At 28.4% G+C, this 144179-nt stretch overlaps 2 protein-coding genes across 2 annotated transcripts; both read right to left on the bottom strand.

The window, feature by feature from the left end:
• Positions 1 to 19199: 19199 nt before the first annotated feature.
• LOC129971802 (gastrula zinc finger protein XlCGF49.1-like) lies at positions 19200 to 20000 on the bottom strand. Its single transcript, XM_056085778.1, has one exon. It carries the CDS (start codon positions 19998 to 20000, stop codon positions 19200 to 19202), a length of 801 nt encoding a protein of 266 aa, XP_055941753.1.
• Positions 20001 to 76165: 56165 nt separating this feature from the next.
• LOC129971801 (neuropeptide SIFamide receptor-like) lies at positions 76166 to 143577 on the bottom strand. Its single transcript, XM_056085777.1, has 3 exons — positions 143271 to 143577; positions 80337 to 80436; positions 76166 to 76892 (listed from the first exon to the last, which is right to left on the bottom strand). The coding sequence occupies exons 1-3, from the start codon at positions 143575 to 143577 to the stop codon at positions 76166 to 76168; spliced, it is 1134 nt and encodes a 377-aa protein (XP_055941752.1).
• Between the last annotated feature and the right edge of the window lie 602 nt (positions 143578 to 144179).

Below are 144179 nucleotides of genomic sequence, written 5' to 3'. Positions count from 1 at the left end.
GATATTCATGAATCAAATTATGACTTTGAACTCTATGTTAAATCGATATTTTTAGTATATAAATTTATTAATTAAATAAATATAATAATTTTGAATATTAAATAAATAAAATCAGTGTCTTTTTTCCACGCAAAAAAAAAACTTTGCAATCTGTATTTTGTAAATAGTTTAATTTTAATAACTAAAATGTATGCATACAAATTATTTTGTATTCACATTCAAATTTCTTGATTGGAATATATGTAATTTCTTAAGGTAAAATTTCCTTTCTCTAGTTCAACATTTTAGCCACATTTTAGTGATATTCTTCTTTCAAATTTATCTAATAATAGAGGTTCTTGTTCCATTTTTTACGATTTTTTTCTTAATGTTACTAAATATTTCTGATTAAATTACCAAACGAGTATGCAAAACTCTAAATATGTCCCAGTTACCTGAAAAAAATACAAGCAGCTCATTGATGTTAATTGTGTTCTTTTACAAAAATCTTTTTTTTTTTTTTTTTTAGCTTCTCTATTTTTTTCTAGGTTTAGAAATAAACCTCTGTAAGTCATCGATCCTTTAAGATTTTAAGGCTTAAAGAATCGTTTTGTTATAAAACATTCTTTTTCTTTTAAATGTTTGTTGGAAGAAATTTCATGTTTAATTCGCAGTGGTATTTTTAAAGTTTAAAGCAATATCAAAGGCGGAAGAGAGAGACTCTGTTGAAGGGCTGTCAACCATGTTCATGGGTTCTTTTATTTATTTTTGAAGGCTTCATCCTTATGAGAACGAAGTCGAAATAATTCCGAAAGGATTTTCTTGTCCTTTGTTTGTCGTTTCCTCCCGATTAAAAAAGAGGAACCATGATCGTTTATTTTGAAAAGTCTGTCTTCATTTTCATTCCTTTTTTGCTCAAAAACAACATAAGTCTTTTTTTCTTACTTTTGTTTAACTTTTCTTCTTTCATGTTTGTAAACATAGAATTTTGCAATTTTTTACAGTTTTTCATTCGTTTCCTTATTGCTGGAATTCTTTATATAGTTGTACAGCAATTCCAATGGAATGTTTTTGCAGTTAAATGCTTAATTTTAATTAAATATTGATTCCACATAAAAGATGCCATCTGGCAATGAATTTGTAGAAAAAAATGGCTACGGAATTCCATACTATTTATGATAAGAGTTATGAATTAAATTATAGACTAAATAATAGATAATAATGAAAATAAAAATAAATTAAAACATGCTTTTATTAACATGTTAGAATGCAGAAATTTTTTTTAGAATAAAAAAAAAATTACAGTCAAAGCAAAATACTAAGATGATAATGGCAATTTTGTGAAAAAAATTAATTCACGAAATATTTTAAAAGAAAGAAAATTCCTTAACATACTTTAAAAACTAAATATATGTTACATTTGTTGTTAAATTTATAATTTAACTAGACTATTTCAATAAATCTATCTCAAACAATTTTATGAGTTTTTATCTTCGATATTTTTCTTGAAAAATCTTTTGAACTTCTTTTCTTTATGTTTGTTTATTTATTTTTTAAATGTTAAGTTCAAACATTCTTTTTTTTTTAATTTTTTGTTATGTATGTAGAATATTTATATTGTAAAACACAAGATCTCAGTGAGTCAACAAATCGATAAAAAATGTCTGGTTTGCTTTTCTACTATATTGAATCTACTGCCACGTTTTCTACTATGTTTCTAATATGCTGCCTTTGATAAAATTTCCTTCTAAATTTTAGATGCTGTAATGAATATTTTGAATAATTGAATGATATTTTTCAGGATATTTTGCTATATGTGCAAATATGAAAATGCCATTACTTTTATTTATATTACAGAGCAAATAAGGTTCACTTGAAGCGGCGAATCATTAAAAATTTACTAGGATTCAAAACATGAGCTTTCATGTAATTTAAATATATTTTTTGAGAAAAAAATGAGTTTTTGAGATGCTATTTCCTACCGAATTTCCTTCAAATATATTTAGTTTCTTAAATGATATTAAAATGCATAGTCACTGACAGCAAAAAAAGTTAACAGATAATGAAATTTTACTGACAATTATCAATTAATGCATAATTCCTCAATTGCTTAACATGACAATGGAAACAAAAATTTTATTTGCAATAGTTGATTATTATCAACTAAATAGAATGCAAACTTCATAAATTGAAAAAAAATGAAGTTCCTGCTTAACTTTCTATATGTATAAAAATATTTTTATATTTAACTAAAAACAGTTAACCAAAAAACTCGAAAAAAATTTTTTTTTAAATGTTACAAAAAATGAAAAAAAAAACCGATTTAAAGTATTCTATTACAGAAAAAATTTCCAAGGTATGTTATCTTAAAAAAGGCAACTTTACAAGGCATTGACCTAGTGGACGTTAACTCAAAATACTGAAATGAGTATAAGAAATACCAAGTATGAAAAAATATATATATTGCGATTCTCTCTGCGTTCTTGAGATAAGCAGTTGGAAAGTAAAATTTCTGAAATTTATCCTGTGTTTTTTTAGGCTTAGAAACGGCTTTTAGAAAAGTATAAATACATTAAGATGTTATATTCTGAAGAGTTTTGCTGCAGCAATATTTTCACTTTTTATCCAAAGATAAGTTAAAATAAATAGAAAAAGTTTTTAGTTAAACTACTAGTGAAAACTTTGAAGTTTCGTTTTGCATTAAAAGAAGAATTTATTATGAATTTAATATTTATTTATTATTAGAATTTATTATTTATTTATTATGAGAATTTATTATTTATTTATTATTAGAATTTATTATTTATTTATTATTAGAATTTTTTATTTATTTATTATTAGAATTTATTATTTATTTATTATTAGAATTTATTATTTATTATGAATGTATGAGAACTAATTCCGAATATTTCCTAAAATTTTTTCTTGCCTTTCTTTATTTTCTTGTTGATCCCAATATGAAATGAGGGAATGTACTACAAAATGCCATTCTTTTTCCTTTAGAGGCTGAGGTGACCTATAGCTTAAGTCTCAACTGTGGTATCGAAATATTTCTGGTTTGAAATCCAGTTCCAGAAATGATTCGTTGTGTTTTTGGATCTAGCAAAGATTTAGTCTGACGTAGAGTATCCAATATCCATCTCTAATGTGCCATGGATGTTTAAAAGAAAATACCCGCTTAAATGACGTCCTCATCATCTGACCACTCCTTCGAAATTGCAAGATTCGTCTCTATATAGCCGTTGGATTATTTACAAATAAAATATTAATGTAACAACACTAAGCACAACTTTTTTCATTTGTATGCACATTAAAAATATTATACAGCTTTGATTTGTTGTAAAATTATAATAACTCAAATAGAAATTTAAAAGTCTCGTCAATATTTTATGCATAGAATGAATGTGAATTGTGAATCAGAACCATACATTATAAATATGTATATGGAAACAGAAAACATATTTAATGCAAAATAAAAAAAATACTAAAAGTCGTATTTCTAATAAACAAAAATTTAAATGAAATATGCAATATTATACCATTTGTAACAACATGAGCAATAAAATCACAAATTGATAATAAATGAAATTTATTCAGTACAATATTTTCGATAATATGCAAAAATTTTACTGTTTAATCTCAAAAATTTTTATTGCCATTAATGAAATTTATATTTTATTCAGTTATACACTGTTGTATATCATCTGATTATGTTTTCCATGGTAATTGCAACCTATTGATTTAAAAAAAATTATTTTACAGTTTTTCCAAAATAAAAAAAAATTATTATGTATTTAAGACTTAATATCTGTAAACATTTTCATCTTCGCCAACATATAAATATAAATCATTTACCTTCCGTAGAAAAATTTACGCAATCATGCCAAAATAAAAATTATTCATTTAAAAATTTCAATCAAATAAGAAAAGAAAATAAATGGTCCGTTTTATTTTCAAAACTTTCTAACAAGTCACGCTCTCCTAAAAGTCTTTCTAAAAGTCACAAGTCTTTTTTTTTTTTTTTTTTTTTTTGCTTTCTACCAACAAAGAGCTTGATTCTTACTAGAAACCCTGAAATTAGCATGCAAAATTCCAAATTTTAAACAGTCACCGAATACAAAAGAAGTTTACCGATTCTTTCTGTGTTCTCTTAGAAAGGGGAGAAAAATGTTTTTCTCTAAAAAGGAGAACTTTACAAACTATTGATTTTTTCTTCAGATGTTAAGTCTTCTGTAGGGCTTTTATGCAAGAATATTTTTTACTTTGTATTCAGCAGTCCGCTTCAAAAAAGAATTTGAATTAAAATTTTAACCAATTAATTAAGCTTTGATAGAGCTTCAACGCATCAAAAAGCAAAAACACAGTTCTTTATTTTTTTTAAATTATTCTTTGCTTATAATTAAAAAAATATATAATTCCAAACGATTTTCTTTTCCTTTTTTTTATATGGAAAAAAAATCGTTTGCTTCTGGTTTTTCTTCTGCAAATCAAAATCAACATTTTTTTTTTCACATGTGTAGAAGATTTTTATTGTGGCACTTAAAAGACTTTAAAATGGGATCAATTTAGTAACTAGCGATTAATTGTTTATCATAAGTTAATGTGAATTTTAACAGCTGCAATCAACTGATGACAACTGATTGAATAAATCCTTAAAAATGATATTGTCGTAAATCTTCCAGTGTAACTTATTAAACGACATTTGTTTTGAATTCTCATATACAAAATATGCTCAGAAAATATAAAAGGAAAAAAGAATGCTGCTCTATATCAAACAAACAAATACATAAATAATGTTTATACAGGGTGTCCCAAAAAAATGTATACACACTTTAAATAATTGTAAATTTGGGGTTTATTACAATTCGAATAATTTTCAACATGTAAAAGATTCTACAAATATCATTCTATTGTCTTGTTATCGCATGTTCTCAAACTGATGTCCGTTCTGCTCCAGACACTGCTGACAACGCGAAGCGATGGAAAAGAACACATGATGGAACAATTCCCTTGTGATATTCGTACATTCATGTTCAATGGTTGCCCTCAATTGAACAACTGTTGCAGGTTTATGGACGTCCTGAACAGTTCCATCAGCTTCAAACTTATCTCTAATTCGTGTAGTAACTCGTGTATAATTCGTATGGTAACTCGTGTAGGTGGTTCTTTGTTAAACTCCCTTTTAAATTGTCTTTGCACTTCTACTGCATTTTCATACTTCCAGTAGCATTTTAGAATAAATTTCCTTTCTTCAAATTCAAGTTTGTCTGCCATCACTCGGTTCAATGGGTTCAGTCAGTAAAGAAAGAAGAAATAACTTTGTTATCAGCTGCTAAAATGTGAATACATTTTTTTGGGACACCCTGTATGTCTATAAATATTATACCTCCATACCTACATGACCTCAAATTTGGTATATTTTTGTGTTTTTTGTAATATATATATATATATATATATATATATATATATATATATATATATATATATATATATATATATATATATATATATATATATATATATATATATATATATATATATATATATATATATATATATAAATTGGTTTTTATATTAAAATTATAGATTTTTATCAAATTTTGACGAAATCTATAAAACATTTATCTGTCTCCGTGCGCAGGTGAAAACGGTAATTCAAAAATACAAATTACATTGTCTGCCAACGGATTCCAAAACCCTGCGCTTACGTTTACGTTTACGTTTCTGCGCTTACGTTAGGGTGGGTTTTATTTGACAAAATAGGGACAAACTCAGATTACTCGTGGACTGAATTAAAATAAAATAATACGGTAAGAAACAACACGAACTCACAAACACGTGAAAAGAAATTGAATGAAAAAAGTATCTAATAGGCCTAAAATCAAGGTCAAAGAATGATTAATTCCAGAAATGCGTTCCTACCCTTTTATGAGGTAGAATCTTTAAAAAGTGGTCGCCTCAGGATACTGAAACGAACAGTATTTTGATTAAGTGCAACATGTAATTTTGTCATCAAAATTATAGAGGAATATCAAATTCTGGATAAAAATTCATGAATTAGTTGTTCATATGTCCCCTCATATATTCTCTTGAATGTAAATCCGTTTATTTAAATATGAAAAGACACAGATATATGAAATTTGGTATGCTGTTTTACGACCAAATAATAAACATCTGTCACATTTTGTAACCAATCTGACGAAAGAAAAACATTCAAATGTCGATTCGGTTTCTTTCGTTATACTAAGAGGTACAAAACGCTCATATTATACGAGAAGATTCAGCCTACCACGTAATTCCTTTGGGAGCATTGTAATGGCTCTTCTGTTACATAGCACGAATTTCATATTCCTATAAAGGGAAACGAATAGAACAAGACATATTGTATTGGTGTATAAGAAGTTTGAGGGAAAAAGATCCACCTGTTTTTTTTGTTTGTTTGTTTTACTTTCAGTTATTAATAGATTATCTAAAATATAGAGCTCCTACCATACTATTTTTTACAGTCAAACGAGATTTTCAATTACTGATATCAAATTCCTGAGATCTCGTGAAAGCAACTTAAAAATATATAATTTGTCAAATGCAAATAAAAAGGAAAACTAAACTTTGTCATTATTAATAAGTCCCTCGGTTCGGTGAATATAAAATTTAAAAAATCATATAATTCTATAAGAAAAATTCCATTGATTTCTAAATTTTTGGAATTTTTCCTTAGTTTTAGAAGCATTGAATTTAAAACAAACTGTTCTTTAATTTGTATATCACCTTGTAACGTTAAAAACAAAAACAAAAAACGGCATTTTTCTTTAATCAAATGCAATTAATCAATATTAGTGATTTTATTAATAATTTTATCCAAATGAAATGAAAAAAAATAATATTTCCTGAAATTGTTTTTCTTTTCTTAATTTATCAGTCAGATTTATAAAGTTTTCGAAACTTTTAACAAACTGAAACTTGCTTAACCATTCTTGCTGAACATCAACTGAAAATCAAGATCCAACCAGAAATACTGAAAATTGTGAACAAAAAAAAAAACACTGAATGTGGGGAAAAAAAAGAGAGAAAATGAAACAAATTTCTCGATTCTGTGTGTTCTGTCACAGAAAAAAAGTTTCTAAAGTTTCTAGCCTTAGAAAGGCATTTTTGCAAGGCATCGATCCATTAGGATCTTAAGTTTTCAGAAGGGTTTTGTTGTAATAATGCTCTTACTTTTTATTCAAACGTCCGTTCAAAGAAATTTCCCGAGTTAAATCTCTAATGGAATTTTTAAGGTTTGGTGCAGTATCAAAAACGAAAAAGAAAGGTAGTGGAAAAACTGTCAACCTTGTTCGAGGGTTTAGTTTTTTACTTTTGGTATTTGTCCATGGTTTATGAGAACAAAAACGAAATTATTCCAAAAGGGTTTTCTTGTTCTGCTTTGTTTGTTGGTTTGCCGGGATTAAAAATGGACCAAGGTTGTTATTTTTCTTTTCTTTTATAGTTCAAAACCAACATAAAACTTTTTTCTTTATTTCTAAAAAAATATACTATAATGAGCAAAGTTTTAAACAGGAGTTTGCTTTTTGAACCATTATTATAAAAAAGTGCTGATCTTGAAATGGTCGTGAATTTTAATTATATATATTTGAGAGAACCTTTTTTTTTTTTCATTTCGTATTCTTATTTAACTATACAATAAATTCCGAAACTAAAATAAAAATATTTTTTAAACAATCCCATTCAACTATACCGTCTGAGCTATTGCTTATCACGGCCGACTTAAATCAAAATAATTTTTCAAAAAAAAATTAGAGTGATTTTAAAACAGTTGTTCAATATCCTTTGCCTCCCCCCACTTCTTTTTAAGGTTTCTATCTTTTTACAGCTTAGAAACCAAATAATCAAGTTTCGTTACACTGACGTACCATTTTAAAGCAACACTAGGGCAATTTTGGGATGGACCTCGTAATTTTGAACCTTTGGTCAGAAAACGAGTACGGCATCTGAACTGGCACGCCCTCTCCGAATTTCCACAATTCACCAGCGGGAGGTCATTCGGCCCCGACGGATCTAACAAACACCAGACCCGTGGAAACGGGTCTCGAACCTGGAAAAGACCTTACTATCAGACCGTCTTTTAAAACATAGTCTCTACATTAACATCCCATTTTAAAGCAACATTAGGACTATTTGGGGACGGGTCTCGTAATTTCGAACCGCTGACGATGTCAGATGACGAGGACGACACCTGAGCTGGCATTCCCCTCCCCAAACTTCTACAATACACCGGCGGGAGGACGTTCGGCCTCGACGGATCTAACGTGCACCACTCTCGCTTACACGACGGTTCGATGAATCGAGTTTCGAATCTCTAACCCTCCAATTCTGAAGTCGTGACCTTGCCACTAGGCCCCCGCAGCCTTCATTAGATGATCGTGGCCTTACCAAAGAATCAAAAATTATCTTTATAATCAATAAAAATTTCATTTATGATTTAATTCAAGCATAAATTTGAAGCCTTGAATGTTTGTTTCAAGCAATGGATATAACAGAAATATTTCAAGTCCCTTCTTTTTATCCCTTTATTCGAAAGGCAAATAGAAAATTGTTAGTTTATGTATGAGTGTCTGTATCAGCCAGACATATTAAATTTAAGAAAAAAATAAAAGTCTTACTTATATTATTAAATAATTCATCGTTATAAATATTCATTGAGACATGTCAATACCAATTTCTCTTCTACAGTTATTGGACCGCAGTAGCCTGGTGGTAAGGTCTCTGCTTCGGAACCGGAGGGTTTCAGGTTCTTGACCCGATTCCACCGAAGAACCGTAGTGTAAGGGGGCCTGTTGCACGTTAAATCCTGACCAAACGTCTTCCCGCTTGTGTGGTACGGTATGGAGAGGGGGGTGCCAGTTGAGGTATCGTCCTCGTCATCTGCCCACGGCTCAAAATTACAAGGTCTGTACCAAAATAGCCCTACTGTTGCATTAAAATGGGACGTTAATAAAACTAAACTAAACTTCGGTAGTTATGTCAGCTTGAATGTAATGTGTAAGCAACTTGTGATCAATACGTAGTGTACCAAAATAGCTTTACTGTTGCTTTAAAATGGGACGTTAATATAACTAAACTAAACTTCTGTAGTTATGTCAGCTTGAATGCAATGCGTAAGCAACTTGTGATCAATACATCTTCTAATTAAGATCTCATAAAGGACGACTAAATTTATCAACGAATTTGGCGATAGCGTTAGAATTGATGACCTAAGTAAAACTAATTATAACTTTTGAGATCACGGCGCCAAGTTAAACAACACGTATTAGCTCCTACTTTCCAGAAAGTTAGCTTTGAAGTCGAATCGATCTATGATCCACACTGCTAACTTTGATCTATGACTCAGGCATTAAGCTGCTTAGTTAAGTATATCATCGTGATGAAAATAAAAATTTTGTGAACTATACCGAAAATATTGGTTTATTTAATTTCAATAAATTTCTCTTATTCAGTAGAAGCTACTTAGTGTGATCGCAGTTAATGTTATCATTCACTTTATATTATTAAGGAGACTCGGTACCCCCCCCCCAAATTTTTTCCCCCAATTTCCAACAAATTTTTCAAATTTTGTGATAGATAAATCTAAACTGTACAGAAACGTAAATTTCTAAAATATTTTTCAGTCTCAAAAGTTAAAATTTTAATTTTTTTAAATATTAACTCTTTTATAACATTGCTTTTTCTCGCACAATTTTCAATATTTTTCCCCAAATTTTTTAAAGGGACCTCAAACCGTATTTAACAGATTTAGGGATCCGATTCTTAATATTTGTATTAGTTTCTGAGAAAAAAAAAGTTGATCAAAATTTTATGAAATTTTCTAGAAAATATGAGATTTTTTCAGTTTGAATATTTTTTTTTAAAAAAATCTAATTGAAATGTTTACAAATCCATCCCAAATTCTATTAAGAATGCATTTGAGAATGTGCAGAAAAATTTTCATGCAATTACAATCAAATGTAATTGATTTTTACAATTTTTTAGCAAACAGAATTTTGGGAAAAAGCAAATCGAGATAAACAGCTTTAAAATTTTCAAAAAAAAAATGTAATAAAAACAGCTTATATCAATCTGGTGTTTTCTTAGAGCAATAATGTCGCATTTGTAAACCCTAAGATATCAATTTGATTAATATATATCATCGTATTTATAATATTATTATCGTATTTTATCCCCATTATCATAGAAATTATTAGAAAAAATTAGAAAATATTATCGTATTTTATCCCCATTATCATAGGAATTATTAGAAAAAATTAGAAAATATTATCGTATTTTATCCCCATTATCATAGGAATTATTAGAAAAAATTAGAAAATATTATCGTATTTTATCCCCATTATCATAGGAATTATTAGAAAAAATTAGAAAATTTTCTCTTTTTTTTCTGATAAAATTTTATTTTGTCAAAATAATTCTGCAATTCTGCTTATCACAGATCTATTGATACAAAACCAAAATTCTAGATCATTTCATTGATATTCAATTGAAATAAGTAATTTTGAAGATGATTATAATATCTAGTGAGAAATTCAATCGGAAAAAAAAAAAGCGAAAGCAGTAAAACTATAAACAAACAAAGATTTAATTGTTACAGTATCAAATAATTGGTCTGCTTTTTATTTCATAGAAAAATTAAGCGGCTTGGCTACTTGCACATGAAATATATTTGATGTAAACACTGGAAGTGGGCGTGGCACTTCATAACGCGTTAGACAAAATAATTCCATATTTCACTAAATACTTGTCCAAATATTTCCTGATTAATAAATAAATATTTCCTGTTGATATTTCCTGATTAATAAGTCAAAGGTTCAAGGATTATTTTTCCTTGAACCTTTCAAAATTGGGAAATCGATATATTCAATGATTTTCTGAAATTCTCAGGGTACGAGTCCCCTTAAAATTCTTTGCACTAACCAAAGTATTCAGATGTACACAGTAATGTTTGTTTAGTGTAATCACTATAACATTTAATGACATGAAATAGAAAATTGAATAGATTATTAGACATGAAATAGAAAATTAACTGATTCTTCATTAAGAACTGACATTATAAAATCATTCATAAAGAAAAAAACTGAAAGATTCCCCCCCCCCACACTTGAGGTGGAATTCACATATTTGTCTGAACTTGAGCAATCTGGAATGGTTTAAACGGACAGCTGCACTGCCGTGTCTGGTTTCAAATCTATTGAATTTAAGAAAGTAAAATGGATAAGAAAGAAAGCGATAATTTGAATTTACAACACAAGATTAAAATTCTTAACAGATACAAAAGTTTATCCAAAACGAGTAAACACAACATTACGGCGCAGTTAAAAATTTCACCTTCTCTTCTTTACAAAATTTTCAAAAATCTTAAGTTTTCCATAATCAAGACTAAGAAGTAAATGTTGATGATTCCGAAAGGACGAATGTATTAAAGAAATTCATCCGACATAACAAAATACGATAAAAAAAACTTAAAAATTTGAAACCCGGGGTGCAGAAACTTTCTTTTTCCTTGATATAATTTCATTTTCATTTTTTTTCCCTTAATTGAATAAAAGTTTACAAAGATTTTATCCAATTCGTTAATTATTATCAACCAGTTTATATTATCAAACTTCTTAATTCCCGAAAATAATACATTAAATGGCACCTACTGTACATAAATTTATCTCTTCTCTCCAGAATTTTTTTTTACTAACCAAATTCAGATACGTGTTAACCGTGTTCTTTAACACCTTTAATAGATTTAAATAATTCTTTTTATTGTGTACATGAACTTTCCTAATGTAGTTAAATTCGTGACATCAAAGTTCCATTAAAATTGCAACTGCACGAATAATTTATGTTCGAATTGTACATTATCTTCCGCGGTATTCAAATATAGAAGAAGTTATCATAGATCTGATGAAAAAATGAAATTGCAACAATGAAGGATATTGTTGTAAATATTTCACAAAAGCATATTGTCATTTCATAAAAATGCATTTAAAAATAATTCAGGAAAAAGTTACATGAATTAAATTAGAATAATTAAAGAAACAATTTTTTTTATTTGAATTTAAACACGGTACAAAAATTATTCCAAGTGATGTTTTTGGAAGTCATTTTGGAACAACGACAAAACCTAATATTATTTTTATTAATTTAAATTCTAATAATAATTTCAAAAAAAATCCACCGCTGCCTTTACTTCTATTTTTTTTAAATGTGTTTTGTGCCAGATTTGATAGCATGGGTAAAACTGTCTGATTTGTAGGGTACCAAAAGACAGACACATAGGCATTCTCTTTCATTATTGGCGTTCCTATAATGCTGTCTGACAGATTTTTTTAAACAGCTTTTTAATAAATTAAATTTATTAATTCTGGTACCACAAGTGTTATAAAATCTTGTAGATCATCAGGGACATCGCGCAATATTGATAAATCTAGAAAAACATTATATAAAGAAAATCTTGGTAGACGTCGAATATCAAATTTTTGAATCGTTTTTTTTTTTTTTAAATTCACTTAAAAATGATTTGCATTTAATTATTTTTTCGTAATTTTTTCCTTATACAAGATTGTGGCGGATTGTAATGAGCGAGGATAAAACCTGGGACCTTGTGATTCGCAGCCCAGCAACATGACCACAATACAAAAGCAATTGCTCGGCTAGCGTAACTATTAACTGGCTTATAAGCTTTCACCACAGACTCTCCCTCCAGTGAGTCGAACGATACGGCTGTTGAGTGGTGATGTTTTAGCTGTTGATTCTAATGTTCCTGTACCCACTTGAGCATTTTAGTAGCGCCAAGCGTTATGGCGAGCGTGTGTGGCTGCTGTTGCTGCGTCAAGTGAGTCTGACGACTTTGGTTTGCTGCATCAAGTGAATCTGACAACTTTGGTTTGCTGTGGGTAGATGGCGCCACAACAGCTGCACGAAGGCTAAAGATTCATCGATGTCACCAATGTGATGAGCGAGGATAGAACCTGGAACCTTCTGGTTCGCAGCTCAGTAACATGGCCACAATACAAAAGCTACTGCTCGTGTAGTTAGCTGTTAGCTGGCTTATAAGCTTTCACTACAAGATTTTTTTTATTTTAGCATGGATTTTTTATCTTATACTTTATATGACCTGACGTTTTATTTAGAGAGTCCAAAACAAGTTATTAAGATAAATAGTATAGAAATCATAAAACATCATATGCAAATAAAAATACCTTTATTACTAATTTTAGGTTATTACAATTTTAACCCTGGAGTAGAAATCAGGCCTTCCCGTAGGTTCATAATTTTATGCCAGGAGAGGGTGAATATCACCTTTATTGAAGAGAAAGCGAAAAAAGTTGGAAGACTATTTCCGCTATTTATTATTTATTAAAGCCTCATCACTTGCTTCAAATACTAATTATAATTCCCCATAAAGTATTTTATATTTTCTCCCTTGAATGGAAACAATTTTTAATAATTTTTATAAATCTGGAGAACGGAAATCTAAAAAAAAAAAAAAAAAAAACATATTTATAATTAATTATATTAAATTGACTTCTGAATTTTTCACTTCCTGATAATAGAAAAGAAAAGGCTGTTCTTAGCCAATTGGGAGTATTGCTCCTGCTTGAAAGTGCTATATAATCTCAACTTTTGTGTACTATTTACCACTCTCAGTGGTGTAAACAGTGCATATGCCCTAGACACTATTACCAAAAGGTGCCGAGTTTAGTTCAAATATTTAAGAATTAAGTTTTTCCTCCTACTTCCTCATAAATGTAATAAAGAAATTCTACGGTTTAGACTTTTTTTATTCCTTTGGTATTTTCCTTTTTAGAATTATATATGTTTAATGCAATAATTTTAAAAAAGCAGCTGAAAATATACTGCATCTTTGCAAAAATTTGATAATTTTTTTTATGAATATTCATTAATTTATCTAACAGAAACCATGTGTGATTTTGAAACCACAATATAAAATCTACTTTCTTAAGTATTAGCCTAATGCAATATCATTCAATATATTGTAATATAATATTGCACTCATTTTACAAGAAAAAAACTGTAATGAAAGTTTAATAAATCAGTGTTTTCATAGACAATTAGTACTTTAATATAGAAAATTAGATTTCAAAAAACCAACAAACTTATCAAGCAATTATAAAAGATGTGTAAAAATATTTAATCAATATTAATGAAAGGCAAGGCAAAGATTTGTAATTCACAATTCTTTTAATTCATACAGAACCAAAAACTTATAATTTTTTTGGTAAATTTTATCAAAATTCTTTACTATAACTGTGTTAAAATCAAATATTGAAAAATATATTACACAGCTATTTCACAAATTCTGAATCATTTTTGTTGTTTGATAATTATTTAATTTCATTTCAATGCCAGTCAATTAATTCTTCAAGCCATTTCAATAAAGTCAATTAGTTCAAATGTGTGCTTTCAATGTTAGTCAATTAGTTCAAACATTGTTATTACATGTACTCAAATATATATGGTTTAAATAAACTGCAAAATACAAATAAATAATATGCTCATTATATTCCATAATAGCTCATAATGTAGTCTTTATATTAATTGATACTCATTCAAGCATAAATATTAATATTCATCAACCATTGATGATGCAAAATACTAATTCTAAAACTTTTACTAAATGCTGAAAATTAATATAGATGACATTGTTTGGAATACTTATTTTGGAATATCTATTAAAATAGTGTTTAATGACACATTAGAAAGTTGCAATTTCAAATTAAAATTAAATTAATTATTAGAAATTACAATTAAATTTATTTGCAATTAAAATTAATTGCAAATTAAAATAATTGAAATAAATTTGAAATGCAAAAACTGAATCAATAATTCTATTTTGTAGATAACAATTGAACAAAAATTAAACAAATAAAAAGAAAATTTGAATAAAGTGAAATTTAAAATAAAAAATTTGAAAATTTCCAGAGCCCCTGTATATTAACCATGGCACGTCACTGTATAAATAAACTTCCAGAAAATTGTATATATATATATAAAAGTTGCTAAATATATTTTGATATAATAATCAAAATGCAAAACTTCAAGTACTAATTCCAAAAATTAACAATTATGAAATATTTATGAAAGAATTAGAATTTATAATATTTTATAAAGAATGTTTTTACAATTTACAAAAATTTGGTGCAGCTGGTCTTAAATTTGAAAATCAATATAATTTTAATTTCTTAAAATATTTATTGACAACCTATATAAGAAAATGACTACATAATTGCATTATCAATAAAAAAGGAATAAGCAATCTTTAAAAAAAATATTAATCTACTATAGTGCAAGAAAAAAATAAATAAATCCTCACTGTATGCTGTAGTTCACTTAATAAATGAAGAAGTTTGTAGTTCGAAATCTTTGATTGATATCCAATAATGAATATGGCACTATATTTAGAGGTTTGTTAGTTTGTTTTAAATATCATGTGAATGATGGCATATACACATGAAATTTCACATATCATTCCTAGTGTGTGTTTCCTAATTCACTTGTTTTATGTTATGATTCGCCTACAATGTCAGCAGAGAGTTTTAAAAATATTGACTAGATGTCAACAAAAAAATAAATGCAATTGAAAGGTGTATAATTAAAAATTAAATAACATCATTTCCATACTCTTATAAAATTTAATTCAAGCTGCTATATTCAAATAAAAGTCATATTTTAATCTTTTCTCTCCCCCCCCTTTTCATTTAAAAGATATTTATGAAATTAAAATGCAACTTTATTTCTGCAAAAGTAATTTTTAACATTCAAAAACCAATTTAAGCCTTTTAAAGCAATAGTAAAACAATTGATGCTTTTGAAAGTGTTTGTTACATTTAAAATTTATTCAAATGAAAAGGTGGTGCATTGCAAAGAAGCCATCATATTAATCAAATACTAAGAAATGTAACTGCTATCTTAAGAGTCATATGAAAGACATGGCTTTTAAGAAGTCAAAAGCACTTATTACTACAAAAGTATCATGTATAATGTACATTAGCAAGAGTAATCCAATAAATGTTTTAATTTTTAATACAGTTATGTTTCTCACTTTTCTTCTTTTGCAACTATTACTTATATTATCTTTACATTAAATTGTTCAATTGTATTCATTAAAACATCTCCTTGAATGTTCAGTCTTGTGTTATTCACGATAATTATTCATGATAATTATAGAATTTTCACAATTGGAAGTAAAATTTTTGAAAAAAAGTTTTTCACAATATTTTGTACTACTGTTCTTATAATTTTTCGCCATTTGTGTCATTTCTTTTATTATGATAAAAACTAACAGAATTGTTAAAGGCACATGTCACATCATTATCCCAATCATTACATTCAGTAACTAAGTCACAATTGCTACAATATATTCTTCATTAGGAACAGTTTCATTTCTCCATTAATACAATCATCAGATGAAACTTCAGCAAGCATACAACTTTAACTGTATTACTTCATCTTCAAACAAATGAGATAAATTACACACACATACAAATCATTTCAACCAATACTTACAAAGAACCAAAGACAAACACAAATGGTCGTGCAGGATGTTTGGTGTCCTAACATTTAAAAATGGCAAATGAAAGATATCAAATGCATAAAATACAGCAGACTACAAATGATTTACGTTTACACAGATGTATGAATGAATTAATGCTGTATGAAATATATAGATGCTTATCAAAATTTTAAGCATTATTTAAGCTTGCTTCATAAGGAAAATTTCACTATGCTTCTATAGAACAGATTTTTAGAAAAATAAGAAGAGTGGAGAATCAAGATATAATAATTTTTAAAGTTTTTGAAAATTTCAAAGTTTTTATCAGTCATAATACATGACTACTAATAATTCTGAATTCACTAACATAATTTAGAATTGAGGAGAAAATATAAATATTTTATAAATAATGCATATTTTTACTATCACGCTGAAGGCAAAACAAGTTAATTCTATGGGGAAAAAATTGTTTTTGTGTTCATTATGCAACTAAAATAAAAAAGCAAATAGCCAAAAAAGAATGCAAAGATGCCATTAATGACATTTGAAAACTAAATATAATGTTTGCAGAATATTCATATCACAGGCTATTATGTTACTTGTTACAGGCACAAGTAGATAGAGATATCTTTTAATTACAGCCCAAGGCAACTCTTTACAATACAGAGAAAAAAATGCAATACATTATTTTGCTTAGTTAAATAATTCTGAATATAACCTTCATATATTTCAAAAGAAAGCAATATATTTGAAAGGAATTCAGTTTGAACTCAATTGATAATAATGAATGATCTTTATATTTGCAAAGAAAATTATTTCGTTACTTGCAGTTCTTCCTGTAACACGAAGAAATTCACTGTAAAACAGCAATTCCCTCTTTTTTTTTTTTTCTTTTCCTGAAGCAATCAGTTGGAGTTATTATTGATAATAGTTCTAGAATATCTTTAAAACTGTTTCCTTACTGACAGATTTCATTTTCATACATATAAATATATTTTTAAAACTGTAAGATACAAATTTAATCAAAAAGCATTTTTAAAAGTAAACTTCTATTAGTATAAATAAGAGGGGTTTTTCTTCCCCTTCCTACTTATTTCCAACTTTTTAATCTTGGGATTATTATTTTTTTTTCAAACTATAAGTCCCATTGGTACTGAATCAAAGTTTAGTTAGTTAATACATTGATACTCAATTAATATGAAAATATTTTTAAAGTATTACTATTGAGGACATAAATATACGAAATTTCTCATCGATTCAAGCAGAACAGGAAATGAATGAAATATTTAGTATAAAATTCCCTTCTTACAAATATAAAACAAATAAAAGCATTTAATGAATAACTGAAGTATAATATATAAGTTTTAATTAATTACAACTTTTACTGAATACTTTTTCTGAAATATTGATGTAATGAATAGCAAAAATAATTTTGAAAAATTACTATCAATTCTATTAACCTTTTTTATGGAAAAAATTTTGGAAAAATAATTTAAGAGATAATGATTTTATAGACACACATGATTAACACATTACTGCAAACTAGTCAAAATGTTAGACATAGATTACATTATTTTGTTTCCTTCTGCTTGAAAATGCGTCAAGCATTTACTTTGAAGATAAGATCTTAGAGATTCTTTACATGAATTAAATATCGCATGAATTAATATCTATAATAGTGAATAAGTTGGTAAATAAAATGCACCATAATAGTGATAAAGTGCTAATGCACCATAATAATGATGGGATATAAATCAAATTAAGGAATCTGCAATGGCACTGCATGAATACTAACATTTCAGCAATAAAAATATGAATTTCTATTGAATTAACAGTCTGGAAGACATTTTAAAAAATATTGAAGGCAGCAATTAACAGCTTCATTTTGTCCCTTTTTTTGTAGAGATATTAAAAGAGATTTTTAAAAAAATCATTCAACTGCATTAGAGATGATTTAACGAGCAAAGATAACCTAGTAATGATAATTTTATTTTAAATAGTTTTTTATAATGCTTAATGATGCTCGATTGCTTGTTTAGATACTGACAAAAATCAAATGCTGTCAAACAGGTAGCAGAAAGATAATCACTTTTAAATAATAACAAAGTGAATCCCATCTAGATTTTTATTGAGAAATTAATGTATATAACAATGATTATATTTCATAGATAACACTAATAATATTTCCCAATTTTATTCTGACATATTATTTCAGAAATATAAGGATATCAAGCAAAAATTTTAAATTTCCTTAAACAAAATTTAATTTACAACAATTCCAGAATTTTTTTTAAAAAAAATCAGACATTTGTTAGTATGTTTCCTATATACTTATTATAATTTTATGCATAGCAATAATCACAAACAATCATCAAAGTTTTGGATATTATAATTTATGCAATTACTTTTAAGTAGTGCTATCACATATTCTCGTTTCTTATTTATAAAAAATATTTAACTCTATGCATACAATATAATTCAAACAAACATATTTTCAAGATTGTACTACAAAAATTGATTTAGAAAAATATATTATATTCCATGCACATAACACAATTCAAAATTAATGGTCTTTCAAGATTCTGCTACAAAAATGAATAGGCATTTGCTATATCATTTGCCACAAATAATTTGATAAGAAGTTAATGAAATACTCAGGAAAAAGCTTTCACGAAATATCATCTGAATCAGCTTTCAAATGAGTATTATAATGCTTTTCTAGATAACTTTCTCGAGAAAAACCTTTCCCACATAATTTGCACTCATATGTTTTCTCTTTTGAATGAGTTTGATAATGAACATTAAGATTCCCTAACTGAGCAAATCCTTTGTTACAAATAGTGCACACATGTGGCTTTTCTCCAGTGTGAATGCGGTGGTGCCTTTCCAAGAAACATTTATTAGTGAAACCCTTGCTGCACACTGAACACACATAAGGCATGACTTGTGAATGTATAAGAAGATGAACTTTAAGTGCACCCATTTGGGCAAAGTGTTTACCACAGACATAACAGCCAAACTCTTTTAAATCTGTATGGGTTTGATAATGCACATTCAGATTTCCTTTCTGTGCAAATCCTTTGCCACAATATTCACACACATGCGGCTTTTCTTTTGTATGGATTAGATAATGACGGACTAAGAAGCACCTACTGCTGAAGGTCTTGTTGCACACATCACAAACACAAGCAGTCTTTCTGGAACGGGATTCAGGCTTCCCATTTTTAATAATTGGATCTGAATTGTCATAAACAGGCTCCTCAGTTTTGATTTCCTGTTCAGATTTCAATTCAACACTCGCTGTTGACACTTTATTCTTTGTAACCCTCCCCTTTCTATGGGACTTAATATGAGACTGTAGCCTATGTAGGCGACTGAAGGATCGCTGGCATATTTCACAAATGTATGTCTTTTCTTTTGAAGATGAATCGCTTCCCGAATCAATTCTCTCAACTATTACTTTTTCCATCCGTAAATAATTCAAAATATAACTGGAGTAAACCTTTCAATTTTTTTAAACTTCAGTTAACAATTATCTCAGAATGCGAATATTTTGAATAATTGCATTTAATAAAGTAATAATTCAACATTTATAACAGAAACATGCGTTCCAATGTTCAGTTATACCAAGAATTTATATAAACATTATTAGAAAAGAGAATTTACAGTAAGCTAGAAATCCATAGTTCATATTCTGTTTCATCTAGGAAAAAAATATATACATGCTTAAATTATTTTTTTAAAAAAAAGCGACGAAATAATTTGCTAATATTAATTTGTGCATGTATTACCCGATTAGTTGAAATGTAAACACAACACTGATTGAGAACAATTTAGAACGAATCGGAATTGACGAATCACTAGTCTTCGCAAATTTGATAAAAAATAAACGTCAGGGCGGAAATTGCGATCAAAACTTTAAAATATTAATTACTAAAATCAAAAGTAATTGAATTCAAATTAAAAAGAAATCACATTTTTTCACTTATAAAATCAAAAAACATATATGTATATATATATCTACAAATTCCATTTATTTTAATGAAACCAAAAATTTCATTTCATCATTTTCAAATATTTTGCTCTATAAACTACAATTTTTATAAAAGTTTATATGATATTATAATAAATATATGTTTATAGATCATTTAAAAGAAAAAAAACTATTATTAGATAGACTACTATAGTTACATTAGACGAGATATTACTGCGGACCACAGCCCTAAAGACAATTTCCGAAAGTGCACTAGATTAAAAGTAGAAAATTTGTCTAAATAAATGTTTCAGAATTTCTTTGAGTATTTTTAATGAATAATATTTTGAATTAAATTAACACGAAAAGCGGATTTACGAATGGAAAACTAATTTTCTGATTTCGTTAAAAATCTAATACAGACGATAAGCCAAAGCAAATATCGCGATGCACTCCAAATGGATTTTATTCACAGTTTGTGTTCGAGAGTATAAAAAAATTAGCTCTTGAAGTGGAACGCCTAGTGCATAGAGTATAAATTATATTATTTTCTTGAAAAGAAAAAAAGATTTTTCAATCATTTTTCCCCCTTATTTTGATTATCTTCTATAAAAGTAAATGTTCTGAAAAAATTAAAAAAAGATCAACGGAAATGGATTCTTTTTATGCGCATCAATCATGGCATTTTGTTGTCTACTGAAATATTGTTCGCAATTTTTTTTTCAATACTTTTAACGGAATATTTCTTCAAAAAATTCATAGTTCTGTGTCATTATTCGACTGCTTAAGATGGAATCTTTATCTCAGTAGAAATACTAGAATAGTTTTCATGTAATAACGGATATGAGTTATAATTCGATGCATGCCTTGTATTGTTAAAAAAATGATACTTAAGCGAATCATTTCTTTTATTTTTACATTTCAGCTCTAAAAAGAAAAAAAGATTTTTTTTCTCTATCAAAAAATAAAACATTATTTTTAAAATATTAATGTGCTGTTGGTTGCAGCATCCCGAAACGACCATTTTTTTTTTTTTTTTTTTTTTTATGATTCTATCTCACTAATGTTGAAACGAAAAGGATGGACACATTTCTGAAATTCTTCGTCATTATTTGACCTATATTTCTGCGCCATTAGATCTTTTTCCGATCAGGTTTTTTTTTTCATCTGTACCTGAGTGCCATGTTGTTTCTGACCCACTACTTTATTTTAACTCAAAATTGTGTATTGACTGTCTATATAATTTCTTGAAGTGGCAAAAAAGCTCTTAGAAGCAGGACGAAAACTGTTTTACATAATATCATTAAATGTAACCAAGATTATCTGCCTTGTTAATATCTCAAAATGTTATCAAAGGATTCAATAACAAATAAAAAAAAGAGTTTTAACATAAACAAAAAATTAAAAATTATCATTATTATTTAAAAAAGTGAATCAGTAAATTTTAAGAACATAAATCTTCCAGGTATTCATCCTAATTTAATATATAAGTATCTTACAGTATATAAAATAACTACAAAGTATTTTATTATGAACTAGCCGCCTTTGGTGACCAGCCGGTTCGCCAATCTTAATGTTCGTTTAAATTTTAATAATTAAATAGGTTGAACCGGAGTTTAACCCCCTTCTTCGCGAAGTTGCGATAACGCGCCAAAGCTGGCAATCTTTATTATGCACTATAATTGAATATCTGCTCCTTTGCTTTTGAACATTTCGCAAGACCGTTGTTGGCGATTTTTAAAAATTCCGCCAAGCAGGGGGTTAAACTCCGGTCGTACCATTAAATATTTTACGCAATTCCAACTTTAATAGATTCTTCAGCAAAATATTTTAAAACTTCAAATTTTGATAGTCATATAATTTACTCATAATATTATAAAGGCCTTCAGTCATAGCGTGATATGTATCTCTCTAATTTTCTGTTACCCCTCGTAGAAATTATGCTTTAAATTAAAGTGTAAATGATTAATCTGCAATTAATATAATAATATTTTTTACTTAAACAAAGCATTTTTTAATAATATGATTACTGATAATAGAGTCACTGAGCGTTTAAACTTTATGGGCACTAAAGAATATCTTTCTTAATTTATGTAATATCTCAAGAATTAATCAACAAAAATTCCTCAGATTCATCATGAACAGATCAATTCATTAACAATGTTTCATTTTAAATGCATCAAACGCTAAGAAAATAAAATGAATCGTTTAAAATAATCGGTCGAAAACAGGTTTAAAAAAACTACTTAAAAAACGATGTACTTAAAACTATAAGCCTATACAAAAAAATATATAACTAACATAAATACAATTTAATTACAAAAGCATGCAATTAACATTAAAATAATTTAAATCATTGAAAACAGGTTAAAAAAAAACTACTTAAAAAACGATTTACTTAAAACTATAAGCATATACAAAAAATATATAACTAACATAAATATAATTTACTTACAAAAGCATGCAACTAACCTAAAAATAATTTAAATCATCCGTTGGTTGCCATGTCAGCAATCAGAACACAATGCGCATGCGTGAATTTTCTTCGCCAGTTACGTTAACGCAAATACGTGAATTTTTCTACGCCAGTTGGGGTAACGCTATGCAGATTAGACATTTTTAATTTCCTTTATTCTGTGTTATTTTAATTCAAAAGTACTTCAGAATGAATCTGAAATATGGATTAATTAACAATGTTTAATTTTAAATGCATAAAACATTAAGAAAATAAACAGAATCGTTTGAAATAATCCGCCGAAAAATGTCAACTCTAGCCTCATTACAGTTGGGAGAAAAAAAAACTGAAGCTTTACTCATTTGGTGGTGGGGAAAGTGGAAGATTTTTTTGGCGGAAAAGTTGGCGGTGGGGAAAATGGAAGATTTTTTTGGCGGGAAAGTTAGTTTTTAATTAATAATTAAAATTTCAAAAAAAGGGACCCCAGGTGCACATTCCCGACCTCTAAGGTATACATGTACCAAATTTGATAGCTGTATGTCAAATGACCTGGCCTGTAGAGCGCCAACACACACACACATTGAGCTTTATTATAAGTATATAGATTTTACTATCTTTTCCAACAATATTACGAGTCCTTCGCTGTTTCTAAACTTCCAAAGTTGTGTATAATTCGAGTTCACATTATTGTTAAATGTATACATTTCCTCTTTCTATCTTTCCTCTCACTATTTTTTTGATTTAATAAACGGAACTTAACGCATGCGCAAAAGCGTGGAGAGTGTACGAATGCGAGAACGAACAGTATTCTGATAACATTCAATGATCCGTTTAATGTTTTTCTTCTGGAAGTGAAATTGTTTAGGAATTAAAAGGCTTCTTTTTTTATACTAAATAAAATGGATATATTTTTTAATAAATTATTATCATGTGAGAACATGATGTTGTTTTCGTTAAGGGATTTTGAATAATTGAAGGCAATGAATAATTGAAGCTCGAAATCGCGTAGGCAGTGAATAAAGCATAAATGGCAATTTCATGTTCATCTGCTTCACCTGCTTTTACCAGTATTGCATTATTATTATATGCTTCTTTGAAAGCAGATGCGTTTTTAAAAGGTTGACCTGCTGTTAGAGACATGGGGATTTCACCATAATAATCCTACGGGGCTATAGAAGATCCCCAATGGAGTCATCTACAGCGCATGCGCAAATAGTTTTCGTTATATCTTGTAAACTACATATGTTAGAGACATGGGGTTTTCATTTAGAAGCATCTCCGGGGATCATATAAGCCCCCCCCCCCAAATTTTGGATCCATTACACATTTCGCAGTACGAATTTTGCATAATATTGGTCAAATCAATGTCGGATCGTATACCATACAGTTCCTATGGGTCTCGGGATGTCGATGACTTAGTTGTTATATCTCAGCTTCTATGCAACGTGGAGACGAGTGCGACCCATCTAAACACTCGTCTCGATGAAAAGAGTTGAATGAAATTTTTACCGAAATTCGTGTCTCGATAGGGTCCGAGATCGGGTCTCGAAATTTACAAATTCGAGTTACATTACATTTGTTCGCATTGTTGGATAGTACACGCAGAAATGCACATAACGCTGAGAGTTTCACGTTGCTACTCCGAGTGATTCGCGAGATATAAGCTCTCAAAATTGTAAAAATTTGAATTTTCGAGCGAATTTTTCGATTCCGTTTTGAAAAACTCTCTTTCCGACTGGCATCGATACACTCTACTTAATGTCCTCTATCGAACGATACCACATTTACGTCGCTTACGTTATTAGGAGCCGAGAAACAGAAACGAGAACGGAAAAAGAACATAATGTTGTTTTGGTTGGGGGGGGGGGTGAAGCTCGAAATCGCGTAGGCAATTAATAAATCATAAATGGGGCGTCCTAAGCTTTCTCCCAATGAAGTCTTGCAAAGAAAAAAAGAAAGGGAAAGAAAGAGCAAACACAGGCCGGAACAAAACCTTCAATCAAACCTTCAGAGACAAAACCTTCCATCAACAAAAACGAATGATAAAAATTTAAAATTAGAAGCAGATCGAATTAAACATGAACTTAAAATAGCTTTACAACGGGAACGAAGAAAGCGTAAACGTATGCAGTGTGTTGCAGATTCTCAATCGCAACACTCAACTTCAAACACAGAAAGTGTCCATTTGAATTCTGAATCACAACCGTCAACGTTCAACGCAAAACGTCTCCGTTTCGATTCTGAGTTTTAAATATTGCTTTCTAGCTCTAAGCGATTCGTCGAAAAAAATGTTCTCATGATAACTTGAAATTTGAGATACTAGATTTCATTTTTTTTTAATTATCTAGTTTTTATTTCATTTGGGAATTTTTTTTTTATCATTATAAATTTCAATCTTAAGAGGAGTCCTTAAAATCAGTTTTTTTGCTGTTGCTATTTACGTTTCGCGGGATTAATAAATAAATTATTGTTTATAAATCTTTTTATTTCACTGTAAATGTATCATGATTTTTCTTCTTATTATTTTTTGCATTCATTGAGTGTGTGTTTTAAACAGTTGCGTGATTACTATTTGTTATTGTTACAAACTAAAATGGAAATACTAACTATAATGCATACTAAGCATTATCATTTGTTGTCATTTCTTGCAATATATGAAATTTGCCTTGCATTAATAATTTGTGTATAGGGTATTTGATATTCTGTAATCTACTTATTTTAATTGTTCACAAATAATAATTTTTTGGCATCAAATGAATAAAAATAATTTAAACTAAAACAATTTCTGTCTTTATAAATTTCTGCTGGCAGCCCTTTTGACAGAATTGCGTCATTTATTAGAAATACGCAATTATATATATAATCCTCACCCATTCATCTATCTATATATAAAACACTTACGTGGACGCAAAATCAGGCCGAATTTGTTAATCGCCGTTTGGCAACACTTCGACCTCGCCCGGAAACATCAACACGCGGTTTGATAAGATTTCAAGCGAATGTTATTCTTGCATCGGTTTACAAATTTTTTAAATAAAAAATTAACGGTCAAAAAAGGGACAAATTTTTTACGATGAGTTTAAATCTAGCCGTATCTATTTTAAAACGAAATCGTCGAAAAAGAGAAGACAGGTCGAATGAAAATGTTCAAGAATCGTTCATAAGAAGATCCAGCTCTAATGAAAGAGATAGGGTAAAAGGTTTATGAATACAGAGCGAAGTTTCCGAACTATAGAAGCATAGTTGTGGGACTATGTTAGAACTCTGTTCTTTTTGCCAGGCACGTTACTGGAAAAAAAGAAGTAAATTCAAGTGGCAAATACACGAAATGTTGTCATGATAGAAAAAATGGTTTTGGAACATCTGTTGAATCCACCGGAAATACTGAAAGACTTGCCAATCAGTGATTCAATCGAAGGAAGAAACTATCGGAAGCATATTAAAAGAATATAATCCTGCTTTAGCTTTTGCTTCCTTGGGAACTCAAATTAAACCTCCTCCTGGATCAGTGTCATATGGCTATAGGATTTATGGCCAAATATACCACGTGGTTTCTCCTTTATACAATGGTCATAAAAAACCAGATTATGGTCAGTTATGGTATAATCCTCAAATTTGAAAAATTGAGAGAAAAGCACATTTTTTTAAAAAATTTGTTTCTTTGGTGGATGTATATAGTAATTTAAATGAAAGGTTATTTGTGTTTACAAAGAACTTTGATGCAGGTGATTTTTGCGAGTGTACTTTTTGCTTTGCATTTTATTTCTTTCATTATTTTATCCTATTTTGGAATAAATTGAATCTGAATATATCTATTGCCAGACTAAAATGGTTTAGTAGATGGCGAGAGAGTGAAGCGATCCGAGAGGAACTGCATTAGCAATTCCTGGGGGTTGGCAAGCATAAGCGAGCAGGTGCGCCCCCTAGTTTTAAGATATTCCTTGACTTTTTTGACTGAAATCTAATGCTTAAGAAAACTAGTTGAATTCAAATCCTTTATTGTTAATATTACGAATGAAAAAGTTAAAGTAAGGTTTTCCTGTTTGATTTTGACTGTGGTTCATGATAATTTATTCCTAAAGCTTAAGGAATATTTAATTTAAAGCTTAATAAACTAATCGAATTTCAGATCCTTAAATTTGTAAAAATACTAATACAGCAATTAATGGCAGCTTTGTTTTACTGTATCACGTAAAAGTTTATCTCTTGTTAAATTTTGATGCAAATGCCACTACTGTTTTAAACGAAAATGGCACATAAGCAGATTTTGATAACACTTAAAATCTTGCATGCTGTATTAGTCTTTTTCACGTGTAGAAATTTAATTTATAATATAAATGGAAGTCATATTCAATAACTCAATGAAGAATTATAATCCAATTTCAAATAATCTGTCTACATTTTCCCTGAAATATTAATTAAATGAAAAGGCTTTGAGTTGTGAAAATAATTAGACTGATAATAAAAATGAGAAGCTGTCAAAGCATCTAAATGTTATGCATAATATTTATAAATTGATTTAGTTCAATTTTGAAACATAAAGTTCAATTCATAATATTAAAGTTACGGATAAAAGGAAAATTAAATAATCTTACCGAAAAATTGGAATTTAGGTTTGTCATTCAGGACTTAATTTCGGTCACCAGAAGAATGTTAAAGATAATAAAAGATCAGAATTGCTTTAAAAGTATTAAGTAAACACCAAAACTGTTGCTAAATATGTCTGCAAATTTTGCTTGCTTTTAATTAAAGAGGAAAAAGGAGAAAATCCCTATATGAACTGTTTATACAACTTTTACGAGTATTTATATTCTGAAAATAAATAAATGGCGAAATAACAGCTTTATGAAATTTATGATATTTAGTCATAAAATTTATTTAGAAATTTATAGATTTAGTTAACTAAATAAAAATAAAAGAAAGGTAGCATTCTAAAGAAATATAGTATGTTATGAAAAGAAAATATAGCAAATCTATTGAAAGATTCTGTAGAAGTAAAATTCTGCTTACTCCTAAGGCGTTTTTGAAAATTACAGTTTTCAACTTTAAATGTTTAAAATTGAGAATGATGCTTGCTATAATAAAATAAATTATTTTTCTTGTTTATTATTGCAATGGAACTTTTGTGAAATTAAAGTATGAATATCTTAAGAATGAAGTTATTTTATAAATATCTTAAAAATTACTTATGCATTAACCATTCTAATGTTACATTTAAATTAAAAACGGTTTTTCACTTTTTAAAATTCATACAGTTGGAAAATTTACAATAGACAAACTTCTTAATTTTATAATTTATTGCATATTTTTACTATTTATTTTGTTAAAATTATTGCACGAACGAATTCATCAAAGAAAACTTTCGTACAACATTAAAAAAAAATTCGATAAATGAAAGAATAAAGCGCCTATTGTATGCCTGAATTGTTTAAAAAATAGTTGAATTCATTGACGGAATAGAATTCTTAGTGCAACTGTAAAAGAAAAGTTTCTAACCTAATGACATTTCATTGCTGTTTTTCAGGAAATTCTACAGGGACACAAGTGAAAACTCTCCTGATTCTTTTTAAAGTTTTATAAATTCATTTAGAAGTTTTCTTCACTTACATAAAGTTCCATCCTCCGTTTCTTTGTTGGCGAATACTTAAAACGTTGGAAATTAAACGATTTTATTTCTAAAAAAATACTCTTTTTTTCCTTTTTTTCAAGTAATGGAGACTGAAAAAATTATTTTCTTCCAAAAAATGCTACTTGAATTTTTTTTCTCCAAGATTACTTTTTCTTCTTTTTTCAAAAAGCACTATTATTCAAAAAAAGAAAGAAAAATTGATGTAAATGTGTAAAAGTATATTTTTTAATGGAATCGTTTGGTAAATGAATTTTAAATATCTCAGAGGTAATTTTCGATGTTTCGTAACATTAAGTAATATTTTATGACTCGAATTTCTTTTTATCTTATACTTCTGTTTCTGAAAAACAAAACAAAAAAAAAATGTGTCAACATCATTTTATTTAGTATACTATTTATTAATAAATTTATTTGTTATTTTAATTATTATGATTTAAATGTTTGAATTAAAAAAAAATCTTACAATCATTTATTTTTGTAATAAATTTTAAAATGTGCATATATTCAAAATTTTTATACATTTTAGCTTTGTTTTATATAAATACTAGCCGCCTTTGGTGACCAGCCGGTTCGCCAATCTTAATGCTCGTTAAAATTTTAATAATTAAATATTTTATGTAATTCCTACTTTAATAGCTTCTTCATCAAATATTTTAAAGCTTCAAATTTTGATAGTCATGTAATTCACTCATAATAATATAAAGTCCTTCAGCCATAACATAATATGTATCTCTCTAATTTTCTGTTAGTTCCGGTAGAATTTATGCTTAAAATTAAAATGGAAATGACTAAACTGCAATTAATATAATAATATTTTTTACTGAAACAAAGCATTTTTTTTTAATAATATGATTACTGATAATAGAGTCACTGAGCGTTTAAACTTTATGGGCACTAAAGAATATCTTTCTAAGGCTATGTAATATCTCAAGAATTTGTCAACAAAATTTTCTCAGATTCATCATGAACAGACCGATTCATTAACAATGTTTTATTTTAAATGCATCAAACTTTAAGAAAATAAAGTGAATCGTTTAAAATAATCGGTCGAAAACAGGTTTAAAAAACTACTTAAAAAACGATGTACTTAAAACTATAAGCATATACAAAAAATATATAACTAACATAAATGGAATTTACTTACAAAAGCATGCAACTAACCTAAAAATAATTTAATATCATCCGTTGATAACGGTTGTCATGGCAACAATCAGAATGCGCATGCGTGAATTTTCTTCGCCAGCTCCAGTAACGCAAATGCGTGAATTTTTCTACGCCAGTTGGGGTAACGCTATGCAGATTATACATTTTTAATTCCCTTTATTCTGTGTTATTTTAATTCAAAAGTACTTCAGAATGAATCTGAAACATGGATTCATTAACAATGTTTAATTTTAAATGCATAAAACATTAAGAAAATAAAGAATCGTTTAAATAATCCGCCGAAAAATCTTAACCCTAGCCTCATTACTGTTGGGAGAAAAAAAAAATTGAAGCCTTACTCATTTGGCGGTGGGGAAAATGGAAGATTTTTTTGGCGGAAAAGTTGGCGGTGGGGAAAATGGAAGATTATTTTGGCGGGAAAGTTAGTTTTTAATTAATAATTAAAATTCTAATTAAAATTTCAAAAAAAGGAACCCCAGGTGCACATTCCCGACCTCTAAGGTACACATGTACCAAATTTGATAGCTGTATGTCAAATGACCTGGCCTGTAGAGCGCCAACACACACACACACACACATTGAGCTTTATTATAAGTATAGATATATGTGTGTGCGTGTGTGTAATTTTGATTTCTTCTGTATTTTTCCTTGACAAAAATATAGAAAACTATGACGAAATTTCTTGGGATCTACACTTTTAAATATTTATTATTTCAACTTTCCGAATTACCAATATTTGTAAGTTTCGAATTAATCACCTTATTTTTGTTTTATAAACATTATGCAACTTTCACATATTAAACTGAAATCATTTTTTTAAATGATAACTTTTTTACGAAATTCTTTAAGCCTATTTAGATTGAAATTTATTATAGTTTTATTATGAGAATTTCTTATTCGGAAATTCCTCAATTAAAAAAAGGAAGAATTAAATAAAATATCCAGACATATTAGCAAGATTAATGAGGGCATATTACTCATTTAAGCCGTAGGAAAGTATGTTAATTCTGACAAAGACTTACTCCAATCGTCCTTATTAATCATATCGTAAATATGAATATCCTTATGATAGCACATAGTGGCACTGAGAGCCATGCAAAACAGACAGAATTCGTATCTTATACATCTCATAGATATACCTCTTTTTAGGAGGTATATAGTATCATTGTCTATGTGGTTGTTCACAATCATTAATAAGCTATCAAAAATTATTGATATAGAAATGTCTCATCCTCTTGTTCAAGGTTAGTTTCCGACATAGAAGCATATGGCTTAGCAGAAATTTTTCAATTAACATAAGCTTTATGCACCTTTGAAATTCTTTATAAGGTTAATTGTTGCATATAAATATTTGACGTGCACTAATTTAGCAACGGTTTGTTTAATTAATCAAAATTTATTTAACGAATAAGTTTTCAAATAATTATTTATAAAATAATTAGTAAATAATAATAATAAAATTATTTTAATAGAATACAAATACCTAGCAGTCGCAATCTTCAACAAAGCTAATTATTTTTTAGATTTTAACATTTGAGAGTTAGCGCAGGAAAATAAAAAGTAGAACAAATATCGAGCTAGCAAATTTACGATCACAGCGACAAAATTTTGGAAAATTAGAATGACATTTTTAAGTATTGTTAAAGCGCACTGAAAAACTATAAGTAATTGTGTGAAAGTGGTTTTTTAGCACAAAATACAGGTAAAATTTGTCTGAAAACAAAGAGTGAAAACTCGGAAGCATGTCTTTTGGGTAATCCGTAGAATTACAATAGTAATTATAATGTTAAAAACATGGAAACCTATTACAAAACAAGAAGTGGCGTCACTGTTATTTGTTCTTTTCAATTAGGGAACTGAAATGTGTTTTGTTGAGTTGTTGAGTTGAGTTGAGTTGAATTGAATAATGTTGTCCTAACGATAAAGTGATTGCATAATTGCAACAGTGAAATATTCTATCGTTCTAAGATATCGTTTAATAGGAATAATTTTTCTTAAAAAATAATATAGAGTTTTTAAAAAATTCATATTAATTTTAGTGACTCAAATTCAAAATTTTATAGAGTATACACTTTTATTGAGAATAAATTTTCATTGTCTCTTTGATTTGCTAGAATTTTGAATTTTGCACGAATATATTATTGATAAAAATAAAGAATTCTGATATTTTCTGAAGTTAATTATCATATATTTGAATACTATCATGAAATTTTGATTCTGTATCAGTGGCCCTATTAAGTTATTCATTTGAAAAATAATTTATTGTAAGATTTCGTTATTGTATGTACATAAAATAATGTTATAACATAATAAGCTATAATAAAAAATACCTTAATATAGAAAATAATGAAAATAAAAAATGTATTTACAAAAGATCTTTTTTTTTGAATTTATATCTTAATATAGTCATTGTAGCAGTATTAAATTTTTATTTCTAAATAACATTTTTATGAAATTTATATATTGACCAAGTCGCCATACTCAAGCCAATCTATGTTGTATTTTTTAGCAGATTCTCTTAGTCAAAATTTCATCACTTTATTTAATCAAGCATTGTCAATAGCAAAGTCAATTAAATTTTATTCAATACAAGCAATATCAATAACATCATTCAAAATATACAGCAACTCAGTTCATGTTTCCATTTATTCGCTCATTATTTTAAAATTGGAATTAAAAGAAAATCAAGTTTTATTAATAAGCAGTTTGATTTTTACTGAAGGAAGCAGGGATTGAATAGATTTATTTGATTCGTGAAAATTTAAGATTATCCTACGCAGCACTTAGAAAGAATTTGAAGATAATCACGAATAGGGAAACCATATGGAATGAAAGAAAAAAGGAAGTGGAGGGGAGTTTCGAACCAATTTTTATGGAATGAAAAAGATAATTTCTTTAAAAAAAGTTAATTGGTGAAGATTTTACTAAAAATACTCCTTCTTAAAACCTTTATAAGAATTTTGTTTCTGAAATTAAATCAAAACGACAATTTTCTTTCAGTTTTTTTATAGGAGAATACCAAAAATCTTCATTTTCCCAAGACAGTTTATATCACTAAAAATCAGAAATTTAATTTAACCGCTTTAAAAAAAGTGATGCCAGAATTCGTATTAAAGACCTTCCCTCTAATTTATGGTCCAACAATACGATTTTATCAATTCCCGCAGAAAAAGGCTTTACCAAATCCTCTTAGCAGTAAATGAAAGAACAGTTTCATTTTCGAAACGCTAGGGTCCCTCAGTAAAACGATACTAAAACCACTAGAAACTAAAGTTAATTTCTTCAAAGAGAATTTCCTTTTTCTTTTCGTCGCCAACTGTGCACATTGGCGACTGTTTTCTATTTCCTCCCTTTAGCCGTTAAATATATAGTCTCCTGAATCTCGAAGTAGAGTCTATGTTAAATGAAAGAGTTTAGTTGAATGTGGATTTGCTGATAAAAGCAATAGAAATCCTATCTGCTTTGAATGATGAAAAAGTTAGTCACAAACAGATAAATTGCGGTTTTGTATAGAAAGCTTTTAAAAAAGCTGTTAGTTGTGTTGTTGTGCGTTTCTTAGTTGTAGTCAATCTAATATAGGATTATTTTATTTGTTCAGCCGTGACATATGTTTTTGTATAGTTCTTTTAAATAAATAAAACCATCCTTTTTTAAGGAGTAAAGGAAAGACTTATTCACAGGAGCATTGATTTGTTAAAGAAATTGAAGAAAAAAGTCTTTCATTTATAATGGGATTTACATCAAGAAACCAGATTTAAATTAATGCTGTAAAGGTTCGATGCTATATATTGATGAAGTAACTTTCTGACGATGTTTACGCTATGCTTTGAATGAATGATTTAATTTTTTTGAGAAAGATTTCGGTCCAGTATTAATTCTAAAGTATTAATATAACATATCAAAATGTTAAGTTAAATTTGTTGTGTGATGATGAAAAATAGGTTCAAGTCCTATTTTTTCTTATAAGTGTAAATTCTATTATTAAGTCCTTTCAAATTATACTATGGAATACTATAGCGTTAAAAATGTTCGATACATTGTTTTATCATGAAACAAAAACATAATTCTACATTTTAAAAGTCAATACTTGACATGTAAGTGGGAATAATTGGCGCATGCACACAATTCGGATCCAGTCAATATTGTTACAAACCTGTAATTTTGCTTCCTAGTACGACTAGTGTCATCGTAATAAAGACAGGATGTACGATCTGTCCTGTGCGTGCTAAGCCTCCATGAACTCAGAGCTTGGCGATCATTTGGCGACTTAACGATGAATTTGGCGACTTTGGCGACAAAATGGATCATACTGGAAAGTTCGAGATGTTTCACGATCCATCCAGTAGGAACCGAGATACACCCAGAGACTGATTGGTCTGGAAGATTCTAAACCCACCCCCCACAACTATAAAAGACAGGCACTCTCAAGCTGCAGGGAGTAATGTAAGTGAAGTCGTGTGAGAAGTAGCGAGTCGGCAGCTAAAGCGAGAAGTTCAGCCGTTGGAGAGACGGTAGAGCGAAGCTCCCAGGAACCCCTCTCTTGCTGGATTCTGTCTATAGGCTTCGTGTGCTGCTGTCTACTGAAGTGTGCTACTGTCGTCTACTGCGTTCGTCTCTGCTGTACATAGTTGTCGTCTGTGTACTCGTCGTCTTTGTGCTGTCCTGTCTTCGTGTAAATAAACGTCATGGTTTTTTTTTCTATTGACGCCTGCTGATTGAGCGTTCTCCATACCATATCACTTCCACTATCCAAACGAACCCGGTAATTTCGTTACACTATATGTACGTGGATCCGATTTTCGGAAAATGTATTTTTGAATCCACATTGCAAGATTAAACTTTGTTGTTAAACCTCAAGTGTTAAAAAAAATTATATCCTCATTAAAAATCGTTTGATTATCAACTTAAGTGTTATATGTAATGATATCTCTTAATCTAATTTAAATCTTAGTTAGTATCCAAATTTTTATCTTAACTTAGCCCATATTAACTTCATTTTAAAGTGTTCTCTTATTTCCTGATCCAATTCCCCCTTTTTTTTATTTAATTAATGCTACACGTGCTCTTTAAAACTGCTCACTTCAGCCTATTCCGAGTCAAGGGATAAAACACCTTAATGTTTACAGCATTCTTTTAAGGATACTTGAGATTCAAAATTTCATAGTAAAACCACCGAAGAGAAAAATTTCGGCCTCTTTTGCTCTTCTGATCTTGTGTCCCGTTATAGATTGAAGTATTTCTTACCATTTAGTCTTTATACATAAATTATGCCTCCCGTGCTAAAATAAATCAGTTTTAAAATGTTTTTCTTTTTAGTAGCGTAAATGCTATATTATGTTTGCGCGCGTACACACACACACATACAGACACAAAGTAAAAATGTTGTGTGCCAAAACTAAGATTAAAAATGTTGGTTATTCGAAATTTTTAGAATAATAATTAATTTTATTTAAACATTTTAAAACTTCTTACAGTTTGTTTTAAATATAGGAACTGTTCGACGTAAAAGTATTTCAGTTTCAGTTTCTCTTATTCACATATAAAATATATATACGCAGGCGAAGCCACGAGATACAATGACTAGTTTATCATATATAACTGTGTGTACACTGCTGAAAATATTAAAACTCATGAACTCGTCTCATAACTCTCAAAGTAATTAAGAGCACTTTTTTAAAAAGACCCCTTCATTTCATGAGAAAATCTTATTTGATATTTTTACGTATGTTTAAAACGGAACATTATCGATTATTCCTTGAAAACGGAACATGTCGAATTTCTCTTGCAAAAAGAATAAGTATATCAAGGATAGTCACAGTAACGATGCATAAATACAGGATTAAAATGTGATCATTAATAAGAAAATGTATTCAATCGTTATTTACTATTAAAGAAATCAAACGAAAAGCGGTAAGTCACAAAGGTTTCACAATTCTGTTACACATAGTTATTGTCTCCCTCGTTATTTGCTGCCTCTACTTATTTTTGTTCTTAAATAAGAACAAAATTCGTTCAAAGTATTAGGAAGTAAAATTTTGGGTCATGTTCCTTTTTTTACTGTAAAATATCCCGAAATAGAAAATGATGTATTTACGTTTTTTGAAAACGCGTCAAGATACTTAATCTTTTGTTATCTCTGGAAAAGTGAAATTGCTTGATTTTTCTGTTAACTGCAAATAGGAAGAAAAATTTCATCAGCAATTTTATTTTCGCTGACAGTTTTTCTTTGCCGTTCACTAACCTTTCTATCATCGACACAGGTGCTAGAAAACAGGAAGGCTAACATCAAATCTATACACATTTGAGAATGCAGCTTTTCTAAGTAAGGATATTCAGAAGTATGATATCGCATCTCAATTTTAGACGACAAATTTGTCTTTTTTAATAAGGGTATTGAGAAGTGTGATATCACATTAGAATTTTGGAGAACATATTTTTATTTTTCGATAAGGATATTGAGAAGTATGGTATCGCATCTGAATTTTAGAGAATGTATTCAATTCAATTTTTTTTAGTAGTTGGCTTATCGATAAGATTTCTTAATTTCTTCAGTGATTTTGAGAGTTAGTTGGCTTTTGAAAATAATTTTACAAAATAAAATTCTCGTACTTGAAACTTGGAAGTTAAAGTGATTATTATTATTAACATTATTTATTGTCTTGGTTGTAGGTCCTAATAGGTAATATGGTTTCCCTCAGCATTTCTTAAGGATGAGCGAAAAATAATAAAATATATCACATAACAGGGATAAAATGCAAAATAATAGCTTTAAATTTTGAAACAATGATATATATAATCAGCAAAATCGTTTAAACATATTTCTCAACCTCTTTTTGAAATAAAAATAAAAAGAATCATGATGTTCTACATGGAGAAAGAAAGAGAAAATCATTTTGATATATCAATGCTCCTTTCCTTTATTTCTATTAAGAGATTAGGGCACAATAGTTTTCATTGATTTAACAACTATATTTTAATTAATAGACTTTTATGGCATGACAAAGTTCAAGTCAATTTATAATATTTCACAAACATGTAATTTTAGTTAAATATTACAGAAATGGAACTGACGAATAAAATTATTAGGGGGGGGGATTACATTATATTCGTGAGCTGAAAGTGTTGCTTAAGTTAGTAAGTATTATGTTTTCAAAAATCTGTCATGTTTTAATTATACATTCTCATTAAATTAACAAAAAAAAACTTGTATCTACTTTTTCTTTATTTGCTAATATCTCACAAATATGCTCTTTATTTGATGTTACAGTTTATTGAAAGTTCATTCTTAATAAAAAACTATATTTTATTCTTCTTAAAAACAAAAGCAACTAGCATGCTTATAAAAAATTTCTCCAAATTTATCTTGAGCAATCATATTGTAACATATCTATGAAGGAATTCATTACAAGAACAATAGCGATAGTAAAGGATTCTAATTCGTCAAAGTTTATAGACTCAATTAAAAAAAAGAAGCAAATCAAAAAGATTACTTAATTAAGTTAAGTAACACTTTATTTTTATTTACCTCATCTGCCACTTTTTATACTTTTGCAATCTATACACTTCTTTATTTCTTCTTTAACTGCTAATGAAGTAAAAACTTGGAGAAATAATTTAATTTATAATTTATTCTTCCTTTTGTTGCAGATGTCCTGATATTTCACTGATCAGGATTAAAGGTGTCAAAGTACACTGAAATTTAAAAAAATATCTAAATAGGATAAAGAATTTTATTTTCTTTCCCAGTTGTATTAGACTGAAAAGAATTAGTACATAAACACTCCAATTCAGATGATTTTTCGTGATTTCTTCGTTCATTCTGTTCATACCAAGGTTGATCAATTTCTTAATATTGTTTCAGAAAAAAAAAAGTCTTATAATTTTCTTGCTTTATGCAGATATTAACTTCTTAATTCTAATTATTATATTTATTATTACCATTTTGGTAGCTGTATTAAATTTGGTTTTTATGTGGATTAGATACTAGTATTGTCCATATTTCATGTATTTTTTTGTAATGAATGGATAAGTTTAGAAATAAAGAATAAAATTAATTCAAGTAAAAAAATGCAAATTATTCATCGTGAAACTACTGCTGTTAGATAATGAACGCTGATTTTGATGTAATACCTAACAGTTTGATTTTTAAATTTTTTTAAATTCTTTCTCTTTGTTTGATGTAATAAATACAGGGTTAGCAAGAAATAAGTTACCCACTTCAGAGGGCTCTAAAATGCGTTCTATTAGACCAAATATGATAAAATTTCTACAGATTATTCAGATGATGCGCTTTTCATTTATTCATTAAAAATAATTTAATACAAAAATTTACCTATAGATGGCGCTGTAACACAAATGGTATTTATTGGCATATATTGAAAATGTGAAACATAATTTGCGTTACAGCTCATGTTTATTATACTTTTTCTTTGGATAACAAAAAGACGGATTCTGCACGAACACAAGTTTCTTCTCTGTTCGTCATGCCTACATTGCAAGGAAAAGCGCTACTGGTGAAATTGTTCTACCAGAACCAACAAAACTCCGTTGAAGCTCTAAAGGAATTTCGTCGTATGAAGCAGATACGAAGTGGTCCAATGTCTTCAGGTGCCCTACGCAAGATGATGTAGAAATTTGAAAAAACTGGCAACTTGGCATTCTTCCAAGCAGAGGACAAAAAAAAAAAAAAAAAAAAAAAAAAAAAAATCCGATCATCTAGCGTCGAAAATTAGTAATCGCTAACGGTGAAGCCAGCAGTCAGTTGCCGCATAATAGTATTAGTTTGCCAGTTTTTCCAGTGTTCTGGATCTGTACGAAAAATCGTATAGAAGATTTTGCATTTATCCTCACGTTATACAGGAACAACCCTTGCATCCTGAAAAAGTGACAGTGTGGTTTGATTTTACAGCTACCTTTATTATTGGACCGTATTTCTTTAAAGAGATAATTTCAAATGGAATCCAAACCTGTTCTGTCATAAGACAACGATACCATGATATGTTGAGGGATTTTGTAATGCCAACTCTTCTACAGCGTGGATGCCTTCAAGACATCATTTTCAAGGAGGATGGTGCACCGCCTCATATTGATTGTCGTGTAAAGCGATTGTTAATACAGCATTTCCCAGAGGCACGAGTTATCAGCCAGCATTTCTCAATAGTATGGCCTCTTCGCTCTCCGGACAACACCCCTTGCGACTTTTTGTTGTGGGGTTATTTGAAGGACAATATCTACCGTCAAATGTCCTTGCCATCATCTCTACCAGATCTGAAGGACGACATTCGGCGCCATATTTTTAACATTCCGGCAGACTCACTCCGGTCATGTATAGAAAATATGGTTCTCCGATTAGAGCATATTGTTGAAAATGAAGGAAGACATATAGAGAAATTTTAATTTTGCTTTATTTAATAATTATAAACCATATTAAATGGCTTTATGTGTATTACAATGCCACCTAACGGTGAATTTGTGTACTATTTTTATTTTTTTATTTAATAAATGTAAAGCGCATCCTCTCAATAATCTGTAGTTCAAATTTTATCACATATGGATCAATAGAACGCATTTTAGAGTCCTCTGAAGTGGGTAACTTATTTCTTGCTAACCCTGAATATTTAAAATTAATCTACACAAAATCTTTTTCTTCATTTTTTTTCTTGGTATAACTATAGATGTGCAAACTATATTTATTCAAACTGATTATCGATGAAATAGAAGAAATTTGTTATTTAAAATTACTTTGCCTATTGTTTTTAAACATAATTGTACCTAGAAATTGAAGAATTTAATGGAAGGCTACCTTTTTCCGAACTTTTAATCAGTACTTGTTTTGCTTGGCAGTTCAAGAAAGTAGACGTTCACCAGGAGTGTGAGCGATGAGTAGCTCTCGAGGAAAAGCAGAACGAATTTATTTTAACGATCACGTGAAAACCCAGTGAATTTCTCTTGAAATTAGTAAGTTATGAAGAAATTAACTTTATTTTCTTTAAGAAATATCCTTAACCATGATATGAAATTGCTAGTCTGAAATTGTATAAAAATAAGCAGTGGACTTGATGTGAGTAAATGGATGACTAGTCAAGAAAACTGTTTCCTGATTTTTCTTGCATAGAATCTTCTATTTTTAGAAATCAGGAGCGCAGGCTATGTGCTAACGAACAGTGCTGAAATACTTAGTTAGAGAAATGTCCCCTATATTCGATATAATTATCTGACTGCGTAATTTTTTTAAAATCCCTATTTAGATACGATGTTTGCAAATAAATTCAAATATTTTTCAAACAAAGTGAACTGATACTATATGTAATACAATAAAAGTATATAATCAAAAAAATAAACACTCTTACGTGGGATGCAATATAAAATGGACTGATTGCCAACCTTTGCACATCGTGGGATAAGCAGCTAGAGGGTTACCTCGATTGATTGACCTTCATACGGAAGCACTGTCATTTAAGCACTGTACAAACGGAGATTTGTACAGTGTTTAAAAGATACTTCAATATATGGAAGATTAAAGTTTTTATTTTAGCCTTAAATGTTTAAAAAAATAACTAAATTTGTTGGAAAGAGTGAATTCTCCGTGTTAACCCCAAATAAAAGTTTCAGACATAATGACATTTCTACGTTGTTTTTTGGAAAATTCTTTAGGGACTTCAATGAAAACTCTCTGGCCTTCTTTTTCAAGATTCTTAAATTCATTTATAAATTTTATCCGTTTTCCTTGCAATTCTTTTTTTTTTTTTTTTTTTTTTTTTTGTCAGTTGGTGTATAGCTATTGGGCACAAAACATTTCAAGTAACAGGGGATTTTTAAACATGTATTTTCTTAAAAAATTGAGCTTAGAAAATCATTGTTCTTTTAAATGGTTGCTTTGTGCATTCGGTTTTACAGCTGCATTCTGTTTTATTCATTTTTTATTCTCAACTGCATTCTATTTTATTCTCTGACAGAAGAATTCTGTAAATATTTGCTGAAGTAACTTTTGCTGCATTATTTAGAATCATTTGGTTAAAAAAAAAGTTCAACCATTTCATGCTATATTTTATGATGATTTATTGAGCTTCATTGTTATAAATTTTATCACTAATACTTTTATTTCTAGTAAAATTATAATGATGAATTTTGTACCATCATTTCATTTAATACTTGTTATTATTTAATACCATATCCTGATTTAAATCCTCTGTAAAAATTCGAATAAAAATGTTTGTATCCCATCTATTTTCATTACTTTAACTTTGAGAATAGAATAAACAATTTATTCAGAATATTGCATTTTTTCTCCTTATTACGTAATTACATTTTAAATTGTATGGATTTGAAGTGAAAAATTCAGAAATTTCAGATAAGAATTGCTGTTAAACTTAAGAAAATATCGGAATCCGAAGTGCAACGACGTTTCTATACAAACGCTATTCATTTTCTTTGTTGACACTTCTAAAATTTGCAAATTTTTATATAATTTTAAGTATGACGATAGAACCCAAAATGTTTTCCATAAACGCTTATTGCAATTTTTTAAAACTTAAGATTACATCACGTCATTCTTTTTTTTTTTTGAGCGTTTCAACTAGAAATAATTATTATTTTCCTAAATCCCATTCCTTCCTTAATGTATTAAGCACTAATAATTGATTGTACTAATATTCTTAAGTGTTAGGTAAATAATTTCAATTAAAGAAAAACTCGTCAGTATTCTAATTAGTTTCTAGAAACAAACTTTATAGAAAATATGTATTACAACAGTATTGTTTCGGAAATTCAATTCCACCCTTAAGTCCGTAAATTACCTGGGTTCGCTTGTAATGGGTGTATGGTGCGAAAATAATCAGCAGGCCTCAATCACGAACGACGACTTTTATTAAACACGAAGACATAGACGACGAATACAAAGACAACAAATATACTACCGAGACGAACACAGGAAACACACAGCAGCACACTACAACAAACAGTAGCCCACAAGTAGTATTCAGTAGTAATAACAACCACAACACACAAAGCGGCCACAGAGAATTCAGCAGGAGGAGAGAATCTACGTAGCTTCAACCTTCGGTCTCTCCTTACTCCTGCAATTCTTCACTGTCTCCTCGCTTTTGCTGTATCCAACTACCAACTCACTACAGCCTCACTAGCTGGCTACACCACACACGATTCGATGCTACTTTCACAATAAACACTAGGACTAGGCACGCAGCTCAGTTCAGCAATCGCTCGCGTTCCCCACAACGTTTGTTCTTCGACTGTTCTTGTGACTGTCGGCTGTTTATAGTTCCCAGAGGCGGGCCGAGAAGATTCTGGACCATTCAGTCGTATCTCGATTCCTATTGGATGAATCGCTAAATTTCTCGAAGTTTCCAGTAATATCTATTTTGTTATCAAAGTCGCCAAATTTGTCGCCAAGCTCTGAGATCACTGACTCGTCACCCGATCAACACCCAACCGAGCTGAACGTAAAATGGTCTTTCCATAGATTGAAGTAACCGTGCTAGGAAGCAACATTTCATTTTTGTAACAGCATTTACAAAATCTATTCATTTAAATTCCTCATTGAATTATTTATTTTACATAAAGAAGTAAGGTACAGCACTTTAAAAAAAGTATATTACATAAAGAAACATAGATTTTATCATTAATATTTATATTTTATGCTTGAATTTAAATTACTCATTAACATCATGTTGAATATTATCATAACTTTCAAACTACTCTTTCAAGTTACAGAATAAAAAGCCGTTTTAAATCAGCAATTTGTGAAGTAATTCTGAAGATTTGTTGTTTGTACTAATCTAATCCAAATTTAATCAATTGAGTGTCTGGTTTAGGCTATTTGGGCTTTCAAATGTTAAGACTTTTTGATACCTTATTGGTTCAAACGTAGCATTATAAATTCCCTTTAAGATCTATTTGTTATTTTATTCTGAAAATGCAAAATAAATCTTGAACTTAATAAAAGTTATAAAATAAAACTTTAAAAGAATAAAAAAAATGCATAAGGGAATAAAAATTATTTGAAATGAATTATGACAAAATATTTTAAGAAGTCGTAAAATTTGAGAAATATAATGAATGTTTAAATGAAAACGATAATTACATTTTAAATAAATAGTCATGGAATGACATTCTTTGATTACACTGCCAGGTTCAAGTATAATTATTTGAACGCTATTTATTTTATTATTATTTCCCTATTTCAGACGATATTTTAACTCTTATATTTCTTTAGTGTTATGGTAAATGATTGGTAAATTATTTGTAAACGAAACTTGAATTGCATTTAATATTTCTTAAATAGACCCAAAAGCAAATATTTGGGTTTGTTACATGTACTTTCTATTTTAACACTTTTCAAAAAAAGTTAAATAATAAGAAACAATATTTATCAGTATACATTTTGACTTAAAATAAAAAAAAAGGAAAACATCCAGAAGTCTTAATTTTAACGAATTAAAAACGAAAGCTAATCATAATTATTCACGTGAAAAAAAAAGGATGATAAAATAATTTTTCTAAATCAAAGATACAGAAGGCATATTTTTGAAGGGGGGGGAAAGAAATCCCTTTTTCTTACTGCTAAAATTTTGCTAATAATTTGTTCTTTATCTTTTAAAATTTTAATAAAATAATTTATTTCCTAGAATAAAGAAGTTATATTTTTAATCATAATTTTGTAACTTAAAAATGCTTCAGAGATTTTCATTTTTCTTAAAGCAGTTTTTGTCTCTAAAAAGTGAGAAATATTTCCACCCTCGGAAAAAAATTCCAAATTTTGTATCTGCTATAGAGATTATGGACTTTTCCCCTCAAACTTATGGTGCGACAATAAGATTTTATCAGTTCCACCGAAAAAGAGCTTTTCCAAATCCTCTTAGCATTAAAAGTAAAAGCGGTTCTATTTTAGAAACGCCAAAGTTCCTGAGTATAACGAAACTAAAGCCACTAGAAAACTGAAGTTAATTTCTTTAAAGGAGATTTTCATTTTATTTTTTGTAGCCAACTGTATTCTTTGGCGATTGTTTTTTATTTTATTTCCCACTTTAGATTTTAAATATATATTCTCTCGAAATTCCTAGCAGACACTATGTTAAGTGACAAAATTTAGCTGAGCTTCGACGGGGAAGAAGATGGGTAACAGATAACTCAATCCCAGGAGAATTTTAAAGAAATATGTGATAATTGAATAAATTGCAGTTCTAGATAGAAAGACAGTAGTGTTGTTATACATTTCTAAGGATTATTCAATCTTTTATAAATATTGCTATATTTCTTTTGCAGTCATATGTGTTTTTATAATAGCGTCTCTTTCAATAAACCAGCGGGTGTGATCTCCCGAAAACTTACTCTCTTATAAACTTGTCATGTCAAAGAACATCTTACAAGACATTGGTGTACAATAATCACGAAATTTTAACTTTTGAAGTGAATTTCGTATTTTTATTGAATCTATCGTGCCATTCTTGGAGAATTATTTGGCGATGAATCCCTGGCATGTAATTAATAACATCCGAAAATCGAATTTGTGTTTCAGACGAGTTTTTGATTATGATTTGACAAATTGTTAATTGTGATTACAATCATAATTAACACTTATTAAATATTACACATAAAACCAAGGGGAATGTTTTTCCCTAAATTTCTCGCGCATTAATAAAATAAAATTGTCATGCCAGAGGAGCCTTACATGGCAATGACGTAAATAGTTACGAAATATTTTTAGCGTGAATTTAGTATTTTTATTAAATCTATCTATCATTCTTGGTGAGTTATTTGGCTATTAATCCCTGGCATGCGTTTAATAGTATCCAAAACTTGGAATTGTGTTTTAGAAACGTTTCTCTGAACCGATTGAAACTAAAATTTGACACAAAACTGCACTTGTGGTCACAAAATTCCATACCAAATTTCATATATTTAAGTCATTGCGTTTTTTGAATTATCGCATTTATATGTTTCTAAAAGTTTAGACCGACAGACGGTCAACTATTTGTTGGATGTGGCTCAAAAGTTGATAGATGTCTGCTCATAGATATTAAATCTATATTCCAAATTTTATCTATCTAGCTCTCTTCGTTTTGTAGTTATCGGGTTTATTTATATTCGGACAGACGAACAGACAGACTTCTTCTGGATGGAGTTTGCTGAAAATTTGACAGAACTTTACAAATTTGGTGTAAAGATTATACGTCCAATTTCATGTTCCTAGCTCAAAGCATTTTTTATTTATCTTTGTCACAGACGGACGGACATTTTTTGAGCTCGGGGAGATCTAAAAACGTGGAGATTGGTCCAAATTTCGAGTTCGAAATTTTTGATGATTACAATACTTTCTCTATACTTCGTATACGATAAAGTAATAAAAATGTTTTTCGTAAAACAGAGAGTCATATGAGTATTACTCATAGCAATAACGAATTGTTAAAAAACTAGCATGAAGCAACTGGAGTATTTATCAGATGCATTTGTAGAACAATAGTTGATAAATAGCCTTTATGCCTGCGATTTTTGACTGTTTATTTTTCTAATAATTAGTCGCTGGGATGCGGTTGATGATGATGTCGTGTGGGTGTTACCACGGAAAGAGGGTGCAGTAGCTTCTGAGGGTAAAGACCCCTGAGTACCCGAGGGCAGAAGTCTGACTTCTAGCTCATATGAAGATGAAACTCACATATTCGCTTGCACAACCCCTTTTTACAGGGGGCACATTCACACACCTCACATCTAGAACACCGATTAATAACAATCATGCCCGAACCCGGGACGCCCAGATCACGGGGAAGATGCGCTACCTCTATGCAAGGACGCCGGCTGGGATGCAGTCAATAGTCAAATATTATAAAACCGAATATGTATTTTTTTTTTCTAGCGACTGAAACCAAAATTTGGTACGAAGTTTAATCATAGTTTAAAATCACATACCAAATTTCATTTAATTATACAACACTGCGTTTTCGAGTAATAGTATTTGCATGCTTGCGAAAATACAGATAGAATACAAAAACCTTTCACAAATGTTGTTTAAAATTTGATCTGAGTTCACAGTTTTAGGGCTTTGTGATGCTAAAACTGTGAACCAAATTCATGAACCTAAATTGTTACGATTTGAATGATCGGGTTTATAAAATTATGTAAAAACACATGCGAAAATACATGAAATTAACTAAATTTCTTCTAATAATAAATGAGAGCAGGTGTCTATGTAACTTTGGTCAGACTGTTTAAAGACCTAAAGCTATTAAATCAGGTGTAAAAATATTTTTGAAGTGTAGGAGTATTGATATCGGTCCAATTCATATGAAATTTCAAAAATAATTTTGATTAATTAAAAAATTTAAAAAAATAATTTGACCCTTTTTTTCGAGATAACTTCCAAAAAATATTTCAACACAAAAGAGATTTTTATACCGTTTCTAAAATTCAAATAATTGTCTTTTTAAGGATAATAATTTAGTTATCCTGAAGGTTTTTTTTCTTCTGAATTTTAACAATTTATATAAATATTCTTTTGCATAATTTCAACAGCAGTTTCACCCGTTTGCTGTAGTGAAACTGAAATCGTCCTGATGTTTCCTCCAGATGTAAAATTGGGGTATTTTCTTTCATTCTTGAAAGTTAAAGAAAAAAGGTTACTTTTCGGTTAGACCAGCGTGAGCGAAAAGTCACTAAATAATTTATACCTGCGCCCAAGAAGAACGTCGCCCTTCAGAAATGAAAAATTGTATCATTAGGTTTGCATGCAAGTTGGCGCAGGTCTGAATCATTTGGCGATCTTTCTCTTGTACCCTGCTAACTGAAAAAAGATTATATTTACCAAAAAAAAAAATCGAAATAATAAGTTTATTTAATCAATCATTTCCTGCCGAATATTATCTTCAATGATGTTTGCATTCAAACTCGCTCACGTTTTTACATTCTTATTATTAAACTTCGTAATATATATTTTTAAATCGATGTTTCAATAAATTTGATTAATCGGAAGAATAATTAAAATTCAACCCCCCCCCCAAAAAAAAAAAACTTATTTTCAGCTTCTAGGTAAAAATGTTCTGTATTCCACCAGATTGATGCAATATAACTCTCCGATTTGAATGAAAGAAAAAAAAAGCCGTTTTATCATCAATCTTTACAGACCGAAGAAGCGAAAAGACAAATAACCAAACCTAAAAGCTTATTTAATCAAGTTACACTTTACCGAATTTAGTCTTCCGCGATGCTTGTTTTCCAACTCATTCGTCTTCTTATGGTCATAAGAAATACGAAATCCAGAAAAGAAGCGGTGACGTCTTCTTTCTTCTTGTAAAATGTCTTGAAGTGGAAATAAGGTATTTTCTTCCCTCCAACGGAACATAACACTTTATCTTCTGGAAAAGTACTGCAAGCATCGTGATTTCTACCTTTAACGGCAAGCAGGGGAGGAAATTGGAGAAGTAATTCCATTTCTTACCATTCAGTAGAAGCTCAATCACGCTTTAGTGTGCCAACCAGAAAAAGAATACTACCAGGGAAAAAGTTTTGCCCGGATTAAAGAATTTAGCTCTCTTTCGCAATGCTATCGTGGGAAAAGAGACAATATCAGGATATCCTAACACGTGCTTTCTTCTCTAGTCATTTTAAAATTGTTTTAGTAAAAAATATTTAAATTTTTGAAAAAATACTACTATACTACTGGTAGAAGTAATTTCTCCCCTTGCCACTCAGTAGAGGTTTAGTCACGCTTTTTGTGCCGATTGGAAAAAGAATACTACCAGAAGAAAAGTTTTGCCCATATTAGAGAATTTGGCTCTTCTTTGCAATACTATCGTGGGATTAGTGACAATATCAGGATACCCTAACACATGTTCTTTTTTCTCTGGTCATTTTAAAATTGTTTTATTAAAAAAACTATTTAAATTTTTGAAAAATACTACTATAATATAATACTGGGAGAAGTAATTCCACTTCTTGCCATTCAGTAGAGGTTCAGTCGCGCTTTAGTGTGCCAATCGGAAAAAGAATTCTAGAAGGAAAAAAGTTTTGCCCAGATTAGAGAATTTGCCATTTGAAATGCTATCGTGGGAATAGAGACAATATTAGGATATCCTAACACATGTGCTTTTTTCTCTAGTTATTTTATGGGGGGTTATTAATTTATTTTTTTCGCTCCATCAAACATTCTCCTGGGTTTTTTTTTCTGTCTTTCTCATTGAGTTTGATTATGAGTTTGAGTTATGAGTTCATTGAGTATGATTAATGTTTATGAGTTTAATTTCGAATCTTGTCACCTTGACAGAAACACATCGGTTTTATTAAATGTTCCTTTTCTTTTTCTTGAGGTTAAATTTAAAAAAAAGTAAATAAATTATTTTCTGTAGCGTTATTCAAATGCAAAACTTAACGAGATATAAATTATGAATTAACATTATCATATGTAAAAAAAGTTAAATTGTTAAATGATTACAATCATAATTAACAATTATTAAATATTACAAATAAAACCAGGGAAAAGGGTTTCCCCTAAATTTCTCCATATTAATTAAATAAAATTGTTATGCCAGAAGAGGCCTTACATGACAATGACGTAGAATAGTTACAAAATATTAACTTTTGGCGTGGATTTAGTATTTTTATTAAATTTATCTGTCCTCTTTGGCGAGTTATTTGGCGATTAATCCCTGGCATGCATTTAATGGTATCCAAAACTCGAAATTCGGTTTTAGAAGCGTTTTTCTCGACTGACACAGAACTGCCCTTCTTATCACAAATCTCATACAAAATTTGATATATCTGTCATTGTTTTTTTTGAATGATTGCGTTTACATGTTCCTGAAAGTACAGGCAGATAGACAGTCAACCCGTAGATGGATTTGGTCGAAACTTTTATAGGCGTCTACATTATAGATGTTAAATATGAGTGCGAAATTTTATCTATTTCGTTCTTTTCTTTTTGTAGTTCTCAGAAATTATATCCAAATAACCGAACAGACGGACTTCCTCAGAAACGATTTTACTCAAAATTTGATAAAAATCTGCAACGTTGGTGTAAAAACTACATACCAAATATCAAGCGTCTAGCCGAAAGCGTTTTAAAGTTATCTTTATCACAGACAGACGGACATTTTCTAAAAGGGATTTTTTTTCAAACTCAAGGAGGTCTGAGTGATGCTGACCCGGTGAATCATAGAAGTAGTTGCCGATTTTTGCTGTTACACCTAGATCTAGTCGCTAATTCTCCTCTGTAGTCACTGCAACTTTTTTCGATTATTTCGAAATCTTCCCTGTGATACATTTAAAAATAACATTAAGCACACCCCAAGAACAATTAACGAATGCTGTACGCACTGTGCAGTTATAATTAGGAACAGAGGCAACAATTGAGGTCCGTTACATACTGATGAAACAATGAACAACATGCAGAAAGCTGCTCTTTTCATGTCATAACTTGTATTTTGTACACGACGCGTTGGAACATCGTAGCAGACGCCCGAGTCCAAGGCCTTGTCAATGTTGCCAATGCAAGTTGTGCCTTGTTCATTTAATTACGATAAAATAAAACTAGGCCGGATAGTTCGGAAGTCGGATAATCGCGAGCCGGATAATTGGGTTTGTGCTGTAATTAATAATTTTAAATGGTTCTTTGTTTAAAGCTAGTAAATTTTAGAAAAGAATTCTGTATTCGATTTATAAGATTTGTACAATATGTATTTTTTAAAAAGTCTCTGACTTATAACATGAATTTACTAAAAATGTGTTTAAAATTAATGAGTAAAATATTTTATTCATGCAATGCAATACAATAAAACGTTTACAATGATGTACTGTCACATTTCCTTTTAAATAATAACTAATTAATTAATTTTGTTTCCTAATAAATAGTTAGTGTTAATTAATTAAGGGTCGATATAGTTACATAGAAATTTGTTTAAATATTTAACTCAGCTGAAAATTTTTATTTCTTCCCAGAAGTAGACAATTCTCAAATTTCTCTAGATAAAATAAAAAAAATAAGACTAACACATTGATAACCAAGAAGTGAAAACAAGTAAATCTAGTCCATCAAACTTAATACTATAAAAGCTTATTCAATCATTTTACACAGTGTCGACAGCAGTCTTCGGTGTTGTTTGTTTTCCAAACTCATTCAAGGTTTTAAGAAAGAACAAAATTCTCAAAAAGAAGTTTCTGACATGCTCCCTTTCCTTGTAAAGTGTCCTGAGATGTTTACAACAGAACATAACACTTTATCTTCTTTTATCTTTTAGAAAAGAACTCTTTCCGTGGCTCAAGCTATGTGTTTTCACCGTTAACTATAAATGGAAACAGAAATCGGAGAAGTAATTGTACTTTGTGGCGTTTTTTTAATTTTTTTTCTGTGGTTTCATTAAATCTTTAATCACAGTTTAGAGTACCGACTCGTTCAGAAAATCGAAGATCTGTTGAGTTTAGAGAATTCAGTTTCCATTTACAAAGTTATTGGTAGCACTGAATCAATATCAGGATGCTCTGGTATTGATTTTCTTATTTCTATGACCACCATATTAGTGTGACATCGACATTCTTCTAACACTTATTTATATTCATAGATTTTTCTAAATAGGTATACAAAATTATTTTTCATGAATATTTTTATATGTAAAATATTTTAATTCTCCCCTATACGAAGTAAAGAAAAAGATACTATTATTTTCATCGAAGAATTCGAGCATCAGATTTTGATTAATTTTCGAGTTTCTGATCTCCCTGAGGCCAAAACCTATCCATGCCTAACAGTTATTTAGCATATTAATGTAATATCGACATTCTTCGAAAAGTTATTTGTATTCATAGATTGCATTCTTGGTATTTATTTGTATTCATAGATTGTATTCTTAGTATTTATTTGTATTCTTAGAATTTATTTGTATTCATAGATTGTTATTCATAGATTGTATTCTTAGTATTTATTTGTATTCATAGATTTGTATTATTAGCATTTATTTGTATTCATAGATTTGTATTATTAGCATTTATTTGCATTCATAGATTGTAATCTTAGTATTTATTTGTATTCGTAGATTTTTATTCTTCATATTTATTTGTATTATTAGTATTTATTTGTATTCATAGATTTGTATTCATAGATTTGTATTCTTAGTATTTAGTTGTATTCATAGATTGTATTATTAGCATTTATCTGTATTCATAGATTTGTATTCTTAGTATTTATTTGTATTCATAGATTGTATTCTTAGTATTTATTTGTATTCATAGATTTGTATTATTAGCATTTATCTGTATTCATAGATTGCATTCTTGGTATTTATTTGTATTCATAGATTGTATTCTTAGTATTTATTTGTATTATTAGCATTTATTTGTATTCATAGATTTGTATTATTAGCATTTATTTGTATTCATAGATTTGTATTATTAGCATTTATTTGTATTCATAGATTTTTATTCTTCATATTTATTTGTATTATTAGTATTTATTTGTATTCATAGATTGTATTATTAGTATTTATTTGTATTCATAGATTGTATTATTAGTATTTATTTGTATTCATAGATTTTTTTAAACAGATATAAAAAAATTGCTTTCCATGAATATTTTTATGTGTAAAATAAATTAACTTTCTCGTATACGAAGCAAACAAAGAGAAAGTATTGTATTCATCGAAAAATTCGAGCATCAGATTTTGATGAATCTCCATCTGATCTCCACGAGGCCAAAAAATATATTTTTAACATCATGCCTGTCAGTTAATTTAGAAAATACTATGATCTAGACGGATTAAATTTAGTGTATGGATCTTACAGAAAATTTGCCGATTTAATTTTTAAAAGATGAACGAAATCCATTTTGAGCAAGCCTGTCTATCCATCTGTCGAAATGCAAATAAACACGGTTGCTATAAAACGAAAAGAATTAGATTAATAAAACTTAGTACACAGACTTAGAATCTAAAGTGCCTATCTGTATCAAATTTTTAAACAAATTTGTGAAGGAATTTGTCGTCTGTCATCTGTATTTATAGATGACTTGTTCATATGCATTGAAATAGGTGAATAAATGAAATTTGGTATGTGATCTTGTAATATAATTGTAGCTTTGTACCAAATTTTGGCAATTGGCCAGAAAAAAAGTTGTTCATTATATTTTTTTTTCATTAAACACATTCAGAGATTGTACGCCAATAGGTCTTTCGTAAGTATTGTCCGCCAAATTTCATGTGGTTGATAATACGCAAGTGCCAGCTTTTTTTCTACTATGAAGCATACAACTGTCATGTGTGGGACATAAAAAAATGAAAATTTGGACATTCATTATGTTGAAGGTTTGCAATTTCATACAAGAATGAGGAGGAAGATAACACTTTCATTAGAGAGTATGCGAAAGTTTGAAGGCGATCACTCCTACTGGTTTATTCTTATTTTCTGTTAATGTGAACAGGTGATAATAAGAACAGCCTATGAAGATACTTTGATAATTTGAAAAATAGTCATGCAAAGTTGCAGTTAAACAACACAACCCATATGTCATGTGCCTATACACAAATAATTACACTAATTTGAAACACGAGTTTATTATATTTTATTGGCTAACAACACAAAGCTGCTCCACCACCACCCTTCGAATTAAAGCATTCTGAGTAATTGGAACCCCGTGACAGCAACGCTGGCGGGAACTATGACTGAGTCCTAAGGTACATCGGTCTCATACAACCCTTCCCGTAATAAGCAAGTCCCGTCATCGATAGGGGGTAGCCAACTTCCCACCACCACCATCATTTCTGTACCCACCAGGGTAGCGAGAACCAACTACCATACCGGAAGATTCTCATCCTCATTTCTGAGATGCCCTCCGGTGGAAGATAATTTATCAAATAAATGATTATTTACTTAAGTATGGTTATGGTTCAAATATAAATACAATTCTCAGAGTTCTTTCTATAGCAACTACCCAGACACACAATCACCGGTATCGTCCATTCGTTTTCCCAGTAATTGTTTCTCTCCTCTCACTTCACTTGTTTGACCATGGACCGGTACAATTGCGAGGAGATATGGGGCACGGTACCACAATTAATTCAAAAATCTACAGAGCAAATCCAAGGTGTGAGCCTGAAGCAGTTCTTGTAACATTAACTATAACTGATAGCCAAGTAAAAAAACTGAAGTCAAGCCAGTGTTCTCTGGAGATTTAATAAGAACATACAGAACTTTTTTTATGGCTTATGGCTTTTATGGCTTAAAACACACAGAACTTTTTTTATGGCTGTGATTATATTAATTTATTTCATTTTTCATTTGGTGAAATTGGCTTTATTTCTAATATATATGTGTCTTTTCTGATTTCGACTGTAAAATACGTGTTGAAAGAAAGAGGGAAAAGAAACTGTTCAATGTGCAATAAACTTGTTTAAGAATAATGCCCGTTTTTCTTCCAAACAGGCAAAAACTGGAACAATCATCCCAAAACATGCAGATGTCCACGATTTTGGATGGGCACAAAAATTGCAATAAAAATTTAAGATTGCGATAAAAGTTGCCAAGATTACTACATTTAATGGTAACTATAAGCCGTGCCGTAATCTGTCCAATATTAGGAGATATTTATAAATGAAATATGATAGGACATGACAGTATATTATTTAAAATCTTGATCTATGAATTATAGTGAAAAAATATAAAGAGAGAACCGTTAATTTATTTAAAAAAGAGCATTGGGTTATTAGCAAGCCCATTTAAGGCACATTAGAATCTTATAACTTCAACCAAAAAAGAATCTTATAACTTTAAACGAGTACACACACACACACACACACACACACACACACACACACACACACACACACACACACACACACACACACACACACATATATATATATATATATATATATATATATATATATATATATATATATATATATACACACACATTTTTTATAACTTAACTATTAGAACCTTTTTCTATCTATTCTCATATTTACAATATCATATTGCGCCATCTCGTACTTGCTCGTTTGCATGCAAGTACGCATACTCGCGTTTGTGGTACTTGCATTTTTGACATCAGATTATAACCTACTGGTACTTCAGAATTTTGTGAAATAGCGCTATATGGCATTATCCGAATCCAAATACATTCGGCTCACATCCAGTAGCAATAATGCAATTATTGTGTTAAACAATTCGAATAACATGTTAAACAAAGTGCATTCATTAATTTTTTATTATTTAAATGACCAGTTCATATGTAGGTAAATAGATTGGAAAATATTCATATGTAATCAGTTTGTGATTGATATCTGAATATTTTCTCCGAAAAAACACAATTTTACACACACACACACAAAAAAAAAAAAAAAATGCCGAGCGAAACACTGTATTAGTGGTACTGACCAATTAACTAAATTAAGGAAATGAAATACAAATTGAAAATAAAATAAAAACCTAATTTCTGAACTAAATTATTTTTCAGCACCTACAATTGCTAAAAATAAAATAACTTAAGTTTAAAATTTAAAAAATCTTTTATAAAAACATTTAGCGGCTTTTAAACAGAATATGTTTCTTACAATTTCTTAACATCCAGAAAGCAAGAAGCTTTGATTTTTCCAAAGCTGTTTCATATGCTAGAAAATATTTCAACCTCTTTGGCAGAAAAATATATAATAAAAAATTGTTGCTCAATCGGGACTTTACTTCTAACTTACGGTCCAACAGTAAGATTTTATCAGTTCCTCCGGAAAAGAGCTTTACCAAATCCTCTTACCATTAAAAGGAAGAATAGTTCACTTTTAGAAATGTAAGGCCTTCCTTCATGTAACGAAACTAAAGTCACTAGAAAACTAAAGTTAATTTCTTCAAAGAAGATTTTCTTTTCGTCGCCAACTGTGTACTTTGGTGACTGATATTTCCTCCCTTAGACGTTAAATATAAACTTTGCCAAAATTCCTGGCGGAGTTTATATTAAGTGAAAGAATGCAGTAGAGTCGGATTTGGAAGACGAATAAACAGAAAATACTACCCCAGTAGAATGATACAGAAGTGACAAACTGATAAATTACAATTTCAGATTGGAGATATATGATATATAACATTTATATATAGTCTCTTGTGCATTTCTGAGTGTTAGTCGGTCTATATATAAAATTATTTTTATTCAGTGATGATACTTCCACCGGGGGGGGGCATGAGTATGAGAAGCTTCCGGCAGGATGGTTAGTTCCCCTCACCCTGGTGTGTATATAAACAATGGGGGTCAGCTGATGACGAGGACGGAACGTGCTTCCCATGGGAAAGCTTGTATCTTAGCCTTATCATTTTTCTCCTCGGGTGGTATCTCAGATATAAGGAGACGAATCTACCGGAATATTATTAGTTCACTTCTACACTTTAATGTAGATTGGCTTCCTTTTTCTTACTAATGACTGGACGTGCCTCCTACGGGAGGAGTTGAACCTTGGTCGGTGATGGCCCTAAGAACTCAAAATTTTTTTCCACCAAAACTGTCGTGAGGTCTGTTCAGTTATATTTAATCCGTATGCCATAATGGCGTGTCGGAGTATCAAAATTTGCGGTTGATAGACATAGAATTTTGTGAGGTTTACTTTTTTAAATAAATATTTTGTTAGTCAAAAATCGATCGAAAAATTTATCTGTAGAAATTACTGTGGAAGTTAAAAAAAATTTATTTTGCAAAAGAATCTTCGTCAGTCAGTATCCAGATTTTAATTAATATCCATAATTCTTTTCAAGATCTTTTAATATTATGAATAACAGAAACTACTTACATGATTTATATGATTCATTGAATGAAAGAATTGGTCCGTTTGATGAAAGTTCTTGACAAAAGATACAAATATTATATTATTATAAAATTATCAAATTCTTAAATTGAATGTGTTATGAAAATTTCTGCGTAATCATCACGAAAAAGACATTATATTATCAGTGGCCTTGCAACAGGGAAATGAAAAAGGGGAGAATAGGTGTCTCTGGAAACAATCTTAGAGGGGCTATGAAGACCAAACAACTGCATGTTAATCACATATTTTCCTCATATTTTAACCTCATATATATTTCTTTGACACGAGACGAAAAAATAATACTATGCCGAGAGCGCCATTTACACTTGCTAAGCCGTTGATGACGTCGAAAACAAAAACATATAATAATAATTTCTCTGATGCAACATACCATCCCTACTCCACTGCATATTACTCTGCAATGTTAAGAAAATTAAAGTGTGTTTTAATTGCAAAGCAATTCACTGATTAACCAAGAAATTTAAAACAGACAGATTAGTATAATTTTTCTTTTCATTTTTACATAAACAATAATTGTATAAACACATAAACAATGGTAAGAATCTTATCGGCATAACATTTACATTGGCCATGATGAAACACTCATGACAAGCATCACAAATGCTCAGTGTGTGCTTCTTTTTAGACGTAGCATACATCAAATCTCTAAAAATTTTCAGAGACACGTTGGCAATAGCAATCATAATACAGACTTTCAAATGAGTTATGATCTTTGCATACGTAGATACATACATGGGATTTTCTACAAGCATTGCAAAGAGCGATCATACGGATTCGATTTGGCTGTCAAAATGTGTATTTTCAATGTGTATCAGCGACTAATACTATCGACTAATTTATTGATTTGATTACCTGTTATTCAAGTTATAAAGGCCTGTATGACCAAAGGCGACACATTTCCAATATCACATTTGCTAATTTGCCAGAATAACAGAGACTTTGCCATGATTTTATCAGAGATGCTGCGAATTCAATATTTATTTATTTTAAACTTCTTTTCTAAGTTGTAACTAGTTTCTCTATCTAGGTTAGATCTATTTTGAAAATTAGAAAGAATCATAGATTGGCAATGAGGGTAATATATTACAAAATTATCATTTGATTTAGAAAATATTATTTAGAATTAGCTTTAGAGATTAATCTGAGGAATATCCTTTTCAATGTTAATAAGTGGTCTACATGCAATTCTTAAATCAGTGTCTTCAAATTGTTTTAAAAGTCATCAGGTATTGTAGATAAACGGATATATTATTCTAAGAAACGAAATCCAATACGTAATATAATGGAAAACGTTATATTATTCTACGCATATTCCGAGATACATGGCAAAAGTGCAAGTAAATTGTTGGAAAAGGCAACATTTGATAGATTCTAATAAGGCAAACATACAGCAAACCGTTAAATTGGAAACAATAATTGTGGTCAGCGAAAAGAATTAGAGAATTCGCTCAGCGAACAATAATGCAAAAAGAGGATTGACTCAATCATTTCAGCCTTCCGAGTTTATATAGGTTTTCCAATGGGGTGGAATTTTGCAGTAAAATCTTCATATCGCTGTTTCTAAAAGAGATAATACCCGAAATTCCTGCATTTTCCAGAACCTTCATTTTGTCGTCAAAGTTGCCAAATGCATTGATAAATAGCCAAATGATCGTTGTCAGAGGGGGCAGCATTGATTGATCATTCATTTTTCATCTAATAAAAATAAATCTGTAAATCTCTTTTTACAGCAATGAGGCTAAAATTGTTAGAAAAAACATTAAGATAATCTTACTTAATTTTAAACTTCAATTCATTGCAACGGTTTTTAAATCATTACATCTTGAAATCTTTCAAGACGAAAACATCTAAATCCCCCCCCCTCAAATAAAAAGCTAACCAACAATTTAACCACTCATGAACCATCCAAAAGATATATCTATATATATAACTAGATAAGTCTAGACTAAAAAAAATTCTCTTTCATCAATCATTGCAGCTTAAAAGTCGAAAAAAAAAAAGCAGCGATTCTAAAAGCTTATTTAATCTACACAATGCCTTTTGATGTCTTCCGTGTTGTTTGTCCACCAATTTACTCATGTTCTTAAGGTCTTAAGAAAGAACAAAATCCGATAGAAATATTAGGAGAGTGGGAGAGGAGAGTTGTGACATGTTCCTTTTTCCTGTAAAATGTCTAGGAATGGAAGTGAGGTATTTGCGTTCTCCGCAATGAAACATAAGACTTTATCTTCTTTTATCTTTTAGAAAAGCTCTATAAGCCTCTCGATTAAATTGTAAATGGAGGAAGAAACTTGAGAGGTAAATCTACTTCCTGCGGCATTTTTGTTTGTGCGGCATTTTGTTAAACCTCAATCACAGCCTAGAATTCCAATTGAATGAAAAAGCGCGGAAAAAGGATCTGTTGGCATTAAAGTGTTTAGTTTTCTTTTACAAGGTTATGGAAAGGACTATATTATTCAATGATCTAATTGGGTTTTATGCCAGAGGCGCCATTGATTTAAGCCTAAGTATTTACTATATTTCTTACATTTTAATTTTGTGCTTAAAAGTTTCGTCTTTGTTTCGACAGGCAAAATCATCATTAGGGAAAATAAATCATTTTGACCTTCTAAGCAAAGTTATATAATTTTTTATGCATAAAATAAGACATATTAGAGAATATATATCAAACAAAAATCTTTATGGATCTAGTTCAAAGTAATGTTATGAAATTTTATGAATTAAAATGAGCGCATTCATATTCATAAAATAAGCAATTGCAAAGAGATTAAATAAAATGCAGAGTGTGGTTTGCACATGTTGTATTAAATTGTATGCTATATTATCGGTTTATATATAAAAAATTCACTTTAATAATATTTTCTCATCCTTTTATTAGAATTCTCAATCTATCAGTTTTTCCATGTAGTATTTGTGAAATAAATATAAGTTTTTCAATCAAATAAATAATTTTATAAATTTTAAATAAAGCATTAAGAGTTAAAGCGTTTTTATAATAATAATTTAAATAATCGTTTAATTATTTTATTAAACGAATATATAGAAAAAAAATCGAAAAAAACATTTTTATAACACAATCATTACAATTTATCATTTATGCAATTAAAGATGTAGAAGCCGATTCTTAAATTATATTTCCAAAAGACGCTAATTTACAAAAAAATTAATTAAACATAGAAAAAGTGATTTATTTTTTCCATTTCAATTGTTTCATTCAGAAGGTGTTTTGTTTAGTCCTAAATGAGCTCCAAATTACTCTATTCCAGTGTTTAAATTTGTATGTAAAGTCTCTGATAATGAAAGAATAGAGTCAATATCATGTTGTGGTACAAATGTTTTTTATTTCCAGTTATCTTAAAAAATCGTTTGATTTTATAAGGTTGTTTTGATTTTCAGCTTAGAGAAATACCTGCTTAAACTAAAATTCTTACATTTTAAAGCTGTATTTTCAAATGATTTCATTACATTTATCACCTGGTTATTATTTTTTACTTACAATTACCTAAGTTTTAAACAGTAAAATGCGTTATATCTGAAATGATTGAACTGTAAAAATTTCAGAAACTGAAATATATAAACACGAAATATTTATAAGGCATGTATTGAAGAAATGAAAATAATTTTTTAGTCTCTCTTTAATTGCTATTGTAAATATAATGCCAAATTTGGCCAAGAAATTGTGTGAAACAAATTCAAATTTTTCAATCGCACAATTTTCTTAAGTCTAATGAGGGAAATAAATTTGATTGCATGAATTATTTGTTATGATATCCTTTGATTTTAATTAAAAATTTGTTTACTTTTTCTCATCAATTTAATGTTTTTATCATCGCGTTTTTAAATTTGGAAGTAATGCATTGTATGAAACACTCCACTTCAATTAAAATACTGAATCTGACAAACTGATGCAACTCTAGGTTTCTAGACATATGATGAAATTATCAAATTCCTCGTTACTTCATACTTTTTAAACATATGTAGTTAAAAAAAAAGATTTGTTGACCTTGTTTAATGGATATTTATTTTGTGAAATTATAATTTCATAAAAGTTTGTTTAAGCATGAAGATTTATTTCCAAATTCTATAAATGGAAATTGAAACTAATCTGAAATATTCCCTTGATTCATCGAACTTCAAGCGATAAAAGAAAATCAAACCATCTTATTTATCAAACTTCATAAAATTTAAAAAAAGAGAAAAACCATTATCTAAAAGCTATTAAATCAATTCACACATGGCTGATTTTGTCTGTTCACTTTATTTGTTTTTCCATCTCACACAAGGCTTCAAGAACTACAAAAATCCATCCCAAAATTGGAAGGAAGAATTTTCTGTCATACTTCTTTTCTGTAAAACGTCTTGAGGTATTTACAGCTGAGTATATTACTTTATCTTCTTTTAACTTTTACAGAAAAAACGATTTCCCTGGTACAAGTACTGTAATCTTACCGTTAACCGTCAATCGAGAGAAAAATTGGAGAAGTAATTCTACTATTTGCAGCCTTTTTCGTTGATGCACTGTTTCACTAAAACTTTCAATCATGGTTTAGAGTGCGGACCGACTAAAGAGAAAGGACGATTTGTTAAAGTATATGGTTCTATTTTAAAGGTCAATGGGAGAATGGAGTCAATATTAGGTTGTTCTAGAACATATAATTTTATTTCTGCGCTTAGCATTTCGATGTGATTAATTCATTTGTCTGGTACTTCTATGAGTTTATTGTATTTAAAAAAAATAGGCAAAGAATACAAAATAGACAAAGAATATTTTATTAAAAATATATTTATTTATTCGTATAGTTTCTTCCTCTATTATTTTTTATTATTATCTTTATTTGTTGATTGTTTAATTGATACAACGAATGCTCTTTAATTGATTTTTGATTATATGCAAAATATAGAAGAAATGTAATTAAAGAAATCATGAAATGCTGGCTACTAATAACAAATAGGAATCTTTTATTACAACTTTAGTGTGAGATTAAATAATTTTAGGCTTCGACTATTCATTTGTCACTGCCTCATTACTGGTTAGGCTGGCTAGGTGGCTGCTCAGAACCTTGGATTGATTGTAGCCATGTCAATTAAAATTATTATTACCTGTGAGTTAAATAACTTTGTTTTAAAAAATTAAATACTACGATTTATAAATGTTATGGCAATGTTACGAATTTGTCTGATGTAATGAGTCAGGTTCCAATCTGTTTCGTTAGGTTCATTTAGTATTTACAACATTTATAAATGCCAAATGTCTGATTAAATATAATTATCAATTTGAATGCCGCATATCATGAATCATGATTTTTGTGGGAAGATCATAATAAACGCACAAGTTATTTTAGAGTTAACTAAAATAAAAATATTAGCCCACAGTTAAAAAAATGTTGAAATACGAAAATAAAAGCTGATAACTTATTAAGAAGGGCCTCATAATGTGCTCTTTATAGAGTTCCAAAATGGTTAAATTTACCACTATCTTTGGTTAATAAAAAAATTTCCTGCACGATACAGAATACGTGTCTTATTATAAGAAGGTACACTTAATCATAACATTTTTTAAGAGATAATGTGCTCTGCCTAGAGCCTCAAAATGGTTACATTTACCACTATCTTTGATTGATGAAAAAAAAACCATACCATGCACGATACAGAACACGTCTTATTATCAGAGGTCACAATCATAGCATTTTTTATGAGATAATGTGCTCTGCCTAGAGCCTCAAAATGGTTACATTTACCACTATCTTTGATTGATGAAAAAAAAAACCCTACCATGCACGATACAGAACACATGTCTTATTATCAGAGGTCACAATCATAGCATTTTTTATGAGATAATGTGCTCTGCCTAGAGCCTCAAAATGGTTACATTTACCACTATCTTTGATTGATGAAAAAAAAACCATACCATGCACGATACAGAACACGTCTTATTATCAGAGGTCACAATCATAGCATTTTTTATGAGATAATGTGCTCTGCATAGAGCCTCAAAATGGTTACATTTACCACTATCTTTGATTGATGAAAAAAAAAACCCTACCATGCACGATACAGAACACATGTCTTATTATCAGAGGTCACAATCATAGCATTTTTTATGAGATAATGTGCTCTGCCTAGAGCCTCAAAATGGTTACATTTACCACTATCTTTGCGTTTTAATACAGTGCGATCATATAGATTGCTTATTAATGCTTATCAATTTAATTTTTAACTGTTAATAAATCATATGAACTTTGTTATAATGTCAATGACACGAATCTTTTATAAAAACAAAATAAAAATTATTTTTAAAAATATTTTTTTCAGTAATTTAACTTATGTAGGTTTTTTTTGTTAACAAAAACATTAAACACTAACATTCATTGATAACCTGCTCTTTCTTTAAAATTAATGATGGCAAAAAAATTTCAATAAAATATTGTGTGTAATCTCATCGTATTATGTTCCTCTGCAAAATATTTTTATCCCTTAAGTTTTGGTAGACATGGAATTAATACTTTTTTCTTACAACTTTTATTCATTAATCTTTATATTTTTGTACATCCAGCTACGTCACAGGAAAGAGAAGAAGAATTTCAAAACGAGAGCACTTACATTTTATTTTATTTATTAGTTTATTTAATTTTATCATTGCATGAATCTGAAATTAAGTCTTACTTAAAAGAACAACAAAATTTCAAAGCCTGTATTAAATGCTCTATTTAAAAAAAATTTGAAAAAAAATCAATTGAAGACAATATTTTCAATTTTAAAATGAAAAAAAAAATTGTGCTGTCATATTTTCTGCAGTTACATTGGAAAAGTTGGCTTCATTTCGCAGCGAATTTCACTCACACCTTTCCATATATATATGTGTGTTGAAAATTAATAATTTTAGAAGTACCTCTTTTTCTATTCACAATAAGCCATACTTATAGATTCTGTTAGAAAAAAGGATATTTTTGTGATTTGATAATAAATAACGCCACTTATTATGAAATTATACTTCAATTTCAGATATTCCATCGCCGTAAAAAAAAGTGTTTATATTTACCAACAAAAATGTATTCGATTATTGAACAGCTATTCACTAAAGAGTTTTGAAGTATTTTTAATAATAAAGAGTTTTTTAATGGCAATATAAAGTTCAAATCCCGTTCCTCATCCTCCAAATAAAAATAATATTCTCGTTTATCTATGTTACATAAAAGGCACCATAATTATGAAATATTTATATGAAAATTGCAAAATTTACACAGGAAAATATTTCTACAACATTAAAAAAATCTGATAAGGACTTAACAGACTGAACATAGTTTGCTAATTTATATTACGATAGAAATAGTTTTCAAATATATTCAGAAAAATTATTTTTATTTGTCCAAAAATATTTAATTTATTTTAATAAATAAAATTTAATATAATTATGAGAAATAAATTCAGAGATATTTTCAGAATATATATATAATGGGAAACAATTACATAGAAGTATTTCATTCTTTCTCCTATATTATACTCTCTAGTTAATTTTTACTACAGTATTTTATTTTGATCATCTAACGGTAGATGGCAGCACAAGCTGCAGGCAAACTATTTATTCTTTGGTATTCCCCAATTTAGTTTCACGTTATTTGGTGAAACATACGTAATGAAATGATCCTTTAAATTATTCTACAGAGCAGATTCTTAGATTTCGAACTATTAAATTTCATGTAATTACTTCTTAGAGAGATAGTGATCATTTAGAAAAGTTTTTAAATCAAAAGATCTAAATTTTAATTTGATTTGTGATTAAAATTGAATTCATGTTTTCTCTCAACAACTTCGAAACATATTATTGCACAAAAAACACTTTTACGCTACTTAAAAAATAAAAGCAAAATATATTTTAAATGATCCCAATTTATTTGTGGGCATTTTTTTCTAATTTCAATATATATTTTTAAAATTTTCTTAAGCGCATTTTGTAACAATGCTTTTCATGTTTTCGTTTTGTATTTATATTCATATATATTAACACGTTATTAAATAATTTTTCAATATTATCATTGTTATATAATTAAGAAAATATTTAAACATAAAATAAAGATAGACAAATCAAGAGAACTAAAACATTATTCTGGTACGAGGTTACGAACTAGATAATAGAATCTTCATTTAAAAAATTGTGACTAGCTGCAATAAAGATATAATAAAACTATAAAAGAAACTTTTCCAAGTAAATACAAATTTTATTTTGTTTTATTTTGTTTGTTTTTCAAATATCAGTCACAAAGAATGTGCTCATGAGGCATATATTTAAAAACTGTACTCTAAAATTAATTTCCCTATAGAAATTTAAAAACTTGTACTTAAAAATCGAATTTTTATATGTATTTAATCATCATTTTCCATACCCGAATAATTATTCGAAAAATACAGACAGTTTTTCCACTTGTAAGACAACCATGTACGGTTTACTAGAGACTAACCATCTATCTGTTTAATCAAGTTAGAAAAAAATATTGTTTAATGCGAAAAAAAAAAAAAAATCAAAGATCAAGAAATGATGAATCCGGCCCTGCTAATATTAATAACGTTAGTAGGTATTTACGATAAAAGGGGTGAATTTAACTTTAAATTAATTAAACTCAGTAATTACCATTCTAATTTAAACTCTAAAATTTTCAAAAATTTAATTTTCTCACAATTTAACGAGATTAAAAAAAATTGTAATAACAATATTTCTTATATTGAAGCAACAAATAATCTCATTAAAAACTTTATTACTAATGAATTTCCCCAAAACTTCTGCAATATAGAAGTTTTAGTAAGAGAGGGTTTATCTTTTTTCTAACTTATTATTTATTCACAACTAAAAATAGACTTTCTAGTTCATTTGAACCACCTCAATAGATGGCGCTGAAGCCCTTCAATTATTACTGAGGATGACGAGGCACTTTTACTGATAGGCGTGTGCAGCTTTGGACGCGGGTGAGTTGAATGTAGTTTTGCTTGAAACTGGTATGTGCTTTACTTCATTGTTTTAATGGTATTTTTTGGTTTTATCATTGAGTGGTCTTTTGTAGTTTGTGTTTGTTCTATTGTGGTTTTGCTTGTATTGGAAAGTAATAATTTGCTTTATTGTATAATTTATTGTCTTTTATTTTTGTGATACTGGTTTATATCTAAGGCCTCAATTTCTGAGGATTTTCGGGTCACGAGGGATCAATATTTTTTTGACGAAAGGTAGACCCCTTACAGAAAAAATCCCTAGTTTGAATCCCTGGCTGAGGGTGACCCTTAAGAAAGTCTTTAGGCCGGATTCATCATTTCTTTCTTTTTGATTTTTTTGTATTAAAATTAATATTTTTTTTCTAATTAATTTGATTAAGTTTAATTTAAGTCTAATTTTGATTAAGTTTATCTATGCTTTAGTGTAGCCGCATTAGCGCTCTCTAAATAGAATGCATTTTTTATTAGTTTGGTTCAGAAAACATTTATTTTTAATTGAATTACATAATGATAGCATTTCCTATATTTTAATCTAGGGTGAGTTGATTGCCTTTTTTACGACTAGACTTGTTTTTGAACTGCTGCATATCCTCACCCATGTACTAATTTATTTAGTTTCATGTTTATAATGATGAAGTTCTGCAATTCATTTTTTACCCATTTCTTGATGAGGAAATTTTGTATGCACTTGCAAAATTTCATTCACTTTCAGGGTTTGATGACAACATATTATTTTTAATATTTGTAAAATTTAATTATTTATTAGATGAATTCATTTAATTAAGTTTTGATTTAGTATGCTTAACCTCAGTATGACCTCAATGAATGATTTCAAGATTTCGTAATATTTTTAACATTAAATCATAGATTTAAAAAAATTAGAAAATAATGAATATTAAAAATAATCCATTTTTTATAATAAAAGTAGGATTCAAAAAATTAATTTTTAAAAAATTGTCCTTTTTGGTTGTAATTTTTTTAGAAATATGTCCTTTCTTAAAAAGAATTCTTTTTGGCATGTTTTTTTTTTTTTTTTCTTTTTTAGTCAGTTCAGTAAATTAATTAGCAGTTGCAAATCTTGCAGATCGAAAAATATGAGAATTTATTAATTGAAAAGCGTACAGACGTATATATAGTGATAGTATATTTAAATTTGAAACTAACCAGTGAAAAGAATCCGTGTGAAACAAAAAATAGATACCGATACCATGCATCGGAGAACGGAAAGGCATTTAGCCGCTAGGTGAGAAAAGACCATAAGACGGAGCGATTAAAAAATTTTCAGAGCAGTCAAATGAATAAGCTTGTAAAAAATACAAATTCTATGAATGGCAACTAGGGATTGCAATACCGGACCAAAAGTTCAATACCGGTATTCGGTATTTTTTAAATCTTAATACCGGGATACGGGTTTTAATACCGGTATTAGAAATTTTAGAAAAAGAAAGAAAACACAGGTGTTTCTTTCCTTTATTTGCCAGTTTTGTTAGAGAGTGTAAATATCACAAAAAATAATTTGTAACTTATAAATTATAACAGTATATAATCACAAAAATGTAAAGAAACATCTTATTTATTTAAATCCCAAAAAACTGTAAATATCACTATTCAGTCTGGGGTCCTATTACAACGTTTTGAAATGTGATCTTAAAAAGAAAATAATGCATCCATTGTACTGTCATTAAGCCTGAAAAGTAAATTTGTGTAAAAATTACCAGCTGTCGAAAGAGCGTTTTCGACAGCTGGTAATCTACGCTAGTTGGTGGTACTGTTAACAATGCACAATATACTTTTTCCAAGTATTTACCTCTAAATCCCTCATCTTCAAATAAATCGATTTCTCGTTGGATGGTTTTGGATATAGCTGATTTCTGTATTGTATTTTGGTTCGTTGACATTTTTTTTTATTTATCGCTAATTCTAATTTTTGTTCAAGAGACAATTACTTTTCACTATCGACAGTAGTGACATCATAATCTTCGATAATTGAATCGAATTCTTCTGAATGTGGATAGGGCTGTGTGTAAAAAATTTTAAGAAAATTTATTCTAAACTTAATCAGATTTGAATTGGTTATATTCTTTTCTTCTTTTTCATTTTCATTTTTAAAATCATTATAATTATGTAAATACCGTAAGACATTTTCTATTTCGGTATGCCTTTCTTCTGTGTGATTTTTCAATGTAATATATAATTCTTCAGATAGTGATGTGTGCTGTTCTTTCAGTGACTGCAACATGAAATTAATTATTGCATTAGCTGTTAATAAATTAGAATCTCTCCGACACAATGCCTCAATAGTCAGTTTTATTGGTAATAGAGCTGATATAGTTCTGGATATTAAGTCGAATTCCCTATCTGAAAAATTAATTTACCGGTTTAAGTCGATTATCGCTTTTTGGATTGGACTTCTCAGGTTTAAAAATCGTTCCATCATTAGGAGTAAACTATTCCAACGTGTTTTAGAATCTAATATTAACATATATTCTGTTTTATTTTCATTAGTATATATTTTAGTAAAATATCCTTTTTATAGGGGAACGTTTAAATATCTTAACAATTTTTCGAACTTTATAAATTATAGGAAGCAATTCTTGATAGGTTAATATTTTATCCTCAATTACAATATCTTCTTCAACAATTACATTGTCATTATCTTCATTGTCAATATCACTCTCACTCTTACTCTCTTCAAAGTTGGAATCCGAAGTTTCTATATCCACAGTATTTGGATTCTTCTGTTCTTTATTTTTTTTGATATAATACATCTATTACTCCTAATTGAATTCCATGTGCATAGCACAACTGCTGATTTGCACCAATAAACTTTCCAACTTTTTTCATAATTGTTGCTCCATCAGTCGTTAAGCATACAATATTTTCTTTCAGGGATAATCCATGTTCCGCTAATTTAGATTTAAGCAATTATTTAAGCCGTTTATTAGCTAATTAATTTCACCCGTTAGGGAGACATAAAAACAAAAAAGCATACTATTTTGCTATGTTCGCGATACCTGAACATATAGTGGAGAAATTTTAAAAATTTCTAGTAAATACCGAAAAACCGGTATTTAAACTTGTGAATACCGGTATTACAAAATTGTACAAATGGCTCAAAATACCGGTATTCGGTATCCCGGTATACCGGTATTGCAATCCCTAATGGCAACTTATTAGGATGATATTAAGAATTTATCGAATATAAATATTCAAGTTTATGTATGTTTCAGTACGTTACAGGATTTAAAATACCGAACATATGTTTCAATACAAATATGAATGCTTGAAGACTGGAATACAAATAGAAATCTGTATTCACAAAGTTAATAAAATGGAAGAAATTTTAAAATAATTGTTAATTTATTAAAAACATAAAAATAAATAGGCCATTTTATTAAAAGAGAGACCTCATAATGTACACTGCATAAGTGTGCCAAATATTTAAATCAATCTCTGTTAAAAAGTGATTCAAAAAACGTAAGTTTTGCTTGGATTGGATAATTGATAAAGGAATAATAAATCCCACACAACCTACCACGTCTATATTGATTGCAATTTCAAGAATATAAAAAAATGGGTTATTTGCATATTTTTCTAAAAAATATTCTTTAAAAAAATGCTATCCTATTCAGCACTCTCGCATAAAATTATGAGTCTTGCACAAAGCTACATAAGTGCTCAGATATTTATTTTTAAAGACCCGCTAAATGAAAGTTATGTGAGTCGGAGTATAGAAAAGAAAATCGTTACTTATAAATTATTAACAACAGCATGCGAACAATAGCACCGTAAAAGTTTATAAGCGTGCAGTTTTGGCGGGTTTTTTTGGGGGATGGGGAATTAATTGTTGGGTTGTGGTTAATACACATATATAAAAAAAACCATATATGTATACCATATATAACCATATATAAACCGGTGTTTACCACAAAACTACAAAATTCAAATGTCATACATGCACTTAAAAGCATGCAAAAGTACAGACCGACATACAGACACCTCTTTAACAGATGCTGTTCAAGACTTGGTATGAGGTTATAATTTTGATGCGAAAATAGAGAATCAAATTTAGTTTATATAAGTTTTTACATTTTTCAACTATCCCGTTTACATGCGTGCAAAAGTACAGACAGACAGATACCACCAACTTCGTTAATGATTTGGTCACACATTTGATACGTATCTACCTTTTAGATGCTAAATCTGTTCTTAAGTTTTATATTTGTAAACTCATTTTGTTTCGTAATTATAGCATTCGGATATCTAAATAGACAGGTTTTCTCTGAACGGATTGATTCAAAATTTGAAAGATATATACAAATTTAAAAGTAAAAGGCAACAAACCCAATTTCATTAATCTAGATTAATGTGTTCTGAAGTTATAATGTTCAAAAATAAAGAGACAAATCAGAAAATACGTGTTTTAGAATAAGAGAAGTCTGAAATGCAGAAATTCATTAAAATCTGAAGCTCAGTTTTTTTTTTTTTTTTTTGCTTATTACAATACTTTATACACTTAGTATATGATAAAAAGTAAAAAAACGCTGGTTGTCAGTGGTACTATAATTAAAAAGTTTTTTCATGTATACTCCTAGTATTTATGCTACATCAATTCGCTTAGGCCCATCTTTTCTATTCTATGCAGGAACACTAAACATATCAAATGGTCTATTATTATATTTTTTTATTAAAGAATGTGAGATATATGAGATTCTTTTAATGCAGTGAATAATAATATTTTATTTGACTTCAAATTATTTTTAAAGTATATGAGATAAATATAGATAAAGAAAAAGCACGAATTGCAAGTGGTTTATTCTTCAACATGTATAATATTTCAAAACACTGAAAATACAAAAGCGACAAATGTATTCAACTTATACCACTTACAGTGATAAAGTGAAAAAGGGACAAAAATGCAATTCACAGTATTTACACAAATGTTACATATTTGAATTTCACCACAATAGTTTTATACAAAGCATTTATACACCCACGGAACATGTCTTTATTTTTCTAAAGACATCAACAAATACTACACTTAACTAATGAAATAATATACTTATCCCGGCGTTTGGGAATGACATGGCATAAAAATAATTTGAAAATTAAAAATATAACTTTTTGATAACAGGGATTCAGTGCATGATTTGTTTTATTCATTTTTTTAATTCATTGCTTACAAAACTTCTTCTGTTCAGAAAGAAATTTTAAAAAAACTTTGTTGCGCAATCGTTAAAAAAATTGATATTCTTTGGATTTTAGATCAACATGAAAAAAATTGTACCCAAAAGTAATTATCATGAAAAGTTGTAGGAATTAAAAATAGACTGCCCAACATATTGAATATTATGTAATAACTTATTTTGAGGAAAGATAGAAAGACAAAATACTGATTTATATAATAATAACAACATAAAAATAATATAACATAATAATAATAACAATATAACATAATAATATAAAATATAATATTAATAATATAACAATATAATATTTATAAGTTGATAATTTGTGAAATAAATTCATTCAAATTGTATAGTATTGACAGTTGGTCCTAAATCTACCAAAATTAGATTTTCCACGAGTATTAGGGGCCCTCTAATACAAACAACAAACGTATATTGTACAATGAGTATAATGTCAAACAATATTCGAATTATTGTATAAAATGTTTGAATATTAGGGGCCACCTCTAATACAAACAACAAACGTATATTGTACAATGAGTATAATGTCAAACAATATTCACAATATTGTATAAAATGTTTGAGTATCGAATATTATAATATAGCACTCTATTTTACAATATTGTACAACATTTTAACTCATCTAGGGAAAAGGTTTTTGAAATTTTTTTAGATGTATTGAAAATGAATCGAACTGAATAATATTCGTAATATTGTGTACATTTTTTTAGTATCGAATAATATAATACAACACTCTATTTTACAATATTATGCAACATTTTAATTGATCAAGGGAAAGAAGTTTTTCAAAATGTTTTTAGATATACTGAGCATTAATCGAAATTTAAATTTCTTCAAAAGTAATTTTTAAACACATTAGCATTTAAAAACTATTTTTGTATCACTTGAAATTTTAGATTTTTTTTTAATGATATCAATTTTATTTCAGATAGTTGTGCAAATATAGTTGTACAAATTAGTATAAAATGCATCTTTTAACAATACTTTTCCTTAAGAAGATAGCAAGAATTTTAATAATGAATACATTTACAATACTCAGATAAGTTAACTCAATTATCATCTCTTAGACTCGGTAACTATTTAATGCTCTCACATATTTTAAAACATATAATATGCTCTAGAATGATATTAGTTTTAAGCTGGCGTACTGTTTGCTTATTGTATGAAGTTAAAATATTTAAGCAAAGAATGCAACAAATGATAGAATCAAGCTAGTTGAAGACAAGATAAATGAGCCAAGACTTTAACTTTTTCATGCTATGATATTTCTAGAAAGAGGTGCTACTGTGTTTTATCAACAACATTTGGAGAAAATAGTTAGATCTTCAATTGTGTAAGAGGACGATGATGATCCATTATAAAACTGAGTTTAATTCGATATAATTAAAATCAACCAGCATTATTTAAATAGATATCTTATTATTGAAACTTATTGGTGCTGAAATTTTGATTTTACTGCATAGAGTTTATTCTGCATTAGTTTTCCGCATTAGTTTTATTCTTAAAAAAACCCATAAATCCTTTCGAAACCGTAGTCGATAATACGAATATCAGAAAAACAGAAAATGCAACTTGGAGAAACTTGAAACAAAAAACTTGGAGAATCTTATCAGAAAAACAGAAAATGCAGTTTGTGCAACAATCTCTCTGAAAAAAAGACTAACTTTAATTAAAAAAAGAAAAAATATCAAGTCACCTTCTTTACCCAAAATCGAGAATTTACTTTTAAAATGATTTAAATGGATAAATTTTCATCCTTGAGATGAATCCAGGAGATAATTCTCGAACTGGAATATTATAAAAATAAAAACAATGTTAAAGATGTCAGCTTTAGAATAGCTTAGCTAATGTTAGCTTTATAATATAAATACGTTATTTTCTTTCGATTCAATATTTTTAATGTTTATAGAAATAATTATAAAAAATATCTTGTTTTATGAAATAATTGTTTTAAAGATAAATAAAATACTATGTAAAATATGAATGATGCAGAAATGACATATTCGTACTCCATTAAAAATATACTGCTTATAGAGGAAACAATTTTGCGATTTGTAGTGCTTTTAAAGTAACTAAATATATTTCAAAAGCTCTTATAATCATATAACACTTTAACAACTGATAAATAATTCAATGTGTCAAGCCATCTATAACATAACATTTTTCCTGTTTTAATTCCAAAAAAATTCATAATTATCATTTTTCTCTAACAGAAAAAAATGCTTACAATTTTTTTTTCTTCAAATTTTTATATAAGAAAATCTTTTACATAAGAAATACTACTTTCTTCAGATATAAAAAAGCACGATTCAGTTCTGCAGATTTTGGAAAATGCTTCATGTCCTATTTTTCAGATGAAAATAATGTCATATAATTCATTAATTGTTTTTTAAATACTTTTGAAGAATTCCTTTTTAGAAAAAACAAAATCCATTTAAACAAAAACACAACACTGAAGAAACTTCAACGGCAACATCCCTCCACTAGCAGAGTAGGGAGAGAATTGGTTATTAATAAAAGATTCCGATAAAATAATATTTTTAGAGATTATTAAAAGTGAGAATTAAAGAGCGCTTCACTTAAATGTAAAATTCATCACTCAAATCCAAAATGTATTGCAAAGATTGTAAATGCTTAAAGGTATGTGAAGAATTTTACTATAACTTAAAAACAAAGAAATTAAAAAAAAAGAAATTAAAAATTAAAATAAGAAATAAATTCTGAAAATAATGTTTGAATCACTGCAGCAAATTCAATAAATACACATGAAACAAAAATCTCATTTTGATGTCATTTAAATTAATTTGGCAGAGAAGAAGATTTCAGCATAATATTTAGAATAGTTTAATTCTTATATTTGAAACTACACCACGGCTCTTTTATGGGTAAAAAGCGCTATTAGGAAACGGAACTGATACCTTTTATTTTTACATTTCCTTATTAGATAGTTCGGAAAATTTAGCTTGCATTAGTTTAAAAAACACGTTGAATTCTTTGTAGAAGTTAATTTCATCTACAAAAACTCAAAAAATATTCTATTACTGTCTACAATGCCCTAGTGATGGGGCAAAACCAGCTGGAGTGGTTTTTCAAGAAACTTTCATGCATATTCACTAATAAATGTATTTGCGTATTATTAATTGCACGCTATTGGCGAACAATAGCTACGGAAGTGCCTTTTAGTTGGAATGTTTGACGATTATATAACCGGACAAACAAATGTGTATTTTGAATGTCTTGATTCCAATTAATTGACACCAAAATTTGTAGTATTACAATTGTAGTTGCAAAATCACGAGCCAAGTTTCATAATATTTAACTTATCGCTTTTACATGCTTGTACAAGTATAGACCATAGTATAAGTATAGATGGTCAGCCCTTTGATAAATTTGGCTCAAAATTTGAATAAGATAAAAATAAAAAATAAAATAAGGATGTTCCTTAAAATACAGATTCTTATAAAAAGTGCTAAATGATTTCAGTAGATGCTAAAACTGGGAATGAAAACTTATTTATCTAGGTCTTTACGTTTTGTAGTTATTATGTTCATTTATACCCGGACTGTCAGACAGAGTTTTTTCTGGACAGATTTCGTTCAAAATTTGATTAAAAAAATTACAAATTTAGAATTAGGTTCATATACCAAATTTCATCCTTCTAGTTCAAAGAACTTTTGAGTTATCGGGCTCACAGACAGACAGACATAATTTTTAAAAAAAATGGATTTTTTGAAGTCAGGGAGATCTGACACGTGTAGACACAATTTCGAGTTTTGCAGAATTACAATACTTTCACTTTGTATGAGAAAGTAAAAGCTGATATAATAAATTAAGTTAGGAAAGTGCTTGAGAATGGATGCTTGAAAAATTTGATGTGCAAACGATATTTACATACAATTCAATAACGCTTTCATGATTTTCATAGCTACTTAAAATATTTGTTGTCACAAAATATCAATTAACATCTTACCAGCCGAGGACAACTTGCGAGATTCGGTCCCCAGTGCCACTTGTATATATACATATATAGTTGCGAGATGTATATATATGCCAGAGGCAGTTAACACATTGACTTAGGGAGAAGTATATATACGCCCGCGGCAGGCAAGGGGTTAAATAACATATTAAAATGTTTCTTGTCAACAGATATTATTTAAATAAAATTATAATAAATATTGGTTATCGCATGATATTTATTAAAAAGTACTGTAATAACATGTATGTTGTCGCAAGTTATTCAACAAATAATGTTTTAACAATAAGTTTGCTGACAAAAAAATATCCGTTAAATAACATCATATTAATAAGTCTGTTGTCACAAATTATCCATCAAATAACATTTTAATAATAAATTTGACGAAGCAAAATACTTACCAGCCGAGGACAACTTGCGAGATTCGGTCCCCAGTGCCACTTGTATATATACGTATATAGTTGCGAGATGTATATATATGCCAGAGGCAGTTAACACATTGACTTAGGGAGAAGTATATATACGCCCGCGGCAGGCAAGGGGTTAAATAACATATTAAAATGTTTCTTGTCAACAGATATTATTTAAATAAAATTATAATAAATATTGGTTATCGCATGATATTTATTAAAAAGTACTGTAATAACATGTATGTTGTCGCAAGTTATTCAACAAATAATGTTTTAACAATAAGTTTGCTGACAAAAAAATATCCGTTAAATAACATCATATTAATAAGTCTGTTGTCACAAATTATCCATCAAATAACATTTTAATAATAAATTTGACGAAGCAAAATACTTATTAAATAACGTTGTAATAAAAGGCTTACTGTTGCAAGATATCTATCAAATACCATTTTGATAAAACAATTGTTGACACAAAATATCCATTAAGTAACATCATAATAATGTGTTTGCTGACACAAACATGTACATTCAGAAACATTTAAATCGCATATACATCCATATATATAATATAAAGCACATTAATGAAATATTTATAGATATGTTTCCTCAAACACATTTACAATACATTAGTCATTCAAATGAAGCTAGTGATATCTTCATATACATGTAGCTTCATACTTATACTAGACACCATAGTAGCTAACACAACAACATACAATAAAGAATAACAAAATCTGTATTTTTCCGTTAATTAATTACACGGCGTAGCACAAACCATCGTATTAGATATATTTTGAATAATGGAGTCAAACAGTTTTTATCCTGCAAATAAGTGAAGCTTTTATTTGTTTTCTAAGTAATCCAATCGTGACTACTTTAGTGAAGTTAGGTATTCCCCCACTTTGGGTAAGTGCCTGTCGAAAATTTAATTTCTTGGAATAAGGTTTCCTGATTTAGGTAAGTGCTTTCGTCAATTTGTGTAATGGCGGCATTCATTTTGTACTTTAAAAATGTAATTGAAGTCAATGTTTTGCAGTGTACAGATTTTAGACATTTCTATGAGTCAAAAGTTCATAAGAAAAGCAATAACTTTTATATATGAAAACGATCTTTTTTTGTAGTAATTTTACAATTAAAACTATTGATCAGTAATAAATATAATTGCCAATCGGGCCTTGCAAATAAAATGTAAAGATGTAAATATTTTTTTTAATCACTGCTGTTATATTGTTATCTAATTAATTCTAATATTGGTATATAAGTAGTTATATAATAGGTATATATAATAAATAATACACTCTTATATGATAGGTTTTCCAATTTATATATAAAAAATGATTTTATTCTAAAAATGGAGAAATTGAAAGTTAAAAAAACTATAATTTAGAATTTTAAAAAGTCTAAAGATATATTTTATAAACTTTAACTTTTTAAATTATATTGATAGAAGTAAAAATATTCATTAAAACTAAAAATTTGTATTGAATAACTAATAAAATAAATTAATAACAAAACCTAAACATAAAAATTGTAACTTTAATTCATATTTACGAGGGGGTATGAAGTTGCCAATAAAATATTTGGAGGTGAAGATATATTAAAAACCATCTGAAGTGCTTAAAACATTAAGAATTGTGATCCGTATATGGAAAATAATCTTTTATGACACATTCATGAATAGTTTTAGCGAAATCGGTCATTAAAGATTAGAATATAAAATTAATATGTCAAATCTATTACTTTTCTGTGTGTGACTTTGAATAGCTGGGATTGCAAACAAATTTGAACACTGATAAGAATTTTCACAAAAAAATAAGACGTCATTTATCTTTCATCCACTGTTATTTTCAATACATGGCAATTTCATTTTTATTCTCAATACTTTTACAACGTTATATAGAATATTTTACAAAAACCTCCCAAAATGTCTGAACAAATATTAAATGAATGTAACCAAACCTTCACGATATGTTTTTATTTATATGATCCAAATGTCAGAGTCTCAGTTAAAGCTCTTTATATGTACAATTTTAACGGCTCAGAAACTAAATAGCATTTTCCTTTGTGCTGTTCTTTTTGCCTGAATTTCCAGTTATGCCTTTAGCAGATGTAGTCTTCCTGCTTGACATCTTTACAGTGTTCCCAACATTAGAGTGGCAACATGGCTTTTTACCAAACAGCACTGCCTTGAAGCCTGATCGTAGTTTTGTGTTGAAAAACGCATACAAGACCGGATTTATGCAGCTATTTGAAGCTCCAAGCCATTGGGCAATAGGTGCAGAAACTTGTATAACAAATTCCTCAAAACTATTCTCTGGGTATGGATCTCCAACTTTGATTCTGGTAAAGATGGCATAGAGTGGCAACCAAGATCCCATGAACACCAGAACCACAACAAACAGCATCTTGATGACCTTCACCTTTGACCTATGGACCAAGCCATTATTGTGCTCGCCTTCGCCGGGTAATTCCCTTTTCCATACTTTGATCCATATGAAGCCATAACACATAAGGATGACACATAATGGAAATAAGTAGCAAAGTATCAGATTGGCCACTATGAAGTAAATCACTCCCATCTGCTCTGATGGCCAAATCTCACGGCAAACGTAGAGATTGTCATTTTCTGTTGTTTTGCCAATGAGGATGAGACGAAAATAGACCATCCATGGCAAAGTCAAAGTGAGGCTGAATATCCAGATGGTGGTGATGATAAAGCGGCATCCACGAGAAGTTATTTGCCACGTCATCGGATAACAAATCGCTAGAAACCTGTAAAGATTCGTTAAATCATTATTATTTCAAATCAAATTATTCATTTCCAAATAAAGAAATGCTGATAACACAGACAAAATATAGTAAATCAACACTAAACGTACCATAGCCAGTCAAATGACCGATTATGAACTTTTCCATCGAAAATGCGGATATCATCTTATCACTTTTGCACATTTGACTTCATAACTTTTTCGAAGAATTATATACAGTTAATATTCTATTATTTTTTATATATTTTTTTGTGTTTATTTTGAGTAATACTTGTCATATACTGTTATCTACCACAGCCGGTCATTTGACCGGAAGAACAATTTAATGCTTTATAAGGTTATCGGATGAAAAATTATGAAATAATGCTTATTTAACGTATTGTATTCAGTAAGTTGCACATTCATTTAGCTAGTATAAATACCTGGATTTTATACAAGCAAACGACAGACAAAAACATCTCAAGGCAAGATTTTTTTTTTTTTTTTTACTATAGTTAGCGGTAGAACTTGCCGCCGGTTTTCGAAAAGCTCGTGAACAACCAAAAGAAAGAACAAATAAAAAACGATCGATGCCTAAATCTATTACAGATTCTTATCAACGTAAGACACGTCAAATAAGATATTGTTACGAAACTAAAACCATCAAAATTTGTTCTAAATGTGAAAAATATGTTTTTGGAAAATGTACAATGAAAACACCCTGCATATATAAAAAAATGTGATAAGCAATGAATTAAATTCTTTTTTTTTGTTTGTAATACATAGAAACTGACAATATACAATTTTATTTAATTATAATGAAGTTAATTTGTTTATTTCCTTTCTAACATTCATATTTCATACATTCAATCAGGAAACATAAAGTCAGGTCATTTAACTGGCTATGGTAGAAATAAGTATGTATTAAGTGACGGTATGTTTAGTGTTAATAAGTGATACAGTCTACGAAAAAAATATTCAAATTCTGCTTCTTCTCTACTATAAACAAATAATCTCTATTGCACGTTGAAGCCAAAATTATTTTTCAGAAGCAAGAATTCAAAACATTTATAGCTTATTTTACTGCAGTTTTTAAAGTAAATGAAAATATCTTTTACCATATTTAGGTATTAATTGTAGAAATGAAAATATTATCTAAAGAAAAAAATAAAATATAAATTGGTTTTTGTTTCTTCACATTAAAACAAGAGATATTACTCTGTATGTCAGCAGTTGAAACTCATGATGACCAAAGCTTTAAATGCATCAATGGATATAACAGTGCTTTAAAGGTAATATTTCCGGTAAACTGTTTTGTCATCTTCTAGGGACAATTAATTAAGGTATCCTTTCAACTACTTTATTCGTGTAAAAGGATTCATTAAAACAACATTTGGTAGTCCTGATCCGAAAATCATTTTCCCCCTTTTCTTTAATTCGCCATTATATTTCTGGACAGGCGATATTACTTCCTGTTACAGCAAATCATCCGGTCCGAAAATTTATATCATCAAAATGATTAATGCTTTATAGAATTGAAAGGGAAGAATATTATGAACAAATCTCCTTATGCGCTTGAAACACATTTTGAAATTTAATTACATACTTTGATCTACTTTAAAGCTTATTAATTGAAGCGCTCGAATACTTTTAGAAATATTGTATATGAAAAAAAAATTAATTTGGAAAAAGGTTATTTTGTTGAAAATATTATTTCATATTCATTCCTCATATTTAAATAGATTAGAGAACGCAAAATAGGCACATACCATTTAAAGATTTAAATTAATTTTATGCAATTTAAGCAAAGCAAAGGATTTCAATTAATTTTAAATAATTTATCAAAAAGAGATAGGAGTTTTAAAAATAAGACTAAAATTAAGGCCACTATAATTTAGTTTTAGTGCACCAGAATTAAAGGACTGTTTTCACATTTAAAACTATAGGAAAGTCAAAATTTATGAAGTCATGGGAATTGAACACTGAATCCATTAAACATTTATATTCTTCTAGTTTTAAAATATCGTTTAATTCCTTTTGGTAACATTAATAGAATTTAATATCATTAATTTGTCAAAGCAAAATAGTTTTGAATTTTATTATTAGTTAAAAATAAAATTAACACTACAATAATACGTTTCCTATTATTTCATTTTTAGAAATTCAGTTATAAAAATGCTGAAACCTTTGATTTTATAATAATCACTTCCCAAATTTTTATTTTTATTTCGATATATTAAAAGTTGTGCATAGAAAATTTCAAAAATTAATTTTCTATTCCCTTATTTCGGGAATTCTATAACTTAATTGCGTAAACAATCTTTTACATTAAAAAAAATCCAACTTATAATTTTTTATAAGAACTCAATGCTATTTTCATTTTTATTTCAAAGTTTCCAAAATATAAAGAAGAGAAAGCGCATATCTGCTTTCTGAAATTCCCCAGCTGATGTTATGGCTGAACGATAAGGCAGTGAACCCAAATGTTTATTCGGGTGTAATGGATATTTTGAAGGAAATTCTCTTTAACATTGTGTTCTGAAATTTCCCGAATAACAAAAGTGCCAACTACGCATGATTGACATATTTCCTTCGGAAAAAGAATATTCTTAAATCTTTGCCAAAAAAATAGAGAAATAAGTTTTAAGAAAAAATATTTTGTCTGAATATTTGAAAATTGTTTCGCAAACCTGACATGCATTTCATGAATAAAATATTCAATAGTGGTATTCTAATTTCTTTACACACACACATACCTATATATATATATATAACTTTAAGAATCTCCTTTCGATATGTTTTACATGTTTCGATATGGATTCCAATAATGTTTTTAATAATTATTATTTTAAATATTTTTCTCTGTGATTGAAATTAAAGAGAGAGATTAAAGGAAATTCTGGTAGAAGTTTCCCGATTTTTCTTTCTCTGTAAATTAGATTCTTGTGGAAATTTCCTGATTCTTTGATCCAAGCATTTTTTTAAAAACAGAATTAAATTTTTTTTAATTACAAAACGCTTAGTACTATACATTCTTAATACATACATTCATTGATTTAAAACTTCTTTTAGAGATTCAAACAAGTTTTGTCATTTGACAAAGTACATTAAATTTCCTAACAAAAATATCCGAAAAGGAAATTATAATTCCGAATACATTATTAAATAATTGTTCTCATTTTCAGATTTGATTTTAATATATAATATTCATAACACCACAATGCTCTATTTTCATATATAGATGTGTAAAATGAATTGAACGAATATGAAGAGAGCAAAAATAGAATTTTAAAAATCAATTTTGAAATGATTTGAATTAATTTTTGAATAATCATTAAATTGTTAAAAATTGGCCGGAGCACAATATAGAATAAAAGTTATCAGGCATTGCATATAATTTTTATTGTTCACAAAATATTGAAGTAAGTATTTAAAGCAAAAATAATAAAAAAGTAGACAGGAGTCTTACCGGTCAACAGAAATGGCTACCAAGGTGTTGACGGAAGCGCACACGGACACTCCTTGAAGATAGGCAACAGCTTTGCACAGAAACAGACCCAGAATCCAAGCTGTGAAGAGAAATTATTTGTTACAAACTAAAACCATCACCAAAGCCCAAAGACAAAATTACAGCATTAAGAGTTCCAGAAGAAGAAAAACAAGCAAGTATATAATGTTCGTTTCAGACAGTATATACAAGTATATACTGTTCACTTTTCGAAGATTCTATCTCGCTAAAAGATGGGACACAGAGACTTGAGCATTTTCGGAATTCTTCGTCATTCTTTGATCTTGATATCTGTCCATCAGATAATTTTCCGTTTACTTTTTTTTATCTTCTTCTTCTTCTTTCTCCACATCTTGTGAATATCTTGTCGTTTCTAACCGTACTATTTTATATTAATTGAAAATTGCATATCTATTGCTTGTATAGTTTTTCAAGTGGCAAAAAAACTTTCAGGTGTGACACAAAGAATATCTTACAAAATATCATCAAATGTGGCCGAGATTATCTATCTTTGTTAATTTCAAAATGCTCTAAAAATGTTCCATATCAAATTTAAAAAAAAGAAATGTTTTAACATACAAAAATTATTATTGTTTTGTAAAAAAAAAGGGGGAAATTATCAAATTATAAGAACAGAAATCATCCCTTTATGCATTATAATTTAATATTCAGGCCCTTTACAATGACTAAAAATTGTTCTAAAATATTTTGTTGTGAATTATCTTAACCCACACTGTTACAAGTTATCCGCAATTTTTACGCTTTGTAAGTTCTAGAATAATCTGAGTTCATCTTATTGTTAAATTTAAACATCTCTTCTTTTCATCTTTCCTGTCATCCCTATTTTGATTAAATAAACGTATTCTGACGCATGCGCAAACGCGCAGAGAGTTTTCGAATCCATGAATGAAATGCAGAACAGTAGAAGCACAATAAAGTAGAATTAACAGTAGCATTTTTAAGAAAAATGAAGGCATCTCATAGGAAACAAGTACCAATATTATTAGATCTCAATGCAAAATCCAAAAGCGTCGCAATTCATAGAAATTTTTATGAAATGTCTGATTGTGAAAAGCCTGATTAATAAACTTCAATACGTATTATAAAAAGTCTGATTAATAAATTTCATACTGAAATAGATTACTACTAATTCATGCTTATTATGCCCCCCCAAAAAAGTCAGGTTATAAGCGTTATATAATTAATGTGCAGTTGGTTGGTTGGTTTGATGTTTTATGGCACAAGAACCAATATGAAGATTATACTGCGCCAAACAAGTTTATTTCTAATTCAAAGTTTAATAAAAACAGTTTCTGTAAAAGTGATAAAAACATTGGTAAAACGATGATAAATTACAAAAAAGCAAAACGAAGCCAAAACGGTAAGTTCAAATTAAGAAATAAAAGTCTATAGATTTTAAAAAGACAAAAAGGTTTCCATGTGGATCTCTACCAAGCAACAAGAGTAAAGTCACCGCTGTTGTTTTGAAGTAAAATAAGCGCTGAGCATTAAAATAAGGGCATTCAACAAGGATATGATAAACTGTTATTCCACAGTCACAATGTGGGCATGTTGGCAATTGATCATTTAATAACAGATGTCTATGTGTGAATCTAGTGTGACCGATTCTCAGACGAGTAAATACTGTGTCATGTTTTCGATAATTCAAAGAAGGCCAGTTTTCTATGATAGGCTTGCAAGTATGAAGTTTGTTTAGAGTTTCCGAATCCCACTGAGTTTGCCAGTTTATGTAAAGACAGATTTTTGCCTGTTTCTTCAAATCGCTTGCAGGTATGGGTGTTTGTAAAAAACGAGTTGCTGATTTGGAACTCTTATCAGCCTGCTCATTTCCACATATTCCCACATGGGAATATGTGGAAGAGATAATGTAATTTTATCCATCAGTTTCTACTTTTACATAATTTTACATAAAAACACGATCTTTATATTTTAACCGTATGTCTGGTGCAGTATGGCCAGGTTTGGCTTTTGTGCCACTAAACTTCACAATCCATCCCACATGGGATGGTATTCAACAGAATAAGATTGTAAAGCCACGGGAGATAATCTTATAAAATAGGTCTAAAATCTTTAAAATATTTGAATGAGCATGATTTTGGAGCGATTTTAAAGACTGTAAAACACTTAAAGAATCAATGTAAATAATATAGCTTCCACTAGGACTATTTAAAATTTCTAATAAAGCATGCAAAACTGCAGTGGTCTCAGCAGTAAAAATGGAGCAACATGAAGGAAGTTGAAAACATGACATTTTATCTGGAATGCCATGTTTTCAACTTCAAAATTGTTTTTAATGTGTAATTAAAGCATTAATAAGAATTGATATGGCCAGTTATTAATCATCTTTATAAATGAAGCTCCCATAAACAATACGAAACGATAAAAAAAATTTCTTTGGCTATAGCAAAACATTTATTGACTAAATAAACCAAATACCAAATGTTTTTTTATTAAAAGTTATGCTCTTTCATTTAGCAGAAATAAACGTCCATCTGAAATATTCAAATTTCCATAACAACAAATTTCAATTTTTAAACGGAGCAGAAAATTTAGCTTTAAGTCCATTGCTTGCCAACTGTCTCTTATAAAAAGGATTCAGGTATTTTAAGGAAATCGTGCTTTCCATAATTAATTCCTTAAAAAGTTTTCTATGTAAATTCTAGTGATAAAAGTAACTTTAAAAGTAAAATACTTTCCTGCTGGCCATTCCTACATTTTTAAAATGAAGCTAAACATTCAAGATTTAAAAGGTTTGTTCTTTTTTCCGGAATTCTTTATTCGTATTATAGGAATTTTTCATTTCTAAAGGAAAAGAATTGAACAAATATGCATTGAAAACGTAATTTTAAACAATTTGGACAGAATTTTCTAATAAATATGTTGGAGTTTTTCCAATAAATGTAGAAAGCTGAATGGAAATTATTTCTTTATGTTATTTTGCTTCAAAGAATCAGCAATTGCAAACGATTTCGTTATTTATGAATTTAGTTATGTCATTTTTATCGGATGAAAATAGTTTTCATGAATTTTTATATCCTGTAATTTTGAAAACGATTTATTTACTTTCAATAATATTTAATTTATTATTTTATTATAAACAGTTTTATGTTTGTTTGTTTCGTATCAAATTAATAAATAAAAGAGTGAATTATCTTTGTTATGAAATATTATTGAAGAGCAATTTTTATGAATTATTATTAAACGAAGGAAGAGAAAATTATAAAGATTGATACATTTTGGTATGATTTTTTTTAAATAATTGTCCTTTATTTTTTCTGCTTGAAATTTTCAATTATACTTTTGAACTTAGTTTTAATGCTGTAATAAATACGATAACATACACAAACAATAATTTGAATACAGAAAATCGTTTTCAGTAAAATAATATTTACAAAGTATAACAAATTAAGAATATTTCATTACTTTAAAATTATTTAATACTTTATTCTGAATAATTCAGAAAACATGATAAATATTCTAAATTATATAACGATTGAACCCAATAAATTGATTTTAATAAAAAAAATTAAGATATGCTGAAGAAAATTAAATGCATGAGCTTGACAAAATATTATTTTCATAACATTCATTTAATATGAAATATAAGACAATTAAATAATTTCAAGTAATTAAAAATCGAAACGTAATGCTTTAACTTTAATCATAAAAAAAAACTGTTTTAATAAAAGAAATACGACACGTTAAAGTAAATAAATGAATAATATTGTTACGACCTAATTTAATAATATTAATTTAACACAAAGATTTATAAACTTAATTATTTTCAATTAATTAATATTTAAAACTGAGGACTTTAATTTTAATCTTTAAAACGCTAACTGGGATATCCCTATTGCATGCCTTATATTAATTTAAAGATGAAATCGGGGAAGACATCAAATGGAAGGCAAAAAAAAGTAATTATTATAGTCTTAATATTGATTAAACTTTAGAAAATTCTAAAAGTATTTCATATTATTTTCTACAAATTTAGTTTTTTTCCAACTAAACCTCTTAGTCTCGAAACAAGAAAATATTTATAAAACCAACTTAACTATGTAAATAAAACGCAAACTCTTCCGATGAAGTATGCTAATACTTTATCATCATACAAGGGATAATTAATTTCAGTGTTGTATCTTTAATTGTCCAGATGGTTTATAAATCATGGTTAAGAATGAAGTTATCTTTAATATCCAGATGGTTTATTAATTCACAGTCGGACGATCTCTGTCTGGTTCGAACTTGAAGATTCCATCTTTTAACCAAGCATATAATTAGATAGATAGTAATTATGTAGTATTACTGCAATTTTGTGTTATGGTTAAGGCATATATTTATAGAGAGAAAGAGAGAAATGTAAAATATTAAGCTATTTTTATATTTATAGAAGTAAAATAATAGTTATAGTAAGTAGTAATTATTAAAATAATATATTAAGAAGTAAAATAATAGTAAATATATAGAAGTAGTAATTATTCTGAAGTAGAAACAGTGATTAAATATCAGTAAAATATATCAACAGATAGTAACTGAAAAGGCTGTTTGCATTTTGAATTATACATGATTATCTGCTGTGAGGGTTTAATTTATTTTCTTTACGGAAGAAAAGAATTTTATTCATGTTTTACTTTTTTATATGATTAGTAACACTTTATTTCGTTTGTATAATGTTGTAAAAGGTTTTCATAATAAATTAAATTTGATAATAAATAATTATGCATAAAATAATATTTCTGCAGGAATGAAATAAAGATTAACTTTGCATTTCTTTGAATTTCAATTTTTTTGCAAATATATTTATTATTATTTTACTTTTGTAATAAAACTAATTGATATAAATTACATGACTAAGTAATATTCACTTATAAATGTAAGAAAAATAATATCAGAAGTGAATATAAATGGGCAAAATTTCAGGACTTAGTTTTTATGAACCGAAGATAAATTAAATTTGTCATGTTAGAAAATAAAAAATTTGTTATTATATACTTATAAATCAGTTATAAAAATACCTTGGCATTTGTTGAGAAATAATTGTTTTTAGATACAAAAAGAAGTAGATTTATAAGACAGAAAAAAGAAATAATAAAATTGTAAAAGTATATTAAATATACAAAGTTATTCTAAAAATTTGTTTTTCTATCAATCTTTTGATTTCTAAATTTTGAAAATAAATAATATTAATAAAATTTCGCTTAAAGTGTCTCGTAAAAAAGAATATTTCATTGAGCATGCGCAGAATTATTTAAAACTGTTTGAAAATTTTCCACTTCCAGCATTATTCTCGCAGTACAAATAAATATTGAGAGATTCTTATAGTCGCCATTCAATGTCACTTCATACAGAAATAAAAAAAAAGTTTAAAGCACATTTAAAATTATTGCATCCTGTTAAATATTCCTGAATATAGTTCAAATGTTTATAAAAATAGATTATCTATTCTTAATTTGTTCAATATATTGAATTAAGTTGACGAATCAAGTTCTCAAGATTAAATGCTAATGTTGCATCTTATGATGCTCAAATCGATTTTAAGGTACCTATCTTGGAATCTGGCTCAATATTTATGTAGACAGCTAAATTACTGTTCTGGAGAATTTGTAAAGACAATTAGTCCATATTTATTTATTTTTTTTTTTTTTGTTTCAAGGAAATGCTCCAGCAGAACGCCAGGCTGAACTCAACGATTTTTTTTTACATGAGAGTACATCATCGGTCTACTCGTTTTTGAATGACAGTGGATAAAACCCATAACATCTTCGCACCATTTCATGATCTTAACCTTGTAAAATGTATATTATGTTAATTTTAACACTTTTCAATCTCAGCGATTAATATTATGCATAAATTCTTCGAATTTCAAATGAAATTTGTTTAATTAATTATTGAAATTTGTTTAATTAATCGTAATTCAAGCAATAGAACGCAAGAGTTCATCCAAATTATTTATGGTGCTTTCAAGTTGCCAGCACAATCATTCGATTTCTCATTTCAGAAATTGTTCTTGTGAGACCGTAAAAAAAGGTAAAATTTAAAAGGCAATTCTGTAGTATATAGTCTTTATGTATATTGTGACGGAATAATCAGTCTGGATGGTGTATAGCAAAAAGTCGGACAGATTCAATAATGGGAAAATAAAACCATTTTGTTCTCCACAAAGTAACAAAACACAATCGACACTACGAAAATATAGCATTTGCAGTAAAAAGCAGCACACAAGCAGTAAATCTCTATTAAACAATCGTGTCAGAAGATTAAACTCAGACAGCACTCGTGGAAAATCAATATTCCAATCGATGCTCTCATCTACTTGCTTGAGCTTAATTCAAGTACTCACTTTCATTTGATTTGACTACAGTTTTATATTATCTGAGTAGACTCCCCTTTCTATAACTTAAATGATAGGACGTTGAATATTCCCGAACAAACACGAAACTTGAATCTAGAATATTAATGTTATCTCCACGATTCTAGAATATTCCGAGTTCTTCGTTTTTGTCGCCAAAGTTGCTAAATTTGTTGCCAAGGCCAGAAGTTGTTGATACAACACACAGTATTCGTTGAAGGAATTTATAAAACCCTCCTATTTTTACGAGAAAACTAACTTCGTAAATAAGTTTTACTACAAATTCGTAACAGTGACTTATTGATATGCTATCTTTATTTGCACACGCGATTCGAAAAATTCACATGTTTACGTTATTGTATGTATAAGACTTACAACATCGTATCGAAGGGGTAAAATCTGCTGCTATGTTTACGTTTGCATTTTTAAACAATTTATGTAATTTTTTTCCAATAACCGTTTTCTTTACTTCATTAATTCCCTCCTATTTTCTTCCCCTATTATTCTTGTCCAGTAAACAGCAACTATAACATCCCTGCTTTATTTACGGCCATGTATTTTATGGGGATTTATACTCATGTAAATATCTTTTATTTGCCTTTTAAAGTTTATATCGATAGTTTTAAAACAGCCTTTAAAATTTAAAATTGGTATCAAGGATATTTAAGAATATCTCTGTTGGCAAATACGATATGAAAAATCATAATTACGTCTTCACAATGCATGGATTATCACGTAGACTTGAAGTTTGCTTACAATCGAGGAATTCCACTTTATGGATAATTTCTATAATTTCTACCAGTAAACTTTTTCTTCAGTTCTTTTATTTCCTTCTTTACCGTTCTTATGTTTCATTATTTCAAGAAATAATTACAATTTTCCTAGATTATTATTTCAGTAGCTTGAATACGTATTGTAGTGATTTATATTCACATAGATGTGACTTATTACACTATAAAGCCTGTACCAGAGTTTTGAAACACCCTGTATCCTAAAAAACTAATATCCGATATGTTTATCATAAAATTTAACTTTATCAAGGAAATACACGCGCAAAATTAATGTAGAGAAACTAAATTAAGTGACAATGGCCTCAGATGTCAATGCCAGTGCCAGTGCCCTATTGAATCGAAATTGTTTACGCTCAGCGGAACCTTTGTTTTCGGATTTCTCGTTACAAATTCAAATAAGTTTTCGAGAGAAATTCGATTGCCCTCTCGAATGGGGAGCTTCCTCGGATTTCGAATCTATGCAACAAGTGCCTTATTGATCCTAGAGAGCGGATCGCTGTTATTCGTCGCGATGAATTACTTGGACTTTCTTGGTTCTCTACTTAAAGCGCAGGGAAGTTTGAGAAGATTGAAAACTGTTTTAATTCCAAATCCATCAGCTGGCATTACACGCTTCGTAAACATTTAACTCACTTTTATGTTATATGTAGATGATGAATGTAGATTTGCCTCTTGAAAAAGACGAATATTTTCGAAATTCTTACAGCGAAATCATGAAAAATTCTAATTAAATTTTAGACCTATCAATTTCCTGAATGAATTTAGATGAACAAGTTGTTCTATTAGAATATTGCTTACAAAATTGTGCGTAAGCTGAAATGAAATCTAATCATGTTTCAAAATACCTTATCAGAAAGAGGTAGCCAAACCTATGAACTGAACACGTTGTTCTATTAGAATGTTGTTTACAAAATTGTGCACAAGCTGTATTGAAATTTAATCATGTTTTGAAATACCTTATCAGAAAGAGGTAGCCAAACCAATGAATTAAAAGTAGTCTCTGAAATTTTTTTATCGACTTTCTTGTACCTAAATACGATTTGAAATATCTCTTTGCTTAAACTTGAAATGTCCCCAGTTTGAAAGTTTATCATGATTATATTTAGATTCAACTTGCAAAGCAAATGTTTTCCTAATATTGTTTTAAATATTTTATTACTCTTAATTACAACAATAGCAGAGAAAAATAATTAAATCAATTAAAAATTCAGTAATTTTAAACAGAATTGCAAAATATTACATTGAATATTTTAAATTCCTATCAGTACAAACTAAATTTAGTGATAATTTTATCAAAATATTACAAAACACTGAAGATTTAAAAACATAAAAATAATAATGGAAAATATTTTTAGCCTTTTTTTTTTTTTTTTTTTTTGAACAGTTTTAATTTTTGTTGACCATTATTATCTTATGCGAAAGCTGGATAGTAAATAAGCGTAACAGTCAGTCACAATAACTCAGTTTTGCGGTAAAGGGGTAATTGGTTGTAATTAAATAAAAAAAGTACAAACTGAAGTATCAAATTAAACTATATAAAAATAAAAGTAATCTTCCTTAATAAAGTCTAAAAGTCAAAGCAAGTAATAAATTTAGCTTCAATAAGTATTTATTTATTCATTGCTTTCTGATTTTAACAGATTACTGATCGGTTTCCCAAAAACATCATATATATTTATGCTAATAATAAGAATTCAACATGTAGTATCGTCAGAATTTGAAATCCATTATGAAACATAATACTTAAATCAGCGGATGAAAACATAGTTTATCAGATTTATACTTTCTAATTGTCTAGAAATTTCTTTTACTTTTGAATCCAGTCTATAAATGAAGATTCAAGGGTAAGGCAAGGACATTAAGACTTGAATAAAGGAAGTTCTAAACCATGTGTTGGTGTTTCTAATTGTCTCTTTCATCCAAATTTTTTGTATACTAGAAAGAACAAAATTTCTTTTCTATACTAGAAAGACCAACATTTTTTTTCTATACTAGAAAGAACAAAATTTCTTTTCTTTTCTATAATACAAAGAACAAAATTTCTTTTCTTTTCTATAATACAAAGAACAAAATTTTCATATACGTCAGACTATGAAATAAAATATGAAAACTCATGGTGCAGAGTGTCCTGATATATACTGATTATTTACAAGAACGTACAACAGGAAAAGGATCAGGTTAAAAAAAAAAAAATTCTTGCAGTAAATTCATGTGCCAGGTTATAAATTTTTTCCTTCCACAGTTTTTGGCTTTAGTTCAAAGATTCGTCAATAGATGGCACTGTAAGTCCTTTTTATCGTTCTTCCCGCATGCAAATTATCAAAATACGCAGCCTCAGCCTGTTTTATTCAGGGTTACTATTTCAACTTTAAAAGGAATGTTCTATGACTGAACGAGCAGTAGAGAATTGAACAGCTTATTCTATAAGAAAGTTTTGAAAATGGCGTATTCGTTGGAGGAAAGGATTTTTCTTATATTGAAATTCCACCGATTGGGGGAGGGTATTACTGCAGAAAGAAGCTTTCGGTACAAATTCCAAGTCGCTAAGGCTCCGCAGCAGAATATTATAAAGCAATTGTACATGAAATTCAAACGTCCAGACAGTGTTGCGGATGAGAAAGTCGGAACTGTTGGACGATACTGTTCAGCTAGTACAGAAGCGAAAATGTTGTAATGTGATTTTCATTTCTTAAAATATTTCGAAAAATTGTGGTGTGATTTTCAATTATTTCTTTATTTACACGTTTGTTAGTCTGCAGTGCCATCTATCGATAACTTTCTGATCTAAAAACTAAAACTGGGAGGAAAAATTTATACCCTCTCGCAAGAATTATTTTTCAAACTTAATCTTGTTTTGCATTTTGGAAAATCGTCAGTCCATTTCAGGACAACTTGTATTTGAGGCCTATCCGAAATCCTCAATTTTTATACTAGAGGAAAGAGATAGGAAACAGGAGAGGAATAGCATATTTATTAAGAGAAAATAGCGGGGAGACCCTTTGATGAAAAGTTTGCAATTATCACTTGAAAGATTAAAATTGAGATTTTGCGGATATATATATATATATATATATATATATATATATATATATATATATATACAGTATACCGTAATGACTATCCATTATGTATATTATGACTAATGAAGTGCTAACTAAATAATTTTAAGGATTACATTAAGAATATTACAATTCTATTTAAATTAATTTTCTTAATTTCGTATAAAATGTTATGAAGTAGGGTTTTTTTCTTTGAACGAAATGTATCAAGCGCATCAGGGTTTTTCAGTGCATGTAAGGAATAAAAATGACAAGACAGATAGCCACTTAGGTCTACTCCTCCACATCGCATGTTCAACAGGCGTTTAAAAACGAAGCACTTAAAATTGCAAAACTAGAAGAAAACGATATAAAAAGTTGATTTTGTGGAGCCGGTAAATGAAATCTTCGACAAAACACACAATTGAAAATGTTGTTGTTTTAATACCGCTGAAAATTGTTATAGCGAAACAAAATCGAATCAATGGTTGTGGTCTACCCAAAATGTTCTCTCATATTTTCCAATATAGGTTTTGTCATTTTATCTTCGGCGTAAGATTGTGGACTTTGGGCTTCGCCATGAGCGCTACCATTTCTAAGAACTTTATTTTCATAGAAAGCTTTATTCTTCTAGTATAGTAACGAAAACGAAATTCTTTGTCGTGACTTGAAACTAAAATTTGACAAAGAACTGTAATTGTAGCAACAAGATCATATACCAAATGTCATTTAAGACTTTGAGCTATTATTAAGTGCTATTATTGCGTTATTTATTAAAACATTGCATTGGTCTTTACATCAAATTTTTAGAATTCTATCCAATTTTGAGCAAAAGTGCTCAGTAGGTTTGTCGGTCTGTTCGAATATACGTTACGATGACAACTACAAACCGGAAAAAGCTAGACAGATAAAATTCGATACAGCAATGGACATCTATAGTCTAGACACCTATCAAATTTTGAGTTAAATCCCAAAAGGGACTGATCGTGTGCCCTTTTAGAAACATGTGCAAGACATGTAGACAAAGACACATAAAAACATGAACTCAGACGTAGATAAATATAATTCAAAGACGCAATGATCTAAATATATCAAATTTCGTATACGATTTTGTGACTACAAATGTAGTTTTATTTAAAAGTTTTGTTACATACGCGCCAAAAAATTCGCCAAGAATCGTACGATAGATTCAGCAGAAACGCTGGTAATGATGACTATGTATTCAGAAATTGATTTTTGTACTTCAGTTACTCTTAATTTCACGAACTTTTATATAATTATTCAAAGTTTATTGAAAGCTTTGACGGATTACAAAAGTTTTAAAGTTTTAAATTATAATTAGCATATAAAATCCAACTTCGAATAAATTTGTGATAATGTGAAATCGATACCGATATACTCGAAATTTCCTTGGATGTTTTACTTTAAAATATTCTTTCGGCAAAGCTTTTGAAACTCTAGATCCCCGGAAAATCAATTAGGAAATTTATTTATTTACTTGGAAATCTGAAAAATCCAATGGCACAAGAGATTTAAGCAGAAGAAAAGAATGGCAGAAGAGAAGAAGGAGCAAAATAATGCTTTTTATGTTATTTTAACCCTTTCTAGGGCCGAGGGAAGTATGCTTCCCACCAAATTTATCAATCTTTGTATGAAATTTTGTAGGTTGGCATAAGTTCTAACAATTTTTTTAGAAAGACAGAAATTTAGATGCTTCAGTTCTTTATCTCAATCAAAATGATGTGTCTTGATTTGTTACTTAATTATTAATTAACCAAATTAATTAATTAATCAAATTAAATTTATCTAATAAGCTAAATGAATCCCTTTTCTTATTCTAATTTCAAGCCTAAAAATATTTTGACATAATATGACTAGAAAAAAATGGCCCTTTAAAGATTTAAAACCAAATTAGAATATAAAGTTTAAATTGTAAAAAAATGAAGGGAAAAAATGAATCTGGCCGGAAGACTTCATCAAAGGTCACCTTCAAGCAGAGATTTCTTCTGCAAGGGATCTAACTTTCAGCCAAGTATTGACCCCTCGTTACCCGAAAATCTCAAGCAATTGAGGGTTTTGTGTGTGTGTGTGTTTTGAAGAATCAATGTACACAAAGCAAGGGCATTAAAACCAGACAATAAATAAAATACGCAGTAATACCAAACATAAAATTATTTTAAAACCACAGCACAATCAAATCAAATCAAACCACACACACACAAAAACTATTGTCAAACAAAAAGGCCAAAAATTTTCACTAAGAATAAAAACAAATGTAAAGCAAAGAAAAATTAAACTCATTCCAAACGACTATTATATGCACTTTTCCCTAGTACAAAGCTGAAAAAGTGCTACGTTATAATAATAATAAAAAAGACCTCAGAGTCATCTGTTAATTTGATATAGATAAAGAAAAAAGCATATCTTCAGTGTGATAATACTGGTATAATGATTAGAATATAATATATAACCTTTCTCTTTTTAAAATTTCTATATTGAAATGGTTCTTTGGAAAATCATTAAAAGTTAATTTTTTAATAGCTTAGAAATTATTTTTATCGTAAAAAGATACCAAAATTTTTCCATTAGAAATTTCTATCTTTAAATCCAGATAAGTAGCTTTGTATTGACTATCGTTCGTTTTTGACTCTAAAGAGATTTACTTTATAGTACGGTTTCATATAGTTTTGGTTTATTTTTCTTTGTAGTTTAAAAAAAAAGTGTTTCTTATTTCTCCTGAAAATCCTAATAAAACATATTATAAAAGAGGCTTATTTTGTCTATTTTATAATGCTTTTAAAAACTGTATAAACTGCATGTTTTTTTTATTAAATCCTAACTTAGATTATTTTTACATAGATCCACAACTCATATTCTGCCAAATCTATATCAAATGTTTTAAATAAATAAACTTAACATTGAACTAGACATAAAAGACCTAAGCTTTGAAAGTTTTCTATATTGAAGACCAAGTTTCATTAAAAGCCTTCAGATAATCTTCAAGGAAGTACGGCTAAAAATCGATTTTCTCCGTTCCCCTCGCTTTCTTGCTTATTTATGCAAGAATTCTTTCTTAATATCTGCAAAAGCTTTCCAAAAGTTTGCACCGTGACTAACTGGATTCATAGATCGAATCCGGGACTTTCACTTCGGATTCCAGATATAGCGGACAAAATGAAGAAAATACTTCGAATTCTGGATAATTTGATAAACAGAGGGAAGAAATCATTTCAATGCCGGAGGAAACCTGAAGTTTGGATTTGGCATTAAAATAACTGTCAAGAAAGAAAAGGGAAATCTTTGGTTCAGGAGGGCTTTTGAAAAGAATGTGAAGAAAATAGAACATGAAGACATATTTTAGAGCAACCAATAAGGTTTTGCTGCATTAATACGAAAAACATATTAATTTATTCCCTTTTCTCAAATAATGTAGGCATGTTTTAGAGCAACTAATAAAGTTTTGTTGCATTAATGTTAAAAACATATTAATTAATTCCCTTTGTCCAAATAATGAAAGAATATTTTAGATCTACTAATAAAAAGTTTTGTTGCATTAATATTAAACACATTTATTTATTCCCTTTTTCCAAATAATGACGGAATATTTTACAGCAACTAATAAGGTTTTGTTGCATTAATATGAAAAATATACTAATTTTTTCCCTTCGTCTGCAAAAACAAAAAAAAAGATGAAAAAAATGATAAATATACTGCTGTAACTTTTAGATCTAAAACTGCGAAATTTTGAAGGATAGGTTCTTTAAAAAGAAATAAAAATTTAGTTCATTTTTACTGTTATTAATTTAAAAAATGCATAATTAGATAGAACTATTATTTAACATTTTATAGTATATTTGAAGGATATTTTATAGGATATTTGAAGCTTTTTTGGAAATATTTATATCTTATTAGGAAACTAGTTCGAAAGCTTTCATCATTTTCTGGAAATTATTAAACTTTCTTTATATACATAACTATTTTAATTATTCATGTCATTGCTACGAATACTTAATTATAACCAGATAAAACTTAATGGGATACAAGATTTCAAAATGTTTTTTTCTAATTGAAATTATTAAATATAATAACGCTAATATACGATATGCCTTGAAATTTTTCAATTTTAATGTTTCATTAAAATTAATTCACGTGTTTTTTCTCAACAATTTTAAAGCATATTAATGTACAAAAATAATTTTGCACTACTTTAAAATCCGGCAACTTAATTTTTCTGGAATATTATTTCTGTAATATATTATTTTCTTTAATTTTAATAAATTACTTATCAAAAAGTTTTAACATATTTTTAAAAAATATATTTTTAATTGTTTTAATTATTAAATTTATATAATCGAGAGTTATCGTGGTATTAAATATATTTTGATATAAGCGCCATTGCTGCTATTTATTTAAAAATAGACGATTAAAATAAAAGTAAAGAGAAATAAGGACACACGATCAAGACAAAAACGATATGTTTGGGCATTCCTTTAATTTTTTTTATTTGAATTTCATGAATCTGAAAATGCTAAGTGGTTTAAGCTATTGACTATTAAATTTTTGTTTATTATACATTTCTAGGAACTTAGAAACTAAAGATGCATCTACAGTTATTTTCCAACAAGTAAATCAATGTAATTTTTAAATACATCAAAATATTTTAAAATTATATGTGAAAACTCTTTATAGAAACAACCAACATTACGATTTTGTTGATGTATCTAACTGTCTTGTGTTTTATTTTATTGTAAAGTACAGAAAATCAAACATGTATCTTCTTATGTATATTTCTTAACCGATGAGTACTTAAATTCGATATATATCTAGAATTATGGTGTCACGATCACATACAAGATTTGTATAATTTGTTTCATTTTTGATTTATCAGATATAATTCAAAAAATGGTCATTAGTTTTAGAATCAATGAGATATAATATGTCAAAAAACATCAAAATTGATCCATGAATGATTGCAATATTCAGTCTTTGTTCATTTAGCATACAAGAAAGTAAAAATTCAGGCAATATTATCATTTGCTTTGCATAGCTTGTCTCCAAAAGAATAACAAACAAATATGATATACTCACGATGCAGCATTCTATAGAATAATCTAAATAACATTCGTGTCTAAATTATGTCTGTTGTCAGATTATAACTGGGGCATGAGTCAAAAAAGTACTAAATAATAATCATAAAAGTCATAAATAATAAATGCGCAACGTCAAGAGTTTTGATGACAAAATTTCATTAAAAACTTCTAAATAAGCTTCTAACCGGGACTAAGCTAAGAATCGATTTCCCTCCTTTTCCTCGCGTCCCCTCTTGTTTACGCAAGAATTCCTCTTTAATTTCTGGAGCGGCATTCCGAAAGTTTGGACCGTGACTAACCGGATTCATAGTCCGAATCCCGGACATACACACCGTATTCCTGATATCGTGAACGAAAGAAAAGAAATACTTCAAATTCTGAGTTAATTTGATAAACTGGGAAAAAAAGAGAGTCATTTCAGTGAATTGGTGAGTGCTGAGATTTCAATCTGTTGGATTTCAACTGAAAATGTTTAAAATGGAGTTTTTGATATGTGACTCTTTTCTAAGAAAGGAAGAAAAATTTTAGGAAACAATTTTATATTTTCAAATTAATGTGCTGCTTGTAAAGAAGTAAGTTGGTTGGTGGAGTGCCGAGTTTCAATCTATTGGATTTCAACTAAAAATGTTTAAAATTGATTTTTTAATATGTGACTCTTTTTTAGGAAGGGAAGAAAAATTTTAGGAAACAACTTTATATTTTAAAATTAATGTGATGCTTGTAAAGAAGTGAGTTGGTTGGTGGAGTGCCGAGTTTCAATCTGTTGGATTTCAAATAAAAATGTTTAAAATTAATTATTTGATATGTGAGTCCACATATCAAATAATACGAACCACATACTACGAAGAGAAGAAGAAATTAGGAAGCAATTTTATATTTTAAAATAAATGTGCTGCTTGTAAAGAAGAAAGATAATGAAGTTAATTCAAACTCTACTAGTAATAAAGATGAATGTGTGTGTGTGTGTGTGTGTGTGTGTGTGTGTGTGTGTGTGTGTATGTGCACCTTAGACAATTTAGAAATTCCAAGAATTGACTCATATATACTTAAAAGGCAAATATGTGCATTTCAAAACAATTTTTGAAATTTTAATTAATTAAAGAATTAAGCTAGAATTTGGTGTTTTTGTATAATAATTCCCAAAAATATAACTGGACATAAATAATTTTATACCGTTTTCAGATGCAAAAAGCTACCTTTCTAATTATTTCAATTAATTGCTATCTAATTTGTTTATGAATTTTAGCAATTTTTTTTTTCTTTTGCAATTTTTTACAATAATTTTTATTGTTACAATAAAATTCCTATCGTTTTAATTGTTTCATCAACATTTTAATCATATGACCATCTTCTATTATTAAAAATCAAGGAAAAAATATTCTACTTTTTATTTGGACAGATTGCATGAAGAATGCTAAAATGAAACTGTATCATCTTTAAAGTCAACGGTCAATTAGAAGATAGATTACTCCGATTCGTCTATGAGAGTGTATTCCAATTACTCGGACTACTCGGATATTTTTAAGTTCTGTTATATTTTTAATGACTCTTCGATGTCATTACTTGCTATTCCACAAGGAGGATTTATTTACACAATAAATAGATCATGTATAATGTTATTAAAAAAATCAAATGCTTATTTGATAATTACAAAAATATAGAACAACAGAAATTAAACATCGTCAATATTCTTGGCGAACCAGATGATGGCCACAGGATGCTACTTTTATTAAATCAATGCTGATTAATGCTGTGTTTTTAAGACGACGATGTGTTAACCCCTTAACTGTGTTGATTTTCCTATTCTATAATGATTTGAATTCTATTTTTAAAACAAATCTTATCAAGTTTATTTAACAAAGAGTTAATAAAGGAGATTTTCATGAATTACCGGTCATTTATATATCGCATTATAATTTCTATCATTCACAATGTTTGTTTATGAGCTTAAAAATGCAATTGTTCGATGTATGAATCACACTTGCATTTCATAGTTAAGGGGTTAAAAATCATTTTTATTTATTGTTAGAAAGACAATTAAAGAGGAAGAACCCATGGACTTAAAAATATATGACTTTGTAAAATTTCATTGCTTTTAAAGATTTGTTTTATAAATGGGAATATAAAATTCTGAAATTTTGTCTAGATTTTTAAAATGCTTTTCTTAAAATATCTTTATCCTTATTTCTACTGCATGTAATCAATATGAAATTTTGGATTGAACATATTTCCACAATTCAGTGTGATTATTATTACAACAAAAATTCAGTTTTTACAGCTTTATTTTTTTAAAAAATCTATTACATTCTCATCTAATTTCAAACACCAATAACAACAAGGGTACATATGAGATAATTAGGGGGAAAAATTTCTTTATATATGATTGTAAATCCTTACGTTTTGAAATTAAATGCAATATCGTTTTAGAAATATTCCTGTTTACATATATATTAAACATTCTTTAAACTAGCGGCTGTCTGCCTTTACTTTGTAGTTATCCACTTTAACAGCAATTATTGTGGGAACAGCAAATACAGGGCTAAAATAATTCCTATAATCGATCACTAGAAATTTTTCGAGTGACTAAAGTGGTCACCTCTTCGTTTTCAATTAAATATGATGTTTTCATCTGCGTGAGCTTAGACCTATGACTAATAGAGAGACAAAGAAAAAAGAGGAATGTGAAGTATATTACAATTATTAATAAGATCCGGTGTAAACCGAAATGAATTATCCCTTTATTTTTTGTGAATTGAAATTGAAATTTCGCTTTCTATCTGAGAGCGAGATTTACAAGGTAATTGCTTTTGAACTTAAAACAATAAGCCATTTTCTTCGCAAGCATATTTTTCTCATTTCGCGATAATGTCCAAATATGCTTTTCTAAATCGAGACAAGCATATAAAAACGTTCTATCAATATCAAAGAAAAATCAGCAAAAAACGACGAATCTTTTATTTAAAAAATAAAGTTATAATTAATCGTTAAAGTAAAAATTAATCGTTAGCTCTCAAAACTTAGAAGGAAATTGATGGTATTATCTATTGTCTTATAATTTATATAAGGATTCATTTTTCCCAGTTAAAAATGCAATCAGAACAATATTATCTATGAAAAAAGGGTGTGATGTGGAAATTTGAAGAAGGGGTGCCAGCTTAGGTGTCATCTCCTCATCACCTGACCGCTGTTCAAAATTACGACATTACAAAATAGCCCCAGTATTGCTTTAATGGAGGATGTTAATATAACTAAACTAAACTAAACAAACTGAAAAACAAAAACCAAAGCAACCGAATTGTACATTAAAAAAAACTTCAATTAAAGTACTTCTTTTCTTTAAATATTCGTAACATTTCTTCAGAAATAATGAATTAAGCTTTGTTTGATCACAGGTTAGCTACAGCAGATAAGTTTCGCTGCAGTTATTTTGCATGTTTGAGCAACGAATTCTCATGGAATAAAGAGCTCATCAAGTTTATTGTCAGTGACAATTTCCTTCGTCACAACTCATTTAACTTCATTTCATTCAATTTTTTTTTTTTTTTTGGTTTGTCATTGATTTTGATTTTACAGTTGCTTGGTCATGACTAAATCATCAAGGGACCTCAATGGATACAAATGTTGAAATATAAATCTGATTTTGAGAATCCTGCATTTATTAAATTTCAGAACGATGTTAATTTTGAAACTTGTAAGCCTGTGATAACCTGAAAACATTTATTCAATTGGGGCTGCATATTTTCAAGTCTTAACTGGCCAGAAAGTAATTGGTCTGACCATTTTCAAGTATTTCTCTGGTCAGAATTCATTAAAGACTATAAAATAAATTTCTAACCCGGATTTTACGTCCTTTATACTCTTTCTTTCTTATTTCTGCAAGAATTCTTCTTCAATTTCTGTAGTGGTTTAAAGAAAGCTTGAACCGTGACTAACCGGATTCATTATTAACAGTTCAAGACTTGTTTTCTTTGAATACCTTACAACACACTAGAAAAGTAAGACATATTTTGACTTCTGTGTAATTTGAAGAGACGGGAAAGGAAGTTACAGCAATTACAGATAAGTATATGTTTGTATCTGAAGGAAATTAGCCTAGAATATTGAATTTTAAAGCTAAGAATCAGTTTCAATCTAGTATAAAGTAGTGAAAGTATAAAGAAGATAAAATATTTAATGATAGATTATTTTTTTTTGCAATATTATAGAAAAAATTCCATTATATTGTTTTTCTGAACAATTATTGCATTGAAATACCCTATTATATAATAGTTTACAAATTATTCAATTTCGAAGGCAAATTGCCTGTATTTAGGCAATAAACACGAAATTCATAAAATTGTTGCCTATTCCGCTTTCCCAACTTTTTATCTGACGAATTTTCTCATCAGAAAAATCTTTAAAAAATATTTTAGATCAATAACAACGTTTTAAAAAATATTTTAGATTATTGCATGTTTCAATGAAAATAAACTAGAAAAAAATCGTTGTTTGTTAATACGAATCTTTCACTTATTTAATACTAGCCGTCTTTGGCGACCAGCCGGTTCGCCAGTATTAATGCTCTCTAAAAATTTCAATTAAATATTTTATGCAACTTCGTCTCTTAATAGCTTCTTCAGCAAACTATTTTTAAACTTTAAATTTGATAGTCAAGTGATTCACTCATTCTATTATGTAATCCTAAAGCCATTCTGTGCATTTTACTACACATCTCTTTCTACTTTTCTTTCAGAGCCTGCAAAGTTTAAACTTTAATGTAAAGTTTGAATATTGCAATTTTAGAACTATCAACATTTTCATAATCTTAGGGGATTCACTCTTGAGAAACACTGGGAGATGATTGGGATATCTTCTTTAAGATGTTCCATAAAATGATCTGAAATAGCCCGATTTTATAAAATAATGATATTTAAATTTTCATAAATTAGTCAGTTTTAGTGATTGATTTAGTTGATTGGAAAGGGATTCTTTTTATTTAAAATATTAATGTCTCAAGAGTCTTTTGTTAAATATGATTCCCCGGGCAGATGATCTATGTAAAAATTAAAAATTCCTATTTCATCAGAGCATTTATTGAACTCAAATTGCATAAAGTTTAATTATATACTCCATTTAGAGCAGTTTGTTAGGAGATGCAAGTCCCAGATTAGCTATTGGGTCCTGATTAGAGTCCACATCCTGTATGTATTAAACTATGTTTGCCTTAAATAAAACTGTTTTATTGTAGTTAATAATATAGAAATTATAAAAGATAAAAAAACTTTTCTTTGCATTTACTTTTTAGAAAATATATTTATTTCATTTCATACAGGCAGGTGCTGAAAATTACACTTTTATATATTTAATATGTTTAATTCTCAATAATAGTCACCTTATGTTTTTAATTTGAGTTTTTGTTAATGTGTAATTGGCAACGCATTGATAAAATCTAATATTACCCCCATTGACGCGTAACGTGCTCGTGCAGCTTAAATTTTATTTTTATTTATTGTGAACTAAATTGTTAAAAATATATAATTAAATTATTTTTTTAAAAAAATTCATTAAAAATAGAAATTTATAGGTTAAAACATTAGTATCATTGAAAAGATTATTTTTTGAATTTTTACTTGATGTAAAATTAATTTCAAGCGATGATATTTTAGGAAGTTATTGAGAAAAAATGCCGAAATTAATTTTTAATTAATTAAAATTACAATTGAAAATTCAAAAAAATAGCTCAGAGATACACATTTCCGGCCTCCAAGGTATATACATGCCAAATTTGGTAACTGTATGTCGAACGGTAGGTCGAGCAGCTAAGATTACCGGGAATATTGATGGTGTCAAAATTCAATTAAACACCTTATGCATAATTTGATATCCATGTGTTCCTAGGCAAAATATTTTCAAACTTCAAATTGCGCTAAATATTAAAGCATTGTTGCTTTAATAATTTATGCTTGATTGTATTATTAATAAATGCATGAAGCTTCTTAATGAAGTTAAGTCCCATGACATCATAATTTATCTCGTAAATAAACGACGTCATTTGTCATACTGTAACTCACTTACTTATTGTCTTGTAAATTGGAGATGTAATAAATAGAATCTAGATTATATTTAGATTTCCTCAATAGAAAAAAATTGCTCTGTTATGTATTTGATGAAACAATAAAGGTGGGTTTAATTTCATTGCAAACAGCAAAAATTGTCGTTGAAAATTAACTAAACTACTTTTGACGTCTAAAAAATTATTTTTTAAATGCCAAAATTTTGAAAAAAAAAAAAAAAAACATTTCGCTCAACTAATTTGGTATTATTAAGGATACAATTATTTTGAACTTTAAAATTATGTAAATTTTTCATACAAATTATTATTGTTACGGAAAATCGATACTTTTAGCTTGAATTTTTTTAATCAATAAAATTTTTGAAAACTTACTCCGAATTCTACATTTTCTCCTACCAAAGTTTATTTGCGCAACTTTCGTATTCAACAGTTAGGCTTTTAGAATGCCGACACGCATATTCTTCTATATTAACCGCCTGGCGCAGTATGGTCAAGTTTGGCTTTTGCGCCATTAAATCTCACAATCCTATCCTATAATATCCTATATTATCCGCAAAAGTATCAAACGAACAAAGTTTAAGCGTCAATTATTTGGAATTCAGGAATAGGCATGCTTATATTTCTCAATCGCAGAGTAAATTTACATTTACAGAAACAATTAGTAGATGTTATTTTATTCTGAATCTAAATCCTATCATACTGATTGTTTGCGCAATTTGCAGTCCGATTACTCGATAAATGCTGTTGTGGAAATTATGCTGCTCTTATGGACTTTTAAATGCTATACATTCAGTGCATTTTCGTACCATTCGCTAAATTACATTCTCTAAATTAATAGCACATAATAATAAACCATAACAATACATAAATGTTTTAAGGACAAAAAAGCAGCTTAAAAGCTTATGACAGACGAAAAGGCTTAGATAAACGAAAGGTGAACTATGACCCTTTTAGAGGTCTTTTACGGCATGTACAAATTTTAAAATAACAATTTTAAATTTTAAATAATATTATAATCAATACATCCCAATTCGAACCAGATATTGAAAAACATTTAAAAGTGCCGTTTATTTCAATCATTGCATTAGTATCCATTTTATATTTAATGGTTTTTCTAAATAAAATATAATAAATGATTAAACTAACAAGTAGCTTTAACAAGCAGTATAATGATAATTATAATTAAAATATTATATATTTTATAAGTAAGTAACATTAATGATAAATAAACAAGTAACTGCGGTAGATAAATAACATATAGTAGTTTGAATAAGCCAACTGAGCAATAAAACTTCAAAATGCGCAGTATGATTTACATCTTGCTGGTTAACGCGTTTTTTTTAATAATTTTTTTCTTGAGTGCACTGTAATATTAAATCAAACCAGATATAGTGGGTACAAAATATAAGAAACTTATTTAACTAACAAACAGGTATATTTAATTAACAAAACTGAATCAAATATAAAAATATATAGAAACCGTTTTTTATAACGGTATATATTTTTGATTTCAAGTTAGCCAAGACAAATCTATATTATAGATAATATTTTAACAACGTATTATCCTTTTCTATTTAAAATTATCATTTTTTGCTAGAAATAGTAATTGAAATAACATTTTAGAAGTAACTCAGTTTTAAAATGACACATCTGATACAAATTTATAATTTTTTCAATTAGTTCATTAAAGTTATTCATTCATAATTGTTTTATCAAGGTCATGTTGTCATCTAGATGTCATCACGAACTCTTAAAAAAGGAAATGTATGAAAAACACTCAGTAATTGAAGGATGCCATTTGACACTATATGTCCGGATAACTCTAATAATAAATTCAAGAAAGCAACGAAATTTTAATTCGCCTCGTAACAAATTCGAATTAAAATTTAGAATTATCTGTATTCCATTCTGCTAAAATCATTTAAAAGTGATCAACATTATGGAATATTATCTATTATCTAAAGTACAAGAATTATTGAACAATATTTTCCTTTTTAGTTTTTGAGGCAGTAACTCGCCTTTTCAAGAACTTGTCTCAGTAACTATTGATTTTCTGAAAATGGATGGCAACTTTTTCTTTCTTCTGAAAGATTATCGTCAGAGTTTTGAGAAACTAGTGTTTTGATTTACTCCCTCAGAGTGATTATAAACAGAGGGGGGGAAAAGTTAATGGTTTTGATGGGGACTTTTATTTCTATCTTTAACCCAATATTTATTTATGTACTTGGTTCAGTTTTGAACTAAAAAGGTACTTTTAACAATAAAGTGATGAAAGACAATGAAAAGATATTTACTAAAATGTGGCTATGAAGTTAATGGTTACAGGCTTATTTTAGAAATGCTATTTATCTCTTAAGCCCTTTCTTTATAACTTTTAGATCGATAAAAGTTATTAAGTGCTTAAAAGCAGTTTTTAAACGCTATCGGATTAATGGCACCGTTGATTCTACGTCTAGTTCCTTCAAATAATGTCTTTTAAATTGTTTTATTCATAATTAATGTATTTAAGTCATTTAAAAGGTGTTTGTTTAAAATTAAAATAAATAGTTAATATAAAAACTATCAAACTGACTATAAATAACTGTACTGCATTTATGAAAGACCTAATTAAATTTTAGAATTATCTTTTCATGCTAACTTTTTTTTGTTTAAAAAAATTACTCTCATTTCATGTTTAAGAAAATTAAACAAAACACTTTTCTCTGAAAATATTTATTTTATTAATTTGTTTATGAGACTTTAGGAATTAGAGCTACCAAATTCCTTAATAGAAAAATACTCATTTTTTATAGACACATTTGATTAATGCTTTTCTTTTTACTTTCAGTTGTTACATTTAATCATGTTATTCATTTGCAATATTTTTTTGGCTACAAGCTTGGTTACAAACTTATTTTAGAATTGATATTGCTCTTTTAAGCACCTTTTTCCCAACTTTTTTAGAGTAAACGCCACCGGATAAATGAGTACAAGGATTTTAAGTCTAGTTCTTTCAAATAATTTCTTTAAAACTGTTTGATACATAATTAATGCATTTAATTAATTTAACATATGCCTTTTTAGAATTAAAATAAATGATTCACAGCTATGAAATGAATTGTAAAGAACAGTACTCCATTTATGAAAGAGCTAATAATTTTTTTTGTTTCAAAATTACTCTCATTTCATTCTTAAGTAAATTAAACAAAGCATTTTTCTGTGAAATCACTGAAAATTTTCTGTCATTTCATCAATATATTTATGGGACCTTACAGGCATTTAATACAGAAACAGAAAAAATACTCATTTTTTTATTGAATTTTTAAATAAAAAAAATGAATATTATATATGAGTAAATTATGAGTAATATATGAGTTATATATGAGAAATATATGAATAAATTATGAGTATTATTATGAGTAAAAATGAATATTTTACATTCCCCCCCCCGATTTTCAACTTTACATTTAATTATTTTATTCGTTTGCAATATTATTGAGCTTTTTCTGCTTCGTTATTTTACTAGAGGGATGGGGGGGGAGGAGATCACAATACTAATTGTTTTCGATATTGTACATAATATATAACATAACGATATAAAACATAAAGATTTAAATAAGGGAACTGTTTAGTTTTAAGGCTTCTTACAGAATAACGAAATACGTTAACAAAAGTTAAGCTCATTTCGAAAATAATATAAAACTGAAGTTTCAAAAACTTGGCATTGAGGCATAGTGATTCTTCTGATTCTGTTATGACTTCGCCACACTCTCAGGCTCTATTTGTTGCAAACTAAAAACGAAAATCTTCGGTTGAAAGTGAAATAATAAATATCATTTAAACTTGTATTGTTTTAATACACAATTATTTTCATAAATAAAAAAAATTATTGTTTTTCAGATTCCTTAAGCGTGACAAATTCATTTCAAGGACACATAAAAAAAATTTCCTATCAGTAAATTTTTTTTGACCGAACAAAAGGCATATTTATATTTCTTTGCAGAATTAAACGCACTGCAATCTGAATAGATTCATCTGGCTCAAAAATGTATTGGTAGTTACCATATTTCATGAATGCCAAACTCTCCACAAATTATACAATTCTCAACGTCTTTTAAAGAAAACATCAAAATCTCGTCATCAGAATTATAGCATGATTCCTTTATATCTACGAGGGAAAGTCAAAAGGTTAAGAACCCTTTGCAATTTTTCCTCTCTAGGATTTGGTTGCACTGTTAGTATCCAGCGCTGAATTAGTGTAATCGGCGAACTTCTATGCAACGTGTCTCTCTTATTCCCGCGTTAATCGTTGTTTAGCAGACAGTTAAATATGGCAGCTCGGTTTTCTATTTGCACCAAGGAGGAAATGAAGGCAATGACTCGCATTTTGTTTGCGAAAATTATTCGTCGAATTCAACACCCATCATCACCAGAAGTTAAGAAATTTAAATGTCCTCTATCAGCTGGTAAGATTATGCTAACACTATTCAGGGATATGAGAGGTATAGTAGCCATTCATTTCCTCCCAAGAGGTGAAACTTTGAACGGTGAGAATTATTGTGATGTGTTGCGAACTAAATTGAAACTTGCAATCAGGTCCAAGCGTCGTGGAAAAACTCTGAAAAGGTGTCATCCTGCAGCAAGATAACACTCGGCTACCTTCTGTCCAATGGACGGCCGGAACAATAAAGGAATTGGAATTTGAAATGCTGGAACACAGCCATACAGTCCAGATCTGACTCCAAGCTATTTTCACATATTTGAACCATTGAAGAAAGCGCTAAGAGGAAGAAGAATTGCAATCAATGAAGAAGTCAGTGATGCGGTGCAAAATTGATTACAAATACAACCAGAAAACTTTTTTTTTCTGGCGGAATCAAAAAAACTTGTGAACTGTTGAGAAAAGTGCGCTGAAATCCAAGGTTGTTATGTAGAAAAATAATGAATGTTTCAATTTTCTATCATTAGAATAAATGTACCTTTTCACAAATGCGCCTTTACTTTTTGAGTCTCCCTCGTAAATCATCGCCGTCAGAGAAAATATACCAAATGTTTTCGAATCTGTTAGTCTTTTTTCTTAAATCTACTACTCAGAATCATCCTAATAATATTAAAATGTAAGGCATATGTAAAATGTAAGGCATGTATAATATTAAAATGTTTTTATTGACTCCTAATTCAATGTTTTTCCTAAATTCGTCATTTGTCCATTTTGCATATTTTTTTAATGAGTGATCAATAGATTAATCGAAATGTGTCTCTACTATAAAGGTATGACCTCTGTTTTAATAACGCCATCACACTATAGAAAATATGAAGAACTATCCTAATTCAACACTACTGAAGATTCTTACTCATAAAAATTATGATATAAAGATAAGAATGAATACTAGTAAAACGGGTAAGTATAATAAGTCCAATTATAAATTAAGACAAAAAAAGGCATCTATACCTATTTATGCATAAACCAAAATTTTAAAGAAACATTAAAAACAATATTTTTCACAATAACGAATGTACTTCAGAGGTCAGAGATTTAATGATATTGAGACAACTTTTCCAGTTGTGCTGGAGCACAACATGTATCAAGATTCCTCTAACTGCTAATTAGAGGACATGGCCTATTTCCTTCCTTCTTCACTGTTTCTGCTTATTAGAGGACGACTTTTGTTCTTGTGGAAAATGCGGCGATCCCATCCACTTCACGGCATTCTGCCCTTTAACTCTTTCATGAAACCCTAGAAAATCCCCTTCTTCCATAGAAAGTCTTTGCTGCAAAAGAGTCCTTAATAATTCGTCTTACAAAAATCATAAACATGATTAAATTCCAAATTGATCATGGATAATTAATTCAACTATATTAAGCCCATCACTTTTTCCATACACTATTTTAATTCTCCTAGGATTTTATTCATAATATATCGGTAAGCCTCCTCAAGTACCTAATATTCTTAATTGCTATATTTTTTCATACATACTATACACTATATATCACTACTATACACTATATATCACTACTATACACTATATATCACTACTATACACTATATACACTATACACTATATATCTTGTTCATTTATCGAGTTTTATTGTACTCCAGATATTTTTCATTCTAGTTTTTACCCCTTTTTTTATTAATGTTACGTGTATTCGTTTTTTGTCATTTGTATGTATTTTTCCGATTGATTGCAATATATTTTTTTCATTTTTTTGTTTTGTTTTTAATAAAATCTACCTACATCTATACAAAACTTGAAAAAGGCCACATAATCTTTAGAAACAGAGATGTGGTATGGTGTGAAGTGTGCGCATAGCAAGACGCCATTTTCCCGTATGGCACCATTTCTGCATTTCCCCTATATTTTATGCCTTTGCTTGTGTTCAGTATATATATAAACAATAACTTTTTAATTAGGACTGCATTTTTTTAAATTCAACTTGAAGTTCTGTTAAATAAGCAAAACTATTAGATTCCATTAGAAAAACTTTTTAACCGTAATGTGTACCTACAGATCTAAATTTGTTGTTTCTTATGGCATTTGCCATGGACAAGCCCGCTGGTATAAAAACAGCGACTTAAGCGTGTGGGGGATAGTCTATTGTTTTTATAGTAGTGCCAACTGGGGCCAAGAGTACGACTTTGCTACTCACGCATCACTCTTTCGCTTGCACAACCCCTTTTTACAGGAGGGCACATTCACACATTTCACAGATATAACAACGGAGGAACAACCATGCCCAAACCGGGACTCGAACCCAGGACGCCCAAATCACGGGGAAGACGTGCTACCCCTATGCCAAGACGCCGGCGCAGATCTAACGTTTTAGTAGTAATTAAAAGGGCAATTTGAGAAACCTAAAATAAAAAAGTGTCGTATATCAGTGCCTTGTCAAGCTCATAATTCCAAATAAATATAATTTTCTATTTCAAAAAATTCCACTTCTATTTTAGTATTTCTTATAAATTAATTTTTTTTATATAGTGATTGTTTAAAACGAACAAAAAAATAAAAGTTATTTTATCGGAGCGAAATTGCTTTTAAATTTTAGATGTGTTTTGAAATATCCTTTAATTTTTTGGAGAATCGCGATTCAAATTATCGGAGGAAAAAAACAAGTTTTCTAGTTAAAACTATCTTGAAATGAAGCAGAATTGTACATTTTTCAAAACTCTTTTTCAATTAGATGTTTCTAAAATTTCTATAATTGCGTTAGTTTTTCTCTGTTCAATTTATGTCAACAAAAACCAATAAAAAATTATAAAATTCAAAGATTATAATATCATTAATTGTATACTATGATGGTCTCGTTAATTAAGAATTTCTTATTTCCTAATATAGTGAATTTTGTAAATCGTAATTATTTTTATGGACCTCATTTCCCTCATTTATAAGTAAAAATTTGAGACGATAACGATAAAAAAAAGGCTTAACAGAAAAGAAATATAATTACTACTTTAAATTTTATTTAAAATTAGAATAACGTTTAAAAATCTATTTAATAATAAAAATTGAAAAATACATGTTTCTTTATTTTTTTAATTATTTTCATTATAATTTTTTTAAATTTTCATTATATTATTGATACAAGAAATAATTCTTAAGTAAAAACCAGAATTTAACGGAATTCTTATGGCAGCATAAAAACATGTTCCTGAAAAAGGACTTCCGCTGTGAAAAACTATTTATTCTAATTTAATTTACGCAACATCTATTGTAACATTTTTCCTTCTTAAGAAAAATGATTTTCTGTAACACAATTCAATTAAGAGCGAGTGTGGACTAAATGTTATTAAAACGACAGAAATAATAAGGCAATCAATTTCGAAAATTGTGTAAAAAAAAGGTTCATTATTCTAACAAAAATCTATTTTGTAAACTTCTTACCTTGATTTTATTTTTGGAAGCTCGGGATAATTTATTTTCTATGAACTTCCATACAATATAAATAAAAATTAATTTGTAAAAAAATATTTTTAATAATAAATAATTTTTTCCAGTTGCATGGATTTTTGGATATCTCTTTAATTAATTTCATTGATTAAGTACTTGAAAAGTACTTGAAAATATTTTTTTAAAAGTACTTGAAAATATTTTTTTGCAAAATATAAACATTTTAATAATAAATTATTTATTTAATTATTTGGATTTTGGAAAATTCTTTAATATATTTCACTGATCGTTTACTTGAAAATATTTTCTTTTGCAAAATATGGACCTTATTTGTAAACATTTTACTCTGTTTTTATTTTTGAATAGCTAGGAATAATTTATTTTCTCTGAACTGTCATACAAGATAAATGAAAAAAATTTGTAAAAAAATATTTTTAACAATAAATAATTTTTTCCCCAATTACATTGATTATGGATATTTCTTTAATAAATTTCACTGATCATTTTGATTTTTTAATTTCTTTTATTGATTTTTTTGCAAAATATAGACATTTTATTAAAAACAGAATTTGTCATTTAAATCTCTTTAATGTATATCGTAAAATATATAGCATTTTATTTGAAATAAACAAGTTTTGAAGTTTTTTAAAACTAGTTTTCTGATTTCTTTTGGCAACTCTTTCTATAAAATAAAATCTGTTTTTTTTAAATTGTTATTGAAAATTTGAAAAAAAGGATGTCATAATCTTAATTTGATAGACAAGTCTTCTATGTTATAACAAAATATTAAATATTACAAATCACATACTGCAAAATTTATGGCATTTTGAAGCAGCAGCTGGAACTACCAGTATCCACTACTGGTATTTTATAATAGCATGCATCAATCAGAAATTACATAGAATAACTTGAGCTGACCTACATCTTTTACATTAATAAAACATTATGGCAATTGTAACATTTAGCCTTTTCATATAAAATTTTGGATGCATTTTACTTATTGCTAATTTAATTATTGAATCATTTATCGGAATTCTTATAACGATTCAAAAATATCGAAAGTAAATCTTTTCCTTCAAAGAGTTAAAGGCAAATTAATTAAATTAATTCAATGGATTTGCTCGTTTATGTTGTCATTATTAAGTGTTATTGATAACTTGCACTGGAATACTTTCTTTAACAACTGAGTAGTAAATAGCAAAATATTAAATATTTTTCGAAAATATACCCTTTTAATCGGTCTTTGAATCTAATTTCCGAGCTCACGAAGGTGTTTATTTTGTGATGAATTCGTATTAATATAATTTAATACTATCCCTTTAAATTATGGTTTAGGTTAATGCATTAAATTATTGTGAGTTGACATTTCTATGTAGATTAATTAGAGTATCAATACATTAGATAATCCATGGTAAGTCGAGTCTTAAATACATATGCCGATTACCTAAGTTCTGCATGTACCTTTTATGGTAAAACAGAGAGCTATTTGACTTTCCGGAATAACTTGAATTATGTTTAACTACAACTGATTATCCTCTTAATCAAAACTTGTGAGGTTTTTTTATGTGCGAAATTTTCCGAAGTTAGCTTATAAACCCAAATTATCTAAGTTTCGTTCTACAAAAATTTACAAAAGTAATTATTTAATTTTTCTTTCTTTCTTAATGATTTAATTAAAATAATTATTTTAAATTTTACCTTTATTAATTTGATGATTAAATATATAAATTTAAATTAAATTGAAATTTATGTAAAAAATGCTTTTTAAATACAGCAAAAAAAAACTCTCACAATAATCATTAGATTTTAATATCATTAAGTTTGATAACAATTTTAGCGAATTATTGTTTGAAAAAATTGAAGCCTTGTTTCTGTCTAACAAAAATATAATTTGATTAAGTTAACTCTCAAGATTTTGTATGTAATAGATTTTTTTGAAGAGTCAAAATTTTTATTTGTTTTTCTTAGAAAAATTTATAAAGGGAAAAAATGCACGTTATAATATCTTTGAAATCGTAGCGGAAATTTCCATCAGGTAGAAGAAAATATTTTTTCAATACGAAACTTTAGAAATGCAATATGAAAATTTCATTTGATGAGCTGTAGCCGAGGAAATTTTGTTTGACGTTTTATATAACATAAAACTGCTGGTAAGTGAAAATTTACTGTGGATTAACAATAAAAGAAAAATGTGAAATCTTTTCTCTCTCTCTCTCTCTCTCTACCTTTTTAAAAAATTTTAATTAAACAAACATAAACGTTGCCAAAATATTTAAAAAATCAAAAACTATGAACTAAAAATAAATTAATGATAAATAATACGTAAAAATGAGGAAACTTAGCATATCGTCAAGATCTTGTTTTTTTAAAAATAATTTAATGTTTATAATAATACTTAATGTGAATAATATGGAGTATTAAATATCACAGATGCATTACAACAAAACTTTAACTTTCATCACAATAACAAAGAAGCAGTTGTAGCAAATAAAAATATTTTTATTAACTTGCTATAATTAAGGAAAAGTATGTACCATTATCAAATCGATTTAATTAAAAATACATTTTTTTGAATTTTAAAAAACTGGGGAATTTTAAAATGTTTGAGAGAGAGAATTTTCTCGAAATGTAATCGAAAAACAGCAAGCTCTTGTTTAATTTTTAATTAACTGAAATTTTAATTAATTTAAGAATTTTGAAAAGTTTACAGTAATTTTCCTCTTGTTTTGAAGAACAACTTCACTTTAAATATATGCTTCTATGTTGTTGCCAATTCATTATTCAGTATCTGAGGTTCTACTTTCGGAATTACATTTATTACAAATTAATCAGTGGAAGAAAATTTTAATCAAAAAGAAAAGCAAAACTATAGAATAATTAATTCCCAATTCCATAACCTATTTAAATAGAAAATTTTCTCATTTTTGTACAACACAGTTTAAATGAAGAAACTCAGGCATTTGATTCAAAACTAAGCTGAGCATTAACTTTTTTTTTACAATAGTTAGGTATTCCTTATCTAAATTTGCTTAGCAACGAACGTAGCAGAGCTCTTGAACCAGACATAACGAATAGATGTCTCATTTGTTTAACGAGCAAAAAAGATTTAGCCCGAAGCCGAATTATTAATGCTACATCGGAAAAAAATGTTCTACAGTGGAAATTGTGAAATATATCCAGAAGTATTGAAGACACAACGAACACTATTTTAAAATTAAGCGATTTTTTATCGAAAGAAAATTATATCGTTTGCTTGCAATAGCAATTGAATATACTCGCAAAACTGGGAATTGTTTGCAAATTCATGCAAAAGAATTCGTTACAAATGAATATGGTTCTTTTATGCTTTTACATTCGTGTAAGTAATAACATTTTCTTTTTTTCAGCTTTAACGTAAGCAGATTACTATGCTTTATGATCCGTTTACAAGATATGTCTAAAAAATACTAGACTATCTTGCTTGATAAATAAGTTACATTAATTTATTCTATTTTAATTATAAAAAGTATTTATATGTTTTACTTGAATGTTTACAATATAAAAGATAAGTATTTTCCTGATTATTCATCATTAAATGCTTTGACAATATAAAAATGTTTTGATTTTCAATTTTCGAGATAATACATACATTTACATATATATGCAAAGTAAAAAAGAAAATGCTTCGTTCCAGAAAAAAGATTGTGTTTGCTCGAAAGACCTGACATTTTTACATCTGCTTTGTACTTCTTTTTTATTTCGTTAATGTCGTTGATTAAGTTATTGAATGAGTCATAATGCCAAGTCATCCTTGGCATTATGACTCATGGACAACCTTGCTCGAAAGTCACATAAAAAAGTTTTTGTGTATTTTTATCTATAGCATGAAAACACTATTTCCCTACAAAACTTTATAAGAAATTTATTAAGTACGAAAAACAAATTATAAATTTGAAAGAATTTAAAATTATAAATTGAACATGCATTAAGAATAATTTATAATTGCTCCTAACTAAAAATGGTGCATTCTTTTTACAGCAAATTCTTGTGGTTAGAAATTTTATGATAGAAATTTTGTTTTATAAAATATTATGTTGCAAACAATTTTCGTTATTTATTTATGAAGGAAGTTCATTTTTATTGTTTAATTTATTAAATGTTAATAATTTATTAAAATAAATTTTCTGCAATTTGAAATAAGTATGCTGAATAAATGCCATTAAAATGTCTAAAATTGCTAAGAAATAATAAATGACTTATCAAATAATCTCATTTTGAAATTCATCGAAAATAAAATATAGAATTTAATAAAAGAACATTTTATATATATTTTTAATGGGTTAAATTCGATTGAAAAATTTGTAAGAAATGTATTTTTAAATTTTAATAATTCTAATGATATGGGAAAGCATTTAGTTAGTAATTTAACTAAAAATTTAAATATTACTGTAAGATTTCAGGTTAAATATTATTATTTATTAATATAACTAGTTTAACAGAATTTTATCTCTAACTTGATAATAAAGCAAAGTTCACCAATTCGCAATATCAACAAAACTTTTTATTTTTATTTTGGAGCTAAATCTTCAACCGAAAAAAAACAATGAAATTGATAAATGTTTCCATTGGACAATAAATTTTATTTCTAAAAGAAACTAAAATATCTAGGAACAATTCAAGTATTTCATGGATCTGTGACAAAAATAATTGCATAAAATAATATAAACAGACAGCCGTGAGAATATAGGGTTGTTAAAAATATTTTATTGAAAATATTATTCTATGTTTACTCACATTTAAATGGTAATTCATTTATCAGAAGGGTGACAGAAATTCCTAGACTTTATATTTAATGTAAATAAAATAACCATGGAAATGAAGTTCATTTATTAATTTTAAAAACTAGGCTTATTAAAATACCATACAGTTTCAAATATATATTGTTAATACTGAGCTGTTTGGTAAAATTGGATAATTATGTGGGAAATAATATTTCAATTAGATAAAAAGATGTTAATCAGATAGAAAACAGTAGCTGCATTTATTTGTAAGAAAATGTTCAGTTTTAAATTTCACCAAAAGCATATTCTAAATTCAAAAGATACAAAAAATTATTATTTCTATTAAATGTTAAAAATGGATGCGAGATTTTTATGCAGACATTATTCTTAAGTCTTAATATTAGCAGAAAATAAAAATTCTGGTATATATATTTTTTTAAATATGGCTGTTTTGGACATTAACGTTGAATATTTTAATAATTTTTTATACATCTAATATCAGACAGACGAGAACCTTTATTAAAAAGAAGTGTAGTGTTTCTTAATTCATTTAATGCCTTTCAAATTAAGTTGCTTGTTTAAATTTAAAAAAGTAATTTTTGTAATGAATTAGATGACACTAAATGAATAATCTTCTTTAATTATTGAATAAAGGAAATAATATTTAGTTAATTTATCCAAGATTGTCTGGGCAATATTTTTTTATAGAATCAATTTGTTATCATACAAAAAAATAAACTTAAGGAATTTATTTCCGTATCGCCTTTTAATTTCAAATTTTACTTTAGAAGAGAAAATCCTTTTTTTTTTCTTGAATTAGTTGTTACTAAGCAATTTTTACATTAATAAAGATTTTAGATAATCATTTTATTTTTTTCAGGAATATATTACAAAAAAAAAAGAAAAAATCGATTATAGTATCATGAAATATGACCTTAAAATGAAACACATAGATAGATGACATTTTTAAATACTAATATGAAACTATTCAATGAACAACAAGTTTGAAATTCCGTTCGATGTAGAATATGTGAATTATTTTAGTATAAATATATATGCAAAACTAACCTATTATAGAACAAAAATTTGACTGATCATTTGAATTTCAGATAAGCATTTTTCAGAACAGTAATTATGTTTAATTCAAATTTAAAAGCGGACAGTCAAATGTTAGAATGTAATTTTCATGCAATTGGGAACAGGGCATTAATTTATAAATTTCGGTTTCATTAATATAAATTATACATAAGTGTGATTATTTTGTTCTATAAAATTTTATCTGCTTCAAAACTCATTCATTATAATGCGATAAGTAATCTGAAAACTAGCAACTGCAAAATTTTACACTGCAATGTTTTTCTGATACAATTTTATCTTAAAACATATTTTTGAATATATATCTTATATAATTGCACCCAATTTAAGCAACAAATCCCTTTTTAATTTCTCCATTTAGTTTTATGATTGTTTAATTATTTCTTAATCATGATAAAATGAATGCTTTAATATAGCTCTTGCTAAATAAAATTCCACCATCTTTTTCATAATGCTTATGAACAATTCTTAGATGAAAATAAGATTAATTAGGTAATTTGTACCCTAAAAATCAATTATCATAAAATGAAATTAAACAAAAAATTATAAACTATATCAAATTACATTTTAAAACCTGTATAACCATCCTTCTGTCGTAAGCAACATATTCAAATTAAAAGTAAAAAAAAAACAAATTATTAAATAGCAATCAAATAAACATTTTTAAAACTGTTACATATTTCTCAAATCAAAAAGGTTTAATTTCTTCCGTTTATCAACAATTTAAATGAAACATTCTATAGCAAATGTTATATACTTCATTTGTTAATAAATCACACTGAATATTTAAAATTATAAAATAGAATCTCCGATTCAAGATAGATGCAAAATTGTAGGAGTTTTGAAATATATGCTCTATATGTGCGACATCATAAATAAGTTTTATTAAGAATAAAAAATTAACAGACTTGGCAATTAACAGTAGATACCTCCTTATAATAATACGGATAACTATATATCTTGTCATTTATTATTCCTGGCTTTATCGATTGGAGAAGAAATGTCACGAACAGTCTTTGCCTTCATTTCTAACCGAAAGGATAAAAGTTTCCGTGCCAAAATAGATTTTGATAGAGATTGTTTCCAAGAACAAAAAGAATTATTGATACCTACAAAAAAAATTGTTTTGTTTAAATGTTAGAGTTTTATATAAATTATAAATACCTCTCTCGAACGAACCGAATATTTCTTGCAAAAAATTAAATATGCTATCTAAAATGCCAGAAGTCGGCCATAAATAATTCTGTATTTGAATGAGTATATAACATTTAAATATGACGTTTAAATTTTTAGAAACATCAATTAAACTTTTTGTTCCAAATTCTGAATAAGCTTTTCTTTAAAATTACTTCTTTAGATTTGTTGCGATGATCTAAAAAATTAATTTCGTTTTGGCTTTCATTTGTAATTTATCGTAATTTTGATTCTTATCCTGCTACTTGGACTGATACGTTGGTAATTTGATATTTGAAGCTTCAACAGCTTTCATTACCTTGAAGGAAATAAATGATAATTTATGTGATATAAATAACAAATAAATATTATATAAGGAAATAAGTAATATTATCTGTTGTTAATTTTTATGAATAGAGTTATTGGGAAAATAACTTATCCTTATCCTGAAATGTAGTTTCTCCAATTACTTTTTTTGTTGACTTTTGCGAATTTGGTTCGGATTAAATAAAACATTTCTGTGTTATTGTAGGCTATCGCGGTGAATACTTACAACGGAATAGTTTAATAACGCACGTTTTTATTTATAGCGACACACATACAGACACAATAAAAATTAAGATAGATAATTAAAAACCATAGAGAGGATTTTTTTTTATCCCTTCTATTTGTACAACACTGATAGAATCAAAGTTGGAAGTCAAAATAACATAATTATCAGTACAACAGCCTCAAATAATGCATATATATAATTTAATATATGCATAGTGGCAGCCAGAAGCAGTTTGTAAAGAATAAAGGAAATGCTTTAATAAAAAATAGAGGCAAAAAAATTGAATCCCTACAATTAACTGAAAATAAACGAAATATTTTACTTTTTGGCCGTTTGTCGAAGGAGCATTCATTTAAAATTTAATTAATTTAATTCATTAGTAAGATAAAAAGTTTACAACTTTATTTTCAATGAATGTAAAATAAGAGGTAATTTCAAATTATCTTTAAAAATAAAGCTAAAAACACGCTATATGTAACCGTACATATACAAGAATAAAAACTTATGTAATGGTTATCAAAATGAAATTGTAAAAGTAACAGAAGTGAACAAATATGATATCGAAATTAAGATATTATGAAATGTGCCAAAAATTGAAATTATCTACTTATTCATTAAACATTTTAATATATTATAGTTATGATTAAAACTCCAGTATTTAGAATATTTCGGTTATATACTTCAATTCGCTTTCGATTTTAATCACATTTATACCAGATTTTTGTTTTTCATAAATGTAAAATTATTATTATTTTTGTGATATTTGCTCAAATTTAATTTTTTTTAATATTATTTTCAGCGCCACGCACATTACTTCCTTCTAAAGATGTTTGATAAAAATAATAATTTCGTCTGTTTTGCCGATTAATAATTTTTATTTTCATTATTTTCTGTAGTTTAAACTAATATTTTTTATAATACATTATTATAAACATGATAAAATCTCATATTCAATTTTTTTCCCTCGAAATCATTACAAAATAACTACCTTCGTAAGTAATTTAAATAAGCTAATAAATGCTTTCAAAATATTGTTTTATCATCTAAAACATAATTGCACCACATTTCATAATTTTAATTTCCTAGAAGATTAGAGAAAATATAATTACTTTCCACGATTACAAATATAAAGTTAACAAGAATTAAAAATTAAATAAAGTCATGTTACAAACTCTGATTATTTTTACATGCTATTATTTTACATACATCTCAATATAAAAGGTTCATTTTATTTTTCAATTAAAATGATGGGATGTGATTGTTTTAACTAAGGATTTAAAAAATAGGTTTTCTTCTCAAAAGTTTTCTCCTCTTTCAGTATAGCAACATCTCTTGAAATAGTCATTAATTAAACTAAGCTTATTAAAAGAAACAGCAGATTCAATTTCAAGGCTTTTAAGAGAATAAAAAATGAAAATGAAAATGAACGCCAAGCTTCGTATTTCACATATCGTCATTATCGGAAATTTCTTGAAATTAATAAAAAAAAATATAACAATAAATAAAGAATTTAAAATACTCAACTTCAGCGATGATAGTGAAATGAAGTATTTTATTTCGAAAATAAGATTCAGAAATTAATTGGGACATAATTTATAAATATTTGTTAAAATATTTAAAAAATGAAGAGTAACTATTTTTATCCTATTTAAATATTTTTAAATGAAACATGATAAACTTCGAGATTTTGAATGAAGATTAATTAAAATTAATTCTGAAAGTTAGATCTTTTTCTTAGTTTCATAAGTTCTGTAGTTTTACAAAGAAGATTAATTCGTTTCTTTCCCTGAAGAGTCAAATTTACAATTAAGATATACTATATTGATCTTCAAAATTAAAATACCTGTCCATTTTGCAGAAATTATCGAAAATACTGAACAAAAGATAGAAACAATTTCAAAAATGAAAATCTGATTAGAAGAATACATAACTATGCATAAAGTAGGGACGACATTTTTAGAATAGTAGATTATATAATCACTCAAGCGTTTTGTTCAATTGAAAAACTATGTGAACCTGTGAGTGCTTTCGATATATTTGGTGCAATTCAAAAAAAAAAATAGTTCAAATGCATAACTATTAAAATTTATATATGATCTTGTGATAGTGGTTGGTTCCTGCAACCCGAGTGAGTACAAAAAAGGTAACGGGTCGACCCTGCTCCTACCAATGATGGAACGTGCTTCCTACAGGAAGGATTGTTCTGTAACCGGTAATGGCCCTTAGGATAGTTCCTGCCGATGCTGTCATGGCGTTCCGGTCATTCAGATTTTAACCGTGTACCTCAAGGGCGGGTCTAGTAGTAAATGTATGATATGATACTATGAGATGTATAATCTTCTTATAACAAGAGGTAGGTGAATCGAAAAATGCAGATTATTGGAAGTTTAAATGTAGAAACGACGAGTCCAAAAGATTAAAGACACCAGATTTGTAGAACGAAAACTTGAGGAATATCATTCAATGATTGTGACAGACAATGAAGCGCTATATTATTACATCATTATAGGAACATGCAATAGAAGTTCAAAATATTTAATAAAGGTTTCATTGCATTCATCAGCAAAAAAAATGAAGTAAAGTTCAATGATTACTCCTTCCAGAAGTCTACTTGACAGAAGTATTCTTTCAAAAGAATTTGCTGTTTAGATTCTGCCCAAATCCATACAAATTAACCTATCACTGCAACAATTCGTGCTTGTGATTCGGACAACTATCTAATAAGATGCCTACTTCTTCTCTATTTCTTAGTTATCAAAGAGAAGAGAATATCTAATTAAAAATAGAAATGAATAACTTGTTAATAACTGTTCTCTTGTTCTAACAACATGTTCAAAGAAGGACATATAAACTAAACATAGGCGTGATCTACTGGCATAAAACTCTATACTGAAAGATAAGTTTTATTGTCACCCGAATACGAGTAATACGACAGTCAACGTGTCAAAGATTTGTAAAAGTCAAATCAATTAAAAATTTCTAATATAAATGAAAACCGTCCTTCTGGTGTCATAGATTTTGCTGTATTCCAAATCTTCTTTTATATATATTATGCTTCCATAAACAGAAAATTTATAATATTTACAGTTGCTTCTGACTAGAGGAATCATTTTAAATCTTAGATCTCGTTTTTGGTGTCAACACATATGCAACTGGGAAGAATCGAAATTTGAGAAGAGATTGTTTCTAGTATCGTGGTTATTCAATCTCTCTTTATATACATGTGAAGATATTTTAGCAGTTGGGTGTCCGTATAAAAGAAATTTTTGAAATTTTAAAATTTTGATTTATTTCACCATGGGAGGCATAATTTAAGTACAAAGAATAAGTGGTAAAACATACGTCAGTCTACATCGCGACTCAAGTGCAGAAGAAACCAAAAATTTCCTCCTCAATGATTTAACTATGAGATTTTTATAAGGATTTCTTTGACACTTGTAGTCTTAGGAAAGGGGATTCTAGGTATCTCTGATAGAATGTTGTAAGCATTAGGAATTTTTTTTCCTTCACTCGGAACCGGAGAAAATGCTGAGACCATCAGTTTTAGAGAGCGCGTGTAGAATTAATTAAATAAAAAAAGTGGAATTGGATGAAGAAATAAGAGACCATTTATTTTAGAATGAAGTTAATTTAGATTAAATTAAGATTAAAATTTGGAAATTAATTAAGTTTAAATTAGATTTTAAAATATCATTACATCCTACATGCAATTAAAGCTTTGTTTTTATTCGTTTAATTGGTTTTATCTCACAAATCTGTTAGATTTTGTTTAAAATGTAATTTCTTATAACCATCTTTCCCTTTCCTTTTGGCATTTTTCTAGATTTTATCATTTCTCAAATTTTCCATTTAACTTTTATTTTGATATAGTTTGTGGACAAACTATAAAGTCAAAACACTTATTTGAAAATGCCACAAGACTGCGAGCTTAAAATGCTGTAACAGTTTTATTTAAGCTTAAAGTACATTCCAAGCATTTAGTTGGAAACTCTTGAAAGACAAAAGAAGAAATGGCATGCCTTTCTCAAGTGTTTATGAACGCGCCACTTCATTTTGCGTGAAAGAGATACCAATTCTTTGAGTTTAAGGATTTCGTTCATTAAAGAAAGAAAGGTTGGTTCCAAATTAATTAAAATTTTAACGTCTTTTTGATGCTTAGATAAGAAAATGGCATTTATTAAAGAATTTACTTTTTATATTTATGCATATAAATATATTTTAATAATGGCATTTCTTGTAAGTTTGAGCAGTTTTATAATTTTTTTAAAATTATGAATATTTGAGAATAGCTTTTTTCTAAATAGATTGAATTAATAATCAAAAATATTAATTAATATTTACTGTGTAGTATTACTGTAGTTACTGTTATTTATAATAAGAAAACTTGAACTTATTAATTATATGCATGTATATTAATATATGATATGTGTCATACACAGGTTCATATCTACTGTGAATAAAGATGAAAATTTCCTTTCATTAAAACCTAGAAAGCTTAAATTATTTTTCAGATAACTTCATTTAAGACCGATAAAAATTTATAAAAAACGTGTTTCATGTAAAATAGATAAATAGTAATAATGGTATAGATAAATATTAGTGAAGATTAATTAATGATACACTGATAAATACAAAAAACAACAACTCCAAAGTAAGATGATGATAAACTATTAATATGAAATTTGCAATAAGAGATTCCTATATAAACTTTGTGAAGCTTCTGCTTCTGAAAACTTCAATGGGGAAAATTTCATCAATGAAAATCATCAATTAATCAAAGAGAAAATTCCATGCTCTTAAGTTATTTTGTGCATCATAATACTGTTTAAAAATTCACAAAATACTGAAATAATTTCCAAGCATAATTTTTTTCAGACAAATAGATTTTATATAAGTTTTTTTTGCTAATATATTGGAATGGATTATTTATTATTGCAAAATGTATATGAAAAGTGCAATTTGTATTCCTGATCCAGTATCCAGCCAAGTATTTTAATCATCTCTGTTATTACAGATTCATCCATTTCTCGGAATCAATGTAGCAGACAATGATATGATATTCTGCAAAGTCATAAATCAGACTTGAGCACTATCGTAAAATCATAGAATCTTTGATTATTTGGCAGTTAATCTCTGATCTCAAAGACATGAATATATTTTCTGAGAGTTGGAAGCTATAAAATTATAAAGCGGAGAAAAGCCATAAATAGAATTGTTTTTAATTCGGCACATTTTTCCCTAAATATTTTATTATTGATTTATCTTCAATCGTGCATTACGAAGTAGCGAAATATAGCCAAATCTAGTAAACTTTGTATTACGTCCGTTCCTTATCAACGTACACATTGCTGATATCGCAAATTTTTTTCGTCACATTCCTCTTATTATTATATCACTATTATGTCGCACTCCAATTAATATTATATCACCATTGCGTCACAAAACACCCTTCTTATATCGTAATCACCAACACTTGCTTCGTCTCTGCTGTCTTCCTGATGATAACACGTTGAAATTCGTAAGAACGTGTAACTAACTTTTATCTAAAAGCAATATGTGACTTACTTCTTATGATAATGTCTAATGCTCACTATTCAAATATAAGAAATACCTAATATATATTGACAAAAAATAATTAGAATATTGAGGATACTAATTATTTTCTATTTTCGAATAACGTTCTATAATAGATGAATAGTATGGGCAATGATAAATAACTTTTTCTCTATCTAACTGAAATAAAAATCTTTACAAAAACGTGATATTTGTCTAAAGAAGGATTGAAAGAGATACATATTTCAAAACATGTTTATTCCCTGAGTTATGTTTAATCCCAGTTTTAATCCTTGAGAAATAACTTTCGCAGCAATATACGTGAAAAATAATTTTTTGTTCCTGGTCAATGAGTTATCATCAAAATAAATAAATTTTCGAAAACTACTAGGGATTCCAAAATACCCTTAAATACAAAAATTATACAAACTTTGGTGTTGGTGATAAAATATTAAATTATCTTTAGTAAAATTAGTTACACAAAAAATTATTTTATTCTTATAGTGAGTGATATGATATTCATTTAACTAACTTGCATTTTTGAATCTTTAAAATTACTTTTTTTTTAAAAATTTAGTATTTCATCAATAAATATTTAATTTTGCATTTTCGACAAAAAAATTTTTGATAAAGAAATTTTAGTTCTATTATTAGAGCGTTCTAAGTAATGCATTATTTTTGATAATAATCTTTATAATATTAAATTATTTATAAAAAATCGGCAATATAAAATACATTATTTTATATGCATATTAATTGGTATGATATTTATTTAACTAACTTACATATTCTAGTATTTAAACTTAATTTTTAAAAATTTTATATTTCCTCAATAAAAATCTGTCTTTGTATTTTCAACAAAATTTTTTTAATAAAGAATTTTTAATTTTATTGTTTATAGTTTTTAATTATGCATTATTTTTGTTAACTATTTTTACAATATTAATCTATTTATAAAAAATCAAGTGCATGAAAAATTATTTACCTCCTATACTGGTAAATATGATACGTTTCTGACTAGTTTGCATGCTTGAATTTTTAAAATTAATTTTCAATTATTAAATATTTTATTCATAAAAACTTATTTTTTGCAATTTCGGCGAAAGTGTTTGACAAAGAAATTTTAATCGTGTTACTAGAGCCTCTGCTTATGTATTAGTTTTGATAAAAATAAGATTCATATCAATTTTTTTTCTATATTCCTTTTATTCCTTCCTATTCTTTTTATTTACATCAATGTCCTTGTGGAATTTATTGCAAAATTACAACAATCAAAAATTAATTCATAAGTTAAATGCAATAGAATTTCTGATTAAAAAACTTCTTAGAAAATTAATCAGTTTAGAAAAAAAAATAATAAGACGCCTTACAGTCTGAAAAGAATTTCTTCATAAAATTCCATTTTCTAAATTTAGCAAATCATTGATTCATAATAGGATGTAAGTGTCTGAATAAACTTAATACCTAATTTTAATTATCATGCGTTCGTTGAAGTATGTCATATTTGATTCGAGTGTATTCGGAATGATTGGGAAAATAATTAATTTCCCAAACAGCTTTTTAATTAATTTTTATTATCTTCAGCCAGGCGTTTCATTTTTTATGAGTGGAATTTTATTTGATGGTGTTTATGAAAATGACGTATTTAGTGTTTTCCAGCTAATTTAGTTCAATAAATCTCATTTATTTAGGCCCAAATATGTACAATTTATCGGTAAAAGTCATTGTTGTTTATGCTAAATTGATTAAACGTAAAATGAAAGCTTCACATCCTGCATTAAAACGAGGCTAATAAATTATTCCAAACTTTTTTAATTCATTAGAAAAAATAAACTTAACGGAAGTATTATTTTGATGTATATGATTTAATAACAAATAAAATATCTTGTTATGGAACATAGTGTAATGCTAATGATGAGAAAGACAACAATCTCACTAGTGGAAAATGACACTTTATTCCAATAGAAATAAGAAACAGACAGTAAAGTACAAGAAGCGTTTATAAAGATAGTGCTTCTTGAAATCAACAATTCACTAATAGGAAACTAACTGCTATTTAATTGTAAAGAGATCATTTTGATTTCAACATTCCGATGTGTGCGCCTTCGCTTATATAGCCTCTGTAATAGGATATAGAATTTTTTGAAGGATCAGAAATAATAAGGATATCACCCTAATTCTTGTATTTTCAATTTATATTTTCATCATTTTCATTTTTTCGTCAAATTTATTTCCAAGATCGTGAGAATTTTGCTTCGTTACCTTTCAGTATCCCTTAAAATATTAGTAAATATTTCTTTACTATTAGACAAAATAGAAAGCGAGACAATATTACAGAATAATAACTACAGCAAATATAATATTTTCTTTGACTAATATGAGGTAATATTTTACTATTCCAAACCATTTTATTTATTGCAACAAAAATTTGGCGAATGTAATTTTCGTATTATTTATGTATCACATTAAAAAAAATTTTTCCTTTGCTGAAAAGGATAATTAGGATTCTGAATAGACAAACCTGGCATAATATTTTTTTATAAAAACTGAAAGTTCAATCTTATAATGATTCTAATTAGCATGGCTTAATATATCCAGTCAAGGATTCCTAACAAAGGGAAATCGTGCCATATTTCACTGATCGAAGCTATTTTATAGCATGTAAAACAAGGTATGTATGAGGTTATAGCATATCGGAACGGGTATGAGAAGATTCTGGTATGGTGGTTAGATCTCGCTTCCTGAATAAATATTTTAAGGATGCGAAGCAATTACCTTTACTTCCATGATGGAATGTATCTCTCATGGGAAGATTTTAGAAAGGTCAGAGCAATACTTCATCTTAACTCCTGCTTCGGTGCTGTCATAAAGCCTATCATTTAGATTACTACAGATGTTTCGAGGGGAGAGGTAACACCTTTGTGATTATTTTAAGGCATTATTTTCATGGGGTGCGCTACGAGAATATAAATAAGAAGCTGAATGATGAACAATTAGGTTCTCGCTTTCCTTTCGTTTTATAACTTTGGTGACGTAAATCATCACCAATGTAAAGGGTGTATATATCTTAAAAGGAGTTTATCTATGAGATACCAATGATAATTTTCTTCCTATATACGTGTTTTTATTAGCGGGTACATTGCCATTTTACATGGGATCACAATACACATATACCAATCACACTTTTTAATTCAAATGTGCTTAAGTTACGCTAAAGTAACCACTATAAAGTTATTCTCAGATATTCACCTCTTATTTTGACTGAATTCTGTAAGCAAAGTTTGCATACTACAGATTTTGTTGATTTGAAATACACACACCATAAATCATGCATTAAATTAAACAAATAACTGAATGGAATGACATCAGGGAAAATTAATAATTATATTTTGTATTAAAAATTTATATTATCTTTTTACACAAAAAAATTTAGTTTTACTGTCTTTAAAAATTTATACATTGATTCACTTTCTTTACATAGTTTTGAAATTTTGAAATACACATTCGGTTCTATATCACACACAAAAAAAAATCTTGGCGATCTGCAATAACATCCTAAACCAATAATTATATTTCCTTAATTAATTTGCTCTCTCACTAATAGTGCGGCAAGCTTAATTGGAGTATTCGCTTAATTGGAGTTAAACGTTGTTTGCTATCATTAGTAGTGGAATGTTATTCAATTACTCTAGGTGCAATCGATTTTGTTTCCTAACTTTTTGTAGATGCTGAAAATATTTCGATATATATCGCGTTAAAGCTTTACCTCACCAATTAGTCTAATTGCGATATGATATGTGGATATTTTTTTTTGTATCTTCTTAAGAGCTTTTACGTTATCGGTGCTTAAGTTTGAACATTACTTTGTCAGAAAACAAAGAGCTTCTTTGACGGAAAATAGACAGATAATCAAAAATCACTCGTATATGGGGAGGGAATTTAAGTAAATGAACGTCAATCATAAATTATTTTCAATATTAAATTATTAAATTATTTATTACATAAATAAAATAGCTTCATGTAAATGATAATAGTATCGGACACTTTATCAATTAATATTCCTATCAGTTATGCTCAAGATACTTTGTTATTACTAACATTGCATTTTTCAATAAACTACTGATATATTAGTGAATTATAAAAATCAATTATGTTTAAGACAGACTCGTTACAAACAAGTTGCACCGAAAATTAACGGACTAGTTAATTGATTCTAAAGCATTTGATGAGTTATTTCATTTTGATGACTTTAGTTTGAAGATAATTCAGAATGAATGAAGGGGAATCAATTAAGAAGTAAATAATTTAACGTGAGAACAAAGTATTTTCCTTATTTTAATTATATTAAATTATATTATAAGTTTCTTAAAGCATAAGAATCTTTATATATATATATATATATATATATATATATATATATATATATATATATATATATATATATATATATATATATATATTAGATAGATAAATGTAGATATGTATATACACACACACATATATAAAGCATAAATATTTCTACATGTGTTATCATACTAATAAAAAAGAATCAAAATTTAAGTTACAATACTGTAATTTAAATTCTAACAACAGCAACTTTCGACGATTTTCTTTCTCGTACATGTATATAAAGGAAGTATTGTTGTCAAATTCAAGATTTGATGAATCTTCCCATTTCAGACCTACCAAAACACATTTTTTGGCATTATATCTGTCTGTCTATGATCACAATAACTCAAAAACACTTTGAGCTAGACAAATGGAATTTGGTATATGGGCTTAAAATTTATAGATTTCTTTCTAATTCTGAAGGAAATATATTCAGAGGTGAAACCAGTCTGCCTGGCTGAGTTAACATTGGATTCCTGCATTAAGACTAGATATAGAATACAAAGAACTGATAAAATTAAATTTGATCATATAGAAGAAAAAAAAACATGTATTGATATAATTACGAACTAAATTTTAAGAGTTATAATGGCACTATAATCATAATTTAACCAGAATAAAAAAAAAACAAATTTTTGAATCCGTTGCATTGTTGCTCTGCTAAATTTCTATTTTAATTCAACGTTAAACATTTTTAGACAAAGGAGTTATATAATTTTTCTATATGTATTATAAATTCTAAAGCAATTGTTTGAATTTGGTATTTTCTTCAAAATTTTAATAAAGTCTAATGCACTGAAAAACATTATTTTTCATCTTTTTTAATTTTTGCATTCGTTATTATGCACTGTATATGCACATTATAATAATGTTTGCATTTGTCACTATGCACTGTATATGCACATTATAATAATGCAAGCATTTGTCATTATGCACTGTATATGCACATTATAATAATGAAAGCATTTGTCACTATGCACTGTATATGCACATTATAATAATGCAAGCATTTGTCATTATGCACTGTATATGCACATTATAATAATGAAAGCATTTGTCATTATGCACTGTATATGTACATTATAATAATGAAAGCATTTGTCATTATGCACTGTATATGCACATTATAATAATGAAAGCATTTGTCACTATGCACTGTAAACTATATAATTTTTTATAGATTATATAGCTAATAAAGGTTTTACCAAAGGATTAAAAAAGGATTTAGTTCTTTGTTTTTATACAAAACTTAAATACTGATTTATACAAAATTAAAATTACTAAAAAGGATTTATCGTAAATTACTGAATTGTTCGGAATCAGTTGTTATAAGTTATAGAAATTAAAAATAAATATATATATTGTAGATAGACGAGCTTCTAGCGAAGAACTAAAACTCAACTCCATAAATAAATAAAAACCGATTGTGAATTCATTTATTGACATTGCGAGTGAAATTGTTAATCTCCTCGTACTTATTCCAATAACAACAGTTGAATCGTCCTTCGGGTATATCCATATTCACTGGCTGACATACTGCACTCAAAGCAAATAAATATTAGAAACTCTTTCCTGGATTGTTTGCATAGCGAAAATATTGAGAATAAATCTGATTCTAGATTCCATAAGCATTTATAATTCTCTCAAGTAGCATTAATGCTAACTCCAAACAGGAAATTGAAAACATCTCCTCTGATTTGACTAACTCAATTAAACATGCCCACCGAATATCTCGAGGCTAGATTAATAATCTGTTATTCCTTCTTTTGTTGCTCAGAATTGGATTTCCTTTGAAGGATGGAACGAATTTCCCTTTTGCATCGGCGTCAGGACATCTTTTATGCAAAAATGCCTGCTAACAAGTTCGTGGAATGGTGACACCACAATCCGTTTTGAATTAGCAGAATCGATGAATCTTTCAAAATGGTTAATCATGATGCAATCTTCAGCAGAAATTTAGCAAATGAATGAATATCAGAGTTTATTTCGTTTTGATGGATTTAATTTAGGTAAAGCTAATTTGCCGAGCTGTGTGATATGAAGATTTCAGATAAAAAAAAAACGAACAAACATGTTTAATATTTTTAATAAAAATACTTAAGAGATAATTGAAATTGTCCCTGAGGCAAGGCATTTCGTGAATGAATAAACCGAATTTTAAGCAATAGTTGCTTAATAAATATGGAAGATGTGCTTTAAGAGGAATTTGTCATTTACTTAATAATAAAACACTGAGTAATTGGTAGTTTATTTTGATAAAAAAAGAAAAAAGGTAAATATCGCTTTAATTCCCTCAAGGTAAGCATTTTGTCTTTTGAAAATTAAACTTTTGATGAACAACTTAATAAAATGCAAACAAAGCAAACAATTTATAATAAATAAATTGTCTTTTAATTTTAATTCTTATCTTCAGTGAGTATAAATGTGGGTCTAAATATTCCTTTCCAAATTCTTAGCGAGGGCAAAAAGAAATTAAATTCTTATTTAAGATAAAGAATTAGAATTATATTAAGAAAAGAAGTGACAAATCTGGATTTAACAATGCCAAACATCTTTTCTCTTATATTAAGTTTTTTTTGTGCATAGCTTTTGATAAGAATGCATTTTACTCTTTATTCATTCTATTCCAAAGTCATTATAAATTAATATTGCATTTCTGCGCTGATAATTGTATACACCTTAAATGATACTGTCCGTTTCAGTATTCTGAGCTGATCACTTTTCGATGATTCTATCTCACTAAGGGGTAAGATGTGGAAGGATGTGAGTATTTCCGAAATTCTTGTCTGTCTTTGGCCTAGATTTCCGTTCTATTAGATACACTTTTGTTCAATTTTTTTTCACATGTATGTGAGTGTCTGACCGTATTATTTTCAGTCTATGAGTAATCTGAGTTTATTTTATTGTTAAATGTAAACATCTCTTTTCATCTTTCCTTCCATACCTATATTGACGAATTAAATGCATGCCAACGTATGCGCAAATGCGTGGAGGGCTTTAAAATCTGTTAACAAACAATATAATCCAGTAAATTTAGCAATGCTGATCCTTACTTATGCAGTAATTTACAAGAAAGAAGTTTGTCTTAAACTTTTGTTTTTTACTATATCCTGAAACTAATGGTTTTATTATTTTTAATACAAACATGAAATCACTGGTGATGTTTTCAGATAATGAAGATAGCTGTAAAGGTAATTCGTTTTTAGCACTTTAACACCTGGAAAAGAATTTAATGCAAATCCTGAATGAAATGAATGCTGATCCTTTCTTATGCAGTAATTTACAAGAAAGAAGTTACTGATTTGTTGCCAGAATAATTCTTACTCTTTACAACATAAAACAACCTGTTTGTCTTAAACTTTTGTTTTTTACTATATTCTGGAACTAATGGTTTTATTGTTTTTAATACAAACATGAAATCACTGGTAACGTTTTTAGATAATGAGGATAGCAGTAAAGGTAATTCGTTTTTAACACTTTAACACCTGGAAAAGAATTTAATGAAAATCCGTGACTCGAGACTTAATAAAACTCTAAATGAGTGAAGAAAGAGGGCACAATTGACTTAATAAAAGCGCACGTGTAAGAAGTGCCTTTCAATGGTGTGATTCATTAGACATAACCTTAGATTTAATTATACAGCATTTAATCTAACTAGTTAATATTATTCTCCTTTTTTTAATTGTATGAATACTGAAAAGCCCAAAACTAAATTCACCCTAGATGCCTGCTTATCACTGGGAAAAGTCTCAGTCTTTCGTTAAATGTTTTAAAATGAATACCAGAAATGCGTGCTTTGGTCATTAGAGACTCTAGTTCAAATGGATTTGGGAAATGGGGAGTTTTCTGGGAATGCTTAAAAGATGTTCCGAGCATACATTTGCTTTCTAGGATTCAGTTAAAATGGGGAGGGGGGTCTCTAGTATATCAATCTCTTAAGATTTAGGGATGGTATTAAGGTCTTTTGTGGAAGAGAGGGAATTTGTCTTATCTTTGAAGCAGAAACTCAGATGTTCCAATATTCTGAAGCACCTGAACCTGAATGATATTAATAATGGCAGCTTTGAATTTAGTTAAATATTTCTATATATGCTGACTATGAATAACAAATTTTAAATGCAAAAAAAAAATAATAACAATTGTGAAAAACTAGAGGTTGCACTATGTGAAGTTTTCTCATATATGAGTTATTTATGATATATCACATGCAATTTTAAAAATCAAAAATATAAGAGTAAAAATATGACTAATTATATCAGGGTGATTAATCAGTTCAAGAGGGCTATGTACGACTCATCACACTAGTTTCGGTAAGAAGGCAGAACTTTTGAGAGAGAAAAATATTTCAACTGTAATTAAACTGCAATAAAATTTTATGCTGTAATATATACGGTCTCTATTTCTGAAACACTTGCTACTCCAGATGGTAGTGAAAATAAAAGGTTTCTGTGGTATATTATCCATCCCTTTTTATTCATAGTGCCCCCTTGCGACTTGAGTGTATTATTTACCTTCAATGCACTATTGGACTCAATCTAAGTGTAAATAAAATCTTTTTTTTCTAAGTATGAAATAACTAAGTTTTACGTTACCAATATTTTAAAGGCTTTCGCAATGTCTCTTTGCTACTATTCATAAATCGATTTAGGGCCGCGGTGGCCTGGTGGTAAGGTCTCAGCTTTGGAACCGGAGGGTTTCAGGTTCGTGACCCGATTCCACCGAAGAACCGTCGTGTAAGGGGGTCAGTTGCACGTTAAATCCGTCATGACCAAACGTTCTCCCGCTGGTGTGGAGAGGGGGGTGCCAGCTCAGGTGTCGTCCTCGTCATCTGACCGCGGTTCAAAATTACGAGGTCCGTCCCAAAATAGCCTTAGTGTTGCTTCAAACGGGACGTTAATATAACCAAAACCAAACTATAGATCGATTTGTCTATCAGTTTTTTCCCTCTATACACGTCTGCATAACGCTGTCTTTTATCACAAGATATTTTTAAATTTCATTCCAAACAACCTTCCAAGTCATGACATAAGTTTATGAACTTTTGAGACTTTTCAGCGCCTTTATAAAAGCTTTGTTGTTTTGATAGGTTCATTTTTGTATTCGTAAACTTGTGAATATATACTGACTCAAAAAACTGTATGTGTCGATACTTACAAGAAAGAACATTATTCATAGATTATTATTACTTTTCCTTCAAATTTTTTTATGGATTTTATTCTAATAATACTGATGCTAATTTTTAAAAGGGATAAACCCTATAAAAGCGCCTTTATAAAAGTCCTTAAATATAAAACTATATATAAGAACAAAATCAATTAACTATATTTCAGTATTTTAAAACAATGATATGCAGAATTAATGAATAATAAAGGTTGCAATAACAAAGAAGGTTTTCATATTCAAACTCAGAATTATGTAGATTGCAAAAAAAGAAGCAATTTGAATGATATATTTATTATCCGTTTATTAGAAACAAGTGGAAAAGACAAAAAGTTATGCAAATGCTAATATGCAACAAACGTCTTCTAAAAGAAGATACACTTCAAACGAATGGCATCTTGACATATGACTGACATATCTTTCATATTTTTAGAATTTAAAATAGCACAATATCCGTTTCGATAATGATAGAAATGAAAGAGATATTCCGTTCGGGTGCCTTTTATTAGACTTTTATTAATTAGATCTGAATCTGGTCTGCATCTAATTAGGCCAGCATCAAACTTGTATCTGATTAGAGCTGCTTGTAACTACATTTAAGTAGCTCCGTATCGGATCTGCATCTAATTAGATACGAATCTAAAAAGAACTTCATCTAATTAGGCCTGCATCAAGTCTGCATCTAAATAGGTATTCAAAAAGGTCTGCATGTATTTAGATCCATATCTAAATAGATCTGAATCAGGTATGCATCTAATTAGGCCCGCATCAGACCTGCATTTAATTAGATCTGCATGTAACTAGATCTATTTGGATCTGCATCTAATTAGGCCGGCATCAAACATGCATCTAATTATATCTGCATCTAATTTGAACTGCATGTAACTATATATAATTAAATCTGCATCTAATTAGATCCGCATCTAAATAGAACTGCATCCAATCAGGCCTGTAGCAAGTCTGCATCTTATTAGGCCTGTATGAGGTCTGCATCTAATAAGATCCATATCGAAACAGATCTGCATCAGGTGTGCATCTAATTAGACCCTCATGGGACCTGCATCTAATTAGGCTAATTAATAACACCCGCCTCTAAATAGATCTGCATTTAATTAGAACTGAATCAGGTCTGCATCTAATTAGGCCCGAACCTAATCATATCTCAATCAGCTCTGCGTCTAATTAGATCCGCATCTACATAGAACTGCATCTGATTAGATCTGAATCAGATCTGATTAGGCCCGAATCAGACCTGCATCTGATTAAAACTGCATGTAATTAGATCTGTTTAGATCTGTAATTTATTAGGTCGCATCCGATCTGCATCTAATTAGATCCGCATCTAAATAGAACTGTATCTAATTAGGCCTGCATCTAGTCTGCATCTAATTAGGCTACCATCAGATCTAAATCTAATTAGATCCATATCTAAACCTGCATCATGTCTGCATCTAATTAGGCTACCATCAAATCTAAATCTAATTAGATCCATATCTAAACCTGCATCAGGTCTGCATCTAATTATATCGGAATTAGATCTGCATCTAATTAGGCCAGCATCAGACATACATCTAATTAAGCGCGTATCAGATCTGCATCTAATTAGGCCCGCATCTAAATAGATCTGCATCTAATTATATCTGAATCAGGTCTGCATTTTATCAGGCCCGCATCAGAACTGCATCGAATTACATCTGCATCTATTTAGAGCTGCAAGTAATTAGATATATTCAAATCTCATCTAATAAGGCACGCATCAGATCTGCATCTAATTAGGCCTGCATTAAGTCTGAATCTAATTAGGCTCGCATCAGATCTGCATCTCATTAGATCCATATGAGCCGTTTATTTTGAAAGTGGGGCAAGTCTATTTTTGAAAAAAAAAAAAAAAAGATAATGGAAGTTATATCTAAACCTTGTTATGATTTTTTTGTGCGTAAACAATTTAATTTTTACAAAATCAGTTTCTAGCATTTTGGAGATGGAAGTTTTAGCTCTTGACAGTATTGAAAATATGTTTATGTTGAAAGTGGTGCAAGTTCATCTTAGATTTAAATTATTTCTGACCGAACACATTACGGCAAAATGTAGCTCCGGTTGCTGTATGGTGAAGCAAATGTGGCTGTTTGATATCATGTCTGAAATCTAGGGTATTTCTATCTAACTATCTTTGATAACGAAAATCGGTAGTTGTGCAGTGTTTCATAAATAATAAAAAAGTATCTCTTAATTTTGTGTTTCCATAATAATATGTTTACTTCCAACACCGATTGATCAGTCCAGTGACAATGTAATAAATATCATTGACCACAGATTTTGGTTGTCAGGACATTCAATTTTACGGAACGATCATGATTTTGGAGTGGTAGAACTGGCAATTCTGAAAACCAGTTTCTTGTGTATTCTCCATGATTACTATAAAGTAATACGCAATTGTCGAAAATATAATAAAGGTTGAATACATGAAATGAAACGCGGATATTTATCTTCAACCCAACCTCTGGAGAAAGCGGTTTAAAAAAAATAAAAATACGGATAGAGAAACTGTGAATTGTTTTACTATATGCTGGATCAGATTTACAAGGGATGTACCATACAAAATGTTCTACAAAACTTCGATAGGACAAGATGCTGAATTTAAAATGATCGCTTTGCCACAACGAGGAAGACCAAAAATTATCTTTTATGTATGTAAAAAAGGAGATCTATTACATCTGAAAAATGCAAGGACATGATGGATTTTTTACGATATATATTAATGTTTTTATCCTCCTCCTATCTGTTAATATTTTTAAATTTATTGAAATGCAGAACTTTAAATATCATGCTATAACAAAAAATGCACTTGTCCCGTTTCTAAAACAAACGGCTCATATATAAATATGTCAGCAACAGGTGTGCATCTCTGATCAGATCTGCATATAATTAGTTCCGTATCAGATATGCATCAAAATAGAACTGCCTCCAATTAGGCCCGCATCTAATTATATCTCAAGCAGATCTGCATATAATTAATCTCGCATCACACCTCCATCTAATTATATTTGCATCTATTTAGACCAACAAGTAACAAGATATATTCAAATCTTCATCTAATAAGGTCCACCTCAGATTTGCAACAAATTAGATACGCTTCTAAATAGAACTGCATTTCATTAGACCAACTTCATATCATCATTTGATTACATCCATATCTAAATAGATCTGTATCAGGTGTCCATCTAATAAGAATTGCTTCAAATTACTACATCTAATTAGATGTTCATCAAAATAGAACTGCATCTAATTAGACTTGTATCAAGTCTGCATCTTATTTGGCCTGTATGAAGTCTGTATCTAATTAGGCCCTCTGGAGGCCTCCATCTAATTAGGCCGGCATCAGATCTGCATGTAATAACGCCGCCTCTAAATAGATCTGCATCTAATTAGATCTGAATTAGGTCTGCATCGAATTAGGCAATCATCAGACATGCATCTAATTAGACCCGAAAGTAATCCGATCTGAATCAGGTCTGCATTGAATTAGATCCGCATCTAAATAGAACTGCATCTAATTAATCTGAATCTATTTAGAATTGTAAGCAACTAGATATATTCAAATCTGCATCTAATAAAGCCCGCATCATGTCTGCATCTAATTAGATCCGCATCTGAATAGCACTGCATCTAATTAGGCCCGAATCTGATCAGATCTGAAACAGGTCTGCATCTAATTAGATCCGCATCTAAATAGAACTGCATCTGATTAAGCCTGAATCAGACCTGTATGCTATTATGTATCTGCACCTAATTAGAACTGCATGTAACTAGAACTATTTAGATCTTCACCTAATTAGAGCTGCATGTAACTAGATCTATTTAGATCTGCACTTAATTAAGCCTGCATCAGACCTGCATCTAAGTAGAGCTGCATATAATTTGATCTAATTAGATCTGCATCTTTTTAGACCCACATCGGATCTGCATCTAATTAGATCCGCAACTAAATAGAACTGAATCTAATTAGGCCTGCATCCCTTCCGCATCTAATTAAGCTACCATCAGATCTATATCTAATTAGATCCATATCTAAATTTGCATCAGGTCTGTATTTAATTTGATTGAATCAGATCTGCATCTAATTAGGCCAGCATCAGGCATGCATCTAATTAAGCTTGCATCGGATCTGCATCTAATTAGACCCGCATCTAAATAGATCTGCGTCTAATTGTATCTGAATCAGGTCTGCATCTTCTTAGGCCAGCATCAGAACTGCATCTAATTAAGCTTGCATCGGATTTGCATCTAATTAGACCCGCATCTAAATAGATCTGCGTCTAATTGTATCTGAATCAGGTCTGCATCTTCTTAGGCCAGCATCAGAACTGCATCTAATTAAGCTTGCATCGGATCTGCATCTAATTAGACCCGCATCTAAATAGATCTGCGTCTAATTGTATCTGAATCAGGTCTGCATCTTCTTAGGCCAGCATCAGAACTGCATCTATTTTGACTTGCAAGTAACTAGACATATTTTAATCTGAATCTAATAAGACCCGCATCAGATCCGCATCAAATTAGATACGCTTTTAAATAGAACTGCATCAAATTAGGCCTTCTTCAGATCTGCATTTGATTAGATCCATATGTAAATATATCTGTATCAGGTGTGCATCTAATAAGAATTCCATCAAATTAGGACAGCATTTTAACAATGTACTGTGACTTAAATTTAAAGTAAAGCTGAACATTTTGTCTTATATGTCTTTATAATTTGTGCTGTTTATAAAAACCTGCTTTTATCAAACTGTACTTTTTATTATTGATACCAAAGTTTCTTTGAAAGAAATGAATTTAAGCTTGTCCATAAATATTTGAAAAATATGAGATAAATAAACGAATTGCTGTTGTTTTTCATTAAAATAAGACAATTTTATAATTTCTGCAATGTAATTTATTAACCAATCGTCTTTTGCAACCAGCTGTCGCCCATCATCCATATTTCGAAATAACTGGTGAAGCCATAAAACGAGCTAGATATATTTTTTTATACAATTGGTTGACATGATAATAGTATTAACATTACTAGGGTCATCAAAGACAGATAGTATTAATAAGATTAATTTAATCATCTCAATCAATTTTGATAAACTAATCGCAGCAAAAGAAGTATATTATTGTAAATTCAAAATGCGTGATAACTATAGAGCATTCTGATTGGTTAGCTATATTTCAAAATGACGAAACTAAATGGGGACAAAATTTGGCGAAATCATCCCATTTGTTAAGATTAAGATCTGTGTCAAAGTTTTCTTTCGCAATAGATCTCGAAATAGTAGTAAATATTGTAGACGACCATTGATGACGTATTCAGGCATCATAAATATTCATATAAAACAAAAAAATTGAAATTAATTCATTGCTTGGGGCTGGGAGACAGATTTGAAGCTTTTTTCCATAGATAATGTATAGTGAAATAGTGGTGGGGAGTACAGAAGTTGGGTAAGGCAGAGATAACCATTCATGATATATCAAGACATCTTGAATCTTCATTTGAAATGGAAAGTGGAGAAGGATCAATTATTGGAGCTGGAAGATTAGGTCATAGGTTTTCCTTAAGGTTTTAAATAAGTAGATGATTCACAAAATGTTTGTTCTTGATCAAAAGCACCAACTTTCAATATAGTTATAAAAATATTGTAATACTAAATTTTTAAGTTCGATCATTGAGCAAAAATAAAGACGCTATAAATATCATCATACGACATAAAAGCAGCAATGAAAACGAAATACGAAATATATATCTCCCGCCAAAGAATATCAAAAGTAAATCTTTGGAAACGTTATTTTGCTCGCTTCCCGATGAAATCCTTGTAATCGAAAACCCTATCGAGTGTCGTTCGAAAATAGCGTGAATGTCGGGAAAAGAATCTTCTATATGAAAGCGAAATAAATTGTCTCATTTTCGCTTACGTTTTTTCTTTTATTGTAACGGAGGAGCAGTGATTGTACCTTCCTTTTGAAAAGAAGAAAGTGCTTGTAATAAGTTCTATCTCGTGATAAGCAGTGGCTTTTGTGCCTGCGTGGAACGGTTGGGAAAGAGACAAGAAAAATGCTCGGAAAAAAAAAGGCGAGACGCAAGAATAGATGGCGGAATTTTCCTGGATGTGAAAAACAATTTAGATCGATTGGTTTCCTCCCATGCATATCTATTATTTATTTTGAATATATAAAGTCTTATTCCACGTTTTACCCGGATTTGGTATGGCATTGTGAAATAAGAGAAAGCTTAAACCTTCTTTATATATTTTTTTTTTCATAACATGAGTCCATAAAATTTTCAGTTTAATAATTTGTTATGATTTCTATAAAAATATAGGGTGAAGTAAGAAACATTGATTCTTTTACAGTTATGCATATTTATTATTTATTTTAGATCTATAAAGTCTTATTCCACGTTTTACCCGGATTTGGTGCCTTCTTCACAGTTATGAGAAAACAGGAGTTCATCGAATTTTTAGTTCAAACAGTTTGTTTGAACTGAAAATACAGGTTGTTGTTTGTTTGAAAAATATAGGTTGAACGTAAGAAACATTGATTCTTTTACAGTTATGCATATTTATTATTTATTTTAGATATATAAAGTCTTATTCCACGTTTTACCCGGATTTGGTGCCTTCTTCATAGTTATGAGAAAACAGGAGTTCATCGAATTTTTAGTTCAAACAGTTTGTTTGAACTGAAAATATAGGTTGTTGTTTGTTTGAAAAATATAGGTTGAATGTAAGAAACATTGATTCTTTTACAGTTATGCATATTTATTATTTATTTTAGATATATAAAGTCTTATTCCACGTTTTATCCGGATTTGGTGCCTTCTTCACAGTTATGAGAAAACAGGAGTTCATCAAATTTTCAGTTCAAACAGTTTGTTTGAACTGAAAATATGGAACTTGAATTTGTTTGAACTGAAAATATAGGTTGTTATTTGTTTGAAAAATATAGGTTGAACGTAAGAAACATTGATTCTTTTACAGTTATGCATATTTATTATTTATTTTAGATATATAAAGTCTTATTCCACGTTTCACCCGGATTTGGTGCCTTCTTCACAGTTATGAGAAAACAGGAGTTCATCGAATTTTCAGTTCAAACAGTTTGTTGTGAGTTCTGTAAAAATATAGATAGAAAGAAAGGAACACTGATTCTTTTACAGTTATGCATATCCATAATTTATTTTAAATATATAAAACCTTATTCCACGTTTTACGCGGATATGGTATGGTATTGTGGAATAAGAGAAAGCGTAAGCCTCCTTTTTAGTTATGATAAAACAGTAGATCATATAATTTTCCATTCGAACAGTACTTCTGTAAAAATATAGATTGAACGTAAGAAACATTGATTTTTTTTTACAATTATGTACATCTATTATTTATTTTGAATATATAAAGTCTTATTCCACGTTTTACCCGTATTTGGTATTGCATTGTGACATAAGAAAAAGTTTCAGCCTTCTTTACATTTATGAGAAAACAGTCCATAGAATTTTCTGTTCAAACAGTTGGTTGTGAAAATAAAGAATGGACAAAGGCATAATTGATTTTTTTTGTCAAAATATTACTGAACTGCAGATAAATAAAATAACTTGAATAAACCAAATTAGACATAAATATTAAATTTAAATTGCAAAAATAAAATTGAATAAAAATTGAAGGCAATGATGAATCCGTTCTGAGGACTTTATCAAGTGTCATCCTCAGGCAGGAGTTCAAACTAGGGATTTTTTTTTCTGTGAAGGGTTTGACTTCGTTCAAGCATTAACCCTCGTGACCCTAAAATCCCAAGAAATTTAGTTTTTTTTTTTTTGAAGATAATAAATAATATAAACAAAATAATGGCATTAAAATTTGACAGCTATCAACAAAATAATTATTTAGTAGGCAAAATATTTCAAAATTCTAATTTTTGATCAATTTCTTAGAATTTTCGGGTCCCGAGGGGTTAAGAAAAATCCCTGGTTTAAATCCCTGCCTGAGGGTGCCCCTTGATAAAGTTCTCAGAACAGATTCATCATTGCCTTCAATTTTTATTCAATTTTATTCCAATTTTTGCAATTCAAACTTAATATTTATTTCAAATTTGGTTAAATTCATTTGTGTTTTAGATGCAGCAACCTTGACGTGCTCTAGATATACAATGTATCTTCCTTTTAATAGTTCCTGACTCAGGAAATATTTATTTTATAAGTTATGTTCATAAATATTGTTTTAATTTTAAGGTCAGTAGTTTCATAGAATTTGCATAAACTCTCATTTAAAGAATCAAATAATCGAAATATTCGATATAGTGATATGATGATAATAATCAGTTTGATAATCAAACCTATTTCATGCAAAATGGGAATATCTGCATTTTCTATATAAATTGTTGCCATACTATGATCCAAACAAATTTAATCCTGAAAAAAAAATAGATATTTTTTCTTAAAGTAATGATTGCAATATTTAAGAATTGGTGAAAAGAAATCAAAATATCCTTTATAATAACCTTCAATTTCATACATTCTAAAGAACTATTTCATTATGTTGCCACAAAACTTCCCATTGAGGGAAACAAAATTAATTATTGAATCTTATCCGGAAAGTAAAGTATGGAATTTCTTCTTTAAATGTGCGATGTTTGTCTTTTAGTTTTAATGGATTTTGGAATTCTTGATAGAAATATTTGAGTGTCCAAATGTCATGCCACGACTGTTTATATTGAATGACAATTTCGTAGCCGGAATCTATTTATTAAACACCGGTGAATAAAGCGGGGTATTAAAAAAAACACATATTTGGAAGGAGAATAGCAAAATTAGTCTAACTATGGAAGTCTCCAAAATTAAAGTATACAGTACTACAGTAAATGAATACTGTATTTGTTAAATTTACCAAATTTGTATACTTGTTTTATGCGTGTTGTTATACTTGTTTTGTACTTAAATTTGCTGATATACCCAGAATTTTTCAGGTGGAAAACCAAATGTTTTAATAATAAAAAATATGGTTTATTTAATTATTGCAAGTATTTCATTAAAATCATGCTTATATCTTTATTTATGCAAGTAAGTAAAAAAGACCTGTTTAATACTAGCTCTGAAGACATACCCTTAATAAATACTTTCTTAAATAATTTTTTAATGAAAAAATTAATTCTTATAAAATATAACCATATATAATTTTTTTAACTCCCGAAACGTTATTTGTAATTAAAATGAGAAGGTTTGTTATATCAAAAAGTATCAATATCATGTAGGTCCTCCAAAAAATACAAATTGTTCGAAGCGGTTATTAAAAATGCAGAAATCTATTTTTTCTTATAAGCTACTAAAATTTTTTAAAAGAATATTACAAAATTCAGTCAAACATTGCAAATAGTAAAGTGAAAAACTGTTTACATAGTGGAATATGAAGGCAATTGTTTTCAACAGTGCATTTTAGTCTCTATAAATTATTCAGAGTAAGTAATTAAGTTTTTTATCTATTTTTAAGAAACAAATTCAAACTCAGTTTTTGAGTTAAAGAAATCTTTTACAGCATCAATAAGGTAAAATGAATGTTTTTTAAACTTCTTTCTTTCCTATGGATCTGTTATTATAAATAACAGATCCAAAGGATATGTTGGATTGGATCTGTTATTGGAACGGATCTGTTGGATTGGATCTCTTATTATAAATAACAGATCCAATCCAACAGATCCGTTCCAATAACAGATCCAAAGAAAAGAGAGTTTTAACAATCATTTGGAACAATTTATCATTTTTAGGACCTAAGGGCTATTGATTTAACCCATTTTAAAATAATAAAAAAAATCTCAATTTTCGAGTTAAAGAAATATTTTTCAGCATCAATAATCGTAAAATGAATATTATTTAAACCTCACTCTATTCTTTGGATATATAATTATAAATACCGTTTACTAAAGAAATATTGAGGCGTAAATTGCTTGCTATCTTACTGGAAACACAGTTGCAATCAATAAAAAATTAAATATTTAAGTAATTGTCACGGGAACTTTTTTTTCTTTTGTTGCACAGTTCTTGCAAGAAATATCTATCTGGTAATATGGATCCCTATAAGTGCAAAAATTGTTGTATCAGTTTTATTTATCTAAACAGCGATGCTTATTTTTATTTTCACTAAGGCAGGCATCAAATTTTGTAATATTATCCATACATTGGATGAAGTTATCATTGTTTGTACATCTGTAGGAAGTGAAATAATATTAGAATTAGTGCATTCAAAGAGAAATGTTGAATGCACTAATTCTGTTGAGAGAATGTTGAATTCACAAGAACATCGATTATTGAAATTATACAAACAATAAGATTTCATCAAATTAAATTTTTATTTAGTATTAAATTTAATGACAATTGGAATTACCACCAGCAGTAAAAAAGTAAATACTTTGAAATATAATCTCAAACACCATCATAACAAGTAAAAAAACATAGAATCACCTGGTTCGGTGTCTAAGGAAATATATAATTTCAGGGCAAATGAAACATTTCATAATTTTTTTAAGCATTTATCTTACTTAAGCAAATTTGTTATGATGCTTCTGAAACATCTTTTCTTTTCTTTTTTTTTTTCTCGCTATTTTGTTTAAGTTAAGAAAAATAGTGTAAGTAAATAATTACGTGTTACTAAATTACTATACATTATTCAATATTAAAAATAATAACATTATTACAAGCATTATTACATTATTACAATAATAAATTATTATAAGCGGTTAAAAAAGTAAATACCTTATAATATATTCACTAACCCCATTACAACAGGTAAAAAGACAATTATGTGGTTTGGTTATTTGATAAAATATGAACATTTTACGGAAATATTGAAGCCTTTCATAATTATTTGAGCAAATTATCTTACTTATGCAAATTTATTATGAGATGCTTATCAAACGTCTTTTCTTTTCCTTTCCCTATTACTTTAAATTGAGAAAAATGTTAAAACCAAGTACTCACGTGTTACCACATTGCTAGTCAGAGTTGCTGGAATGCAAAAGATAATGACCAGTAAATCCGCAATTGCCAGATTTGCAAGAAAATAATTGGTTACTGTCCTCATCCTCTTCAGCCTCCAAACGATTCCAATGACGAACGCATTTCCAAGAATTCCCAGAACAAACACCGCCACATAAGCCAGGACAAAGATGATAGTTACAAAGTCAGCATGACGAGAATATCCCAAATTGTTGAAATTTAATAAAATATTTAAAGTCTCATTCAGCAGAGGCATCAAATCTTGGCTTATATTTTCCTCAGAAGGCATCTTTACTTTTTATAAGATTCAATTTCCAGAATAAAAATTTTACCGCCGAAAAAAAAATACTGTTTTCTTGGCTTAAACAAAAATTCGAAAACAAACTAGTATCAATGCTTGAAGATATTCGAAAAAGAACAATTAAAGATTTTTGTTGCAAGGTGATGATTCTTCACATAGGAGCTAATTATTATAGCTCTATAAAATGGCAACAATCCATGACAAAGTGCATAAAAAAGTTAATTTAAAAGATTTATTAGTAAATCTTGATACCTAGTTATATCTCAACATTTTTTTTCATCCATTCAATAACAAATACAAGAAAATAAATTAATTATTTCTCAGAGCACTTCTTGATCAAACACTCTTTGTTCATTTTTAATTCACTCATGTAGAAAGTACACAGCAGAATAAACTTGTTATTAAAATAAATTGATCATGCAGGCGTAAAACTTGTTTAATTATTCTACAATTAAAAGAACACAATAACATTAATTAACTAGGCATTAACTAATTTCGACGAAAGCTAATCAAAAGTAAGCAGCAAAGAGTCGATTCCAATACCTCTCAACCACTCTGGACGGTCCTTCTAAGAATGAAATTTTATCTTT

The sequence above is a fragment of the Argiope bruennichi genome, chromosome 6 (assembly GCF_947563725.1).
Source record: "Argiope bruennichi chromosome 6, qqArgBrue1.1, whole genome shotgun sequence".
Taxonomy (NCBI): Eukaryota; Metazoa; Arthropoda; class Arachnida; order Araneae; family Araneidae; genus Argiope; species Argiope bruennichi.
Note: the sequence above shows the minus strand (reverse complement) of the source record. Positions and strands in the feature narration are given on the sequence as shown.

Coding starts and splice junctions, on each gene's coding strand:
- LOC129971802 (XM_056085778.1), bottom strand. CDS start 20,000: ATGGAAAAAGTAATAGTTGAGAGAATTGATTCGGGAAGCGATTCATCT.
- LOC129971801 (XM_056085777.1), bottom strand. CDS start 143,577: ATGCCTTCTGAGGAAAATATAAGCCAAGATTTGATGCCTCTGCTGAAT. Junction 80,437..143,270: donor GACTAGCAATGTGGTAACAC/GTGAGTACTTGG, acceptor TTCTCTTCACAG/CTTGGATTCTGGGTCTGTTT. Junction 76,893..80,336: donor GTAGCCATTTCTGTTGACCG/GTAAGACTCCTG, acceptor GAATCTTTACAG/GTTTCTAGCGATTTGTTATC.